General features: G+C 35.8%; 6 protein-coding genes across 9 annotated transcripts; 3 read left to right on the top strand and 3 right to left on the bottom strand.

Moving 5' to 3' along the window:
- The first annotated feature begins 30,553 nt into the window (after window positions 1-30,553).
- Window positions 30,554-93,998, top strand: LOC121428668 (microtubule-associated protein futsch-like). 4 transcript variants are annotated; one of them, XM_041625462.1, is made up of 13 exons: window positions 30,554-30,615; window positions 38,873-39,070; window positions 39,742-39,831; window positions 47,513-47,647; window positions 60,724-60,762; window positions 70,832-70,954; window positions 71,228-71,488; window positions 72,700-75,320; window positions 85,318-85,459; window positions 86,109-86,252; window positions 87,410-89,368; window positions 89,796-89,937; window positions 91,029-93,998. In XM_041625462.1, exons 1-13 carry the CDS (start codon window positions 30,613-30,615, stop codon window positions 91,616-91,618), a joined length of 6,447 nt encoding a protein of 2,148 aa, XP_041481396.1. In that variant the 5' UTR covers window positions 30,554-30,612; the 3' UTR covers window positions 91,619-93,998. The 4 variants fall into 4 exon arrangements, with proteins under 4 accessions (XP_041481396.1, XP_041481413.1, XP_041481421.1 ...); XM_041625479.1 differs by lacking the exons at window positions 30,554-30,615; window positions 38,873-39,070; window positions 39,742-39,831; window positions 47,513-47,647 and adding an exon at window positions 54,523-54,870; XM_041625487.1 differs by lacking the exons at window positions 30,554-30,615; window positions 38,873-39,070; window positions 39,742-39,831; window positions 47,513-47,647 and adding an exon at window positions 57,503-57,696.
- A 9,318-nt stretch (window positions 93,999-103,316) lies between these two features.
- LOC121428661 (stomatin-like) lies at window positions 103,317-106,286 on the top strand. The gene has a single exon (XM_041625449.1). The coding sequence runs from the start codon at window positions 103,687-103,689 to the stop codon at window positions 104,524-104,526; it is 840 nt and encodes a 279-aa protein (XP_041481383.1). The 5' UTR covers window positions 103,317-103,686; the 3' UTR covers window positions 104,527-106,286.
- Window positions 106,287-112,814: 6,528 nt separating this feature from the next.
- On the bottom strand, window positions 112,815-115,509 carry LOC121428655 (stomatin-like). Its single transcript, XM_041625435.1, has one exon. The coding sequence runs from the start codon at window positions 115,243-115,245 to the stop codon at window positions 114,391-114,393; it is 855 nt and encodes a 284-aa protein (XP_041481369.1). The 5' UTR covers window positions 115,246-115,509; the 3' UTR covers window positions 112,815-114,390.
- A 4,447-nt stretch (window positions 115,510-119,956) lies between these two features.
- LOC121428647 (band 7 protein AGAP004871-like) lies at window positions 119,957-122,111 on the bottom strand. Its single transcript, XM_041625422.1, has one exon. It carries the CDS (start codon window positions 121,430-121,432, stop codon window positions 120,581-120,583), a length of 852 nt encoding a protein of 283 aa, XP_041481356.1. The 5' UTR covers window positions 121,433-122,111; the 3' UTR covers window positions 119,957-120,580.
- Window positions 122,112-124,577: 2,466 nt separating this feature from the next.
- On the bottom strand, window positions 124,578-126,487 carry LOC121428640 (band 7 protein AGAP004871-like). Its single transcript, XM_041625409.1, has one exon. It carries the CDS (start codon window positions 126,271-126,273, stop codon window positions 125,416-125,418), a length of 858 nt encoding a protein of 285 aa, XP_041481343.1. The 5' UTR covers window positions 126,274-126,487; the 3' UTR covers window positions 124,578-125,415.
- Window positions 126,488-131,702: 5,215 nt separating this feature from the next.
- Window positions 131,703-133,952, top strand: LOC121428630 (stomatin-like). Its single transcript, XM_041625397.1, has one exon. It carries the CDS (start codon window positions 131,895-131,897, stop codon window positions 132,801-132,803), a length of 909 nt encoding a protein of 302 aa, XP_041481331.1. The 5' UTR covers window positions 131,703-131,894; the 3' UTR covers window positions 132,804-133,952.
- Window positions 133,953-144,179: the final 10,227 nt, after the last annotated feature.

The following is a 144,179-nucleotide window of genomic DNA, read 5'->3' as shown; positions in this document are numbered from 1 at the left end:
GTGAATAAACATTTTAAGTTAATAGGTTATGGACAATATCGGGGGAATAACAGGACTTCTAAAATAATAGCAATGCATTGATTGAGATGAAAAAATCAGACATTAAGGTCATCAATGTAATTAATTAAAAATCTGTCAACACACCAACAATTAGAAAAAAGACCCCTAAATCAGGATGGCCTAAACCTCGAATAGAGTACTTTTATGTAATTTGTACCAACCGATGGGAATGATACAAAAGCATACAATTTTGAATATGGAAAGAATGGAATGAATGCAGACTAATATTAGACCTCATGCATGAACTTGACACCAGGGATAAATAATGTCAATAGAAATTCATGAGACTGACTGAGAAGCAGTGATGTCCCTCTTGCATTGGCTGAAAGGTTTGTAGGATTGCTGGCTTGGGATACCAATATTGGGAGCTAGGCTTCTCTCCAGTAGCATCATCAAGCTACCTTGTGAATCATACACTATTTGTTTTGAGGTGATGCTGCATACATAATGTGTGCTTTATGATTAGATTTCTGTGCCACTGAAGGTCTTACCTCCCAATGTTTATGATTATGAATTCAATTTCACAAGACAAGAAGATTATTTTTATTTCATTTTTTTAAATAAAAATATTCCAGGCAACTAGTAGTAACACATTGGTAGTATTCCATTATTACCAAGTGTATCCATACCTTTGGTATCATTTCCCTGACTAATAATAACATGCAACAAATGTTTCCAAGCCCTGCATATGATTAACCTGGCTTTAGCATGGCTATCATGATCAGGTGCTCAAGTGTTGAAGGAGTTTGTTTTCCGATGGGTACCAATAGGTGAAGGATAATGAATTGTAGATTGTCTTTCCAAAGGATGTGAATGTTGTGACAGGATGTGAACCCTGGACCTCATGATTCAAATCCAGAGACTTATCCACTCACCCACAGCACTACCTGAAGCGCTTCAAGTGATGAAATACTCATTTGCTTCACTTGGGTTGAGAGCGGCACAACAGGGATGAATTTCTTGCTGAGTGAAAATTTCTTCAAACATTAAGGAAAATGATTCAAGGGAACCCCAAAAGCTTTTAATTCCAATTAGAAGCTTCTGATTAAACAAATTCACATGAACTACGTTAAAACAACTATAACACAAGATCCATTACAATCTTGATTGCGTATGCAGTTACATACAATGTGGCACTTCAGTGTACCACCATAAAACCTGTTACAGCTTACACACTTGTGATTAAGGACTCGGCGCTTGCTTATGTATGCAGAATGGCATGCATGCTTATGAATCATAATGGGTTAGATTCCTTCATATTCGTTGATGATGAGGAGGAAAAGAGGAGGAGAAAATTGTAATTTTAAGAGACAAGAATGACAGGTAAGGAACACCTGACATACCGAAGCGGTGATTTGAGTGTCAGTTTCACGCATCTTATAAATTTATAATTGCTGCGGTGGCTTTAGAAGGAGAGTGGTTTCCATGGTAATAGGCATGTATGGGTATTGTCTTGGTGGTGCCCAGGGTCATCTGGTATCTTCAAGGACAATGTAGGATAAGCAACATGGTGTTCAGTTTGGGAGTATGAATAGCCATGAATAATTCCTCAACTCGGTTGGGTCTGTAATAAATTTCCTGTTATGGTATGATATATATTTCAGGCCAGTTTTGTGAAAGAATATATACTCTTCATTTCATTTTGAATATTAGTTTCAGACCTTTAAAAAAAGGGATAGAGCACTGGTCATGCTAGCCAGGATCCTGGGTTCTAAACCCAGTCTGAAACAATGTGATATTCTCACATTGTTATCTATGATTAAAGGAAAACAAATGAATTGATATTTTGAATGACAGATACACACAAAAAACAGAGATAAGATCCACTCCCCATAAACACCCACACACACTCTTAGATAGAAATCCACATTACAAATGGGGAGGGGTCTTAGTAAAGATGCAGTTTTACCAAACCATTTAGTTTTTTTGTCGTGTTTGTACAGTAATTATTAAACAATTCTCCTTTTAAAAAAAGCTCCCACATTTAAAACATTTGTTTTGCCAAGACTTAATTGAATTCTCAGTCAGACTTGTGTGTGGGAAGAGTATTAGAGAAACAAACACATAAATCCATGTGGTTTGCCAGCCCATGTGATAAAATGTCACCAATGTCCCTAGATAACATGATCTGCCCAACTTGACCATGTTTGGTCAGGGTCTATCTGGCTTGCTTCAGGGTTGCAGTACATGCTATCATCACCTGAGAGACAGAAGGACTTACAATCTTACATTGGATTAATGCCCTTTAGCTCTGAATACTTGATATATGAGAGACATGATTGAATGAGACAAAGGGCTCTTAATGGCATGGATCTTCTGAGGACAGCTGTGGGAGAAATGTCAAAGTACATGCCTTTGAAAATTATTGGTTTTCTACAATTGTTGGAATGATAAAATTCTATGGAACAATTCCACATTTTTTTTCTGTTGAGTAATGGTGATTGGAGTATAAATGCTTAATATGACTCTGTTTTCCTTTAGTTTTGTTGAGTTTCTTAGTTTTCTGTCCTTGTGCCTAAATTTTCATTTTTTTTTACTCTTATAGAATCACATGCACCTCCTGAGTCTAGCCTTGAAATCAGGATTGAGTGTAATATCCTCTGGCAAAGCATGGATCTGTATTTTGCCAATCTCCACCCAGATGTTATGATATAGGTACCATGCAGGATGTGCAAGCAAATGTATATTAAGCTTGAAAGATCCTGCTTGAATGTTCCCTTGGAAGTGGAGTAAGTGTATTCTTTGTATGTGGGCAAGCTGGAATCTGTCACACAATGTAAAGCACTTCCCATGTATCTAGCGCTTACTGATATATATATAAAATTATGTATGTACGTATGAAAATGAATATATTTTCATGCAAGCCTTTTAGTATTGTTCAATGAATTTGGGTAAAGGATCATTATATTCACTTGACAATATTACCCATTACTTTCCCACCCAACCCTTCTTGGATCCAACTCCAAACCATTGTCTTTACATACAGGAGCCATCTTGATGGACAAGATTTCTCCCTAAGGACACTGATTGCTTAAACATGTGTACATACAGCTGTGTGATGTTTGAAAAGGGACCTAGCATCTTTGTCACACAAGGGAATATGTATGCTTGTCAATCAAAGACATTAAAGTCTTTCATGATGATCTAAAGAAGATGTTGAACAACTGAGCATCAAACACTCCTTTGAATGCCTTTTCATTCTTCTCTCTCTCCCTTGCTCTGTTCTTGTTTATTCCACATGATGCGGAAAAGAATGCCAATTTCATTTTTAAAGTGAACGTTTGTTCATCTTATATGTGAAGGATGCCCTTGCTGCAAAGATGCAAGTTCACCTTCAGGTTTTAGTTGTCTTGATGTAATTTAGATTAACCACACTACCATACAGAATCATTATTTCTGTCTTTATTGTTGTCATAAGTAGTAGTTTGGAAAATTCATCAATTCAAAGGGTTAAAAAAAACACAACTAAGATCACCCTATGTGGCTAGCCAACATAATTTTATTGTTTGGAATATCAAACTTTTTTTTTGCTAGGAGACTGAAGAGTGCACCCAATGCCCTGTGCATAACATTATATCCTTTTGAATCAAAGTAAACAAGAAGACTTATAATGTTAAAAATTGGCTGCAAGTGCTACCCTTGAATGAAGCATTAAAAAACGAAAAACTTTATATTTAATGTGAATTGTTGGCAATTGTTTTGGAAGGTGTAACATTTCTTTGCTATCTATTTGAACAGTAGGTCATTGACTTTCTTGTGCCTGTAACTGTATTTTAATTGTATTGAAAATTCAAAGATTGATTAAATTTGTCTTCTGGACAGTTGTAGAATTTCACATAAATTGGAATCTTACATGGCTTTTCATTGAATGTCACAGTAAAATTGTTGAAAGAATCATTCCTTTTGGACTCTGGCAATGTTGATCAAATTTCACCATGAAAGATCTCATTCAAGATGTGGACATATTCAGTGTCTCTTGGGAAACATTATTTTATATCTTACAGGAGGTTTTAGTTTTCATATCATTACTGCCTGAAGAGAGACAGAACATAATGTAAACCTGAAAAAAAAGCCATTGGGTATATGGATTCCATTTCAACTCAAATTAGATACCCTGCATGCTCAATTATTCAAATATCCATTTGTCTTATTTACATTGGACTGTATTTTTTCAGTCAGGGACTGTGTTATCCTGAGAAAAATGCCTTTTACTAATTTCCTCTGCCATTTTTCTCATTTTCCATCTCTATTGTTTGTGTCCTTAAAATGGAAGTGCAATTAATCTGTGGTCAATATGAATGCGACCATTCAACTTCAAATCAAATTAAGTTCCACACAGTTTTTCGACAGACATGTTCACAAATTGTGGTTGATTGCAATATCATAATGACTGAAACCGTTGTTCAATTATCCAAATGAAGGCGTTTTAGAGTCTCTCGCCAAACAAGGCATTCTCCCTCATTTTCTGCTTTTTTCTACTTTTATTTCTTTTGTCTGGTACTAGTTAGTCATCTGCACGTAATTCTGAAAATGAGAATCTCTGGACAGAAATGTAGTTGCACCGTTCATGATTTCTGCATATCTTTATTCCCTTTGTACTATTTCATTGAGAAACATGTGACTACTATATCTTACTGGTATCTCTTTGCCAAAGCTATTTTGCTGCAGGCTCAATTTTTGGTCTAAAAGATTGGTTCACCTCAATTATTCTGCTGGGAATTGGATTAATTTCAGGAGTAAAATGGACCCGATGCTGACTATACTACCAGGCCAGGACAGAAACCTACAAATGCACTTTCTCCAATTTTACTAATGCATCTCAATTTTTGCTCAATCAGAGCTTCATTTCTTCCTCCTGCAGTTCTCTTGTACATCTCTTTAGGTTAATATCCTATCTGTATATCTCCCTTTTTATTAGCCAATGCCCTTATTGCTCATTGGCCTAACAAGTTTATATCTGATCTTCATGATTTTGCTACATAATATACATAAATACTATTGTTCGTATGCCATTACCTGATTTATCGTATAATTTCTTTTTCCATTAAACACTTTGTTTTTCCACAAACTTCATTGTTGTTAACATGTCCATCCAAACTTACAGTAAATCATAATTAATAATTCCAACCAACTTTCTAATTCTCATTTTGTTTTCATAGCATTGTACACTGATGTGATTAACCCTAAAAAGGCCTTTTAGGCCCCCCTGTACATAAATCGCGATAACTTTTTTGCGCATGAAGCGTTCGCGCCGCCATTTCATGACTTTTCTCTCTTGAGTTTTGCGCAACTTTTGATACTAAATTTGTATACCCCCATGCCGTGGTTGCCGAGTTACGTAACATTTTGTATCACATGTCACGTAAGAAATTGAAATTTGTATTCGTTTGTGTGTAAAGTTTATGGTATTTGAATGAATGTTATACACATTGTTTTCTAACTACATTTTTATTTGTTTCTTTCTATATTATGTCACTTGTGAATTCAAGTAGCAGTTCTAGGATATGAAAATAATGAAAAACATTGCATAAAAAAATAAAGAAATACATAAGAAATGCAAAATAAAGAAATACATAAGAAATTAAAATCAAAGAAAAACATAAGAAAAGTAATGCAATAAAACATGCCAATTATTGTATTTCTCTACATAACGCATGCGGAGTACTTATTTGCATATTTAGTAATTACTAATTTGCATAAGCATATCTAATAATTCAAGCATGAAACAACACAATTCCATGATAAACAACCTCTTCTTACAGCTGAAAACCTTGAAACAGGAATTTATGGACTGCAATAAGTACCAAAATATGAAAAATTCAATTTTTTGATAAAAATTTGCATATTCACATAATTATTTATGAATATAATTTGCATAAATTATGTGATATCTCTTATGCTTTGTTTTCACCAGCTAGTGTACATGTAACACATCACTTGTTTATCTTCCAAGATTGCTTTGGCTCATTGCAAGAGAGTGTAATGCAATAAAACATGCCAAATGTTGTATTTCTCTACATAACGCGTGCAGAGTACTTATTTGCATATTTAGTAATTACTAATTTGCATAAGCATATCTAATAATTCAAGCATGAATTAACACAATTCCAGATAAACAACCTCTTCTTACAGCTGAAAACCTTGAAACAGGAATTTATGGACCGCAATAGGTACCAAAGTATGAAAAATTCAATTTTTTGATAAAAATTTGCATATTCACATAATTATGCATATATTAAAAAATACAATGAATATCAGTATTTTGACTATGTTTTCTTTTAGAGGACATGACAAAGGATGTGTGTGCCAAATTTGGTTGCGATCGGACGACCAACGGCCGAGATCTTAGGGGGGCCCAAAAGGCCCCCCCCCCCCCCAGTTTTTCTAGCCTCCAAAATAGCCCAGTCTTTTTAGGGTTAAAGAGAGAGACACACACACATACCTTCTCTCTCAATGCTTCCCCACTCTTGTTAAAAGCCCCCTGTCCTGCCCTGCTTCTCTTTCTCCCTTTTAATTTACATAATTTTTTTACACCACTTCTTAAATTCATCCTATCTTGTCCAAGCTTGGCCCAATATCCCACATCTTATACTGCATACCCACCTTAAAAATATTCCAACCCATAAACATTTCATGGACCATTTCTGCGAATCTCCATCTCCATGGCAACTAATCTCATTGATGCATTAACCAAGATATGCTGTGGATTTAGGAATGGTTAATCCAGCAATATAGGATTATCTCCCACTCTCTGATCCAGTTATAGCCATGTCTGATGCAGTGCTTCTCAGGTAACGGTGAGGAGCAATAGATAGCTCACTTCTGGAAAACAGAAAGAGAAAAGAGAAATAGATGGATTTTAGGTACTGAAGAAATTTAAAAAATGGGGAAATAGAAGCAGGGGAAAGGCTTTAATTAACACGTAAGAAACACTTATGATACTAAGTCACAGTGAGAGGAATTAGACACAAAATCACCCTGCAATATAGAGAGTTTGGATTATAAAAATAAAAATGTTGAAAATAAAGACAAAATATAGATCAGCCATTCTCAATTACTTTTTTTGAAGCGCCACATTTCTTGTTGAGAATCTCTAATGCTCCACTATCCATTACGCAAACCAGCAATGTATCAATGGAGGGGTCCAGAGGCCCCTGGTGGGGGTCGAGGGGGCAGAGTCCCCAGAAGTTTTGGAATATGAGGCCTTTTAAATTGCCCAGAGGGGCTCTAACAAACTACAAAATATTGATATTAAAAGAAAAATGACCAGTGACTTTTTCACAACATACCAATGATACTACTAGTTCAGACTGTTCTGCATCAGATCTATTGGCTGAAGCAAGTGGCGTAATGAGTATAAAAAAATGAGGGGGCTAAATATGGCATCTGAAGCAAAAATATTGAACTTTTCAATACAAAAATCTATATTTTGACATAATATTAAGAAAATAACACAATGTTCCACTCTTTCCCTTTCCTTTTCTCCTTTTTTTCTTGGCCGTGAAACACTTGGGGGCATTAATCCCCACCCCCATCTCTACGACAGTGGCTGAAGTTACGTTCCCCGATTTTGCAAGGGCTGAAAATTAGGCCTTGCACTGCACTAACGCCCCAAACAGCCCCCTCTCTACAACTCACGTGTGGTATCATTCATTCAGTTTGTGTTAATAAAGGTCAAGTCCACCTCAGAAAAATGTTGATTTGAATCAATAGAGAAAAATCAGACAAGCACAATGCTGAAAATTTCATCAAAATCGGATGTAAAATAAGAAAGTTATGACATTTCAAAGTTTCACTTATTTTCAACAAAATAGTTATATGAACGAGCCAGTTACATCCAAATGAGAGAGTCGATGATGTCACTCACCCACTATTTCTTTTGTTTTTTTATTGTTTGAAATATGAAATATTTTGGTTTTCTCGTCATTGTCATGTGAAATGAAGTTTCATTCCTCCCTGAACACGTGGAATTCCATTATTTTTTGTGCTTCAGGCAAGGAGGTCCTAATCATCAAATTCATAAAAATTGAAATATTGTATAATTCAAACAATAAAAAACAAAAGAAATAGTGAGTCATCAACTCTCTCATTTGGATGTAACTGGCTCGTTCATATAACTATTTTGTTGAAAATAAGCAAAACTTTAAAATGCCATAACTTTGTTATTATACATCCGATTTTGATGAAATTTTCAGCATTATGCTTGTTGAATTTTGCTCTTTTTATTCAAATCAAGTTTTTGTTGGGGTGGACTTGTCTTAAGCAAGAGTGCATGCAGGCAATCACGGCAGGCAATGCATCTGAGCATACATGTATTTCACTTTTACAACTTTGGATTTTAATCAACTCCGGAAACAAAGTTTCTGCTTGTTATGTCCCAAATTCATAATATTTTATGATCAGGATGTTCTTTGAATATCATATTGTTTGATGTTTAACACTTAACCAAAACGTATACTCTGGAAATGCAAAATTTCTCACCGTTGAAATAGAAATCCTACAGACGGGGTTTTCAAATCACTTGTGTGGCACATAAACTTTTTACAGCATAGAATGAATAAAAAGGAGAACACCGTAGATCCTCCATAATAAGGGTTATCGAGTGCTAAATTTGACAAAATTTGAGGAAATCAATTAGCAATTAAGGGTCAGATAAAGAGTTTTGTTTTCTCTTTGTACTAAAATGATCACCAAATCCTTATTTCCAGGTTACTGGTAGATACATCTTTTTTCTCCCCAATTTTTCTTTTTTTTTTACTTTTTTATATCGGCTCCCAAGCGCCACTCCGCGAGGCTCGGTGCGCCACAAGTGGCGCGCGCGCCACCATTTGAGAATCCCTGATATAGATTGCAAACCACTGAGAGAGGGAGGTGGGGAATGCTTTGAAACACCTGATGGACTGTCATAACATGTAAGGTGTGAGGCTTGATAGCTCTGTGTTATAGTCATATTATATGATGGTTGACAGACCTAGAGAAGTGTCTGAGATATTGATGGGTTATGGTGAGAAAGGATTAGAGGATGATACATGAAGCTTGGATATGAGGATGTGAATTGAAGTTGAGGTAAATGAAAACAAATCTAATACTTGTATTGAATATTCAAGAAAAGAAGGAGCTATGTCAGCTGAGTTAGGCCGTGTTTATGCTTCCACTTTTCAGGCCAGAATCAGCGTTTCCAAACGTGATTAGTCCAAAACACGGTTGCGTCCATGCTTACTTTCATTTAAACGCTGTTTCAAAACGCCGATCGTAAACTCACAAAAAGGTGCGTTTGTAAACGTCGTTTGACCAGAATCAGGCTTTCTGGGGAAGTATAAACAGAACCACGATCGTAAACGTGTTTAAATGACGTCATTTGGTACATGCTTCCGGTGAGATGAAAATCCGCGGGCAAATACAGTCGTATTGCTCTATGTTATCTCCACGTAATAACAAACATCGGAAAAAAAACTTTCGAAAAAAGGTGCGCCCAATTTGACCTCGCTTTACGATGCAAAGCCAGCTGGAGATCATGATTTGCTCTGAAAATTTAAGCATAAACAGCACTCCCAGAACCACGTTTACGATCGGCGTTTTGAATCAACGTTTGAAATCGCTGATTCTGTCCTCGCAATGGAAGCATAAACACACCCTTAGAAGAAAGAGCAACCTAATGGAGGAAACAGATTATAGAGGAATGGAAAGGATAAAATGAGAAAGAAAGATATAGAGACTGGAAGAAGGGAGGAGAGAACATGAGAAAATGAACACTTTTAATGGGATTAACAAGGACAAAATATCAAATGAATGTACAAATCTGCATTGATAACATTCTTGTATGAAGAACAACAATTTATCAGTGATTACAAACTGTGATGTCATCTGTCTAATTTAATGGACATATCATAAATGCACTATTTGAGATAACGACTATAATCCTACAACTTTAATAATCAACGATGATTTAACTATTGTATTCATGCAAGAAGAAAACAAATATGAAATGAACATGATGAATATATGTGTTCAAGAAGGAAATCTAATGTTGCTGAAAGTTGAAGATGATTTTTTTTCCCTCCTTGCTTAGTTAAAACACATATCCAAGAATTACCTTCAAAGCCTGTCAATCAAGATGACAATTAGTGGTTGAATTGCCGCTGGACTATTGCATTAAAAGCTACAAATCTGGTGTGGCGGAATCTAGCCAAGGGAAAATATATCTATGTATTGGCCGTGTTCTTGTTTTACTTAGCAATAGCAGGCGAAATATGCATTCCTATACATGGCCCACTTCGATGGTCTAAAATGGGATAATTTCCTGTCAAAAATGGACAAGAGAGGAGATGAAATATTTAGGTTCGGGACAGGTGGCTCTGAGATGGATTTTTATATAGAGATGAAATGAAATTGGTGTTGGAGAGTGGTAAAGATTTCTATGAGCTCATTTCGATGAATGGAATTGAGGAATAAATTATTGGTAGCCAAATGCATCATGTACAATTTGAGTATATGAAAAATAGATTGGTTGTTCTTTATGAAGGTTGGTGGGAGAAAAAATTCATTTCAGCCTCAGTAAAGCTAGGGTGAATGATGAAACTGTTTCATGTGATATTTCATAAAACTATGTAAAGCTTTATTTTACAAATGGCCATATTATGACAAGCCAGGTACTCTTAAAACCAAAATAAAACATCCCTTACAACCTCAATTAACATGATATTCATTAAAATTGCATTTCTACTCTTTTCTTTTCTCTGTTGCAGGTAAGATGTTTTTCTATTTCTAAAATGACTTTAATGAAAGGTGGTAAGTATTGTCAGACCTTTATTTATTATTGTGCTATGCGTATTTGAACAACTTGCTTTCAAACCTCAAATACAGAAGAAAAAATACTGTTAAACATTAATAGATGAAATTTCTCTTTTCAAATTAATCCAGCAATTGAATTGCAAATGTTAGCTTTAATGATCTGTTCCATGTATGGTTTTAGTTTTTGTTGTGTAGTTTAGCATGTGCCTGGCAGAAGCAGGTAAAATAAAATATGATGTATGAACACTGTGACAGGGTCAGGACTTGAGGATGTATTTTCTGTCGTCATGAAGAAGACTCTCTCTTCAATGTCATTGACAAGAAGATGAATCCAAACAAGAGGAGTGTTGTTGGAGGACTCTCAATGAGCTGTTATTTCCACTCTGTCACCTGGATCCAGCCAGTATTAGAGTCCATAATGCTAGTCAGATTGGCCATGCCATGCAAAGTTTACTTACCCTACCAGTCATCATTTATACTGGACCTCTCACTCGCCCCTGCCAAGCAAATACATTTGTCATCTTATTTGTTGACAGCAGCTAGTTTTCCATACAAAGGAACACTTAATAATACTTTTTTACTAGGTGAGACACTAAATGTTATGTCTTGATTAAATGATAAGTGAAATGTTTCTATGAAGAAGATGCTTCCTTTTTTCTGATTTAATTATGTATTCCTTTATATAATATAAACATGTTTAATATATTCTGCAGTGTTATAGAATAGTCAAATGGTTATTTTAGAAAACAGATATATTGCCCTTGTAAGGTATAGTTGTGTAAATTCTTTTAAAAAATATAACAATAAATTTATGCTAAGCTTTATTTTGTATGCTTGTCATAACCATGAGGTTCTGTTGATATTTTATGGAGACAGAACCCCATATTTTAAAGCTGTAATGTCTCAACTCCTGTTAATTCATATTCATTTTACACCATTTTCTTATTAATAACAAAATGGCTTATCAAATATGATTCTTCATGGTTTGGTAAAATATGGCACCAAAGTCCTAGTGAGAACTGGCAAGATATATCAAGGACAGTATTGCACAAAGCAGCATGATATAACCTTGTTAGGTGCAGTGCAACAGCTTCCTGTACGTAGCTCACCATGGATTATCATAGAATGCTCTTCCCTCAATAGAAACCTTGTCGGAGGCTTGCTGCTCGATTCATTTCTTCCTTGATCAAATGTCAAGTTCGTTCAGCTATCGATACATTAATATTGATTCAATCGGGCCGTGGGCTGTATAGACTCTGCCTTTCTCTTTCCTATGTGTTCTTGCTAGTGGGCACTGTCTTATTTCATTCTTCATCAAGGTCTAGCGATGATTGCCATTGAGAAGTGCCTCAAGGATATTCCCATATATATCTCAACATGTATCTCTCATGATCTCCTCTATCTTCTACTTCAAGTAAGGTGACAATAAAGAACTTTTAATTAGGAACGTACATGTATAGGATACATTTAACTTGCTCAAAGGAGTAATCCTAGGAGTTTCCAACATAGAAAGGGTTTCATAGAATGCTTCATAGAAGCTCATGCCTAAAGGTATTTGTATACTGTTACTAATTCATGTAACTCAGTCTTTGATGGAGCTGTTGTTAGTTTCAAGATTTTGATGGAGTGACTAGGCATATTTATGTCACTGATGTTTCCTAAGTATTTTCCTGTTCTTGAGCCATTTTCCTTCTCTTTTAAGTTTGGTTCCCCCTAGCCCTTTTAAATCATTCAATGATAAATAGAAATTCAAAATTGGTTAGCATAATATTTTTGTAAAAAAGAAAGTTTACATTGTTTTCTTATTTGATAATTATTTTGCTTCTTATATTCCATCCACATTACCATGAATGGTAATGGGAATTACAAAGCAGTCCAGATTTACTTCAAGTTTTGTGTAGAAATATTTCTTTTCAAAATGACTTACATTCTGAAATTGCATTCTATTTTATATGCTTGATTGAAATATTAGACGACAATCTATAATATTTTATTTTATTTATTTTAAAGCCAATATCCCATTTTCCCCCTAATAAATGACAATACAAAAATGGTGGAAAGCTGATCTCAACATCATCAGAAATGACCAGACTCTTTCCAGATAAGTCCTTGATGATGAATGTTTTCATTGCTCAGGCTTTACCTAACCCCAGACTATGATAGATCTATCATGGATCTCATGTGAATCACTTTTCATTAAATTTTTAGAGGCAAGAAGGCTTTCCTTGCCTTGGCTGCTTCCTCCCAGACCCACATCTCCCAGAATTAAGCTGCCTAATTTGATTAATATTTTCTCGCAGATGCGCAAATCTTTCACCGCCCCAGCGCATGGCTTTGAAGCAAGGCAGTCAGGTTTGGAAAGAAAGAGAGCGGGGAGAATTATTAGAAGCAAAGATGGAGTCAGAGTCTAATCAATATTTCTGCATGACTGGAAACATAGAGCCAATGACTTGGGCAGGATATTGAAGAGAAATATTACACATTCACCTTTTTTTAAAAGGGGAGAGAGAGAGAGACCAATTTTCTGTATTTAATTCGCAGCATGATACCAAGACTGTAACGGTGGAGGATGAATGTTGTGAGGAAAGCACTGTATGTATAGATAGAGATAGAAATTAGAAAGACGGGGAGAGAGGGATGAAGACACAGAGATAGAGATGTAGAGTGAGATGGGTATATGTCATAAAGATATATGGAGATGAAATAGAGTAAGAGAAATTGGCCATTTGATGACCTCATTTCTTGAGAGTGTTGGAGTCAAATCTGTATATAGACATGATGTCACTTGGTTTCTTATCACTGTTGTGGTTCAATAAGAGTGTCATTACATGAGAGCCCATTCCTAGATTTCAAATTGATCAGAGATGATGCAGCTGTTAAAAGAATCTCTAATGTTCGTGCATGTATTCCATAATCAAAATAAACTTTTGTCCTGCATGGGTCCTGTTGCATAAACTCTAGATTTCCTTGGATTTTATTGGCTGTAGATCCAGTTTTCATGGTAATTACCATTAATAATATAAAATTTCATAAAATATTGTATATCTGAAATGAATATTCCATTAAGTTGTTTCTGAATAAAAGAATGACAATGTGGTAAAGACAACAGAGGGATAAATTCTTTGAACAGAAAAAAATGATACATTTTGAATAAATGTGACTGATTGAATAGGTTAATTAGAAAGCAGACTTAAATCTTTCTTTTAAAATTGATTTCCATGCTCTCATTGTATTTTCTGTGTACACCAGTGGGAAAGGTAACAAAACATTTTTATTATCTTTACAATCAGAGTGATTTTTTTAACGGATAAATTATGTAAGTTTTCATTTTTTTCTTTCATACAGAGTCAATGACCTGCTGAATTAAAACAGGAAAAAGCCACGCCATTATACAAATCAATCTTAAATGCATTTGTTGCATGTTTTGTTTTTCTGGAGCAGATACAAAGAACCCCTATACCTCTTCTGAAGTGAAAATATGAGGGTTGAGATTTTGTTTTTCCTGTGTGCATTGATGGAGAAAGGATCATCTTATTTTTAGCTTGAAGGACGAGGGACAGTAAGGTAGCTCCACTTTCTATTAGAATTTCATAAGAAGACTTTACCTTAGGAGTATGGGAGTTTATTCACACAGACATTATTTTAAAATATAACTAAAAGTAAAAAGCTATCACACTTTTTGTTTTCCTGTTCTCAAACATGATATGTATAAACATTTTATCATAAGTAAGATTTCTACAAAAAGTAGAAGGTAAATGGAATTAGTTGTTGTATTTTTATCTCTGAATATTGATTTGTTAGATATGGTTTCAGAGAATTCTATGATAATCTGTTGTTAACTGTTACTTCATGCATTAGATATTGTATATTAAGTTTGAATTATTGACTTCCCCTACTCATGAAGTTTACTTTAGAACAAACATGTTGTGGATGTGTGATGATTGCCTTGTTTTGAACATTGTTTGGTCCCTTCCATACCCCCCCCCCCCTCCTCTTTCACCACCTCTTAATCTGCATCAGATATATGTTACTTCTTTCTTGTCTTGATTACAAAACCATATGTTTCAGAAATGAAATGTGTAGAGGAGAGGAATCCCTTTAATTCATCCAGCTTCAATTTGAATCCAAAGATATATGGTGTATATCGCTATCTACATTAGATGTGTACATGGTGTTTTGAGATATTGTGTTAAAAATGTAGTATGATCATCAATTGGTGTAATACTTTTATGTTGTAGTTGATATTGGAATAGTATGTTTTATCTTAGGAATTAATCCCATGTTTAATGAGTTAGTCTATATAAATACTTAGCAAAAATGTGCTTCCCCATATTTGAGGTCTTTATCGATATTTATCCCATCTTTATTTTTATTCTAAAAACAAGATGGAATAAATTGTTAAAATTTCAATGCAATGTTTAGCTTTCGAAAGTGATAATGAAAGAATAATAAAGCCAAATCTTTGAACATACATGTATTTTCTGCTATTTCTAAAAATGATTTTTATTATATTTCTTCTTTTCATTTTAGGCGTTGTTGAAAATTTCCCCCATATTGAAGTAGATTGACCTATCTGGTAGTACTGTAATGAAATAATGAGACTTGAATTCCTGCCAGCTTCTGTCATCATCTTCCAATATACCAATATTCTCATCCTCATCTTTTGAAACCATCAAGACTTTATTTTTGACCCAAATATCTATAATTTCTTTTGAGTTAACCTCATTTTGAAGGCTGGCTTGTCCATATGGTTGCACTGATGGGGCCTATGATGTACAAGGTCCGTTCACATGTGAGACTCTGTACCATAATAAAGCAACAACCAAACGGAACTTGAAGGGCGATTCATGTTTTACTCTCTTTTTTCATGGACCACAAACCTTTTTAAAATTTGTTTTCATTTTTCAGAAAAATTTCAGTCTTGAAATTTAAAATATCTAATTGTTTCTATTGTGGTTGATGGAAATGACAACCCTTCTCTTATTTATAAATGGTAAACCAAAGATTTTCTTGTTGAAATAGGCTTTTTGTTTAAAAAAATATGATAAATATGTTTTGCTTATTCGGAAATTAAAGGTAGGTATTACAATGCTTTCTTGGTTTCTTGTTTCAGTAAAAATCTGCTACATCTAAACAATCTTGAGGTTACTTTCAAAAATCATATGAAATTGCTCAATTAAAATACATAACCAAGAAATGTTCTACCCACAAGACTGGAAAGTAATATGAATGTTATAGGGTTACAACCCTAGTGTTAGTAAATAGAGAGCTGGGGTTAATGCCCCCCAAAGTAGCCAATAATAAATCTATATTAAAAATAGAGTAGAAAGGGGTTATAATGATATGAAAATGTCTCTATAAATTCATTCAATGCTTTATTTCATCATGATTTTTTTTTCTAATCATCAGCCTGTTTTAACTGCAATAAGAATGATATTCTGTGTTGAATCAATAAACACTTGGATGCAGTTATTTATAATAAAAACAGGCAAATTTAAATGAATTTGCAATTTCTTTTTGTCTAGCTGTAAATGTATCCCATTAACATTGAATGTATTCTTTGAAATAGAAACAAATAACGAACCTCTACATGTTTGGAAACGTCAAATATGATGTTATGATATATGATGTTATTGTCCTACTATATATAAGAAGACAATGATTTAAAGGGTTTTAAAACTGGACTAAACAAATACAAGCAGAATTTGTCCTAAAATCATGGTATTGGGGGTTCCATTAAACCTCATTGTACTCCATTGCTAATGATGTATTACAGGATAAAGTCATGTAATTTGAGGCGCAATGCTGGTCGTCGGCGGTGTCCGATAACATCCCAGTGCGGGAAATTCCACTAGTCTCAGTGACGCCACCCCCTCATAAAGGCGACTCGCATCCCCATTTCCGTCACACGCTTTACCAGCGCCCCGTTTCCCCCCTCATCTAATGATGCCATAAACAAGGTATAGAAATGGTATGTGCTACAAGTGTTGTGGCCTATATTTGAGGGTTAATTTCTTTCATTATACCATTTGCACTCTTGAGTTGCAAGGATTGATTTAGATATAAATTGGGGCGTTGGTTGGGTACGATTACGGGAGATGTATGGGAATGTTTAATGAGTTGAGCATAGCAAGGAGAGGCGTCGGGATGGGGGTTGATGTTGTGTGATTAAATGCTGTGTCTGGAGGCATGGTATGGTGTGATATGAGAATGTGTCTGAATGATAAAAGGCTTATGAAAGATATGATAGATTGGTATCAGTAATGCTAGGTTTAATGAGGCTGTACATATTGATGGTAAGATGCAGTGTACACCCCCCCCTTGGATGGTGCCCCCCCCCTTACTCTCTCATTCTGATCCTTTTCATACCTTATCTCTTTTATCTTCTACTTTCTCTCTCCCTCTGTCCCTCTCTTTCGTGTTCTCTCTTTTCTCTCGCTATTTTCTTTCCTATTTTGTCTCCCCATCTTCTTGTATTTTCTTTTTCTGTATCATGCACTCTCAATCTCAACCCCTCCCTTTTTTCTGCTTTGATTTGTGATACTGCATATCTGTTCCATTTACCTTCTAGCAGAGTACCGCACTTTGAATACAAACTAATTTATTATACACTTCATAACTATCAATAAGCAATCATTTATTAAACCCTCTCCCTGCGAAGAACATTAATATTCTTGGTTATTTTATGAACAAGATTTTCAAGTTATATTGCTTCGTTTACTGACAACAGCAAAGTGCCTATATGGTTGCGTGACCAACCACATAGTTTGGTTGCCCCAGGCAAGTGGTCAAGTGGTTTTGTAGCCCTCTCCATCTCCCTGATACCATTATGTTAATGATGATGCTATCCATAGTTTCCATGGTGATATGAAGCTGGTGGAAGACTCTTGGTAAATATGAACAATCGTTTACTGCAACAAGATGGAGGAGAGGAGAGCTTAAATTGGCTAGATTCTCACGTATCAAGAGTATCTGGTGGCAGTGTAAACTCCTTCAATGAATTATTTGCCATGAAATTGGCGTGCCTATCGATCTCATTCTATTTGCTTGGATGGAACATTGATATCTCTAGAAAAAAAATTATGATTACTGGAATACAGTTTGTAGATAAGATTTGGAATTGCAGAATGAATAATCCATTTTATGTAATGTCTGATTTTACTTTTTATTTGTTTGTGATTATGATTATTACATTTCTACCATTTCATTTAAATGGAATATCAATTTCACTGAAAAATTATTTTTTTAAATGATAATCATGTTGATGTTCAATGCTTTCCATTGCCTCATCATACTTCTACTGACTTTGAATAACTCTTTGTGCACATTCTTTATTTTCATATTCAATTATTGATTATCATTTTAAGAGAGAGAGAAAAAAATTTGTACTATAGATGCAGTGAGGATCATTATAAATATCTCTTCATGTTTTGAAAATGAGAATCTTATGCACGCGATAGGAAATGCAAATCCACCGGCATGGGCTACAGATTTTTTCTTGATGTTTGAGATATATGCTTAATCGAAAGCAACACCGGTGGTCGCTGGAGTGAGTACATTAATTATTCACCACACTCTATCTGATTCTGACTTCTTGAAATGATAATGGCAGCATTAAAATGCTATGTAGACACGTGCCTACGTACGATATAGGTCCACTGTAGTCTACATCTCTAAACATGTTTATCATAATGTTAGAGTATATTGTAAAAGAAAATATGGTATTGAATGGAAATTAGAAGGGCAATTAGCAGGTAGCATGAGTTACACCATGAAAACAACAGTGTAATTGTACACATTGAAAAGAGGTGTTCTGTGTTAAATATTTTGAAAAAAATCCTCAGTTGAATGGTTTTGGGTGATCAGTATTTGTGATTTTTCTGGGATTATTTTTTGTACATAATAATATTACAAAGTTTATTCACAGAAAATATTACCACATGGTGTCCATCCTTCCTCTTGTTCATCCTTCATTGAAATCTTTACTTCATAAAGGAAAGATAGTAAGGATTAACTTGAAATGATTCTGATTGCATAAGACTAAGTGACTTATTTTCATGAATGAAAAGAGATGCTTTGAGAGATGAGTGCCATTAGATAGTGCCATCTATCTGTATCCTCTAATCTATGCCCTCTCATTAAATACCCTCATTTATTCTGCCTTCTCTCTCAAGCTTCTCTTTCCACCTATCTTTATTTTCATTAGTTATTTACTTGTGCCATCTTTTTTATCATGATTATTTACTATTTACTATATTGGTTTTCTCCTCTCTTTGATATTGTTCTCAAGCTCAATTTCATGAGAAATGGTAATTTCTTATTCAAAGTTCAGTAATTTTCAATGATTTAAAATGATTCCAAAATGACTGAATATGGTGTCCCTCAAACAGTTGATTTATTTGGAATCCTAATTATTTCTTTTGAAATTGATTGATTTAAAAAATTTTTTTAGCCTCATTCAAATCCACAAGGTTTTTTCTTAATTTAGTTATTATTCACAGCTACTCTGGATTCATTTCAAATATTTTTTTGTAATTACTACATGTATATCCATTCCCTTATTTCGTATCATGTTTCCTGTATTTACTTCTGAATTTCAAAAACAATGCTTGTTGTAACATTTCTGCATGGTTCATCTTTCATATGGAAATGTCTTGTGAGCATTTGCTCTTCTTCAAGCCTGCTCTCATATTTCCCTTTATTATCTTATGGAGATGTTAACCTATCACATTTCTACTTTGAATGATAACTTGAAAGAAATTTTTTTCTTTAATACTTAGTTTGTGATAAGAGTCATAGTATAAGATGGATTTCGGTAAAAGGCACATCAGACAAGTAATGCTATCCATTCCCGACTATCCTATGTTTTTTACGCTCGTCACGTCTCGCCGAATTTCACATCCACTCCCCAGCGTCTGGACGCCCAGATCACCTCAAGGGCCTTTGCAGACGAGCGTGTCGGTCACTTTATGCAAATGGGCTGGTCAGTGTGAAATTAATATGGCTAGTCGAGTGAGTCATTAAGAATAGAATTAGAAATAACATGCCTTTATGTATGTATCCCAAGGCTTATTCACAGTGAGAGCTGAATACAGCCTGTTGTGTACTCACTCACCTATGCCATTACGTCTTGTCAAGACCTGTTGCAGTGCTTTATCTGCAAAATCCAATATTGTAATGTGATATTGCAGTTTTGGATTGCATAATGAATAATTCCACTTTTAGAAATAAAAATGTTGTATGTCAAGGGCTATAATCTTGGACGTTTCTAGCTATATATATAGATTTTTCTTTTACCCATTACCTACTGGAGCCAGGTGCTCTTTTATGAAGCTCATTAGAATCACAGAATTCATAAGTGAACATGTTAATCAAAATTTATTTTCTAATTTGCAGTAGCGTACCTAGGATTTTTCACAGGGGGGGGGGCAAAATTGTATGCCAAAAAAAATTAACAAGCCCCCCCAAAAAAGGTCCTTAACCGGATTTAAAGAACATTTCGCACAAGAAAAAAAATTGACAAAGTCTTCAAAGGAGGGGGCCACTGGTGGCTCGTCAGGAGGGCAGGGATACGTCCCTTGCCACCCCCACAGGTACCTTAGTGTTGATTGGGATATTTATTTATTTATTTATTTATTCATGTTTTCTTTATAAAAAGCAGGGTAGTCCCATTCAAGCCAGAGGCCTGCTTTACAAGGGAGCCCTGCTGTCAGAATTTTAAATATTTGTATGAAGAATCAGGAATTCGTGACATGTTTCAGAATTTTAAATGAAATCTTATTAGATTCTTCATTTTACATTCCTTCCTTCTATTTTTTAATAAAGCATTATTTGTTTTGTTAGTTTGTTACATTCATATATTTGTTCAATTGGTTGATCGAAGTCCAACACATCCTAAATCCAATTACACATGCCTGCTTTAGTGGGAACTTCATTTTGGCTTTGGTAGATACCAATCCCTTACCCCAAAATGAATCGATAACCCTGGGTTTGACTTTCCAATTTAAATGGAAGGTGTTCATCAGAAAAAACATGGGGATCCTAGGGTCATTTCAATTTAAAACTCTTTGACCACTCTGACTCATCATGTGTCTGCCATCTGAGTAGATACTTGAAGTGATCTATCAATTAATTACCACTGACCATTGTCCTGATGACCACTGATAGTGACCAATGGTAATGACCATTGCTCTAATGAGAATGAGATGGTTTTGTTGATGGTTGGATTAATTGGATTGGAATTAGGCATGATGTAGGTGCTTTGTTTGGAACCGTCCCACATGGAATTGATGCGTGGAAGATCATTTACGGATTCTAAGTTCTTTTCAAGGCATGCTTTTCAGCGCTGGATTGATATTCATTACAGACAAGACTATGCAAGAATATGTAATGTGAATTGCTTTATGAATCACTACATAGATTTGGTCTGTGCAGAGTACATGAACCTGAAGTCATGGATAAATGATTGAGAGATATGCAAAGGATGTTTAACACAAAAAAGTATAATTTTTTGTCCCTAAAACTTTATTAGGGACAAAATATTATTGATTTAGAATAATATGTAACATCAATATAAAAAAACAACAATTTGAGATTCTTATTAGATATGCATAACACAAGATTGATCACAAGACATATGTATATATAGTAATATTGAACGGCTTATTGGATAAGAATAATGTAATCTGAGAAATGGATCAAAATGTCATAGTTTAATTGGATTCCTATTTTTATTAATATAAATTAAAGTTAGGAAAATATAGACTCAGAACAGTGCCTGGTGGGTATAGGCAACTGCCTTGTTTTAATATGGCACCAACAAGTTGTTTCAACGCCAGGAGGTGTTATAACCCTGACCTAAACGCACTTTCTCCATGAATATTTATGAGAAGTGATGTAATATTTGACCTTATTAGCCTAATTTCACCCACAGAGTCCAATCATACACCCCAAATGGACGCCTGCTGACCTCTTTATTTGGACTGGACAGACATACTCTGTCCACTCCAACACCATCAGGATCTGGACTATTCATCAACATTAATTTTCAGCGTCCGATTTTCGCGACACTGATCATAAATTCTTGTGTCTCAGTCCCATCCACCCTCAGGCCCTGTGATAGTGTCGTTCTGCCCCGATTGCACTGCTACTGTCTGTTTGGGCCTCTTATTTGTCAGATGAGAAAGATATATTAGTAGGGTCAGTTATAAATTGCCCATCATGTTATTATGATGGTTATGATGAGTCATATTGTATAAGGTCACGCAGTATAATAAACATGTGATGAAATTAGCATCCATGAGTTCCAAAGAAGTCCAAATCCAACCATTTATACTTGCATCCTTTGACAAGGCATTTATATACATTTGCCACTCTATATCCAGGTGTAGTAAATGGGTGCTGTCGGGTGGGAAGGAATTCCTTGAATGCTTGAGCATATGATCCCAGAAGCCACGCCTACGGTGGGGTAATAGTACACACCACTATAAACAACATTGAATATTCTTACAAATGTCGGGCAACATAATGTCCACACAACAATTGGTTAAACATTTATCCAACTCTTGGTAGTTTTCAACCAATACTGTGTAGTTTTCACCCAAAGCACACATTATTAGTCTAAAACTACCCAGAATTGGTTAAAGTTTTAACTAATTGTTATGTGGACAGTATGCTGCCTAACATTTATAGAGTGTATCCGTAGGAGGAAAAATGACAGATTATATTTCGAAGTTGGAGATTAATCTGGTGACACAGTTAAATGTCAGAGGGATTTTCAAACAGGAGTTTCCGAATCAAGCAATAAAACAATTTGACACTTGGGTATTGACTATGAAATGACCATTAAATCTGTTTTCTGCTCTGTTGTGGTTGTTAAAACATCCCTTTGAGTCAAGAATATGTCACCATTTAACATCTGGCTTTCATAAGAACATGTTCCCAACTGAATTATTAAAAATATTTATAGACTAGAGATTCATCCTAATGAAGTAGGATTTAGTCAAACAAAAGTCATCAATCGTCATTTGTTTAAATTGACATGAATCTCAAAAGGTTTGTTTAGAATATTTTGCAATTATATTGTTGCTCATTTGAATAGTCATGTAACACAATTTATGGATGGTGGGTTTATAATTCTCAGCAGTCTTTCATCATTTTGGTGATAACCAACTCACAGTATACACTGATGATCAACATTTTCTGATCACTGAACTTATAATTTTTTAATGCTGTTTTTACATGGGTATACACTTGTCTACTTCAATTTCATCTTTTGTTAATTTGAATTTGATATACCTGAACATGTTGTAAATCTGTGTCACTCTGCATAATCAGGAGTGGATAATTTATCTTTTTATTTGTAGTCATGGTTGATGACCATAAATAGCCCATTCTGAATATGGGTCCCATGTGGCCGAAATCCAGTAGATTACCCTCTGTATTAATTTGCTTGATTCATTCAAGATTTACAACTGTGTGAGAGTAGAGTGCTCGCCAGCCTATTGGGGAATAGTCTCAAATACCAGGCTTAATTATTTTCGCCGAACAGTGTAGTGTAGTAGTTGTCCATGCAAGGTAACATTTTCTTTTGCTCATGTAGTATTGATTTGATTGTGAATGGTTGGTAGCAATCATGAATTCCAATAAATGAGCCAGTTGTTGATTGTATGATTTTGCATATTCGTTACTCAAGATAGGTGCAATAAAATATGTTAATTTGAATAAGCTGAAAATGATAAACCAGTTAATTAAAGTGTCAGTTGCCTCACTGAGGAAAAGCATGCATCATATATTGATTAATTGTAGGTGTTTGATTTTCCCTTAAGTCATCATTTAAGCTGAAAAAGTAAAAAAAAAGGATTGACAATGCAATTTTTTTTCTTTAGAAACAAATGTCCAATAATAATAATGAAGTGATGTTGGCAAAGACAGAGGAAATGAAGAAGTTATCATGATTTTGTGATAGAATCTTTGGATTTCAATCTTTGTCCTTAGTTTTTGACTTGTACCTAAACCTGCATTCTCTCTCCTTTATGAGATCTTTATTATGTCTAGATCTTTATGTTAATGTCTAGCTATGTCTTTGTCAAGTTGTATAAGCCATGTTCCATTTGCATCAACAGTGACCACCTTGGCTCAATTGCTTTGACCAAAAAATGCGGAGTTGGAGTTTGCCGCAAACCACCTTTGTTCTTGTGGGTTTGGTTTTGTGTTCTATGGTCAGTTCTCAACTTGGTATCTTAAATTGTCCATATCCTTCCTTGCATTCTGTTTTGCTTGATTAAGATCAAGTGCATTTTATTTATTCCAAACTAGAATTTCAAATATGAACTTATTTTAGTTAAGTATTCAATCTGTATGTTCTACTTGAGATTATACAATGCAGGAAACCTTTCAAAATGTTATCTAACATCTGTCTGATTCAATTCATATAACAGATTGAAATGTAAAGGAAATAAATTCAGTAAACTATGTAGCTAGCAAAGCATATCCACTGCTCGTAAACACAGCCTTTGCCAGTGTGAATACAGGACATTTCAAGATGCATGAAGATAATATAGGAATTCTGCATTCGTTGGTGTATCATGAAAGATATTCACTATTGCATTCAGTCATGAGCAATATTGTCAGTACGAACACACAATCTATATACCTCCATGATTAATCCAATCTATCCCAGTATTGCATTCTGTAAGTCTTAATTACTAGATTTGGGAGTATGAACAAGAGTATTGTCTTTACTTGGTTCGCTCCTATACCAGTGATGAATCCAAACAATATTTCCATGACTGACCCTTCGGCGTGGTCCTTATTTACGATAGCCCTTGTGACCGTGTCGTAAAGCCTGCAATCAATTTAGAGGAGACTCTCCTGTAATGACGCTCGTCAAAATCTTCATTGAGCGGCTCGTTCTTCATCCCCAGCCGACAATTTATACGAAACCGTGACTGATGTATCCCATAATCCCTGAGTATCGCCGTTGTCATCCGAGATGGGGAGTGCATCATGGTCTATTTAGAGATCTCTGACTTCATGGAGGGAGTTCATGGAGTATTTTGGGGTATTCCGACTTTAGTTGTTTGGATATTTTAAACCCCAGGATGCAGTGAACTTGAATAAAACACTTACACTGATGAAATGATGAGAAGAGAAGATGAATAAAAGAAAAAGATGTGAAGTGGACATTTGTAGACATGAAGAGGTTAAGAAAGAGAGATAGAGATAAGAGAAGAGACATAGAAAAATGAAAGATTTTTAAACAATGCTAATAGAAAATATATTATTGCAATCAAAGAATTTTATGAATTACAGAATGCTGGATCATTTTACAAATGGAACAGATGGGGCTGGAATAATGTGTGATTGATAATCACAAGCAAAAGAAAAAATGTTTTTAGCCAAAGATATATTGGTAGTTAGAAATCAGATTAAAAGAAAGGTTGATAGAAGATTGATAACATAATCAAAAGAAAAAAAAATAAAAACATGGGAAGATTGGGATGGTGGAATATGCAAAATAACTCACATTATTATTCTTTCTTTGAATTGTATGGATGTTGATGCAAGCTTTTCCCTTTTATGCAAGAGCTCTATCTGTCTTGATGAGAAATTAATGTTTGATTGCTTTTCTCTAATCCTCACTCTCAAGCTATTTATGAGCGCCCATGTACCCCTTGGCGGCCTCTCTTTAACCTCTAATGACTGTAATGAATTGGATAAGTGGTCACTCATCTCTCTTGACCGCTACAAACGGCCTTTGATGGCCAATTTGCTACCTGACTTAAATTGCTAGACTGAACTTCTACTTGACTGTCCTAAGTATCCCATTGAATGGTGTTTTTCATTAAAGGAAACTGACTCTTCAATGAAAGCTGCACCCATGATGCGAGCAAAAGCCATTTATTTCCATTTTAATGCTCACATACTTTAACAACATGTCTATATTTAGCCAGTTCTGTTGCAATGCTTAGAAATGAGATCCACTTGGGGTTAAAATTGGGACTATGCATAAGGTATAAGTAGGTCTAACAAAGTTACCAAATAATTATTGTTTCAGAATGCATCACTCTTACATGTGTTATATAGGTGTAAATTTGTGATGGAAATGAATTCCAGGGATCTATTTCTAAAAAAATAGATCATTATCTTCAATATTTTATGGTTGCTCATAAGATGAAGGCATGCAGTCTGTCGAGATGTAGTGTACTCATACTTTTATATATTTTGTTCTAAAACCAAAAGATTCCTTCACAATGAAAACATGAACTACCTTCAGCCAAAAAGATTGTTATCATATTATACTGTACATTAGAAATTCAATATTTATAATGTCTCCTACCAGAAATATAAAAACACACAGTAGTTATTACGTTTTTATGGTAATATAAGAATGAATTATGCATAATATTTAGTCAAAATAACTCTGAGTAAAGCCCTGAATGGAGTTAACTTTGCCATTAAACAAAATCTTCCCTAAAATTATATACTAGTATTTTATTTTTAGAAGCCTCAATATTTTTTCACATGCAAATCTAGGTTGTTACCCATTAACGCTCCTTGTAAGTTATCTGTATAGCTTATAAGTATTACTGAATAAAGGCTGTTCTTGGTGTGGTGTTTCCTTCTGAAAGGATGCCCAGTTATTAAGGGGCTGTATCCAAATGATGGATGATATGTTTCTCCAAAGTGGAAAATACCTCTCATCTTGATTATCATCTAAAGCAATCGATCAATCTCTTCTCATTTCAGTGTCCAGGGAGTTTTGGGACAATTGGACTGTATCCATGATTGTAGGGATTGTAATATGTTTTGCTTAGCCTTATCTGCCCATTTTCTTCTCTATTGAGTTACACAGCAAAAACTGTGGTGTTAACCAGTGTACATAGAGGACCACACCAGTTATTTTACACCGGTGTTAAATTGGTGGTGTTAGTTTTACACCTATAGGTGTTATTACAACACCTTTGGTTGTTACATTTATACTCTTTGGTTTTATGTTCAATCTCTAGTGTGTAAATTTAACACCTCAGGGTGTGGTCCTCTATTAACACCAATTGGTGTCAGTTTTAACACCACAGTTTTTACAGTGTACCACTGCCATGCTTGTATTCATGCACATCATCTACATCAGGAATTACTAGTAACTTCTCTTACCATCAACATCATTAAGTGTTTTAATGATGATCGTGATCTCATCATCACAAATACCACAAGCTGTATACTATTATACCACCACCACCACCATCATCATCATCATCACCAATATGATAATCATCATCTTTATATAATCTCATGGATGCATCTATCCATATTCCTCCTTAGAATGTTAACATCCCCTCCAAACCACAATCATTCCTCTCTCATTTCTCCAGCCCATTCCTCCTCATCTATCTCTCTGACCGCAAGCATCGTCTAGATGAAGGATGACCCATCTCCCTTTAGATGTATTTCTCTTTGGTTTCTTTTCCCTGTAAATCCCTCATCCATCACTTGTCCCTTCTACACCTCTTCTGTATTTCACTCTCCTATATTGACCACTTTCACTCATAATGGCGACCATGCAGGTAACTACATGTATTTGTTCTCAGGACCACTTTATTTATTTGACTAAAGATCCGTTTTCTAGTTTTTATACAATGCTGATTTTATTCATTTTAATTATTTGTTATTTCTACTAAAATGCAATGAACATCATTTGATGCTTGCTGAGTCCTATATGTGTTTAGTTGCTTACCATGAATGAATACAGTATTTTCATAAGAAAATTTCTTGATTAAAATAGGAGCAATGAAAATCAAAATCTTTTCATTTTTAGTTATAATGTGATTATATGCTGTGTTGTCAGGTTTAAGTCTTATCGAAGAAGGTAAAATAATTTAGACTCTGAATATATAACTTGATGATCTTTTTTACAAATAGATAGTGGACAGTTGTGTTTAGCTCATCATCAGTTGGTACACCAATATAGTAAAAATTAATAAATCTCTGATACTGCTACTAAGCCTGTTTTGTCAATAGAGGGAGTGCTTTGCTATAGATATATTTTTGTTGAACTAGGGTCCTGAATATCTAATTTGACATCAAATGATCCATCTCTCTCACAAACTGCCACAAGCCCATCCAAGAGCGCTAACGCATTGCACGAGAGGTTTGCTTTTCTTTTCAAACCCCTCCTCAGAATTGATTGTGTGACTTTTGACAAAAGCACCTGCATTTTTAGGGGAATTAACTGGAGTGTAAAGTAAAGATAAAAGCATATGGAATATGGTGAGTTTTTTATACCATATTTTTTCTGAATTTGTTACCTATTATAGTATTCTGATGAAGTCGAAATGTATATATAAGGAGAGTAGTCACTTTTATCATGAAACTGAGAGATAAGATTAAGAGAGGGAGAATGAGGTACTTGTAGGACAATCATTCCTTTTTCTCTCAACCATTTTGAACCTTCTATTTTGTGCAAACTCATACAACTCACACATTATTTTTTTTATCATTTTTATGCTTCAAAATATTAAAGTCAATCATATCTTGAAAAAAAAAATACAGATAAGCATCATAAATTTGAATTAAAAAAAGATGAGAAATTGGAGCCTCCACTTGAATTGCAATTCAAACAGAACAGACATATATTTTAAAAAATGGAGATACTACAATATGTCGTGAATTTTTATAAATGAACGAAAGAAGTGTGTGTATAAATGGTTGCTATGTTGCCTTCAACCTGGCTCTATGTGTGTTCTTAATGAAAGTATAACAGATTGGCTTCCTTGAGAAACTGGGAAGGATAAATATACTTTACAGTAAGTCATCCATCTTTTATGAAAGCCACCGTAGTGTCAAGTCAATATTGAATTCAGAGAACTATTTCGCATACTGCATGGCAAACCAAACCATGCTAGGTTGCATTCATCTGTATATCTTATAATGTCCTGGAAAATATTAAGGCCTGAAATCTGATTTTTTTTTCTTTTCTTTTTTTGTGATGAATTGTCTCTTCATTTTTTTCATGTTTTCCCCCAGGGTTCTTATTATGGAGATGGGGTGTATTTTATCCTTTCCGAATCAAAAGTTTACTAAGGCTTTGGTGAAAAAGAGTATGGAGTAGGACGTTTAAACCATACTTCTTGAAAAGTTATTGAATATATATATTTCTAAACCATTGCATTGGTTAGCATTCATCACCAAACCAAGTATTATACTGTGGATACCAAATATTATTTTCTTCATCTTTAGTAGATGTAGACATGGTCTGAAGCAAAACATTTAAAAGGTGAAAGTAATGAGGGGAAATGTTTTAAAACATCAATTGAATAATTATTCATACAAGATTGAAGGGTGTAAACCCATACACAACCTAGCAGGTAATATTTTAATATATTCTGTATGTATTTTCAAACATGGCTTTTGGTTTTTACCAGTACATCCGCAGCAATGCAGCTATGATAGCTTCCAGATAGTTACTAGATTCTATAACTTCCTCTTCTGTATTCATAAAACTTATTTTTCAAAGTGAAAACAAAGACTGTTGAATGCCTGTAATTTGTTGGAATAGATTAATTAGATCAATAGATTAATTGAAAATGGTGAAATAATCAGAGCATTTGATTGAACCAAATGAGGTATAATATAGATAAGGAGGGAAATCAGGTGAGAGTTAGATGAAACGGATGTTGAAAGAAGGAGCTGGAAAAAGGGGTAGACAAAATGTTCTGATTTTTAAGAGCTCTGAAGATGGAACACACATTAAGAAGACATTTAGGAGGAAGGAAGGGGAGACATTGTGCTAATGAATTGGGTCTATTGACTGTCACGGATCCTAATGATCCTTACACTCCATTGCTAAGCAGATACGACAGTGAGTCCTCTACCAACAAATCAGCCCCTCTCCACCGGTTTGTTGCTTTTCAACCAGCCATTGGTGGAATGATATTAAGCAGTGTAGCTGTCCCATAGGTGCATTAAAGAGCTGAGAGTCCGACCCAGGCTTAGAATACATGATAGATGAAGGGATGAAGCGTATACATCACTGATAGTCTTAAGCTTCTCTAGAGATTGTCAGCATTAACATTTTTCTTGAGGTGCCCTAAATCTGTAATGGGAATATATGCTCTGATGTGATGATGGTTGATTCAAGCCAGTGTGCTGACTTTGTATCAGATCTGTACGTGCTGATTAGCATGGGCACTATGTTTTTTTTCTCTCTCTCTCTCACTTCATTATACATTTATTATTAGACTTGCCAGCCAGTGATACTGTAAATATTATTAACAAATTCTGATGCTTAATTTCTTTGTGCTAATTTCCATACATAAATGAGTGCCATAATGTATTTAGTTTTTTTCAATAACATGTCTATGTAAAATACACTTTAGAGTAACATCCATATAAAATGGATATATAATATACTTGATTTTAGCTTCCACATTTCTTTATTTCAATGAACAGAAGTGAATGTAAATCTTTGTGTTGGTGCAAGAACGCCCTTAGCAAAACATTACCCTGCACTGTGCATCGTTACAATCCATTAATGCACGCTGCTAAAGGCGTTTTTGTGAGCATGTGAAGTGTCAAAGTGTGATATTATCTACGTTCTTGCACCGACACAACAAAACATATAGCACAGCTTCGATCCTCTGAATGAAGCTGTATCTTGTCAATGCCCTCAAATGTGTATGATTATTTTGTATGTATTTCAGAGAGAAGCTGTCTGTAGCCAGACTCCAGAGGGAGCTAGCTAAAGCCAAGAGTGAGGGCAACATGGTGAGTAATTTTTCATTACCTAACAATCCAGGGGCCTGAACATTGCAGAAAGAGTTGCGTTTAAACGCAAGCCCAAAAATCAAATGCAAGTCCCGACTGCGCACTTTTGATTGGTTGAAAATCAAGTTGCCCTGATTTTTAGAGTTGCGATTGATTGCAACTCTTTCTACAATGGGCCCCAGGTATAGTAAAATTCATTTTGTACGTGTATCCTTTCCTTCTGTACTTTTTTTTTATGTTTGATATTTTTTCACTTCCATTCTGCTTTTGATCATTTTTTTTTGTGGAGGGGGGGGGTTGGACTTTAGATGGTACAAAATTTTTACTATTATATGCCAAAATCTTTTTTACTTTCATTTAGTCAACATCCAATTACAATTCTATATTTTCTTCTCTTTACTTTCCATTTCTATTTTTCCTTTCCCCTCCAGACCTTCCCATTTTAAGAAATGAAATGGATGATTTAAGGTTCATGAAATGATAGGCATAATAATGTAGGCCTATATGTTACTTTTATCAAGTTTGTTTTGTGTAAGTTTTACAGAAGTGTACGATGTGAAAACTGCCAACAAGACTAAATGAAGAGAAAACATGGGCTATACTTCTGCACTTCCAAACCCATGAACCAATGAGGTGCAAGTTCTAAGTTCCAAGAATTGAAAGCTTGGATGTTCGTGCTAAGCTGTAAACATTTAGTCTTGTCCACAGTCTTCGCAATGACGCACTACCTCTGATATTGACCTCCTTATAATAACCTCAATCTTGAGCTTTAGAGTCATGGGACTATAGTATCCTGTACTAACCACCCTCCCAGCTGACTAGATAGGAAATGAAAGGATAGGGAGAGTGGAGGGAGTGAGAGGGGGGAGTGGAAGGGATAGAGAGTGGGATAGAGAGAGGGATAGAGATTTGGATAGAGATGAAAAGAAAAGTTAAATTGTCAAAGAAAGAGAGAGGGATGAAGAGAACAAGTATATGTAAAGAGAACAAAAGGGGAGATTTGGTGGAAGAAATTACAAGGAGAGAAAAACAAAGAAAACTGGTGGAGATAGAAAGAACAATTGGTGGGAATGAGAAAGGTTAGATACTTTTCAATATGAAAAGAAGAGGGTTTGGAGAGAATGATAGAAAGCAAGAGAGAGATTGAAAAGGGGAGGAAGAACCTACTTTTTATTGTAATTTCCTCTTGCCTTCTCCAGCACATCCCTCATAGAATCTGAGGCCCGTTGGGATATGGCTTTGGGAATATTTGGTTTGATTTGAGAATAATTTTTCAGGATAAGTTCATCCTGAGGGGAAAGGGTTGCTTCTTGACTTAGTCTTGTTTTCCTTGTTTACTCAAACGTTTCTTTAAAATTCATCAAGATGAAAATCATTGTTGTTTCAGAAAACTTTTTATGATATTACAATCTTATCCTCACATGGCAGATGAGTGTAATGAGATAAGACGTTGGGGAAGAAATATCTCCCAAATTTAGTCAATATTCTCATTGCTAATCATTTTTAAAACTTGAAGATCAATCATTTTGTTATGTATTTTAGTGTGTTCTGAAAAATAATAAAATTTTATACAATCACAAAACAAACAAAAAATGTAGAGATATTACCTGGATCAATCTATTGCTTACAAATTTTACTTGTGTTGATAATGTGGGGCGGTCTCAATTTTTTCAGGTACTTTGAAAAAAAAATGGAGATGAAATGTCTGTTCCTTTAGACTATACAACTTCTCAACAGCAAGGTATATTCTGAAACTTTCACATATGACATGGAAGGAGAAAGGAGGGGTAAAAGTTGGCATGAAATGTATAGAAGAGGGATGTAACCTGAAAACTCCCTCCTTAAACGGGACAGAACCTGATTTAGATTAGGATAGCGAGAACCGTGTCACAATGACCACAGTTTCATATGAGAGTGTCAAAAGAAATTGGACGAGTCATGGTGGAACAGAAAGAAAATTTTGCCAAGTATTAATATGACTTGATTTGATGTGCTTTGTGAACAAAAATGGCTGATTCCTCAGAAAGCAGTGAGAGGTGTAAGGAAGAGGTGCGACAAAAGGAAGGGGTGAGTCCGTGATTAGATTTCAATCATTGAAAGATGATTTTCGTTCTGATATCCCCCTTGGTTGTGCAACAAAATAATTAGTCATTGTAGAGTAGAAACTGCTGCAAGGGATATAGTTTGATGACATAGTACCATAACAAAAAAGTCATGTATGCATTTTTAATGGCATGATTAAACGAAACCTTTGCTGTCAAGGTACAAATCAAGATGAGAACAATCCACCATAACTAAATGCTTAGAGTGATCCACAGGACTGATCCAGGAGCTTTGTAAATTATTTCCACAAATAATGAATTTGAACAAAGTTCTGTGGTCCAAAGAGACTTTATTTTATGCAATTGTTAAACTCATATTTTCAATATGCAAGGCTAGAGTATAAAAGCACTTACATTGTGCATTTTTTAATATTTTATCTTAAAAATCTTCTTTTTTTTTTGGGGGGGGGGATGACACTGGTTGTCACTTCACACATTGATTTATACATTGTTTGCAATACTTGAAATTGCTCACACCTGTAAGGGTTATGTCCTGTCTTATAATCAGGGGTGCCAATCCATTTTCAGATGGGGGGGGGCAAAATCATAAATCAACTTTCCAAATTAAAGCGCTCGATCACACAAAACAAACTCACACACACACACATATATATATATGCCTCTGTCTCTATGTCTCTCTCTCTATATATATATATATACATACATATCTCACCAACAAATTAATGCGAGCACGAGCTGAAATTTCTTTATATTCTGACCTGAAAGCTTGATATTCTAAGCATTTTTGGTTCCAATGATTAAGATGGGTATCTAAAAAAAAAAACGTAGATGCGAGTGCGAAGCGTGAGCTGAAAATTTTGATATTTCGATCTGAAAAAATATTGATTTTGATGGATGATTTTAATAAAGAACAAGATATTTATCCAACAAAAGATTATTGCAAATCGAAGCAGGAGTTCTTTTGAGGTTTAGAACTGAAAACGGGACATTCTATTCACCTATTTAATCATGAAAATTATGGGTTTTGCTGCAGAAATGATGCGAGCGTGAACCGCGAGCTGAACATTTTTTTATATTCCAATCTGAAAAGCGGACATTTTGAGCAAGATTTTAAATAAAGAACGAGTTGTGCATCTCAATCTCGCTCGCTGATTTCTTTGTAAACATAGCAATCTTATTTTATTTTTTGCACTTGCAGAATTATTGGGGGGGGGCAAAATGATGTGTTTGCCCCCCAATACTTTCACTGGTGGGGCCATCACCCCCCTGCCCCCCCTCCCAGGATCATTGCCTCTGCTTATGATGAATATAATGATCTTTTAAAAAGTAGTTTACTGTTCAAAATATGATCAGGATTTTATCTCTTTATGAGCTCCTTTACAGGTACATATTAGAAACAGCCTTTGTTGTTCAGGGACATACTTCCCACCAAATTAGTTTTGACATCCATGACGTTAGTCACCATCTTCAGATTCACTTTGTCCCACGTGTGTGATTTTATGTTGCATTTACGTGAGCAATGTGTTATTTGTTACCTTGATCAAGGCATTTTGAAAGGTGTAACATAGGTGGCAAGGGGGCCCCACTAGCTGCAAGAAAATGTGTGAGCTGACGTAAAAAAAAAATTTGATAGAAGCTTAAAAGCTGTTTTTTACAGCGTCGGATCCTTGCAAAAGGTAGCAAGAGGGGGAAAAATGGGTTTAGCATCATCATCAGTCTTCATAAAGTGCACTTTGTTCTTGTTTGTTAAGAGATTAGATAAAATGAATGTGATTATGAAGGAAGCATAGGCAGATATGAGTAGATACAGCTGTAGAGTGCAAGTATATGATGAAGAATGGAGGAGTTCAGATGGAACTTTAAATGGAATAGTTTCCCAAAAAGGGCAAAGACCGACACTTTCGATTATAAACCCCCAGTGGCCACTGCGGATTCCCGAAAGCCAGGCTTAACACACTGGCAGATTACAAATTCATGCCCTATTATCATTGTTCAGCTTGGCGAAGATTTTCACGCCAGGATCTCCACCCGAACAAATGCCCAGCGCTGCAAGGAACGTTAATGGAGGGGGATTGTCGATCTCGAGTTTCGTCAAATTTCCTGGACGATGTCAGGAGGTGTCTGATTTCAGGACCAAGATCAAAAATTCAATCATCTTTCCTTTTCTTTTGAGAGTGTAAGTAGTTTGAAGACCACAGCAACACTCTGAGTAAGAGCCACCTTGGAGGGCGAAACGGTTTGGCTGGTCTGCTTTTGTACTTTAACAGGACAGTTGTAGAAAAGTGAAAAGGAAAAGCGTTGTCACTGCCAGTGGCAATTGTTACACCTTGGCACAATTAGGTGTCAGAAAACTCTTCAAACAAGATACTCATTGGTAGTTTCAATTAAAACAAAAGGACTTAGGTCCAATAAAAACAAACACAATCATATCCTGCTTCTGTCTATACTTTATGGTTCAATGTGCATTTCTTGGCTTCCAGTCTTCACTTATTAACTTCTATTTTTGTTACATCTATGCAATTTCATTCTTTGCAACTAGGTTTGAGGTAGTTTCTACTGATCTCATAGAGAATGAATTTTCAAATTATCTTCTCTATGGTGACATTGGATGTTTGTAGATTGAATTGATTATGACATGCTCAGGGCAATCACCCTACACGATGAATCAAATTTCATTACATTTCTGCATCTCATTGTATATAATAAATCTCCGGAGCATTCACACCTCCTTCTGTCTTTAAAATTAATATCTTCTTACTTTAATCTCCATAGTGGATTATATCTAGCATTTACTTTTAATGTTAAATTATACACGAAATAATTTTTTCGTTAAAAATTCTTATAAGGTTCATGGATATCTTGCCATTTTTTCTTCAAGTTTTCAATATTTAATTATAATTAGTATTGGGCTAGTACTTGTATCAGTTTTCATAACACAATGGTACAGCTATCATGAAAAGTTCCCAGCTATTAGATTAAGTGAATTTATGTTTTTATATAAATGTATATATATACATATATATATATATATATAATGTTAAACGCCCCCCTCTTGATAATTCATAGTGATGTGTGAAAGCCAACTGCCCCTCTAATTTTGATCCTTCTATTGACCTAATCCAGGACAGATTGTTATTTTTAGATGAAGTAGTCAACACATTATATGCCTCTCTGATTAATTTCACCCATCATAATCTATTCTGTACTGTGGTTAATGTTTGTGTCTCTTTCAATCTCGTGAAATTATGCATACTTGCATGCGTTTGAGTGACAGGTTATTTGATACGTTCTAATATTTGCCCCTCTCCCTTCTCATTTCTTCATGAAATCTAAAGGTGAAAAAATTTTCCTTTTTTTTATTGTTAATTATCTCCCAGTTCTGTATAATTTGTTTTCAAGTAAATTCATGCACATTTAATTTCTGTTAAACCAGATTACATCATTCTTATTATATTCTTTTAATAAGTATCATAGTGATTGCTAGGCTTAGAATAATAAGTCATGAAAATAACTATATTATTTTCTACTAAATAAAAAAATGTAAATGATCATCCTCCTCTCATTGAGGTTGTTGGTCTCTCTTATGCTTTGCTCTAATAATGAAATGAAGTATAATGTATGAATAAATGAAGGACTTAGACAAACCAATAACTTATTGATAAAGTATTACAAGATTTGAACAATCACGATTTCATTGTTTATGTCTGGGCCTGGTCAAATTATGACTTAAGTGTTTCTCTAATTATTGCCATACATTTCTACTGTTGTCAGGGTGGTAACTTCCCTTTAACATCCCTTCCTATTTACTACCCCCCCTTCCCTAGGTCTTTGCTTTTTACCCATTTTATTTATTGAAATACAAACTGGGTAGGATTTCATGAAAGTTCTTGTAATTTTCATAGACAGGTATATAAGCTGGTGCAAATTTTAGCTTGTGATTGGTCCAGAGCACATTAGTCGCAGGAAATCAGTGACAAAACTTTCATGAAACACCCCCTCCCCCAGGTTCTTCTATTCTTGGCTATCTTCAATCTCTTTGTTTGCCGAGCCCGCGACACATGATGCCGTTTTCATTCATGCTCTCGTCATGTGAATGTAGAGGTGTCATCTACACATGATTGCCTCAGGAAAAACACAAACAATAACAAGTGCAATTGATTTTATCCCGTCCAAAATTAGGAGGAAATTTCCCCAAACTGATGCAATCAGAGAGCCTTAATTGTCAGCTGCAGAAAAAAAGAGAAACCAAGGAATGTAATAATAGGCCCAAATCAGCATAACGAACGAGGAGGGTTAAAAATTATTTCCTTAATATGAAATTAGGAACAAGCTGTTATCTGAAATAAAATCAATCGTGTGATGATTGGAAGCTGGGGGAAGGTGATGAGGACCTCAGAATCCCGGAGGGCTTACTGTCAAGGCGAAAACTCTCAAGACAAACAATACAATGATATCAAGGACACATTAGATGAATTTTAGCTCTTGAAAATATTAAATTACAAATTTTTTACGGAAAAAAGAGGGAGGAGAGATTCATGTAACACCATCATAGTAGGGTTTGTCAGCTATGTTTGCAGCCAATTTCAGATTTAGTATTGGATTTCTCTATGGTAATCACAATGATTCGGTTATATGATTGATATAGAGGTAACATGATTTTAAGGCATTTCCACATTCTGATATTGGATATTTCTTTATTCCAAACAGAAGAAAAAAATGGTATTGAATTGAAGAAAAGAGAGTTGTTAATCTAAAAAAAAAAACATTTGTTAAAGTAACATACATTTATAGCAAATTGAGTTTAGGAATTGATGAAATTTATTATTCGTGATTGTGTTAGTAGAGAATTCTTGTAGGGTTCAACAGTTCCCAAGCCAAGTTCTCAAGCAAGATAGAAAGATCTGAAGTCATTATGTCATCTTACCATGCTATTAGAAAGAAAATTAGGAAAGAAAGGAGAGGACAAGGAAAAAAATATGATAAAGATGTTGCCTATTTTCCTTGGGATATCCCAGTGCTGTGACTCACATCAGCCTATCCTACGCTTTCCTCAATTACTGGGCAGAGGCTCAGTAGTGCCCCCCGGCCATGAATTATCAATAGATGAAATGAAATGTTAACCTCATCGACGGAGCTGGGTGTGAAATACATTTCAGCTAAGAGGCCTCTTGATTTGTCCCGTAATGAGCTCCTCTTACATCTAGTGTGATTTTTATTGCTTGATTAGTTGAATAAACTTAAGAAATAGTCAAGTATTTGTTGTTATTATGGAGGGCATCACCCTGTGTGAGGGGTCATCATGGTAACTGTTTAAGGTAGGATAACTAATGCTTCGGAGTGAGGTGCAAACCAAGTTCACCCACCATACTTTATTCAGGATGGAAGTTATGCTCACCAGCAGAAACTGAAAAGCTTGAATCAGTCGTCCCCTGGAGGACTAACTATTTTCTTCTCGTGTTTCCAGTCTGTAACACCTTAGATCATGCCCTTTCCATCTTATCATCCGTTGGAGGGGGCTGTCATCTTTTGTTTTTTAGCAGCATTTTGATTGGATGGGGCATTTGGAAGGAATAGGGGAAGTCATTTGATTGGTTTGCACCAGGCATGGTACTCTAGGTGAAAAGTTCATGAGCGACAAGACAATCGTTTGTGTGACATGGTGATGTGGTTCTTTCCAATGAGTGGCACCAAGGACAATCATTTTTATTTGAAAAATAATATGTGAACTGTATTAATCTGAATTCTGAAGCAAGTTTTATGATTTATTTGAAAGGATTTGTCCTCATCATGAAATATGTGAGTATACCATTTTAATAGCAGGGTATACCGAGTTCATCCCCTACTACTCTTGACTACCTTTCTTTCACCCTCCATCCAAACTTTCTCTCCCTTTATGATGTAAAATTTCAATCCAGGAGGACCTTTGAAGGGCGTTTTTTAATTAATGAAGAAGTACCATATCGTGGTTTACCATTATCTTCATCTAGCTCTCTGTTTACCTATGTATGTTCCTTTTGTGTGTGTTGTAAAAAGGTTTTACAAAAACATGCAAACTAAATTGGTTTCTGATCCAAGTCCCAGAACTGTAAACTTAAGAATGTAAAAACAATGTCTTCTCATTTAAGCTTAAATCCAGGTACATGTGCTAACAGGCCTAACTATAATAAAGTTGATTTCCTTTCTTCTTACTGCAGAAAGAGACGACGATGCGGGAGCTGATGCAAGAGCGTGAGGCCCGTAGTTCTCTGGAGAAGCAACTAGAGGGTGCTGTAGCAGAGAATAAGTCATGCAATGCTCAGCTGGAAGCATTACAAGAAGAGATCATTCGGCTGAGGAGTGCTAGTAGTGTGAACTCACTTTGTGATAATGCTGAGAGTTGTAAACGGTTACAGGTAATAATGACTTTAGAAATGATTTGGGTTACCTCTCTGTCATCTAATTGCTGATTTAGATCACTGTAGTTAATTGAAAGCTTTTCTTTGTATAGAAGTTAAGTCCACCCTCCAAAAATTGATTTGGATAAAAAGAGAAAAATTCAACTAACATATTGCCAAAAATTGAAATAAAAAATGAATGAAAAATAAGAAATAGTGACATTTCAAAGGTTTTGCTTATTTTCACTAAACATTTATCTCCTCAACCTGATGTAATGTCACAGTTCAATATTTATTTTGTATTTTATTATAAGAATCGTAGGATATTTGCAGATTTGTTTTTCAGGAACCTTTTGATAGACTCACAATAGGTTGCCACATGTTCAGATAGGAATTTTAAACTTTTGGTTTCAAATTTTAATGAGGAAAAGTGTGAAATTTTACCATGATTGCAAAATCTCGATGAAACACGCCCAATAAATATTATTTGATCATCATTCTCTAAGTATGTGTTATTTTTCCTTGGTTTGATCCAGGATCAAGGGGGGGGGGGGGATACTGTCATATGTAACCCTAACTCATACCTCAAGACTCTTGGATTCAGCACTTAAGTTTCAGACCTGCTAAAAGTGCTTAAGCCCTGTCTTAATGAATTCACACATCATGTTCTTTTGTTTCCATGACAATAGAATGGGTTATCATCAACTGACACTGGTCTTAGTGATGTGGAGAGAGAAAACTGTAATGTAGTGGTATCCAACAAGCAACTTGAATTAAAGGTAAGAATAATTGGGCTCAATCTAACCAGTGGGTTATCAGTACTCTACTCCATGGTCTGACAAAGTAAACTTACGATCATTTGTGAGGATTATTAACTCTCTGTCATACAGACTATCTAGATCTCCATGGGTGACCCTATGTGGAGCTTAATAAGTTTACTGTTACATTAGGCTCTCAAACAATCATTGTATTAAGGACTTTTTTGAGTTGCCATTTGGCATTGATTAAAAGTCTGATGAGATGGGAGGGGGGCGTTTCACAAAGTTGTTTGTAAGTAAAGAGTGACTTTAAGAACAACTGGTGGTCCTTTCTTGTGGTAAATGATTTTCACCATTAAATGTTCATTGGTGATTAGTTAGTATGAAAGAAAGTTTCACAAGTCGCTCTTAACTTACGAGCAGCTTTATGGAAACACACACCTGATCTTGAAAGGAACCAATGTAGACCCTGAGAGGTTACCAATTTTTACCATTTTGCCTGTTCCAGACAGAAGTTGATGTTTGCAGAAGGGTCTTGTCATTTCACAAACTCCATTTTAACGGTTTAGAGAGCACGTGGATAAATGAGATGTAAATGCCCCCTCCTCCCAATCTCATGCGCCTCTTAAAATCTGAAGCCATTTGTTCTTGCTGATCATAGAATTCAGCCTGAGATGTTGAAATCTCACCCCTTACTGACCATCAATCTCAAAACAAGAAATGAGGTACCACATTGAAGCTCTAACATAGGAAATGTTTGACATTTATCATACACCCAACCATTGATCCAGTGTGATGCTTGTGTCACAGTAACGTCTACTTAAGAAGACCGGTCCGACCAGAGTTTCCTCTTGGTCATGAAATTAAACCTGACATGAATTAATATGAAAGGCATGACATCATGGTTTTCAAGGGTGTTGCTAGACCAATCTAAATCCAAGTGTCTGACAATTTTTTTTTTATTCACCAGGCAAACTATTTTTGTGTATTGTTTTTTTTTTAAGTTAAGAGATGCAACGAGAGAACAAGAATGAGCAAGGTGATCTTTCTTCTCGCATTTCTTCTACTTCATTATTTTTTATGATAGTTTGGGCACATTGCATGAATATTGTTAGCTGTTTCTAGAGTAAAGCATTAATATTTAGAGTCAAGCTGACTACTCTTTGAAAGTTTCTCCATAATATTTCTTGAATTTATAGTCAGAATAATTATTAGAACGATACTGTCAAATGATGATCTCATCAGATCTAACCCATGAAAGTAAGGCGTGAACATCCCATTCCCACATAGGGGAAACACTCCCAGTACAGACCCTCATAAATTCACCCATAGTACTCTTCAATTTCTGTACTTCTGTCTCTTTTATTCAGGTTGACAAACGAGACAGTTGAGGGCAATCATGGAAATTGAATTACTTTTCTAATATGGATAGAGAAGGCTTTGAAAGTTGGGCTCCCAAAAATGCCAAGTGGTTTCACTTTTGTCAAAAACATGGATGTCTGAATTTTATCTTTGTCAAGTGAAAATGCCACTTTACAACTCTAAACTCATTGTCTTGTGTGACACTTGTGAATGGAAGTGATTACTTGTGTTGGATGTGACATATGAATGACTGAGGGAGATTTTTTTATTATTGATGTATATTAAATGATGATATAGAGAGAGAGGGGAGATTTGGATAAAGAGTGGTTATATTGAAAAGAGAGCTGTAGAGAGCAATTCTTTGGGTGATAACTAATACTAAAACACTATTAAGACACTTATCACCCGAGTGTAAAACAATAGAGCTTATATTTTATATTCATATTTAATGACAAATCAGTTCCCTTTTCCTATAATTTCCTTCAATCATTTCACCCTGTATTCCTGATACATGACAATTTGACATACATTGTATGTCAAACTGAGGGAAGTGGTTCGGTTCAGGTTGATAGCTAATCTGAACTAATCTGTAGGATAAGACTTGAAGATAATTCACTCCTGGATATTGGCGGTCAGCGCTTGTCATAGCTTAGACTCTGAAGACACAGAGGAAATTATATGGATTTATGAACGGATGAGTAAGAGCTACAATTTATGAAAATTAATTGCTTGATTGATAGGTTTAGTACTATTGATGACTCAATAAACTTGGAATTAATTTCCATGGTAACGAAGTGGAATTTGTTTGCCAGTTGGAAAGGAAACACCTATGGGCATCTTAAGAATATAAAAAAGCTCATCATGAATAAAGAAGCAAACTTAATAAAATCCAATTGAAAAAAATCCCCAAAACTTTCAAAGCTGAATTATTTTGCTCGCCATTGGTGTAAACTTTATTTTTAAAGCTGTATATAGAAGTTTTCAGAATTTGGAAGGCAGAGCAGAATACCTCTTAAGTAAATTTAATTACATTTTGAAAAGGGGTCAATCTTTTCAGTACAGTACAGTGTGATCATGTTACTCATGTTTTCCACAAAACATTCCTAACAACATTTAGAAATCTGGCTATACTCCCTTTTCCCATGATAGCCTGATCCAATGTATCAGTTTCCTAATCTCTACAGGTTTGTGTGTGACTCAAATGGAGGGTGTTCTATCCTAAATTATTAAATGCAATTTTATAATGGCATTTGTCAAGGAGTAGCAGTTTGAAAGGGAGAATGGGAGACGGTTAGGCGAGGAGAAGAAGGGAGACGGATGGGAAGTGAATGAGATGAGATGGATGATAAATAAGGATAGACAAAAAAGAGTCTGCATTGATAGAGAGAAAGGAGATGGGAAAGACATTGTAAGAGAGAGAGAGAGGGAGCAGGATGAGGTACAGTTATAGACGAAAGGGATTTTACCGTAGAATTGGGTTAATTGATGTTGTCAAGATTCTAGAGTAGAATTTAAGAGGCATTAGTATAGTCTTGATAATAATTGTGGCATAACGAATGAGTTAATGAAGAGGGAGGAGGATTCATCCTAACCTAACCCAGATACTTTGACGACAAACAATGTTCTTTGAAGAATCCGATACTCATTTGAATGTATTGGTTGCACAATGAAGAGAGATCTTGTTTGATTAATGTTAATCCTTTCTGATTATATTTCACCCTTTGTTTCTATCTATGACCATGCTGAGGCTAATATAATGTCAATTTATTTGCAATTAGATTTGAATGGAAATGGGAATTATTTAGAAAGGATAGCCTGGGGGTTTAATTACATCAATTGTGCAACATAAAAGCATGGATGTACGTTACGATCACCCCATTCATGGATGAATGTGGAAAATATAAATAGTAGAGACAATGAATGGACTAGTCACTAGATGGACCACAATCCCCATCCTCTGCCTTTTATCTCAGTATATTGTTTGTTAAATTACCCTTTTTTTACATCTCCAGGATTTTATAATATGAATTTTTCAAAATGAATAAAATTGAATTTAAAACTCTCCTTGGATGTGTTACATGTAGCATTGGTACAATGTCCTGGGGAGCGTTTCACGAAAGGACCTGTCGGATGTTTTATCTGACAAATCCTATTTTATCCAACAGTTACCATAGGTAACAGTACTTCTCAGCCAATCAAAATCCAGGGAAGTTGTCAGATCTAACAACTTGTTGGACAAAAATATTGATGAAATGCTCCTCTGTTTTTTTTTAAATTAATATTAATGCTGTCAATTAGAATTTTATATCGAGCTAAGAAAGGAAAGCTCTTTCTCTTAACACAAATCCCTATATTATAATTTGTAAGAATTTGTTCCATAGAATTTGACATAAACTAAATTAAAAATAAATCACTTACCATTCCATTTCACCAATTAAAATTGTTGAATGATAATTGAGATTGGGATGGTAGCAATTATTAGTTATACATGCATTTGTTCCTGTCACAATTGAATAATCCTAATATATTCAAACAATTTGAATTATTGTTTCCTATGTAAAGTATAATGTTATTCCTTTAGAGTATTTGAGAGAAAGGTTTGTATAGGAGTGTTACAGTACTTTGTTTGTTCTAAATATGATCAATAAATCTGATCAATATCATCTCACTCCCCGAGGTGTATTATCTAGTGTGAAAAGGCTTTTGTGGTGGTGTCATACTGTAGTAGTGGTTTGTTCATTTGACTCTTAATTTAATAGTTGGGGGTTCAGATCCCACCAGATGCTAATGTCCTTTTCAAAGGCACCTATCTATGTTTATCGCTCTCCACCCAGGTGTTTGATAGGTATCCAGGAGGATGCGTACATTAATGTTTAATATAAATTGGCATGTGTGTACCTAAGGAATAGAGCTTGACCAGCAAGCTCCCTTGGGAGGAGAAATGGTCATTTTATGATTTGACATTAAGATTGACCAGGGTATAGTATGTAAATTATGAACAATGCTGGGATAATAAGTGTTATTTTAAAAAACAGAATATTATTCATAGAATTATGTTTGCATCATTTTTAAAATAAATTATTACTAACATTAAGTTGAATATATCAAGTGGAAAAAGAAGGATAGTATGATAAGAATAGATTAGGAAAGGAATGGAGAAAACCTCAATTTCTATGATTGAACAGCATTACCTTTATGCATTTGTCACACATGTATGCAACTAAAATAGGGTCCACATGATTCATTTAAAAGATCATATCTAAATTGCCTATGGCTCTGAAGTGTAGAAATGTTTAAATTCATCACAACTGACGTAAGGACAGATTTAGGGGGCATGTGATTCTTTCATGTATGTTCCTAACATTAATTTAGAAATGAGTCAGGTACCGGAATTAAGGCTACTGAGTAGGAGGAAGTCTCTATTCCATTGCTGAATGGACATAATGAAAACTGGTTCAATTCCAGGTTATACCGATACATCTTACAATTTCAAAGTTACTGGTTTTGATTAAGGGCACATTCTGTCCCCTTCTTTTTATTTTTTTTAAATTTTGCTTCAGAATATATGAAAGGAAGGATAGGAGGAGCTTCCCTCACCAAAATATGGACCTTGTTTATGGCCCCACCTGAGAGAAATCACTTGTCAAGTTTAATCACAATTTTTTAGGGAAAACCCTTGAATTTTTTGGAAGAATATTGTCAAGTCATAGGGTCAATATGGTGGCATGGTTATGAAGGTAACTAATAACCTTCTAAATTTAAGCTCAATATTAAAAAGTGCCATGAGAAAGGATAATTTTGTGTTGGGATTCGAGACGATGCACTGATAAAAACATTCTTGTCTTTATTCAATATTAGAACCTGGGGTGGTATTCTGAGATCCATTTTATCTCAGATAAAATAAAATATTTTATCTCCGTTAAAATCAGTGAGATAAAATGCCCTTAAAATCTCTCCAAATTGGTATTCTGAGAACCATTTTATCTTCATTTTATCTCTGTAAGACACACCTACTTTTTAATCAATATCCAATTAGAAACGCGCTTTTATAGCTCTTTCGTGTCAGTCAACCAATGGAAATCCATTCCACAAGGAGGTGTGGCAAAGGAGTGAGATTGCGTTAATTTTTTACTTCAAATACGCTTGCACTATACGCTCGCGCGTCTTTACAGAGATTTCTTTTTAACAAAAAGGACAATGCTCTCATCTTTTTTCGAGGTCTGTATCGCATCTTTTCAAGCATCATTTCAAAGACAATATTAGTAAAGACAAGTCTTATGAAATACTTTCTTATTGTACAGGAATAACGTTAAGGTGTTATTCTTAATAAATATATAATTTTTCTTCATTTTCATGTCAACATTTGGGGTTAATTCACCTAGAAATATTGGTGAAATCAACGTCGCGGAGATAAAATAGCCCCTACCCTCTTTTAAGTTTATTTTTATTTTTTTCTTCAAACTATCTTGGGCGCAAGCACATCATCTGCGTTGCAATACCCAGATACGCGATGCCTTTGTCTACGCAGGCACTGTTTTGTTGCGTATCATTAAAAGTTACGCAAGATAAAATTTATACGCAAGATAAAATTGTAAATTTTATCTGAGAGATAAAATGTCATCTCAGAATACCAATTTCATTTTAAGAGATAAAATAAAATATTTTAAAGATAAAATGACCTCAGAATACCACCCCAGATTGCAGTGAAGAGTTTGCTGCAACAATACCACGATTCAACAAAGATTACTTAACAGTATACCGCTGCACTCTTCATTTTTGAAAGATAATTCCTTCATATTTCCTCCAGTTTAGACATATAGGGCTAAGATGAATTCAAACACCTGCTGAATGTTCTTTCATGATAGACTGTCATATATAATTATTTAAAGATTTACCATCAATACCCCCACTCCCAGCAATTGTGTTACAAGTACGTCACAGGACATGAATACACCACTCTCCTGGCAGCTGCGTCCCTATAAAGGAAGGAAACATATTTAAAGGAAGATAGATTCTCAGGCCAGATTTGATGTTATGTTAACATAAAGGAAGATTTTGGTTAAAAGTAGAACTGACTAATTGTTTGCATCTAGTCATCACTTGTAGAAAAGTGCTCATGACATTGAAAGATGTCGTTAAAATGTCAGTTCAGTCAGGATTGGTTTGATGATGCATTTGTCCACCCATCCATCTTGACTTGGAACTTGGCGGTTGAGATGATGGTTTGAGATGCTGAATGGTTTTAACTAACCAGGAAGGAAGCTAGAGCTTTGATAGCAGTAGCATTCATCAGGGGCACACTGAGAGCCTAAAGCAGTCGATAATCTACCCTGATAAACCCCCTTCTGAAACGCATTGCAGGAGTGAGCAGACTCGCTTTGACGTTAATAGGAGCTGTAACCGCCACAAAGGAAGAACCCCTCACTTCTGCTTCAATTTATTCTGGTAGTTTGGGAAGAGAGTGATTGTAGGGTAAGATATAAAAGAAGCCCAGGGCAGCACTGAACCTGATAGAGATCAGATCTTGAAGTTTGGATGTATATAGTGTATAGATTCCTAGCTGTTTGTTGAGTTGTATGAATGGATCTCACCATGATAAGAAGGGAGACGCTCTTTGTTGTACCAGGCTGCTGTGTCCAGGTTTCAGCTGTTACAGAGGATAGGATTGAGAGTAGCCATACCAAAGGAGATAGATATAAAGGATATAACATGAAGAATATTAATGATATGGTAAATCATTTTCTGATATTTGATTTGGCAGAACTTTTTGTGCGTATGTGCACTGCGCACAACCATCTAGATCTTGTGCGATCGTCACTGCAGGTGATGGAGAATGATGGACCGAAAATTGAGTGGCAAAATTTGCGCATACTCAAACTAATTCATGACCCCATGGGCTGAAAAAGAGCAGCGAAATAAAAAAGGTCCATCACTGCGAGTTATGATTGATGGGGGAAATACCCTTTATCACATGACCAACTGCTGACCAATCCTGTAGCAAGATTCTTAGTATGTGGAATAGAAAACAAGATTGGGCAAAGATGCATAAAGAAAGTGAGATGGATCTGAAGAAGAGAGGGGTAAAAAAAGGGATATCAAGAAGATAAGGAGATCTTGGATGAGAGAAAATGGAACAAATGGAAAGAAAGACAGCCAGAATGGAAAAATTAGAGATAGAGATAGATATTGAGGGAGAGATGGAAAAAATGGAGATGAAAGAATTTGGAGTTGGGAGATTATAAAAAAATATGCTTTCCTTCTTCTGTTCACAATATATTTTTTATTTACATTTGACATAGCATTTCCTGTTATGCAGTTATTTTTATATAATTTTTTTCAGGTTGTGAGCAAGGAGGAGGTTGTGAAGGAGAAGTCAGCTCTTCTAGAGAGATTACGACAGTTGGAATCAGAGAACTCTGCTCTTGTTCTGGAGAATGAAAACCAGAGAGATACCTACGATCAGTGCCTTGATGAGGTATGTTACAACCAACTAATCTATGTACCTATAACTCAATTGAAATTATGCATTGCTATATGGTGTAATGAGGTTGAGGATTTTGTTATATCCTTTTCAGGAAAAACTGTATCATTTGGTATAATTATGCATGACGAGCCCTTAAATACTCGCTCTGAACTCTCTCTTTCTCAAATATTTATCTGTTAGAAGGTGATTTGGACTTGATATTGGACCACTGATTTTAATCCATTCATTGATTACGGAAATGTTGTAATTCCTACAGGAATGAGCTTGTCAGTGTCATTATATTTTAGGTCTTTGGAAATATTATATGAATAACCTGTGGCTGTTTTACATTTCAACATTCAAAGTCATGTGATTTTCATCCTATGAATTGCCTCTTGAGGAGAATTGGTCTGCAGGAGAATGTCAGGTTGAACTTTACTTGCTTTCCATTGATGAGGCAAGGTTACGGTCAAAATAACTTGAGAAAAGATGAAATTGGGAATGACTGAGATATAAGACTTGACAAATTCTTTCAGGTCATGCACTTGACAGCATTGATATAAGGCATCTTTACTTCTTGCTAGAAGTAGTGACAAATCATTTGGAAGCATAGATTGATTGGAGAGTTCTGCTTATTGGAATATAGTCAGGAGCCATGTAGGGAAATATATCCCTCTAATTCTCTACTATATACACCATACTTGCGTATTAATTCCACCTCAGGCATATCCAGATTATCTCGGCCTTATTCAGGGGGTGTATCACAAAGTATTAAGCATTAATAAAAGTCACACATTGAGACCAGAAAATTGAAGGTGAGCTTCATTTGGAGGAAAATCCAAATGAGGGGTAGTTCTCTAGCTGTCATGTTAAAAAAAAGACAATAGCAAACACACAGATCAACAGTATGATGGTAGTGAATTGATAAAAGATGGGTTTGACAGTCTTCCATATCCTACTGATAGATGATTTTTTTTTTAAGTCACCCAAATGAAGTTATGAGAACCTCATAGCGATCAAAGCCAGGTATATTGGAAAATGACCAGCTTTCTATTTTGAAAGCTCACATAGGTAAGAAGATAGTGTGAAGAGATGATAGAAAGAAAAGGGAATGAATAAGGCTTCAAATAGAAATGATCACAATGAATGGAAACCTGATATGTGGATTAGTAGATTCAAGAAGCCCTTCTAAATCTGTAAAGGCTAAGATGATCTGGGTATCTTATCCAAGCTTCTGGCTCTAATCTCTTCTTGAAATGTCAGATATATTTAGTTCTGCTCAGGAGAATGCTCAGAAGACCCAGTAATCAGATCTCATCCAGTTAAGACCTATAAGTCTGTAGGTTTAAGATAGAACTCACAGAAAATTTGCCTATTACGCTCACTTTGGAAACTGTCTGATATCTGACAATAGGTGGAGCTATTCCATATCACCTCTTGAAGTAGTTTAGATTATTCTTTCCAATATTGTTGCGTATGACGTAGTTAATATTTGTCCATAGAAGTCTTGATTTAACAAGTCTGATTCAAAATATATCAGTGAATTTCTATTTCTATGGTGATATTGCACCTCTTCATTGATTTTAGCTTGTAATATTATTCCTAAAAGGAGATTTTTTTTCTAGCCTTTGTTCTTCCCAAATAACTTATTGCATTGAATCCAATGGTAGGTAGTTTACATGGGCTATTTTACAAATTATTGGGGCTATAGTTGACCTTTTTAAAGTCAATTTATCCTCAACCTCCATGTATTTTTGGCATGTGAATAGTATTGGCTCTGGATAGAGAGATTGAGTGAGAAAGGAAGTTGTAGAAATGTATTGTTCACAAGACAGATACCATGATTTACCATCCGATTCACATCAAAGAGATATGTGTAGACAAGGATATTTCCTGATAGGGAGATTCTAAACATATTGAAATTGTTTCCTTCTACATTTATTCTTTATGTTTGTATCTGCACTTGGTTCATGACTTCATGGTGCCACCTTGAATGGCAATTAGGTGCCATACACATCACTCTGACTGAATGAGAGCAAGAAGGACAGCAGACCATATCCCTCTTTATGCCCCTAACATCCTTCTAGCACTGAGCAGGTGATATAATTATCTGATTAGGTTAAATATGAGGCTGGACCACAAGACTTGTTAGTATGTCAAAAGCCAGACAATGGAAACTCAATCACCCTGCTACTGTGATGGTGATTCAGTGTTTAGTGAGGTCATATTTCATAATTGGAGGGTATTGTTATCCATTGACTTTGACATCATGTAACAGCTTTGGTGTAATTAACAGGATTGAACTCCAGAGTTGATTGGTCCTCAAAGGGGAGGTAATGGGAGGAATGGATGGAAGGCTTAAGATTCACAATATTGTATGAGTAGTATTTTTTTTTTCATCTAGGGCATTGCTTTTATCATGTTTTTGATAATGGAAATTTTACTCAATAAAGGTATTCTGACCTACTGGCATGAGGGAAAAAATACATTTAAAAACTTACTGATGGGACTATCTACTGTATTCATATACTTCATATTGAAACATGAAAATTTGGTGAATATTTTTTCTATGCAATACCTACACTTATTTCAAATGCCATTTTCTCTCTTGAAATGGATTTAAGGTTATATTTATTATCCCAAACGAAGGTAAAATGTGATTTGATATAAAGGTAATATCGTATTTTAGCTGGAATAAAATAGATTTCATTATATATACAAAAATTATACTGAAAGCAATTCCATTGTTAGGTTACTACCAGCAAATAAATCATTTACAATTGAATGTTTAAGAAAATGCAGTTGAATATAACAAGGCTCAGAGTTTTTTTTTATTGTTTAAAATGATGGTCATTTCACCTGGCTGGCTTGGGGTCCTCTTTTATGGACCTGATAATTAGGATTGATGCTTCACTTGGTTCAAAACATTGGTCACTAAACTTGTTGCCTCCAACTGAGCTGATAATGATTTGTTAAGAAAGAACCAAATGGACATTAGTGTTCATGTATTCAGATAACTCTAATGGCTATCTGACCTGGTGTTTGTTGATCTGATGTTGGATATCTTGGTCCAGGATATATAACTGGACCAGATCCAAGATTAGAACTCTGGTCCAATAGAGGTCAGACTTCCATTTCAAGGAAGGATGAGTCAAACCTAAACCTCCAACCCTCTGGTCAAAATATTTATCCACTTTAAATCTGATAAAAACATCACCATTTATAGCTCAAAATAACTCTAAGCCTATTTCAAGAAAGTTTTTTAATTCATTGCACAGGCCTATGTAGATTTTTCAGATCAGCTTCTGAGACGTTTTTGTTTGCTGTTGTAAAGAATAACAAGTTCATTCTACCATTTAAGGAAAATTATTAACTGTCGATAGTTAACCAAAATATTGTTGATGATTGAATGAGATGTATACCAAATCTTTTTATAGCATTTAATCAACCATGATTTTTATTCTTGAAAGATTTAGATAAAATGGATATTATAAAATATCTTTAAAAGCTATAAATTGTTGAAGGCCTCTGCATGTATACCCTGTCTGAGAACACCCTGCAGGCGATACCTCTCAGAATTTTTAATGGTTATGGTTGTACAAAATTGCCACATACATTTTCTATTAACAATCACGTAGTCTGTAAAGGTCAGACAATCCTGAATAAAGTTCCCAGCTGCCTTTAGAGTTTAAGTTCAGGTATAGGCTTGTATCTGAAGGGGAGATGACAAGGCCTCACCAAATGATTTTTGCTGAGGTACAAGGGTTTATTTCTAGAATAATAATTACTGGTTTTGTTTTCAGAGGTTGATCTTTTTTTAATACATCCTTCACGTCAGGGAAGATGACACATAAACCACTGATGGCGCTAGAAACATCCTGCTTTTAACCCCCCCCCCCCTTCCAATCGACCTTCCCTAACATATCTAATTGAGCTTGATTTTAGTGACCAGTGATGGTTACCCCCACCCCTCTCTGTAAAATTGTATTTTTAGATATAGCTTCTTTTCCATGTCATTAAAGCTCTAAGACAAAGGTTTAATCCTTGCCATTTGCAACAGTGATGAAGAGTTCTAAGTTGCATGGTCCCTTTTAATTTTTTTTTCCTTATTTTATATTGATTTTCTGTACTATTTTGTGAATCTAACTATATCTGTTATTCTGAGAATATTTATTATAGCCCCAAAACCTTGAAATATCTAGGCCTAGATGATGATACAGATGCAAAAAAGTACAAATAGGCCTATATTGTACTTAAGATGGTGTTGTTCATGCACTCTTATTGGAGTGTGCCAAGCATTTCCCATCAAACAAACTTTGCTGAAAGAGTATAACTTTACAATAGGGTTGTTATATCGACCGACTTATACCTACACTAGCTGATACTTAGGGTGTGTTTATGCTTCCATTGCGAGGACAGAATCGGCGTTCTCAAACGTCGATTCAAAACGCCGATTGTAAACGTGGTTCTGGAGTGCTGTTTATGCTTAACTTTTCAGAGGCGAAATCATGATCTCCAGCTGGCTTCGCAGGAAAGCGAGGTCAAATTGGGCGCGCCTTTTTTGAAAGTTTTTTTTTCCGAGTGTTGTTATATCGTGGAGATAACATGGGGCAAAGCGACTGTATTTGCCCGTGGATTCTCATCTCACCAGAAGCATGTACCAAATGACGTCATTTAAACACGTTTACAATCATGGTTCTGTTCATACTTCCCCAGAAAACCTGATTCTGGTCAAACAACGTTTACAAACACACCTTTTTGTGAGTTAAGATTGCCGTTTTGAAACAGCGTTTAAATGAAAGTAAGCATGGACGCAACCGTGTTTTGGACTAATCACGTTTGGAAACGCTGATTCTGGCCTCAAAAGTGGAAGCATAAACACGGCCTTAGTTAAGTCTTCCTAAGAAGAAGTAAAAGATTGATATTCTAATAAGTATACAAAATAGTTTATTCATGAAATGGTAACCATTCTCCATTACATACCTACATTACATGACAGTGCTAGGTAGACAGACAGGGAATAACTTCTATGTCACCCCTTACCTAGACCCTGTGGTCATGAACCCAGCATAGTCTACCCCTAGATAGAAACCATGGAATGACAAACCTGTTAAATGATTTCCAAATGTCTGCTCTGTCATTCTCTATTCTATCTCTCCATGTTGACAGAGGGTGACAAAGGTGTGATCCCACAGCATCTCTAGTCTATTCACCCAGCTGTGCCCCGGTCCCATATCTTACTCAACTCAGTCATGTTCCATGTTCGTTAAGGCCTGGTCACACCGCCCGAGCGTTGTTGGAGCAGTCGTGGAGCGGTAGGGAGAGAGGGTCGAATTACGTTCACAAAATTGGGGAAAAAATCGAAAGCAAAAAAATAACAATCGAAATCGAAAATGGTGGACAGTAGCGAGTGGTGATGATTTTTCCTCTCCGCTCCACGACCGCTCCAACAACGCTCGGGCTGTGTGACCAGGCCTTTACAACAAGGAAGACAAAAAGGGGGGAAAATAGCAGGGGGAGAGGGGAGGGGGGTATAATGAGAACCATATTAGGGGGCAGTTGCTTCTTTATGATTGTCTGTAGGGAAAATGTATTAAAAAGGAAAAGGGAGACCAAATTAGAACCATCATGTGGGGGTAATTTTAGAGGGCAGTTATTTATCCACCTCACCTAAAGTCATGTGTTCTTGTTTAGCAAGTCTCTCTACCTGTGATGACATTACAACTCAATTTAAAGCCAGGGTTAAAGGGCATTTTTATGAGGGTATTCCTATGTACTCTTCTTGGGGATTAAAACTTCTTTTTATGTTGTAAAAACTGTGATCTATAAAACAAAATTGTGGTCCATTTTCCTTTTATTGTTATGGTGACAATATGTGTAGTTTAAGGTGTTTATTTTATTTTAAAATTATTTTAATATATGGTTGCTTCTCGAGGTATCTTATCTGTTGAACTAAGGTGAATTATTTTTCTTTTTAACATAGTACGATTACATAACTTTGCAATTATCTCTTGAGATGCAAACACAAAAGACAAGACTTTATTTGCTCTGAATCACTGTAATCTAGATTAAATATAGAGAGCGAGATACAAAGGATAGGTCGTTTTCATGGCTACAGCATGTTGTAAAATATTCTCTCTTAATCTGTGTGAGACCATTTGATAGATATCATTAAAAGCTATTTTACCTGTGGAATTCGATTAATTGACCTAAAGTAATTCTAGCAATCCATCATGATTTGTTTTGTATGGTGTTCTGACTGGATTTGACAGAATTGTATCAGGATTACAAAGGTGCCATATCGTAATAGAGAAGTGAAGTACCATAACCTTGATATATAGCCTAATGTGTCCATAGGCGGTTTCAAACCGCCTCGATCACAAGAACCCCCGTTAAATTACGAGAACTTTTTAAGGCTAAAAAATACCCGTTAATTATTCCTGCATTCACACCGCCCCGAAACACATCCTTCGGGATAAGTTCCCGAAGTTACGAGCATGCGCAGTGTGGTCTGATAAGCAGGCAAGGCGGGAGATTCAAAATCTCTAGCCCAGCAGCCACCCACGCCGCCGCGCCCAACGACAGGCTGGGATAAAAGTTCCCGTAATTTGCTTTCACATCGCCAAAATACCTGCGACCTTGGAAAAATCCCCACGAAAGTTCTCGTAATTTCGCCAAGTACCTACTATTTAGTAGGTATTTTCTTTCGGGGAGATTACGCGTAGTTTGCTTTCACATTACCAAAATACCTGGTATTTTCTGATCGGGGTAAATTTCCCGATCAGAGAATACCTGGAACTGGCGAACTTCGAGGCGGTCTGAAACCACCTCATGTCAGTCCAGTCATTCAGTCATGTCTTTTTCTTTCTTTGTGATGAGCCGAAGATTGCCATTCACTCAGAGGAGATAATTGAAGGATAAAAGAGGACAATACAGGGATTGATTAACAATGCTGGAAAGAATTATCGACTGAGGCACATTTCACAATCCAGTCACTTGCCAACTGATTCAGTCAAAATGCTCGGCTCTCTATTAGAAAGGAACTTTGTGGATATGTATTTTTGGAACATGAGCAATGTTTGCCCGGAACTTAAAAAAGAAATGTGAATATTTACAGATTAAACATTCTTGCTGAAATGTCATCTTTGAAAGGAAATATTGATGTTTTTGAAGGTTCTTGCTGAATGTTCATCTATAGACATTTGGAATTTTGTTATTAAGGAGAATCAACAAAGGTATGTTATGCTATTTACTTTTCTTTCTTTTGAGTATATCACAGACTTCTGTTCTGAGGTCAGAGAAAAATGTATTGCACATATCTTACTGATTAGTTTGTCAATATTTTGGAATTAAATCATTTTGAGTTTCATTAACTGATAAATAAGGCTCAGATATGCCTTTGGAGTGAGAAAGGAAATATAATACGATATGCAAACTTTGGATGATTAAGTAAATATTGCAATGCAATAAAAAAAAGACTTTGACCTTAGTTGATACATAGGAGAACTTCGCAATGCATAATTAAAATGTTGTTGTGCTCAATTACATCATTCCAATTGAAGTAAGTGGCCTTAGAGGGAAATATTAAATCTTCATATCTCATTCTCTCTACATTATGTGGGTGAGTTTCTAAATAATCTGTCAGATTCTCCTATTATTAATATTCTAGTGTAGTTCATTTTTATTTTTACCGCACGCTGTTGTGTGGAAGGAAATGATGTATCTTTGGGAAAGGAATTGAATGGTTGACCCGCTAAAGTAGTCAGTGCTTTCAGAGTAAGCAAACTGGAAAATGATATTCCAAGGATGCAATTAGAAGTCTTTGCAAAAACATCCTTTGTCACAAACAGCTGACCATTAGCTAATGACAAGGAATGCTTATAAATGCTAACTAACAAGAGTTTTGTACAAGACACAAACAACAGTTCTTAAGGTACTCGAGATCACAAACAGGATGTACTGCTAAAATAAAGTTCTTTTTTAATTTGTCTATTTATTTCTTTATTCCATTTCCTTTTCTACACACTTGTAGTTGAGATGAAATGTGATTTCTACATTGTTTTTGGATTGCCAAGGAAAACACAAATTTGGATTCTGGTAAAATTCAGTACCTTGTTAACACAAATTTTACTACAGAAAAAAATCTTTAGAACACCACATTTATTTATGAAAATTACATGACCTGGATACTTTTGGGGACTGACTGCATTTTTCTTTGTGTGTGGGGAATGTAGATCTCCCTGAGGGTATCAACAAATATTGTTAGTATAATGAAACAGCAACTTCAAAGCTATCATGCTACAATATCACAAAAAAAGGTTTATTGTCAAGGTAATTTACTCTTTGTAGAGGAGAAAAGTGCCCTTTGCCATATGAAAATATGACTTCTTACTGCTGGTTTGTCGGAAAGTTTATCCGATTTGTTTCTTTTCATTTATGGTATAGCCCCGGGTCAGAGATTATTCTTTTCTTACTCTTAGTCGTGCATCAAATCCACAGGCAGCTAACCAAATCTTAGGCTTACAGAGAACTAAAATAGAAATGTGTAAGATTTGTAGTGTTAAGATGATTATGATAATACCACTTTGGCTGAAAAAGAGAGGGGGAGAAGGTAGGAGAAGATGAAATGAAAGAACCAAATTTAAAACATGCGAGAGTGGTAGTAGATGAACTGTTTTCAATGTCTGCAGTTTATTTTGGTTCTGCTGAACAAGTGCTCAAGATAGGAAATACTGTATCGAGGAGTGACTTTCATGAAATCATCTTTGGATTTTTAATACATTCTTTCTTCAGTCATTTGTGTTTCTTTGTTTGGCAGATATCAGGCTTGCAGGTGAGATTCATAGATTTTTAAACAGATTCTATTAGGGCAATTTCTTGTGCCATATTTTCAAGCTTCATGTAGCTTTTGTATGCCATGAGAATCCTCAGCAGTGTGATCAAGGTCTATAGAAGCAGTGTGACAAAAGGGGGGGGGGCAGGGGATTTTGTTCTGAAACTGTTATGGTCTTGATGCAAACACAAAGTACAATAGAATCTAGTATCAATAAATCTGATGTAAAATCAATCTTGTAGGTGATTCCATCCAATTCATTTTGAGAACACGAAATGGATGGCTGATTTTATAACAAAATTAATTCAAATAATAGTATAAGTAACTCTGAAAAATTTTATTGCAAGCTATATATTGTTTGTTAAACTTGTGTAATCTGCATAAATATTGCATACTGTTTTATTATAATAGATTCTATTAAAATTTGTGTTGGCTTGTGAAAAAAATTTGCATAAATTTGGCAGCTGGTCCAAACTGTAATGAGGATGTGTAAAGAAGAGATGGCATGTCCAGATACGTAGGCCTATGTAATCTGGTACCTTAATTAAATGCCCCGTTATCTCCATACACGTAATTAGGAATGGGCATGTGTCCATGCATATGTCCATGTATAACCCTATGTTGATTAGAATTCAATCACTGAGCTGTAAATCTGGATCCAATAAAAGCCTCATTTGCATAACACACACATGCTAATGATGTAGAAAACATTGCTGTAAATGAATCCCTAATCCCCATCTATCTTTGGCAACATATTCTCTGGTTTGGCTTATTAAGGGGTAATCAATGAAAGAGGTGATTTGCTTTTAGGACACGTTTCAATTCTGCCTTTTCCTGTAAAAAAACATAATCAGTTGGCAGCTGGGTTTGCTTAAATCCATCCCAGTAATCCAGAGTTTAAACAAGCTTTTAACCAAGAGATTGGACTGCATTAGCGCTGGCTGAATTCGTGTTCAGGGTTACAGCATAGCTACATCTAACATATAGTACTATTGGAAAATATCCTCATTTGTCAGTGGACAACAGCAGTTACCATTCTACTTCAGACACATAAGTCACAATATTTTGTTTTGTTTTCATTAAGGATGTTTTTAATGATGTTTTATGCTGATATGTGTTGGGATATGTAAGCACAAGACTTGCATTGCTTTGTTTGTGTTATTAGAGACCACTGATTTGGTCTACTAATGTTGGACTTCATCACTTGGACATACATGGTATCTTGGAGGTAATGTATTTATCATGATATATGGAGGAATACGGAGGAATAGATCCAAGATTTATGTTTCGCTCTGTAATTGTTGAATTTTGTTTGAGGAAGTGGTATTTCAACTGATTTTAATGATTCATTTCTGATGGAAGAAGATATGTATGCAGGCCTCAAAGCAGTTTAAATTTAAAGTGTTTTGCAAAAGCCAGTGTTTCGGACTCTTGTCATATCCAACCATGATCTTATCAATGTACTACTGTTATATGCAAGTAATGAATAGAACCAGAGAATTTATCATAATTAGCTGAATGATAATTCATAGAATTGATGAAAAGTCAATATCATAATTCTTTTGCTTCTGTTTTATGGTTGAACATTGTTTTTCTCTTAATTTTCTAAATTTGAGTCTGAAATTAGATTTGTCATGCTAGTAATTGAATTCAAAATTATTTATCTGAAGCAAAACAAAATGTTCTTGGAATTTTTTTATAGAAAATACTCTTGACTATAAAACAATGCAATCTGTGATAATATTTCTTAATGTAATTTAAGTTTATAAGTTATACTGTGAAATTCAGTTAATCTCATGTATGCAGATTACTGATGATAACCTAGATAACAACACATAGCTCTTGGCACTGTGAAAGATTTAAATCTAATTTTACAATTTTTCTGTGAATCTACCCTTTCATAACAGTCTATCTCTTGGCAAGCTTTTACAGAATTGTTTTACTGAGTACCCTAATATCAAATAAATTGAGTTTTAGATAATCAACTATTCATGATGTGAGATAGTGAGACTTTAATCCATTATGGATTAAAGTTACCCAAGAAATCAATTTTTACAGTTTTCACAGCAATTATGGTTCAATTCAAAGTTTTATTTGATTCAAGTAAAAAATCATACAAAGTATAGAATAGAGTAATAGCAAAATACATAGTTCAACAATGAGGCAAGAAAATGTAAGACTAAGCAAGAGAATAAACAGATACAAATGACAATGAAAAGATTATTGGAACTGGGTGGTCATAAACAACTATGAAGGTTTGTCAAGATAACCACCCTAGTTATATAAATAAAATAACTTACATTAAAATTACAAATGTGATCTTATCTCTCAATTTTGAAGATTCAATCAAATGATTATAGATTAATCACTTTTGATTATGAGAGAGAATAACTTTTTTGCTCGTATTTCATCGCATTGTATTCTTTGATGGCCAAAATGAAAATGGATTTAATGTCTTGTTGACTATTCTGACCTTTACTCAAACTGAAATGGAGTAAAAAAAAATCATGCCCTTTTCAAATTTGTTGAACTAGTTCACATTTTATCACTTGTATGTTAACTGATTCTCAAGGGTTATTAGTTCTAAAGGTATGTTAAGACGCAGAGGTTTGGTCTGGTATTAATGGAGTTCAGTTCCTTCCTTCCTTGATCAAATCAAAGATATTGAGTGAAGAACATCAATTAAAATCACCTTCAGATCAAATTGATCATGACTTAGGACTTCTGTATGGCTGGTTATAAGGAACAGAAATTCAACATTTTCAATGAATGACCTCTGGTTTTGAAATCAACGCCCAATTCCTGGATGTAATTGACATCATACATGAAATTACATTTTCAGAATGATTGAATGTCGGTTTCAAAACCCCTACCTATCTAGATTCATGTGGTTATAATGAATTTGAGATAAAGCATTAAAAGGTTGATTGTGAAACTGTACACCCCTACACTTTGAGTCAATTAATGCCTGTGATGATCGCATGTTTACAAAGTTTGTAGGTGTGGTGCAGTTCTGTGTAGAGGTGTTGTGGCTCAGTCTCAAGACTTTGAACCACAATGTCTGGGATTCAAATCCCATCGCAGCACTTGCGTCCTTTGGCAAGGTGTTTATCTACATTTGCCACTCTCCACCCAGGTGTAGTAAATGGGTACCCAGTAGGAAGGAATTCCTTGTGCTTGTGCATCCGATCAGGATAGCCGTGCTCATGCTGGGGTAATAGTATGCAGTGCTCAAAAACATTCGTATGAATTAAGCACTTAATAATTGTTGAATATTATTATTATTGTTATTATTATTTCCTAATTAGCAAGTAATCAATAACTACAAAGTCATTGTATATGTACTCTCTTAATACTGAATAGCTAATCTAGTCTCTAATCACACTCCTCAAGCAATTTCAGGGACTAATCCCTGTTAATGTTGTTAACAATCCTTTTCAGAGCTAACATACAATCAAGAAAGAATAACAAACAGTAGTTTTCAGGCCTACATACATGATGTTTACTGTATTATTAAAAAAACCCTCAATTAATCCTTTTCAAGTGAACTGTACATTCTTGTATAGTGCATTACAGCTCCTGGAGTGAACTATTCATCTTTTTTCGACACTTCACTCTCAAAATATTAAAATCTCACCCCATAAGGACTGGTCCCTTGTCTCATTCCAAGAGGAGTGTAATTAACGACTAGATTAATTCTTTTGTATTTGGAGAGCAACAAATATCTCTTTGACATGCCTACATTAAAAAATGAAATATCTAACTACCTTAAGCATTTCTCTTGCAATTCTCTTGCACTGTGGATTCAAGCATGCCTCGATTTCCAAGCTGGTTATGACATTGGGGCAAGATTGTATACCTTTTTTTTCTTGGGCTACATGAAGACTATATCTTTGAATAAGAGATATCAAATCACACTGTTAAAAATAATTCAAACAGCGCTGTTTACTATGTGAATCGCACGGTAGTTACTTAAGAGGTTTTAAAAAGTTTTTTAATTCTTAAGCAACTATACTTAAATCATTGATAATAAAATATTTGAATTTAAACTTTGCTTTTTTAAAGATTTTAAGCACTTTTTTAACATGTTAAACAACTACTGTGCAATTCACATAGTAAACAGCGTTGTTCAAATTATTTTTAACAGTGCACAACTATCAATTGATTTTTGTATTTAAAATGATTGTGTTTGTTATCACATGTAAATGATTTGACAATTCTCTTATGTCTCTTATATTTTCTTTGATGCATACAGGTTGCCAACCAAGTTGTTCAGGCACTGCTCATGCAGAAGGTATGTATGAATTCAATGAAGGGGAGGTATGGCTCAGGACAAACTGAAGGGTGTTTGGGTGTAAAATATCAACAGATCAGGACATCATCTTCATTACATAATCATCATCACAACTATTATTACCACTTCACCATATCATCATCATTACCAACACCATCATCAGCACAACCACAACCACCACCAACATCATTATAATTATCATTATCATCATTATCATCATCATCATCATTATCATCGTCATTATCATAACTACCACCATCACTATAAAAAAAATAATCAATTTTATTGTTCTAAACAGATATAAGAAAAAAAAGATATCCTCAGAAAATTCATTTTGCCCAATCAATCATAGCCCATGCGACCACTTAGTGGCAGCAGATGGACGTTGCTCTATCCCTTAAATCATTGAGCACCAATTAGGGTAGCAGCAACTCCTATCTTTTAACGTCTTTTGGTCTGACATGGCTGGGGTTTGAACTCCCGACCTCCCGGTTGTTAGACGGCCGATCTACCAACTGAGCCAACACACCGGTGTTTACCATTATCATTATACTATATTGTTATGTATTACAGTATTTTGTAGCATATTATGTGCTTGTATTATTTTAGTATTATATCATTATCCTCATCATTGTAATCATCATCACTACCATCTTCCTCCTCCTCTTTATCATCACCACCATCACCACTAGACCCCTTCCTACAAGGATTAACCTTACAGGGCATTTATTATATTCCTTCATATCTTTCAAGTCTTAACATAAGTTCATTGCCCTCCTAATATCACTCACAAGTAGAAACAATTATCCAAACTTTTGAAGTCAATGACAAACATCAATTTCATTGACACCTTCTAAACCAAAGGAACGGAAATAGTGATTGCCCTCTCTACTTCAGGTAGCTAGGTGTACGTTCTTCATTTCCTATTCTCTGACTAAGACACCATCAAGATGAGTCAGATTGGTCAAGTCCCAGACGTTGAAAGATCCTACCAAGGGTTTTCCAGGATATTCAAAACCAAGATGCGCAAAAACTTGTTATTGTTTATCATAATAAACAGCCTATGATAACATCATCGTTGAAGTAAATGACTATTTCAGCTTCAGTATTTTGTCACAATTTGGTAGTTCTGAGATGACTTCAAAATCAGATTTCTCATTCTTAGTAGTCAGTGCTGAAAATAGATTACAATATATCAAAATCAAATCATGAGTAGAAAATGTTATTGACAAACTGAATGGGTATTGGAAGTAAAGGGAGGAAAGGATGCTAATATTCTTGCACATCTTGAAGAAATATATAAGCCAAGAGATTTCTTGTGGAAGCCCAGATCCTGCTAATTAGTGTCCTGTCTTCCCACCAAGCTAGGATTTCCCTTCAGCTTCTCCACAAATCTTGAAGGAAATTTAATTTTAGAGTGGCATTAATGACCCCATTTCTACTTCATTACAACTGTCTTTCCTGTTAAAACCAGACTCTACATTACCCCCTTCCCCTCAAAGTGTCGCAACCCATTATGTGGCCCTCATAGTTCGGAACTCAAGCAGCTGGATGCATATGAACAATAGACTTGTCTGGCACACATTTCTTGCTCATTAAAATTAGCCTTAATTAATTGGGTTTATACTTAGAAGCTTTGCTACTCACTGATATCTTTTGTTGAGGTCTACAATGTTTTTAACTATCATTAGTATCTGAGGGAGTTGTACCTTTTTTTACGGGGGGGGGGGGGGGGGGGGGTGTTGTTAAGATATATGTAGCTGTTTCACTGAATTTACAGAATTGAAAACGTTTTTAGTTTGCCTAATGTTTGTAGAGTCAATTTTTCTTTAATCCAGCTTACACTTATGATGGAATATTATTTATGGTTGTTGACTTTTGTGAACACTATTTGAGGTATTTTGGATCATCCATGACATTTCAATCCCTCTAAAACTATGTTTCGTTTGCCAGTTTGTTTGTATTTTCATGCATTGACAGTACGATAAGTTATGAAGATATGATTTGATAAAGACCAAAGTTGAAACCTATAACATGTTGGAAAAATTATAGTGGATGTTGATCACTCTTAAGATTTCTGCAGAAGAACATTTGAATCGAAATGCTTTCATTGAAATCTTTACCTTGGGGAAGTGAATAAGGGGGAATGGTTATTATTTTCAGTTGTTTGTTAAAATCACCCAAAAGCCATTTAGATAAGATGAAGCAGAATTTTGCAGTGTCATTGGATTTTGATGTCTACCTTAGTAAAGAGCATACACTTAATATGCTATATTTACAATTACTGCATTTTAAGCCATTCCCGTTAAGTGGATTAAAAATCAGTAGTATTCTGTGATTTGCAAAATTGTTTTAAACTCTTGAAGTTGATATGTATTATAATTTTATGATTAAGCTTTTATTGATAATGCTTATATTGACATATAGGGTCAGTAATGGTGATATATGATACAGAGAGCTATAGGTATCTATCATGAAGTCAGCTCTAGTCATCAGACATGTACTGATAGAAACAGATCAAACTAAGCTGTACTTTAGTCCAGCTTATATCCAGTTAGTAAACTGTCATGATAGCTGGCTTGTTAGATTTATCCTATGGTTCATTCAATTATTTTGTTGTTGTTGTATATTAAGTTGAAAGACTCTTCACCAGATAAGTGTTCTGTTGGTAGGAATTATTTTTCATATTGTGTAGTTACATTTTCTTTTGCATGTCCCACTGGAAGCTCGTGTTGATTCATTATTATTTGAAAGGCTGATGGCAAGACTATGAAACCACCGCTGAATCAGAGTTTGAGTTACTATTAGAGTTAGAGGGAGAGAGGGGAAGGGATGCATGCAACTATCTCTGATCAGTCGTGAAGAGGGGGGCAACGGGTAAGCAAGGGAGCTCTATATAGGTGATATTTCTAGCCCTGTCTTGTTCCTGGAGGATATACATCTCTGAGCGTGCAATGAATGGGAAGCAATAGCGGCATCCTGATGGTCTTTAAGAGCCACTTCAGAAGTTGCCTCATGAGCGAGAAAATAAACCATGTTTTCCCTGTATCCTGTGTCTTTAATATTTCATGTGTCGTTGTATTGTATTCCATCTGAAAGTCAATGAATCTCAATTTCCTCTAGAAGGCATGCTCAACTCACAGTATTCTTTGGGTTCTTGAAGCATCTTCACCCTGGGAGCTTGCTGACATTATTCTGTGATCATGGTAAAAGCATCTTCCAGTGTATACTGACTTTGTCATCAGCATCATGAAGTTTTATTGGTAAACAGAATATGACAGCTCCGGAACAACATTTTGACTTTGCTTGACACAGACACACATGGAATGGATAAGTCAGGGAACAGAATCTTATCAAGAGTGTCTGTGAATCACCATGATGATTTTATCCAGGGCAAGGAGTTGATCGGGCTTGGATAGTGAAACATCTCAGAACAAGTGTGAAGACAAGAAAACACTAAAAAGAATGGGTTAGACCTGGAGATTTCTCTGCAGTTATTGGTTGTGTTTTTCTGCAAGGTGCTCGATGGTTTGGTAAAAGAAACTGTGCTACCAGTCTTCAAGTTCAGGGATGCTCATCTTCTGTTTTTCATAAGTAATACCAGAGCAGTAGCAATGTGTCTATACATATGGAATAAGGGATATTATTCATGTTTATTGAACTTGAAAGGATTTTTCTCTTCAGTCGAGAGGGTGGAAGAACTTTGAATTTTTCTAAGATGGAGGATATTTTCTTTCCTTGGCTAGATCTGATGGTCTATTTCTCTGTCTGCATCGGACTCTGGTATTTCGTGTCACTGCAGGTAATGTCTAATGTTGAAATGATATTTTGATATGAATTTGATTGTTTCTGTCCTATCTGTGATACTAAAACAATGCAATTATGTTTAGATTCATTGAAGTACTTGTAAAAGGAATGTTTGGTTTAAAAAAAAAGGAAATATATTTATTTACATCTGATTTGTTTGCTGGTATGTTGGCATATCGATGAGGCATGGTTATTTTATTGAAGCCATCAGGTATTGAACCAAGTCAATCTATCCAGTATATTTTGTAATACATTCATCCCCAATTACCAAGTCCTTAAGAGAAGGTTTCAAACCATCTTTCCTCTTGATGGTCATTTTGTTTATTATAAGCCAGGTATATCGAACCATTTATCATAATCCTTTTATTACAAAAATGTTTAGAATGAAAGTGACATGATCCTTGTGGTTCACTTTTTTGCAGTTTTAATGACAATTATTTTCATTTCATTCTTACTTTTTCATCTTTAATGACGGGATGTTTCAAGATATTTTCTTCAATTATGAAATGGATAGACTATAAAGGTAGAAAGAATATTTTGCAAATTAAAGTTGAGGAATGTATTTTTTTCAGTTCCATCAGTACTTGTGATATATTTGGGAGCCTTTTGCCCTTGGATTGTAATCCATGTATTCGTGTTGGTCTGTAGCTTCTGTCACATTGAATCATGATATGATTATATCATAAATAGGGGTTATTTGAGGAATATGCTTAGCTTGAAAATAAGGGAGGAAGCTTGCAATCACAGATGAAATGTAAGAAAGAATTAGCTTAAGTTAAGTCATCAGTTGTCACTCTAATGCAAGATTTGGATCTGAAGTTTAATATCCGTCCTCGTGCTATCCTCCAGAATTACAGGGAAAGTTTTTAGGAAAGGTTCTCCAAATTTATTACCTGCTCTGAAATCTAAACAGGTGCATTATTTTGTTTTATACTATTCCCTTTTCGGTGACAAATTTTTCATGAATTTCAGTAGATATTTAAGTGTTTGTTTGTTTTAGAAGCCTATTTCATTGCCATAGTATTAAAAATATCAAATGAATGATATGAAGATATAATGGTGTATATATCTTTCCGTGATGACTTGGGAATAACCTCTACATATAATAAAGGGGCTTACAAAAATAGATTAGTTTAATTACTTTTCGTAGAAACCCTCCTTTTGGCACCTTTTGAATCACAGTCATGATGGCTTGATCGTTATCATGTTCCAAATAGGTCTTAGGAAAAGCACCTCCTCCCAAATAAAAGTCATGATGACCTTCGTTAGGGGGAGGCTGGGCATTAATGTTCTTGCCTCGTTGCCAAAGATGTAATCCCTGTGGAAAAAGCAGACATTAGCATGTCATTAGTGAATAGACAGAAGGGTTCTAAATCCTACGACTGAACTTGGATTTATGCCCTTCTGTGACTTACAGGTGATGCATAAATCCCCAAATGAGAAAGAGTTTCTGCTATATCTCACCCCTCGGATATGATAAGGTCACATTAATGGTTAATTGTAGACAATGAGTTTATTACAACCAATGTCAGCTTTCATTAACTTCACAATATGCCTATGGGTGGCCTTACTTTATTCGGATTTTAACACTTTGATTTCTCATTCCGGCAATGTGCTTTATAAAGTTTTAATAAAATTGTTTTTACAAAAAAAAAAAATTTGTCCATTATTAAGGGGCTGAATTGAAGATGAATCTTTACTCTCTTTTGAAGCAATGTATTATTAGTGAATTAGGGTAGCTATTATGCTATTATGTTCAATTTTTAAATGATTAATAACAAAACACAACAAAATATTTGTATAATTTTCTTAACTTTTACCTCCAAAACTATAAATTTGATACCAACAGCAGCACAGGATAGGGGTGCGACATGAAAGCTTAGGGCTAATCTAGCAAAAGATGGTTCCACTCTTTTAGATGTCCATTGTGGAGCAATTATTGAGGAATCAGCAAATAATAGGCATCACTTATTCATACATTGCAATCCAATTACTTTTAGTTTTGTGAATTTCTTCTTCTAGGTCTTTCAACATTAGTATTTCTTTGATTTTTTTTTTCATAAATCACCTTTTATTGGTAAAAAGGTGAACAATTTCAATACACCCAGGATATCTGTTCTAGACAAACAGTATACAGGGCAACATAAAATGAATATACATGAACAAAGAGAGACATATTATTTCTTAGATTTAGTATAGAATATGTAAAATAACAACCTGTTTACATCTTGATTCATCAAAGACTATAAGCGATCAATATGGAAAACATTTTTTTTCATAAATTCATTTTAATTTAGCTTTGTCTATATCCATATTCTCACTTTGTCTTGCTTACCATGATATAGGTTATCCCTTCTATTTTTGGTTTTGGGTGGAAGGGGTGCCCCTACTTGATTACTGAATTTAATAGGCATCCTGTCATGTAAGGATAATCACACTCACCTTCTAAGAAAAGAATAACCTTCAGAGGTGAACGAAAGTCACAACCATCTCATTAAACTCAAGACTTGCCTGGTCAAGGGCAAATAGTACTGATCACGGGGAAATCATTAATTACTTTGATTAAAAGCAAATATGTTGAATCTTCATATTGCCAATTAACAAAAATTTTCCGTTTTAAGTCTCTAAAATAAAAAGCAATACAATCATGAGAGAAAACAAAAACTTTTTGTATCTTGGGAAATTTCAAGAGTTGCCATTGTCACATAATTGTATAAAGGGTCACAATATTGATTCACAATTGAAGTAAGCAGCCTGAAATAATAGCTTTTTGATGTAAACCTGTCTTGAACCATGAACCTCTCAATCATGAGACCCTTTCCCTTTCTCTGAACCATAATACACATGTCTGATAGTGAGGATGAATAAACTCCATCAAAGGATTTTCTCAGATATCATCTCTAGAGACCATTATTGGCCTGACATCAACATCAAACTTATTGAAAATATAGCATTATGACTGGATTATAAATTCAGTTTGTATTTGTTGGTATGACCCATATACAGTGTAGTAAAATCACGCGAAATCGTCATTACGCAAACATGTAATAAAATGAGGTCACCACAGTGAATCGATAACAGCGAGAGCGCTGCACATTGCCAGCGGTTCACGGAGATTTGCACGCAAACCTATGAGAAACAAGCGAGAGCGAACGATTCCACGAGCTCTTCCCCCTTCTTTCCCTTCCCGGCGATTTGTCCCAAAACAAAAGGATTTCTGCAAAGTACGATACTTTGTTTTTCAACTTTATTAGCATTCGATCTATCCGCGCCGAATTTTTTTTTACCGTGGCATTTTGTTATAAATTACCAAAAGAACCTGTACATCAGTTTTGCCGAGCTGAATAAAACGACTGATAGGCGTTTATGACAGCCGTCATTCACGTAAACTTTTGTATCCGATATGTGAACTTTCATTCTACACGGAATGTACTGATCAATATGCACACGACGTCGTACTTGAAGGTTCGTTATAGTATTACTATTCAGAGGTGATAGCAACGGGGAACATAAAGATTGACATGTACAATAAAAACCAGTAAAAACTATTTAAAAATGATGAGTCCTTGATGCAGTTCACCGACACAGTGAAGGATCAGGATCATCAATTACAAAACAGATGAACATGATGAAATTATAAAACTTACATGACTTGTCCAATGTCGCATAAATCATTAATATCCCTTATTTTTCCTTTGGCTTATGACCCTAAGTGCAGAAAAGGGGGAAACGGTGAATAATTTGGTACTGGCTGTATGGTCCCGTGTTCAGTTAGCATGCATGTTTGTAGGCCTACATTCACAATGATCACGTCGATGGACAGAGAACAATTTCCCTTCATCTCAATTCTCTCTTATCATGCTTATCATTACATGTATCATGTGTATACCAGGGAGATGGGGTTTGGTGTGTGCATGACCGTGTGCATACAAGGAAAGATAGCCGAGGTATAGGCATTAGTTTGTGTGTAAGTTCATTGGGCATGTTGGGTCGTCTCTTCGAGCTTCGGTCAAGAGCGCGAGTGCTGTGTTCATCATTGCACGGTGCAAGCTTGTGTGTCAAATACGCGCGAAACGACTAATAACAGGCTACAAAAATCACTCGACCATGCTGCCGCTATGCGAATTCGGTGTGCGAAGATTACGTAACTTTCACCGAAATTAACACTACACCGTAATGACGATTTCGCGTTGTTTTACTTCACTGATATAAGTGTTCTTCTAAGGAGATGATATTCAAGACAGGTGGTGGCCGAGGGTGTCACTTTCAGAGATTATTTTGGTCATTGTGATAATAATTTGAGTCAGAAAGGACAGAGGGGCATCCCCTAAAAATAAAAAGGTACAATTTCATAAAAGTCAAGTCAATCTGACTGGTGTGTGTTAGTCTTTCATATTTTGACTTAAAATCTTTCAGTTTTTATGCAAGTATTATTAAAGGCTGTGTAATAGTATCAGCCACTTCTAAACTATGTGGGCTGTTTCCATTTTATCAAATTAAATTTGTTTTACTAAATTCTATACCTCTTAATATTATAAACTGTCCTCTTTTTAAGAGGGGGAGTGGGGGCTCTTTCTAACCCATCCATTACCCCCCCCCCCTCTCTCTCTTTCTTTCCCTCATGTGTATTTTATTTTCTTCCTACATGATTATTGATCATCACTGAACAATCCCTATGTCACCCTCCCTCCCCATAATGCACATCCTTCCTCCTTGCCCTATATCTATATTTCAGAGCCAACCAGCTACATAATAAACTTTTCCTTAGATTTCCAAGGACCTGCTATAAGTCTTGTGTCATTCTATTTTTGGCGGAAAAATGAATGTTGCGGAAGAGCCCTAGGTTTTTAAAAGCAAGTCTTCAAATATTGAGTGGTAGCTAAATTTGGACCATGCAAGCTGTTGTGTGGATTATAGAAAAGAGATGAAGAGCTTGAGTAATGTAGATCATGGGAAAAAAAAGGAGCCAGTAAAATTATTTGTATGTTACATATTGGATGGGAAATAATCAAATAGAAATAAATGAAATCATTGTCAAGTCACATACTCCTCATCTTCGATTTCCTTCATGACAAATTTCACTTGTTCGATATGCTGCAAGAGACATTGTGGTTCCATTTTAAAGAAGGTATTTTACTGAGATTCCAAAAATACTTTTTTTTCAAACCTCAAAGGCTCTTCCAATCTAGAGTATATATGACAGGTGCCAGCAGTTAAGATGAAAACAAGCTGATGAACATGGAGAGAAGGATATCCGTTATTAATATTTAGAGACGGTCAATATGAAAGATAAACCTCACAAGGTCACCTGTGTGTATAAACCATAGAGGCAAAGTAGGGGAGAGACCTAACACCAAAAATAGCATTCATTCATTTTATATCTGAAAGCCATGGAAATTAAAATTTTGAATAGAGTTGAAGAAATAGAATAGCTTCATTTTCTTGATGGAAACGATGTAAATATTTATTTTAGAGTACGTTCCCATTGTAAAGGTATATGGGGGGCTGGTGGAGAGATAATATGCACAATAGAATTTATTTGTATCATTATATTTTGTGTTACCCATTTACAAAATAGGTTTTTGTTGAAAACAAATTGACCTATGTTTGGGCCGTTGTTAGAGTTAATTTAATTTGGAAGAATTTGATGAATTTCCTTCTTTTCCTGTCCTGGCAGAATAAATCAAGTTAAGGATGAGACAGGAGGAGTGGAGATTGATAGGGACAGAAAGGAAAGGGGCTGGAAATATTCATATCCTAAATCAATTGAGAAAAGGAATGAAGGGTAAAAATTTAAAAATGTGATAAAGATACATTCAATGGAAGTTTTTTTTAGTTGATTTTGGTTTTGACAATATTTGATGCACATTGTTCATATTTCAAGCATGAATACTAAAGCATAGGGTGGTTACCTGAAAGCTTTGCAAAGAAAGCCAGAAGTATATGCAAGTATTCTTCTCTGAGTATTGGAGTGTTTATACTAGGCTTATTAGACATGTCTCTTACCAAATCTTCTTTGTGCAGAGAAGAAAGTATCTGGTGCTTGTTAGGAGTATCTTATATCCTTGCATAATGATTATTTAAACAATCATTTGGTTGTGGATGAATGTGTGTAATAGTAGGTGTTTGTTTTGAATATCTAAATGTATTTTATCATTTGGGTAATCAGACATTCTCTCTTTTCTTTTCTTATTCCCTAATTCATGTAATCAGTAATATTCTAACCATTCTCTCCCTTCTCTTGTTTTGTTTTTTCTTGTAGGATTTGCGTGACGAGTGCCTGAAGCTGCATGGTAGAGTACGAGATCTGGAAGTACAGAATCGGAATCTAAGGTGCCTCTTTGATCAGAATAGATTCAAGCAATCCATCCCTTCTCCATCACAGGTAAAATTGTCATTTATGCACTATCCTAACCATTTCTTTTCTCATTCATCTCCTTTTCCTCCACTTTTTTCTGAATAGCCTTTTTTCCTTCGCCACCTCCCTCTACTGATCTTTTCCCTTTATCTCCTCCCCATTTTTATATTGTCATACTATTTTCCATATGATTTCTTGTGAGTTCCTCTCTTTCTTATTCATCACTCTGCTTTCATTGATGTATGTTGAATATACTAGTCTATTCACTTATTTCACTTATTCCCATTTCTACACCTACAGTCTTCTTCACATCAGCAATATGTTTCCTACGGCAGTACCTCACCAGGTTTGGCAGGTTGTTCAATACCAGTCCTTACACCCTCAGCATCTTCCCATTCTTCACCTTCATCAGCCTCACCTGGTCTCTATGCACCCTTCAACCATCCACTGAGGACCACCAAACATCAACGGTCAGAACCTGGTCCTTCTGGCTCAACCCCAGAGGGTGGCAAGGATCCACCGCTTAGCCCTCGCTTGTTGCAGGGACAGGCTCCTAAGAAGGTAAGTGCCATCATCAAGGGTGTTCTTTGAATTCATTATCCTGTGTTTTGGCACTTGGTACTATTAACATAGGAGGTGTTTCACAAAAAGTATTTTCTGACTTTATACAGGGATAGTTATATGTTGATAGGTAATGAGTTGTAAATCTGTTGTATAGTGCAACCAGGTGATCTCGTATGGAAGCGTATGGAAATGATAGCTGTATATGTTAGCTGTCCATGCCATTAGTTTCTCTCCATTAACGAAGTGGATGTTTTTTAGAGTAATGTTTTGTGTAGCCACAGATTATCAAAAATAGTTTTGTTTTCTTGTTTGGAACCAAAGCTCTGTTGTAAACCGGTCAAGTTATTGTAAAAACCCCATGAATATATCATGAAGGGGAAAAAATGTATACCTCCTATTCACTAATTGCCAAGTGTGATGAGACAGAACAGTTTGAAAAAATATATTTCTCATAATTAAAATGAAATGTCAAACCTGTCTTGTTGTTGTTTTTTTTACATTATGTTACTTTCCACATCTGTTGCCTTTCAGTTATAAATATGGTCTTTGTACAGAAAATGTTTCATTAATTTGAGGAGTATTTTCCCCCCAAAGCTTAAAAAAGAATTACACCATTTATGGTTTCTAACAGAGAAATATTAATTGATTCCTAAACATCTTATTTGAAGTTATGCAGTAAACTATGAATAGGGCTGAAACCTGCAATTGACCTGCATTTCTTCAATATCAAATTTCCAAATCAGCCGTATCTAAATCTTAGGAAGGAAAAGTAAATCATGACATGGCAAACTGGCAAAGTCAAGGTTAGGTACGCATCCTTCCTTGAAGTTTGTTTAGCGAATATTGATGTATATCCATTGCATGGAACTGTATCACATCCAGTGAGCTTTCTTAAGGATCAAAATGGAAAATGCCTTTTCAAATGACTCACCGATCTTGTTTGAAGCAACTTTCATTATGAAAATATTCTGTTATAAAGAAAATTAAAATCATCTGAAGCAGATTAACATTGGCATGATAAAAACCATAGCATTCGTGCTCATTTTAGATAGGTGGAGGTTTCTTTCATGGTGTAGATCACTTTACTTGCGATTTCCTTTCAAAATTGTTGAAATGTTAGGTGATATAGATACAACTAGGGATGCCCACAATCCTTCATGCATAGATATCTTTTGATACATAATTTTGTCTTTTTTTTGTGTGTACAGCTTGACCACAGTGGTTCCCCAGTGAAGACAACAGACCAGTCCAAAGAAACCAACCCTCAGTGTGACACTTATCAAAGGCTAGTCAGGCAACAATATCAGCAATACCGTCATCACCATTCCCAACAGCAGCTTCAACAACAACGCACACTACCTCAAGAGATCCTTAGACAGCTGTCGGCTCCAGCCAATTATCCAGCATCGTCCTCTCCACATCACGCAATGCAACAGGGTAGGACACCAGCAATCAGGGGCTTGGATCAGATGTACCCCTTCCTCCCATACCAGTGTGAAGTGTCTGGGGTAGAAGGTGCAGGTGAGGGGATGGGTATGGAAGACTACTCTTGGTCCACAAGTCCTTCAGATGCATTTCCGTCGTCCATGGGGCATTCCTCTTTGCCGAATACTCCAGGAAGGATGGGTGTCTATGATGAGGCCTTGAATGGTAACATGCCTCTCAGTGGAAGCCTCGGGGCTAGGATCGCTAAAATGCAAGTGATGGGAGAGGATAGGCTTGAGAGGAACTCACCACCAGAAGTGCAGGATGGGCGCAATGGATACATCCTCGGGGACCAATACACTAAGCCTTATGTTCATGCACCATTCCATTATGCTCAAAGTCTTCTCAAGGAGCTACAAGAGATAAGTGCCAGCGTTAAAAGCTTTGAAAGTCTCACTCTAGAACCTAAAGCCAGTCACCAGCAGAAAAGGAAAGCAAACGATGGCCAACCTGTCCTGCAACGTCAGAAACTTGCCAAAAACTTTTCACCAAGTGCTTCCAATGCAAGCAGCGAGTCTCTCAATAGTGCTACCTCTCCAAAACATATGATGGACAGCACAAGTAGTATGACAAGTACAGAGAGCATGGAAACAACTTTAGAGAGGATTCCACCGACAGTTCTGTCTCATGGTAGTCCTCTAAGACAAGAACATCATCTTCAATGGAGACCTGAGTATGGAGGAAACAAGGTTCCTGATAGAACTTCTCAATTCCCTCCTGATACCCCATCACCTCCTACCACAGACATTGAACCATCAGAAAGGGACTATCAGCACTCTCGCTATTTGCGGAATAGACAACACAGTGGTGGGTCATGTCCAGAAAGAGAGTCATCATCCAGGGAACATGAATCAGATAGCAAGGGTGATATCAGTCTCTCTTCTGGTAAGGGTAATGTGAACAAGGCCATTGATCGGTATCAGGAGAAGGTTAAGAATGCAATGAGTGGGAGAAGAGACAATCAACAACTTCCTGTCAAGAATCAGATGCCTGCTCTCAGCATGAGAGACAAAGATGCTATTAATGAGGCTCAAAGGAACTTACAAATATCTCAAGATAATGAAATGGCTTGCGGAAAGGTCTCACATCAGCCTGTCAGAGATGATGGAATAAAAGGGTCGTATTCTGTACAAGATTCAAGCTGTTCAAGGTCAGTCTTTGGCAGGGTAAAAGCACAGGTGCAGAGCAGCAGTACTGGATATTCATCTGAGAAGACAAAGTCCGATGAGGATATTCTCGAAAGTGTAACTACCCAGGTAAAACCTAAGCTGAGTAGGCAACGTGCAGCTGAATCAGTGAATCAGAATGTAGAGATGCTGGCAGGAGAGGGCAGCACGCATCTTTGTCAAAATTTAGCAGAGAGTCCGCTGGAAAAGAGCCAAGCATCAAGGCAAGCTTTGTCACAGTTGAGAGACAATGACCCTGATGACATGTCTAGTCCAATTTGGAAGCGCAAGTCACAGATGGAAGCATATAGGTTAGATGGAGATGAAAAGAGAGGGGACGGGAGAGATGATGTTGATGAAAGTGAAGATACAGACTCAAGAGTTGCATCATTTATGACAGCTCCAGATGTAAAAGGCAAAGAAGAAAATGGAAAACTTTTATCAAAATATGGAAATGAAGCAAACTGCAAATTATCTCCAAAGCATTACGTTGGTAAAATGCAGTCTCCTAAGTCTTGTAGAAAGTCAAGTTTACCACTCCCCACCCCATCTGCTGTTACTGTGGCAACGAGTAAGCCATCTGGAGCAGGTCTGTCGCAGAGTGTGGGATCAATTGCTAAAGCAGATGTCAGTGTGGTAAATGGGATGAAATCAGCGCAGAGTGGAGATGCAGGGCTAGATAGATTGGATACGAGTAAAGCAGTAATGAGAGATGAAAGCAGTACAACAGCAGGAACAAAGGATGAGACTGCTTGCAAACCATTACTGTCAAAAGTAGAGGCAGGGAATGATCAAGGGAGTAAGAGTGTGGTGAAGGTACAGGGTAATGTAGTAGGAGCAGAGAAGATGAGGCAACAAATCCCAGTCAGGACTAGCAGAGAAGCTACAGAATCTCTCCTGCAGAAGACAAAGATGCAGTTCAATCGTGGGGAGGTTGGGAGATGTTCTCTCGGGGCCAAGATGACACAACTATCCAAGAAAGGTGCACCGTCTCCATCAGAACGCCCGTTATTATCCCACAATGCAACAGGACGTGGCCCTCTTGCCATGGCTGCCTCTGCCAAGGCTGTGGATGTACCTGTATTGGAATCATCGCCACGGTTACCAGGAAGACGGCAGATGACACCTGAGCATCTACGCAATGAAAGAGATTCTCTTGGAGACATGGTTGAATTCACGTGAGTATTAAGACATAACTCTAATCAGTTTGAAAGTTGAAAGCACTTTATTCAAAAATTCAATATCCGATGTTCTTTAATGTTGATTATAGCATTATATATTATCTTTTTAAATAAAAAAGCTAAGAATGTGTCAGCTGATCAGTGAAGCTATAATCACACAATCAATCTCTACAAAGCAATTTCTAAATATGAACATATTCGTGCTCATCTATTTAGAAAATAATAACTGAAAACAAATGTAATCGAAAAATAAGCAACTTGGTCACATAAAATTGATATTATGTTTTATCAGATGATGACTTATGCTGAGAACAGTTAAAAAGATCTGAAACTGCTAACTTGTGCAACACTATTTGTAGCAGACACTGTATTGAACCCATTTCAACTGTACAGCACTTCATTCAATGTGTTAATGTAAAGTAGATTATTTTACTGCATTAAATATGATTTGTCTTTGGAAAGATGTTTTGTTAAGTTAACATTAAAAGACAAATAAATTCCCTGTGGAGAGAAGAAAATAAATTAAACATAATATATATGTTATTGGTCAAGGGTATTATATCTCATTCTCCAGATAGACACCAGCTTGGGAATCACTTAAAGTCCCAGCTGTGTTTGCATCTATCAGTTTAGAAGTCTCTGTTGTACAATGTATCCGGTCTCTAGTCATCTTCAAGACTGAATTAATCATCTACTCTCTGTTTGTCAACTCCATTTCTGAGAGACAACACTGAATACTTCATCCCCCTTCTATTTCACCTTCCATCTATCTATTTCCATTTCACTTGATATACATTGCTCTTTCTCTCCACATCTATGTCTCTTTCTATATCTTTATACTGTTATTTTGTAATTCTCTCTCTTCTTGCTATAATGTCTTACATGATGTACAGTTGTGCTCAAAAGTTCATGAATCCCACCAGAAAATGCACTTCATCATGGAGCGCAGAGAACCTGACTTAAATATAGAAAACATGACAGATCAGTTTAAATGTGTTGATTTTCTGGTTCGGTTCACTAACATTTGAACACCACTGTATATCCCTTTCTGTTCATATATCTCTCTGTTTTCTCTCTCCTATATTGTTCTATGCGCAGTTACTATTTTTCTCTCCTGTGTATATTATTCTCTCTCCATCTATACAATCCTATATATCTGTCTTTCCATTTATACAATTTTTTCATTCTTTTTGTTCTCACTTCTCTTCCCTATTTTCTCTCCCCTCCCCCCTCTCTCTCTTTATTTCTCCCCTTTGTCTCTTACATTTCTCCTCTGTGCCTCTCACCATCTCATCTTATCATCCCTCCCATCACCTCATCATCCTTACCATCTTGCTATGAAGGACACATATTCTCATTCCATGCATAGCTATGTATTAAGCTCACCCATGTTGAGAGGTTCCCTACATCACTAGAAGATCGATGCCCTGTTCCTTTTCAAAATTCTTCCGACATCACATGTCCACCAGACAATGGCTTCACTGGTTAGGTTTAAAGGCTACATTCACACTTCTTCATAATCACCTACAATGTAGTTCATCCAACAGTGAAATAAATTGCGGCATTGTCAGAAATTTATTAAGAAAAGCAATAATTTGCCTTTTAACAATACTTTACAGCTTGACAGTTCTTTGTTCTTCGCTTGTACTGTATTTGCTCCCTTTGAAAATTTGCATTTAAGGCAAATATTAAATCTACCCAAAACACACTCAAGCTAAATGTTATCATGTATTTAAACCACTTTCACATAGCTCTTGGAATTCCGATGGGAGTTATTGATGCAATAACATTGCGAGTACAATAATCAAAAGACATGATTATAATGGAATCCTAATAATGAAAAAAAATTGTTAAAAAAAATCTTGTCTTATTTTAAACAAATATATTCTAAGGCTCTCAATACAGTGAGGTTGGTAGTATGTCTTTCTGATATATTGTCATAAAATTGAATTTCGTGGTATTTGAACATTGGAAGGAAATCTTGTCAATATTTCTTGTTGCAATCAGTTGCAGTTTACAAGTTTTTATTGGTCTTTGTTGTTCAATTAAAAAATAATACCAATATTTGGTAATTATTTAAATCATCCTATATTTCATACTTCTTTGAGGAGAAGTTTGCTTACCCAGTCACATTATATTCATTATCATGCAGGCTTTGATCTCCTGAAACATAGGCTGTAGAATAATGAGGGGACTTCATGGATGAGATCTGTTACTGAAAAGTTGATCTCTTGTTTCTTATCTGTCAGTCAGTAAGATAAACATAATAATCTATCTGCATTACTGATGCTCATCTGCGATGGTGTAATTATTTCTAGGTTTTGTGTTTGCATCTCACTATGCATATCTTTATCCCCCTCCCCCTCTCTCTCTCTGTTCCTCTCTATTTCTCTCTATATCCCTTCCTTCCTATGTCCCTTCTCTTTCTGTCATCACCATCCTCTCTTCTCTGTCCTATCACCTGGTAGCTGACGTTTGTCTGACTCTGGAATCCATAACATACACACACACAAGATCTCCATCTCCAGTAGATAGAAACTTTGTTGGATTTAAACTGTGTATTCATCACAATCTGACTCACAAAGAGAGAACCAAGGACAATGACTGTCTCTTGTGATGTATGATTCTTTACCTTAAATGGATTTTGAGAACATGTCATGTTGTACCTTTCAAGGCTTTGTTATTCTGAATTCTACATCTCCTGTCAGAGCGCCTATTTGATGTCCAATATCACTTTATTTTCACTTTATTTTCTAAGACTTCAGACAAGCTTTTCTATTGAATAAAAGAACATGGATTCAAACACATGTCAACATAAATTTATTTCAGTGAACTGAAGTTAACATGTGATGCTCCATGGTGATACACATTTCTATGTTTTTTGTGACAGAGATCAAAACAAGTTTGTTTATTTCGCCTTTCATTTATAAGGTTAGCTTTTGTTCTCCTCCAAGGAGAATACCTTATCCTTGTGACATATGTTTCATATGAAAATAATAAATAACTGCTGGTAGTACTACTACATCTGTTGTGGAATAACATATGGTTTCTTCTGTTTGAAATTGGATGACTTCATGGTACTCTGATTAAGATTAGATTACATATTGACCTTCCTTCTAGTAGTTCAAAACAGCGGCATGTTCATGGATGGCTGCTTTCATTTCTGGTATATTTTTAACGCATTCTAATCAAAGAGGGAAACTATACTATTTAAAATAGAAAGAAATTAGGTCTCTCTGATTTGTGAGATTACAATGTAGGTATATCATTAACTTAAGTGAATTTTTGCTTGTGGGTGTACAAAATGTGTTTGAAGTCTAACCTGCTTTTCTATATGACAATATTATTTTGATGAACAATATTGGAATATTTATTGATATGGAATTGCATTATTACTAGAAATTAGAAGAACTGGGAGACGGATTGAGAAGTACTCATATTTTATTCATGTTATACAAAGATAAAGCAAAATAAGTTGTTCATAATAAATGTTTATTTGTATTAACAGGGCACCCATTTTTACCTGCTAGTGACCAATTTTAGTAAGGCTCTACCACATATGATTTGGATGCAATTGTATGACCATTTCTAATACCTTGGTCACATTTGCTCTACGGTGGCCGTACGGCGAGTCAAAAACAGCCGTTTTGTTAATCTTAATTCAAACCACCTATATGCAGCTGTTACAAAAAATGTTAAAAGCAGCTGTTTTCAACTCGCCGTATGGCCGCCGTAGAGCAAATGTGACCAAGGTATAAGCATTATCTTTTGACAATTGTATATTATAACCACAAAGAGTAATTCCATTGATTTCATCATAAAAATGAACTTTTGGTGACAGAAATAGTCTATTGATAGTGGAATGAAACCATGGTTGACCTGCATCACTCCAGTGAATAACCATTGATAGTCTATTTTGATGAAGATGAGAACAATAATAGAGACGGGTGCAGTGAGATACCTCAGTAGGTCTCTTGTGAATGACTTCCTACAAAATATGGTGGAAAATATGATTTATTTATTTTATTTCCAGGCAAAAGACAACAAGAATATATGTAAAAGAAGAAGAAATCACCACCGACTAGTGCCTGAGGATGACTAAAAGAAAAACTAGTTTCTGTTATTAAGCTCTTCTCACTAGTCGGGGTTTACAAATATACAAAAATGAAATTGGTATGAAATGACAATATATGTTTAGATGCATTGCTTATTAAAACAAAATAAACATACATTGCTTATTAAAACAAAAAATACAAATTGATATTGGTAATACTACTATATCTTCAGTCAGATGTGTGTAGTCCCAATATGCAGTACCCTTGAAATGTCAGTTAACCTTATGCATAAAGTTTGGTTCTATTTAGATTGATGCAAGTATAGGCCTGTTTGATGTGATATGATAACAAGGCTGATCATTCTAATGGAATAGGAATAATACTACATACAACAATGAGATTTAATACTACATACAGTAGACCTACATCTTCCTAAAGACTCACTAAATACAGATGTCAGTAAATCCGTAGTTATGTTAAATGTAGATACAGAGCACTGGTATCGATGTACGATGTCACACTACTCAAGTGGGGGGGATGAAACAATAGATCATCCCCCTCGGACAGTAGATTCACAACACAAATCAACACCATGATTCATTGTTTTGTTAAATGTAGATCCAAACTTCTGATGTTGTTAAATGTAGATCCAAACTTCTGATGTTGTTAAGGGAAGGGGGGGTGGGTAATCGTATGCTAAGTTTGAAGATATTTTATAATTACGTTTTTCTTTTCATGCATTGTCTCCTCTTATATACTCAACAGTGCATGTTTTCTGCATGTATGATGTGAATACTCATCACGCGGCGTTAGAACAGTGGTGAACCACTATGACTGCAGCTATACATAATGCAAATTCTGCAATGCTTTGAATAAATCCAATGGTTTTAGTGGGATCTGTTCAGCTGTTGTTATGTTAGATCGCAGGTATCCATGTTGTGAAATGTTAAAGCAGTCTGGATTACACATCCTTGAACAATGTGCATTATTTTCATTATTGATGTTTTACAGCATAATGGATACTGAAATGCAAATAATAATAGCAATACCGACATATTTACCCAGTGAACTTCATTTCTGAAAACTGTTCTTCCAACAGGCCCTGCTAACATCTTTTTCTATGGAATAAAATGTTACTTTTCCAGACTTATTCCCCCCCCCCCCCGGAAAATTCATAGCCCTCCAACTGTTAAAGTGTTACCGAAATCACTGCTCTAATTATTTTTGTATGTCATGTTATGCTTGTGCTCTTTAGTAAGTTTGATACATGTAGGGCTCCTATGTTGAAGAATGTCTGATTTCTGTTCAAATCAAATCCCTTGAATTTGTCAGGTGGATGTGAAATCTGTCATTTATTTTACTTCAGTTAAGAAATCCCCTTTGACTGATTGAATGGGAATTTTGTGATATTCATTGCAAAATTAAACCAAGTTGCGTGCATGAAGAGAGAATTGAGTAGAGAATGAAAATATTACCCTGAGGGTAGACTTCAGATCAGAGTTTTGTCAATATTTATGAAGTTATTCACAAATAAAATTTATTTTCCTATCTTGATTTGATTTGCATCCATTCATCAATATTGATCATCCTCTCATCCTGTAGTAGAGTGACTTTATGCTCCCTGAATTGGATAAATACCAGCAATATTTTATCATATTCATTGGTAATCTGAACTCCAAACAAGATACTACACAAAAGGTTGACATGAATAACTTCAAGGCAGTCTGCTCCCATTGCTACCACCATGGACATTCTTTCTTACTATACCATGATCACTATAGCCATACAGGATATTCATGTCATTCATGAAAGCAACTTGAGTATATTATGATGGTATGGATATTATTAGAATTTGAATTAATTATTTCAACATTTCTATTGTACTATTTAGGTCAAGAGTATTTATTTATCTTTCTTTTGTTTAGCTTCTTGTTACACAGTGATATTTCTACCAGCTTCTCCTATGTTCTGTGACCATGAAAACAACATTAACATATTGATTCCATTATTATGTAAACAAGTCCCAAATGCATTCTTCATTTTGCTTTTTGGATTCTGACAGAAAGTAAAATCCTAAATACAAGGAGTAAGGATTCGATGTTGAAGCCTCCTTTGATTGTAATGGACTAAGGAGTTGCAAATCACATTTCTATAAATCACAGTTTAGATTTGGCAATGTGAACATGGTATCGTGCACTTGTCAGTATGGAGTCAAAGTTATTTCTATTGTGGTGTATGGTAGTCTTCTCATTGTGAACGTGAACCTGGCTACACAATGCTCTTTACATGTAGATCTGTCATACCAGCAGGGGTGGTATTCATCTTTTAAGTGTCATCTAAGGTCCTAGTGTCATCATAGGCCAAGTGATTATTCTCTCTCTCTCTCTCCATTCTTTCTTTCTTTTTCTTTCTCCTCTTCTTACCCTCCCCCTCTCTTTGTGATATATTTTTTTCTTTTTCATTTTCTATTTGGCATTCTCTTGTCTCTTCTGTCACCCATTGTTTGCTTTTCCATTTTCTTATATAAACACCCCCCCCCCCATTGGTACTTATTCTCTCCCCTCTCTCTCTCCCTCTCCCTCCCTCTCTTTCCTTTTCTCTCTTTTTATGTCTCCTCTCACTTCTATTTACTTTTGATTTCTCTTTTAAATCTTTTGCTTTACTTTTTATTTCTTCATGTTTTCCAAGAACTGTGTACTGTGCTACATTTTTATATATTTTCTGTATTTTCTCCTTTTTTCCCTTGCCCTCCTTCCCCACCCCTTACCCCCCCCCCCCTTCTCTTGATCTCTCTCTATATATGATTGATACCAGTATAATGTATAGTCTCCTCACCTTGTAGTTGTTCACCCTGTGGGATATCATTGAACAAAGTGATACCATAGCTGTGACGCGATGTGATTGCTGATGGATGTCTCCAACGAGGAATTCAGCATTCCATTTCATTCACAATCGAGTTGATCAAACAGAAGGGTATCATTCGGTCGCTTGCAGATGATAGACGTGTTTTGATCAGTCAGAATTTTTGGATAACCTATCTACTGTTTCGGTCATATTATTAGGATATTGTTGTCACAACAATTCAATGCTGTTTGTTGTGACAACTTTTAAACTCTCTGAATTCATGTGACTTCATCATTTTGCAAGGAATATTGGTAAAAAAAATTAGCGAAGTTTTGGTTGATATCAAGTTTGAAGATTTGATGAAGTGATACCTATTATCTGGAGCGATGCAAGGCAGAATTTCCGCATGGATCAATAAAGGATGTATCATGGATTAGGGATTTTTCCTGTGAAGTGAAAATTGACAAATGATTCTTGATGGGGTTCTGTGATTGTATATTTATGGATGTTTCTAGGGCCCTGTATGGTGTGATTAGGAAGGAAGTTTGAGATCTTGTGATGGATGGATTTTTATTGCACTACTTCTTTGATTATACAAACCAACGTGAAGGAATTTTTCTTTGTGACTGAAGATTTATTTGATTCCCCTGGCCTGTCAGATTGTTTTTGACAATGGGACTGTACAAAATGAACCATGAAAAGATGAGGTGAGTGTAAAAGCTTTAGAAGAAGTATTTTCTAATATTTTTTTCTATAAATTTCAAACCCATGTAAGAAAATCTACCTAATTCCCACCTCAGCAAACCCCACTGGTGTATTTTATGCCAGCCTGGTTGGTTGACTAGTATACTTAAATTTTGAAAGGGTATGTATATTCGAAATCGACCTACCATTGGGCGGTTGGACTAGTAGTCGGTTGGTTGGTCAATATATTCCAAATCATGTAGATCAAACTACTTCCTCAGTTTTTCACCCATGGCTCACAAGGCTTGGTACATGGATTGGTCTTGGAATGTGGACATGTAAGAGATTAAAAAAAAATGTTTTTGGTAGGCCTGCTGCATTGCTATTGTAAAGATATTATTTTGCAATAAGTCAGTGGGATTTTTTTCACTTGATATTTTTCTCACATATGGCCGTCTTTAATCAGTGTATTAATCACCTTCCAGATCTCACGTGATCACCTTGCTTGAAGGCCAAAGTGAAATGTTTAGCTTTATGATGAGGTACATTTCTTTATGTTATTTATCATTTTTCCCAATAATTTTATTTTCCAATTTTGTTCCAGTGATTGAACACCAATGAGCTGTAACAGTCCGATTATTATTTTAATAGGTTTCTTTTCATGGTATGTGGTGTGTGTGTGCCACATGTTGCGTTTTGATGTAGCATGGACTGATTGTATATAGGTGACAATGATGTATACAAAAATTTATTGCAGCACTGTAGAGAGTTGACTCTACTAATAGTACTGTAAGGTTGAAATGAATCATTTCTTTTCATTCCAAGTTAACACTAGTGACCTGTCACATATACAATCAATATTGTGATTATTATCTTAGATCGGTGAAAAACTGTGTACAAATGAATAATAGTTGATAAAAAAAAATGATTTTATCTCTTCAGGGTTTTCAAAAAATTTGTTGTATAGACGGATTGAAGTGCATTATCGAAGTATCTGATGTATAAGCAGGGGTAGTATTGAGCCAAAAATGCAGAATAAATAATGATAATAATCTGCAATCCCAGTGATAAAATAGCTCCTCACTAGAAAATTAAAGATAAATAGCAAAATATATAGTTGATGATGTTTTTATCCAGGACAGTGTTTAATTTAACCCATTAATGTCTGTTGCAAGTCATCTATTGTGAATCAACCAAACAAAAACAGATAAAGCTATCCGGGGTGAATGCTGTTGTTATTTTGATAATTGAAAAGAATGACATATGAATTGATAAATGAAGAGCAGGATGGTGTCACTGTATGAGCTGCTCTTATAAGTTGATCAATGGAGTGCACTTTTATCTCGATAGGTTATGCATACATTACCATATAGACACAAATAACATAGACATCTGACTCTGTTTTCAATGTAAACATGAACAAGTATGCTAGGCTTGTCATGAGTAGAAATAATGTTTTCCTTGAACTAGATCTTGATCGGATGCATTCTCTGACAGTGTTGCTGCGATCTTTCTTTATTACGGGCATGATATTCTCCTGACTGAAATCAGAATTCTGATTTTTTTTAAAATTTTGTTCAGATTTATTTTTTGTGCACGAAATCCTTTGTGCAAGAACATTCTAATGTTGTTTTTTTACTGCTTTTTAAAGTCAAGTGATAAAACTATCATCGTACAGACCTACCTTGAAAAATCACTTTCGATTTCTTTATTATGCAAGAGCTTGTAACCCCGACAGGGGCGCCTCAGAATTTATCTGTGACTTAGCGACACTTTTTTAAAGATTTTTTCAGAGGGGAATATCATGCCTGTTATCATTTTTCTATCCTTTGCTCTGATTTTTTGTGTGGCTTTGCTGAATTGGCATATACATTATTTACCTTATATTTATAAAGTCGTGATATTTGAAAAATAATAACATTTGCTCTTTGTTTTCTGTCTCAATTTTTTCCTATGTCCCCTCCTTAGCTCTCCATCAGACTGTCACTATGTCTCCCTCCCTCCTTTCTTTCTTCCTCCTCCTTCCTCCACTATTCATTCTTTTTTTCCTTCCTTCTCCTCACCCTTTTCTTTCTATTCATTACTAGTATTTATGTGCCAATACTCCTTCCAACAATCTTCCATCAGCCCTTCCTACCTTTAGTTGTCTCTATTATCCTTTTTTCTCTCACTGATCTTCATCTTGACTCATGAGCCTAAATCAAGAATTAAAGAATAAAAGGTTGAGAGTTTGGGCTAACATCAGATAGAGTTACCAGTAAAGTGGGAAATAGCAAGTGAATATGAAAATTATCAATTGTCATTTCTTCTTATTTTCTCGCTATTTTATCTTGTATATTCACCCACCTTCATCTGCCTCTCTCATCTCTCTTATATTATGTAATAGTGACATTTCTTTTTTATCTTTTCAGTTCTCAAAGCATTGAGGAGAGAGCATCAGTCCAGAGTATGTCAACTGAGTCTCTTCAGTCGGGTAACTCCTTAGGATCATCAGCAGATTGGGATTCTCCTAGCAAGAACAGTTCCACCTCTCAGCAGGCTTCTACCCCACTGGTAAGATCACTGTGTTCTTAATCAAGCCTTCATGTTCTTCTCATCCATTCATGTGCTATGAGATAATTAACCTTTGCTAGTACATGAACCAGATCTAAAATCATTCTGTGGTGGTTCACTTTGTCATAGCATAGTTCTACATTTATATTAGGGATGTATTCTGCTAGTTTTGGATGTACCTCTTTTTTGTTCTTTGGTTTGCCAATGATTTGAGAGTTTTTGATCTTTGACTCCAAAGTCATGTATTCCATCACATAGTGATATGCCAACTTTCAGGAGTGCTCCTTTAGATTTTTCAAAATGTTATAGTGCCATCCAAGACAGTGCTCTTATCACATCATATGCACACAGTTTCATATCATAGTATTTATAGATATATTCTTTGAAGAGTTTTTCATGTCTTTTGTTTTATTTAATTCTTCCTCATTGTGTATGGATAAATGGTCAATAATGAGTTATAAACTACCTGAGAAACAAATGGTTTGCCTTTTTTCCCATTTTCTAGCTTGAGGAAAATAGCCAAAACTATTATTTTGTTTCTTTACCATTATGTGTATACTTTCTAGTAATTTTGTTAAAAGATGCATCTCTTCAACCTTCAATCCTAAACAATTATCTCAAATCAATTTCATTATATTTTTGTTACCAGGGCAATTTGTTATCAAGTGACTCTGAATCCGAGGAAGAAGAAGAGAGTGTAAACTTTGTTGATATGTGGAAGGCTCGGTCTACTCCACCCATTAAACTACCAGACTGGGATCCTAATAAGAGCATTGAAGAACATAGAAAGAGGGTAAGTTTGCCCCACCCACTAAGGTAGAATAATCACACTTTGCTCATACCATGTCTTTTACAAGTTTATTTTTCAAGAGTTTTGCAGAGCAGATGTAATAACATTTGATGATTGAAATTCACCCAAAAAGCAAACCATTATGTCATATATCCAGTGCTAATTCAGAAATCTTCTTCAATTAGATGTTGAAGTCTATCAAATTCAATACATCAAAATACAATGGGTATTCAGTGAATATGTCAGATAGGCTCAATCAAGAATCCATACTGCATCTAGTTTATAGTCCTAGATCATATAGCTTTGGATTAATTGTAATGCTGATTTTTTTTTTGCAATTGATTGTATTAATCATCCATTGCAGTCAATTGTACAGATGAACAATATGATTAATCACTAAACTAAGTATAACATGGCCATGATTATGGATTTGTCTGACTCATATGTGGGAAGCAGACAATATACTACTTGAATAGATCAATAGATCTGTTTTAAGTCGCAGGTGCATTCTGTGTTAAGGGGAAAACTACTAAACATGCTGGCATACGATAGCTTGGGGTTTAACTTTTGAACAGAAACAACATGCAACAATATGATCAAAATACATTGTAAAATCACAATACAGTATAGTGATTTTACAATGTATTTCAATCATGTTATTGCATGTTATAATACATTATATCTGTGCAAAAGTGAATCCCACAGTTATCGGATGACAGTTTTGGTAGGAATTATTTTGTTTCAAGATATTCAATTGAGCTAATAATGATAATGATTATAGTCATAGTGATCATAATGATGGCAGTAATGACATTGATAATGGTGATATTGGTGATGATGATTATGATGATGGTGATGATGATGGTGATCATGGTGATCTTGATGATAACAACATTAAAATAGAAATTATTATAAAAACAGAAAACATGAAATCGAAATAATATATTCTGAAAAAAAAACAATTAATTTTGCATATACATGACTTTGATAAATCCTCAAATCTTCTTTACATACTAATGGCATAATACCTGAATATTTGAATTGAAGACTCTTTAATGCACCAATAAGTCAAAAAAGGATATAAAACCCTAACTATTAATATTTGAGAATCTGAACTGCAGTCCATCCTTGAATGCATGCTCTTCTTTATCTTATTTCAGATGAGAGAGTCATTAGAAAGAACAGAGAGTGCCAGTTCTGCATCTAGTGAGCAGTGGATCCTCAGTTATCCTATACCAGATGACCCATCAACCAGATCAGGACCAAGCAGCAGACAAAGCAGTGTTGGTAGTATGACCAGGCAGGATTCTTCTAATTCTAGATCAGGAGTCGCATGTGATGAAGATAGGAAGATACTCCAAGAACTCTTGGAGAAGGAGCATAAAGCGCAGAGTAGGAGCACCAGCAGCGATAGCAGTCCAGAGGGGAAGAAAGAGAAGCAGCAAGTCATAGGTTCAAACCACAGCTTGGGTGATACATCCATCATGTCTGATTTTGTATCAAGCATAATGGCAGAGGTGAAGTTGGAAGATGCGACTGCAAGAGGAAAATCCAAATCAAAAGGGTCCAAAGATGATTTGACAAGACCCAAGAAGCTTCTTAACAGTCCATTCATTAGATCTCAGAGTATGAGAGCTCCACCTAAACCATCAAGACCGGAAAGGACAAGAATACCAAGTGGTGGAAACATGGACAAAGGAAAGGTTAATTCAAGTATTCCAAAACCACAGTCTCATAGTAACAAATCTCTTGCAAGTGTCAAGAAATTGGACACACCTAGTACTAAACCGTCAAAAACTGTTCAGAATCATTCATCGAGTGATAGCAAAAAGAATGGAAGTGGGCTGACAAGAACTTTCATGTCCAAAGCTTTATCAAGAACTACTAATAAAAGTGCATCAGACAGTCCGACTTCAAATCAATCACAGTGTGAAATGACGAGTCCTACTGCTTCAGAAAAGTCTGGAGGAAAGAGTAAAAAAGCAAATTCAAAAAGTGGGAAAGGAAAAGGCAAAGGGAATGACTGTACACCAAAGGGAAAATCAACTACTTCGGGTGCCAAAGACCCTGGATCAGCTAATAAAGATTCCAAGAGTAAAAGTAAAATACCTCAGTTAATCAGACAGGGTTTAAAACAAAGTCCCGGAAAAACTGATTCAACAAAGAAAAAAGGTCAACAGAGGAAAGAAATTGTTGTTGAGTCTCCAAAAACAGCACCAGCAGGGAGCGAAATGCTAAGAACAGAAAAATCATCCAATTACAACACGAGTGCTTTCACAGAAGTTGCTCCGCTCACCAAGCAGCCAAGTTTTGTCGTGGACAATGTGCCTTTCATTGATGATTCTTCTAGAAGTCCTACCAAAAATGAGAATCCCAACAAAACCCCATCACCGAATGATGAGAAAAATCTTTTCACAAGCCACTTAGACCAGCAAGGTGAAGCACTCTGTGGACAATCTCCCAAACTAAGTCCTCGACTTCTTCAGAGACTTCGTGCCAGTGGTATTGAGCTTGCAAACAGCAGTGGTTCGGACAATGACTCTGTCTTCCTTCCCGATGAACCACGTCCTAGCACATTGCCGATTGACTCGGTACACACCTGTCCTATGGGCAATGGTAATGTTACAAAGCAATGCCAACAGCCAGAAAGAAGAGAAAATGGTTCCACTTCAGAACTGCACCTAGATCAAAAGGAGATTGAAGACATTAAGAATGGACTCCTTGTAAGTGAATCAGATGCTCTCAGTATTGGCAGCTGGAGTGCCAAGTCAAGTGAATTTGGGCTCAAGAATTCATTTTTGTTTGGGAATGGGGATTTGGGAAATGTTGGGACACCAAGCAACAGAAGTCTTGGTCGAGGAAGCCTTGACAGGGGAAGTATAGGAAGAGGAAGTCTTGAAAGGGGGAGTACTGGGAGAGGGAGTCTAGCACCTTCTGTCTCATCGAACCCTGAAGATTCTACAGAATTAGGAAGGACGGCAGATGATGAGGTGGATCCCAAGAAATATGATGTTCCTTTGGTATCCACAGAGATGATGGAAGACTTTGAAGCAGAAGATCTCTGTGATGAAGATGGGATGAGCAGTGATAGAGAGAAAGAGGCACAGCTCACTGAAAAGGTATGTAAAAGATTTGAAATAAAGCAAGTCTTTTGAAAATCAATCATTAATTCAAGCATTCTTATGTGCATCATAGTAAACTATATAAATATAAAAAACTAAAATCATTATGATCATCTTTTGTCTTTTTTTTTTGTTTTCAAAACAATTAAGAATTTACTAATTGCAAGAACAACCACACAATATTTTTGCCTTTGTAATGAAAATTTACTGGATTCCAGGGGGATTCTATTTTAAAAATGATAATAAATATTCTATGATTGATTTTATTTCCATAGGTTTCAGAGACTTGATACTGTGCCTCCTGAGTGTACACAGGTACTACCCATGTTGGTGACCTATTGTGTCTTCTTGGTGAAATTTATTTGGGGATTCATCATATTACTACATCCTTATCCTTTTGTCCTCTTTGTTTGAAACTGTTCAGGAACGAGCGAACCTTCTTGATTCTCTCTTTGAGAGTGATGATAGTGATGGAGGTCTTGATGGCTTCTTAGATGAATCCAACGAATCTCTGCTTGACAGCCACCCTGATGAAAAAGAGTTCATGAAACTCCTTGGCGACAAAGGTAACAAGATTTAGTTCATAAAAAGCTTTGTGGCAAAATAATATATTCCACACTAATATGATATTTTAGAAAGTCCACTTGTCAAGAGAACATATCTCACTATGACAACATGCTTTCTTGTTAAGTTGACTTGATAAGATATTTCATTTCACCACAACTACAGATTTTCTTGTCAAGTTGACTTGGTGAGAAAATGTATGTTGCAATGTTTACTCACACAAGTTCAACATGGTTTGATAAATATCTTCATTGACAAGTTGACAAAATATGGATATTATGTTTAGATAAAATATATCTTTGAGATGTCAACTTAAATGGCACTTTAAATTTTCTGTAAAAGTCAGATTTTTGTTTTCATAATAGTTAAAAGGAAGTCTACTTAATTTTTTTATTGGAGCCTGGTGGTCACTTTTTAATCCTTTTTAAATGATGAAACTTAGAGGTAGTATTCTATTCTTTGATATAAATTGTGTTTACATAACACAACCTAAATGCTCACAACTCATCTAAACCTCACACATCTAAAACAAAATGACATCCAATTTTGTTAGAATTGACTTCCATATACTTAAAAACTAAGAACTCATTCAGGACTAAAATGTGCACAATGTAGGAACATTTCAAGCCATTAAAATATAGTCTCAGAAGTAATTACATACATAGACATGATACATTGCTGTGATCAATTAAGAAAGGTTATACACCTCAACTTTATACTTGGTTCATAAATGCATAATATGGTAGAGATGTTCTGAGTATAAGAGTAAGGTGACAATCTTTATACAACTAAGAAAACCATTTGGAAGTGACAATAAACTCATGATATTGGAGTTGCAAGGTCAAAGGTCATGGAGATCATGGACCAAGTTCATTCCAGAATGCATATGGGAGTGACGATGTGATGATTATGAAAGATTAAGTGTGCAGTATAATGACAGAGGCATAAATTTCTACTGCACACCTTTGAGAATCCATCTATATCATCATGGTACTAAAAACTGAATTGTCTGATCATTGGCTGTGAAATGTGTGTGTAACAGAATAATTTAAGTCTTGGTCATTAAAAAGTGATGATATTTTTGTTGTTTCAGGAATGAAGAGACAAGTGGTACGTCAATCTGTATACTGTCGAGTGTCCCTCATACAAATGGATGTCTTCTCTCTCTACAATCGCTTTGATGATCAGGAGAAGGAAGCTCTGGCATGCTTTGACTTCCTAGAAGAGATGCATGCAAACAATGCCGGTGAGACACACTTCACTGATGACCATCCTTTCTCTGTGATCAGTCCAGGTGTTAGGAGTGGTAACTCTGATAATTATGATGGCAGCGGTGGGATAAGTGATCACTTTGGTAGTAAGGGTACAATCAAGGATTGCTTTGATACTAGCCTCATGCAGGCAGGTGATGCTACTAGTAGTCTCTTTGGAGATGACCCATCAGATGCCACTCTTGTTGGTGAATCATTCACTTCCAAAGGTTCTATAGGAGAGAGCTTACATGAGAACAGTGGAGACTTTACTGAGCACTTTGATGGAGATAGTTTCAGCAGCCGACATAGCAACAAGGTCTTTGATGGCTGCTATGCTATTGGCGACTTCAGCGATCACCTTGGCAACAGGAGCAATCTCTGTTCCAGTATGTCCTCCTCATCAACAGCTAGCTTGTCTTCCCATGAATAATATTTAAAAATATCTCAGCTTTTTTGCACTTCATAACATTTTGTATCCCCAAACCTGCTTGCCCCAAATTTGAGCCTCCATTTTTATATACCATTTGTAAGTTTGATAAATATCCCCATGTTTTACTTTGTCATTTGTGAAGTTCTTTTGATAACTTTTTGTAAACTGTATCAAATTTTCAAACTAAATGAAATGTTGGTTGTCAGTCAATAACTGTTTTTATCAAAGTACCTTCAATTCATTAGTTATCATGTTACCTGTAAATTGTTAGACTGCTATGTTCATTACAATGTATGTTGAACTGCAGAGTTCAAATGTTTTCATAATTATGCAGCAAAATTCTCATCAAAAAATAAGTTATTAAAGGGTCTAAGAATAATTTTAAAATTTTGTTGGTCCTATTTTAGGTTAGTTATAAAGAATGGATGAATTTTGTTTTTTTAATATGTCAGTGCAACCAGTAAACATCTGATTTTTAACAAATTCAGTTTTTCAAATTTCAAAATCAAAAGAAGTAAAACATTTTTTTTAGTTGTAAAAAACACTGTTCAAATTTAGCTAAGCCCCAACATTTGACTCTTAAGACATTTATCTTAAAATCTAGAGATGTCTTATTTTGCTGTATATTTATTAATTACTAATGTCTGAACCACATTGTTCCACTCCTAAAACCATCATAGAGAATGATTTTCTTACTATGTACTTAATAAAAGTCATCTCAATTACTTTCTGTATGTGACAACTACCTCATGAATTGTTTCAAAGTGCCACTTGACATTAACAGAATTCAGTCTTACAAAACATGAAATGGCGTCAGGCTTTCATGTTGAACATCTTTTAGATTGGTTGCCATTTCAACTTCACACTTAATCTTCTATTTAAAGGGCAAAGTCTGGAGGTAGTTGACATCAAAACATGACAGTAGAATTATTGTATCTTTTTTTCTTGTTGGTTTTATGTGAACTTTGAAGTAAGTATGTGTTTTAGGATTTGTGCAATATTTGTTTAGAGTTTGTGATGTCATCATGATAATCTTTAACTTTATTATGTTTAGTCTTTACTTTGTTTGTACTGGTTCTGTTTGTCAAAGTTCTGGACACACTGTACATGTATCGTGCCTATGACTACCGTCAGGTATCTATTAAAGAGATGTTTGCAGAGATAGATAATTACGTAGGACATTGCAAAAATAATGACTTTATAATCTTTTGAAGATTACATGATGTTGAATACTAAACAAGGATATCTCTTCAGAAATACCATTGGAACAATAGGCTGTTAGAACTGTAAATGATGCATTACTAGATATAATCTTGTTCAGCCAGTGTTTTCTTTTCTTCAAAACTAAAAATATGATTGGATATCTAATTGTTATCATCAACTTATGCAAGTATGATTTAATTTGCGGAATGTAGAAAAAATAAAGCTGTAATAGTTGTTAAGACAAAGAAGATAATTGCACAGTTTTGATTGTTTATCAACATAGAATCTCTGCAACACTCTTGCTTTCTATGCATTAATCCATCTTGGACATGTCTCACTCGTCATTCTCACTTGATTTATAAACCCAATCTATACAAGGTAACTCAGGAACATGTATTATTTGTGCCATTGGGGAAATGGCGATTTCAGTTCACAGCATTGACTTCATAACCTTTTTTTGTTCATCTACTTATTCATATATTACTCTTTAAATATCTACAGGGAAAATATTGACAGCATTGCCTTCTCTACTTTACGTTTAGAGAATATGTATTGTTTGGTGCTAAATTTTGCATTTCAAACATAGGAAATTTATTTATATATTTTTTTTAATTCAGCTCTTCTCGTTTCAGGATTCGTGGAGTGTCATGGGGCAGACTTGTTGATTCAATTTGAAAAGGCTGGTTATTATTTTATTTATTTTAGAAAAAAATTAACCTAATCAATAAGATTAAGTGTGAAATTAAATTTTGTTTAAGTTAAAGCTAGTGTGGTTTTAATGTTTGACATTAAATGTAACCATTACTTAACACTGCTTTTTAGAGAAAAGAAATGTAAAGAACGGTAGCAAGTGTGTTCAGTTCTGCCTGAATTCTGGAGGGGAAAAATAGTAATATTGCAAAGAAACTTGCATGAAATGCGACCAAGTATATATTCTTTCTTGGAAACTTACATTTATCAAAATGGATATTATTCTAAAAGAACATACATGACTGCAGATATTGTTTCTGTGTATAGAAGAGTAAATAGCTGTAAAAAGATAGATAATATATGTGAATCAGCATGTGTATGTATTCATATTTATGTACATTAGATTAAATATTCATTAATACCACAAGTGGAGTGGGAACTATATTTTCCTTTAATAAGAAAATTAAAGAAATTAAAATTGAAATCATGATATAAAAAAATGAATAATGGGAATACTCTGTTGAACCCCAAATCAGTGGTTGTTATGTTTATTTGTTTCTCAATTTACATTGCAATTACCTGCAGTGCAAGACAATTTGAGTTTGTGATTTTGATTTATATTGTGATAATGGCTGAAATAATCATAATTGATGTAAATGACTGACACAATCAATTGTCTATTCATTGATTTTAATTACAATGGTCTTGCTGTTTTATTAAGTTATTCATTGTTTTTAGGACTTCATTCATGCATATGTATGTTTTGATTTCATGTTGTGAAAATTCTGAATTTGGTTTTGTAATTGTTGAGATCATGTAGGCCCGAGAAATGGACCAATTTCACACAAAAATATATTATGAAACAGAGTCACTTTGTGCGACTAATGATTTCCTGGACTGATACAGGTGATAAAGAGGATGTTGATTATAATTGATAGTTTTGATAGTGACATTGTTTGTTTTATATACAGATGTGATGGTGGTTGTGTTTGTGTATTTTATGATGATCATGATCATCATCATGATCATCATGATGATCGATGGTAATTATGACGGTAATGATGATGATGAAGGTGGAGAAGATGATGATGATGATGGTGGTGATGAAGATGATTGTGATGAAGATGATGGTGATGATGATGATGGTGATGATAATGATGATTATGTTGTTACTGATAATGATGTTGATAATGATGATGATGGCGATGTTGATGGTGATGGTGACAATGATGATGATGGTGGTGATGAAGATGATGGTGATAATTATGATGTTGATGGTGTTGATGATGGTTATGATGATGATGGTGATGATGTTGGTGATGATCATGGTAGTGGTGATGGTGATGATGAGGGTGATGATGATGGTGGTGATTATGATGGTGACAGTTGTGATAATGAGGGTGATTATTATTATTGCAAATTATATTTTTTTAGTTATAATGTATATTCAGCTGAAAGTTGCTGTTGATACATGCTTTATAAAAATACAATGAACATAGCAAAATTAACATTAAATGATAATTACATTATATGATAATGATGTTGATAATGGTGAATAATTACGATGAATGATGATGACTAAAATGATGGCAAGGATATTGATGATGGTGATGAAAAGGATGAGAATGATGGAGAGCTTTTTTGTGCTTGTAAAAGATAATGAAATAAGAAGTCATGGTAGTTGTAAGGTGGATGAAAAAGTAATGTCTCATTTTTAATAGTCTCACCTGCATAGCAGAGTGAGAATATAGGCGTCCCTTTATCAAAGAGGGCGGCATCAACATCAAATCTTAATCGAAGGTTAAGTTTTTGAAATGATAGCATAACATGCAATGTATATGAACCTAGTTCATGAAACTTGGAAATAATGCTAATCAAGTATTACTTAACATCCTGCCAGAGTTTCAGGTCACATGACCAAGGTCAAAGGTCATTTAGGGACAATGAACTTTGGCCAAGCTGTGGGTATTTGTTGAATTGCATGATAACTTTGAAATTTTATGAATCTTATTCATAAAACTTGGAAATAAGAGCAATCTAGTGTCACTGAACATCCTGTGCGAGTTTCAGGTCACATGATCAAGGTCATTGAACCTTGGCCATTTTGGGGGTATTTGTTGAATTACAATCATAACTCTAAAATTGTATTGGTCTAGTTCATAAAACTTGTACATAAGAGTAATCAAGTATCACTGAATATTCTGTGCGAGTTTTAGGTCACATGACCAAGGTCATTAAGGTCAATTAAATTTTGCCATGTTGGAGGTAATTATTAAATTGCTGTCAAACTTTCAAAGTTCATGGATACAGATTATTAATTGTGGACATAGGGGTAATCAAGTATCACTGACAAGTCTTCGGTCACATGATCAAGGTCAAATGTCATTTAGGTTCAATGAACGTAGTATTGCATCATGAATGGTGTTTTTGTGAGTAATTATTTTATAGTAGTTTTCAAAGTCAGCACTGCTGCTACATGTATATTGAATCCTGTAATGCAGGTGAGACTGCCAGAGGCGCTCCACTTGTTATAAAATTACTCATACAAATTCAAAGGAAATTCTAATGACATCATTACTCAGAGTGTAAAATAATTGTAAAAATCAAAACACCGTTATGGCAAATATTTTTTTTTCCAATTTCTTTTTCACCCACAGTAGGGTGTTTTATTCAATAAACCATCAGTTTACATGTACATCTGCTTCCACAGTCAATGTGGCTTCAGTTTACATTTGTTTTCAGTCAATGTACTACAGAAATAATCAGATAGTCAAATAGCTGATAATATATTGTCTTATTATGAAATAAATCATTTACAGTACCAAAAGCAAATACATAGATCTAATTTATGTAGAGAGCGAGAGATAAAGATGCAAAATTGTATCTCGCAAACCGTTGAAAAATCTTTTTGACATTAGTCGAAAAGATTAATAGAATTTTACCAACGCTTTTCAAAAGATGCTTGCTGCATATTTTCACATGAAATAGCTTTTTCGTACAAAAAATAATTCTTTAACTCGTTGAGGATTTTCTGTGGCAAAAGACGAATTACAGCTAAATTTGATTTTATATATCATCCATTTTATCCAAATAATCATTGTATTTAAGGCTCTATTATACTTAATGGGAGTAATTCCAAAAAGAACATTGTCCATGGTTAATTTTAATACTAATTTGCATCTTTCAAACAGTCTCCTTTCAAAGTATTCCCATACTTTTTTAACTAAATGGCATTCAAAGAACAGATGTTCAATAGTTTCAACTTGGGAGGTACATAAAGTACAAATACTACTTGATTTAGCTTGGATTTTGCCCAAATACAAATTCGTTGGAATAATACAGTTAATTAAGCAATATTGATATGGCAAATATTGATATCAATACAGAATGTAGAATCAAAGAGCTTCTGTTTGAAACTCCTTGGATGAACGATAACACCTGGGGTTATGACTAAACTTATGATGAAGTGCAGACTGGTTTACACATTTATATTTCATGAATGTAATTTAAGTAATAATTTTTTTTATCATAAATTAGAATTTTCACTCACTGATAGAAAAAAAACAAGTAATTGCACTGCTGCTCAGTGTGGCAAAATCGTTCGAATGAAATAGCGCCCTCTACATTCCATTAAAAAAAATATTAATAGACTTCTTCAAAGCTATTCAATATTCTAAAACCTTCCATTCTAATCCAGACCCGGAATCGAGATAAATATAACTTTAAAGTAAGAGCATCTAATGATGTGAAGAAGAGCAGGTGTGTAACTAAGTGAGTTCTAATTATTATTTGTTAATCCTTCCATTACCAACCAAACTGAACTGGTCTACAAGTTTACGTTCTCCGGAGAGTCGAAAAATTAAAAAAACTAGGCCTACAGTGAAACCTGTCTATAGTGACCACCCAAGGGAAACACAAACTGTGGCCTTTATAGACAGGTGGCTGCTATAGACAGGTTCTTATACACACAGTCTGCCTCCCTGGGGATCGGTTTTAGTGGTCACTATATAGGCAGGTAGCCACTATAGACTATTTACGGAAAACTTGTTCAGTATATTAAAGAAATCACCCGCAGAACAATGTTCATTCTTACACGTGTATGCATATGTCAATAAGAACCACTGAAAAATAAAACCAGTTCGAAGACCGAGGATATATCAAATCAATAGGCTATCATGAAAGAAATGTGAATTTTGGAAGAATATTACGTAAATTTAGTACTGATCAACCGTGATCAACATGGATAATGCCATCGAAAATATATATCAATTGGAGGTGCCGTGGCCGAGTGGTCTAAGGCGCCTGGTTATACGTGAAAAGTCCGGGGTTCGATTCCCGGCCGGGGCTCCTATGTTCTTGAGCAAGGCATTTAATATACAATGCTCTTTTTCTTTTATCTTGCTTTCAAATAAATGGAAATGCTATATGCACTATTGGTACGTAGGTGTGTAATGATTAGGCCTAAGTGTGATGCGACTTGGCATATTATAGTTTGCGGATTTGTGATCAAAAATTATATCACAAATTGTTTCATTTCTCCTGCAATGCAACTGATATTTCAATCATCATTGTAATGATCATATCGAATCATTCATGATATTTAAACGAGAATTGATATTCATCGGACTACGGAAAACACTGGAAGTAGTTTTTCATACAATGTAAACGTCGAGGTAGTCATGTCCTATAATTTAACGTTTTTTTCTGTCTTAAAAACTGGCTAGACCCTTTGTCTATAAAATACAACATTCATAACCGCGTCATGCATTTAAAGATTTAATGAAATAGAATTGTTAAATTAACGCCACGACAATAGAAGCAAACCAGATCTATTTTTTTCTATTTACCAGCTATATAAAGTAATCAAACCAAGCACAGGCTCAGATCACTCGTTTTACGCTCGATATTCTCTTGGTTCTTTATACACCATACCCTGGACAGAGAAACGACATGAATAAGCGATGAATAGTAGAGGAAAATAGACATTACGTAATTATTGTCACTTCTATTGTGTTCAAGGATCGCTTTCTTTGATCACTCAAGGCAACAGAAGCTCGGGTAACGAAAAAGCAAATCTAGCTTTCTTGCTTTTGGTGCTTTAATCTCAACTTCAATTGCTATACGGTGTCCTTCTTTATCTTTTTTAGATTAGCTACTTAAATAAGAAAGAAAATTCTCCTAAAATCTCTACTTCACATAATGGTGAAAATATTCTAGACAGCGGAGCAGTAGTCAACTATTCATCTATTCAGTATATGCCAATTTACTGAGTATAAGATATGTAAGATAATCAATGATAATTGAGTAGTAAATGGGTTAAACTGCATCGAGTGGATAGCAAGCTAGTGAATAATGTATAATGTCGTAAGCGAAGTAGACAGATTTGTTCTCCCATTGTAAAAGAGAGAGGAGTTCAAGGGTAAAGAAAGTAGTTGAAGCAAACAATAATTATTTCATGAGAAAGTCTTATAAATCAAGGTAAAAATTGTGACCACATTATAATTATATGATCATGTACATTTATGTAAACGTATCTCTGGGAAATCATGAGATTTTAGCTCAAAACTTACAATTCTGATGATCATTAACAAAGAAAGGCATAATGTGGAAAAGTATATTGATATTGCCTGGGAAAATGCCCGACATTTGTTTTGATGGAATTCCATGCTTATTTTGCTCAATTATCCAATTATGCGATTATGCATTTACTTCCAGAGCCATTTGACACACATGTTTTATTTATACATAGTTCCGGGACATAGTTACCAACACTTGGGTGGTAACTTTACTGGATTCGGTTCTGTTCGAACTCATCTTTACCACAAATGGTATTTATCTTTAGAACTTGTATCAAACACAACAAGCAATCAGAAGCACGCAACTGGGACTCGGTTTCAACTTTTTGTTTCTATCTTAAGGACTGGTCACACCGCCCGAGCGTTGTTGGAGCGGTCGTGGTGCGGAAGGGAAAGAGAGTCAAATTTCGCTCACAAATTGGGGGAAAAATCGAAAACAAAAATCGAACAAAACAAAACAATCGAAATCGAAAATAGTGAACGGTAGCGAGCGGTGATGATTTTTTTCTCTCAGCTCCACGACCGCTCCAACAACGCTCGGGCGGTGTGACCATCCCTTTAGGCAGCCACAATCGCATCCACTGGTCGACGGACACAAAACGGATATTCATTACGGATACAGTAGACAAGTGTTCCCATTGCTAAATCATGTCCCGTGGGGTTTGAAATTGGTAATTTCGGCAGTCATCTTGGTAGAAAACAATTATTTTTATATTTTCATCAAAACAATAAGGAAAATAAAATTAATGCGCTTTTCACTATAACTCTGAAGTAGGAAAAGATTGCAATAATTTTCTGGATAGTCCGGCCTAGTTTTTGAGAAAAGTTTGAACTATTTGTATAAAAATTGCATGTATATTTCACTCCTTCCAAGTGAAGACCGGGAGTGGAGACTGTCTGAGGACGACATGCGTGTCGGTGTTTTTTATGTTAGTGAGTTGACGTAAAATTTTCGAGACAATAACTATTAAAGCCCACATCTAGACTAATGCACAACCCTCCTAAACGATAATTCAAGAAAGTTATAGATATTACCACAGAAATTAGTATTAATATAATGTAACCTTCAGGCCAATGTAGAGTTATTTCTCAAAATTCATTCACAAATCTTATTTATACAGTTCTCATTTTTTGAAGGCAAAAATCACCCCGAATGAAATCAATCAATGGATAAGCAGAATGCCAAACATTCTTTTCTCGACTCTTGAAAGGTTTTTTTTCATAAAGACGGCTTGCACGAACTGGTACATGACGTAATAATAAGACGCTGCTTCTTCAGTAGCATCACATGAAATTTCATCGTAATTCATATAGACCTGTTTACTAATACATCCAAATGATATGTATATCCTTCTACTCAAATATTGCTGTCAATTTCAAAGATTGTCCGATGTTACAAAAACTAATTGAATTTATGTAAATTATATTCCAAATACTGTATCTTATTACTAATAAACGTCTTATCGTGCAGGGTTACATGCTGGAAAGATCCATAACATTGTATGCCTTACTTTTTTTTCACAAATATTAATGAACCAACTCTTTTCCTCAACGGAAGGGTGTTGAATGTGAAGTACATTTCCTGTTTATCACACATTGCGGAAATATTTACATAGTTCAATTCAAAATGCATACCATTTCATCCTCAAATAAAAGAAATGTGTTTTGCATTCTACCAACAACATGTCCTCGCTTCAGTTTATTTCTCACTTTTGTTTTCGATTCCAGTTTCATGCCAATCCTAGAATTCTGTCGAATTTTATAAGTCAGTATGCCTACTATATAGTATGATAGGCATGTATATACATACCCCCCCCCAAAAAAAAATACAGAGAATGACTTCTACTATTAATGTGATCAGAAATTTGTATTTTTGTGAATTATTCGCCTATGTCGCTTGATGTTTTTTAAAGAGTTCTGTTGTGTGTTTTTGTTAACATATATACATGATTTATTGCATAACAATGACGTGTAATTACCATCTCGCTTCGGTGGATTTTCAGAAAAGACTTGCAAGTAGTTAATGCTATATTCACTGTTTTTATCAGAGTTGTAGTGAACGTCCTATCAATAAATTGCATCCACTGGGTTTATTCAAGCAAAATTATTATTTTGAAGATTGTTAACTGCGAAACGATATTTAATATTTCATTAGAAAAATATAACAAAGTGCATTTAACCTTTTTAAGAATGATGATGTATTTGCAGTAACCAATAACAACTTATCCTATGGCAGTATTAGGTTAAAGCAACTAATCCTATTTATCACCGCATATATACGGACAAGGTCGTTTGAGAGATTGTGGATAAATATTCCATATCCATAAATTACTATCCAATTGCAAGTTATTTCTGACGAACACGATCAAAATGCCATAATACGACCGTAAAAGCGTGATCGTATCAAAGTAATTATGAATTGAATAATCTAGTTTCCGAAAAGTACGAACTGTAATATTTGCATTGTAATTGCTTTTCCGCGTTGATGTATGATATGGTAAATATATAGTTTTACTCGTCATTAAAATATTTACAAAAGGCATTCTATTGTTTTTAGATTATTTTTCACAAAATTTCAAAGAAAAGTAATGATTGTTTCTCATTTTATACGTGTGGTTTAACCATAATTTTTTTTTATCTTATCTTGGCGATGCATGTCAGGGACGGATGCAGAATTTTCCAAATCGGAGGGGGGGGGGGCATTTTTGTCAAGAAATATTTGGACATGCAAAAAAAGGTAATTTACTCCCGGATGAAAGGGATTTATAGGTCATGACAAATTTGACAAGAAAGGTTTTCACTTGGGTGTCAGTGCACAACATTTTCCAGTATTTCAGTTTTTTCTGGCTCTCAAAATGAGAAGGGGTCGGATTAGCTCTTATCCTGATCCGTCATTGATAGTGTATATATCATTGCAAATATTATGTAGTGCATGTAAATAATCCCATAATCAAAATGGACATATACGCGTTCAAAATTCGCCTTTGCTTGTATTTTTATCATTTTGTGTGTGTGTGGAAGTAGTGGTGGTGAAGGGGGGGGGGGTACTTCTAAGATAGTGGCATTTAGTGACGTCCTTTATTTTGCTATTATGTATGGAGATGGGATGTTGTTTAAATAGTGACGACCTGTACCTCCTTGGTCCGCTTCTTCTTTTATTTTTTGGCTTGACAGAAGTCCTCCCAAGTCCTAGACCGTCCCTTAAACGGAAATGTGCAAAACGTTTATTCAGGATCGCAAAAGTATTGTATTTTAATCAAAATTTCGCAAAATGGATTTGACATTCATATTTCATCTTGTACCTTCCATGACTGTAAAAAGGACCTATTCCAAGTAATCATTATTCTCTACACATTCCCCCATATTGTTCAGACAGACACTTGCGAACTTGTTGATATTTACATTTTAATCCTAGATCATGTTGCAATTTTTATTGAAATATGATTTGAAATTACTCGACTGGGCGCATGTTGGCGCAACTGTGACACATAACACCACAAACGGGTGTATTCCAAACTTTATCTATAACTATTTATGATGAGGATGAGTGTGGAAATTTGTAAATGTTGGTTTAAGAATTGCAAAAATTGTGAACTCTTTTCACATTTTTTAACTGTTATCATGCAATATTTCGCCCAATTTCAGGTTATGATAAGGCTTTGAGATATATTTCTCTAAGCGTTAAACAAATTTTGTAATCAAATAAAGTTGGAATTATTCGCAATTTTTTTTTAGCACAAATCACTTTTCAGTATTCGTCTTCTTCCAGTCTGGTACAGTCCGCCACTGGCGTATTATCGTACCTTCCCATGAAACTTGCGACATCACAGTCACCACAAAAGGCCACAGTGTACCTGTCTATTATTTTGTACTTCTTTAGAAATTCGAAGCTACATGAATAAATTTGCATTTTGTTGTCACTCCATCTTTTTTACCTCCACGGTTTTGACCAGGGAGATGTTAGAGGTGATATCTCATTGTTTTGACAAAGATATGTATATGGACCCATGCACAAGCACAATAGAGTCGCTATTGTCCCCAGACAATTGGGTCCATATAGGATATGATGCTTGATACGCCCCTGGTGTAGAACAAGCCCGTATACACTACTACCCCCTCCTTTAGTGTAAAGTTCGCACATATGGAATATCGGATGAAACTGAGAATACTTTGAAAAATCAATTCAGGACGACGCCCTGCACTACAGGCCTGTTACGTAATACCAAGCTGTTTCGTTTTGTGGAAGAATCGTGTCATATTTTCTGTAGTGAAGCAACGTTAATAGGTTTGTCACTATTTTGTTGACAAGTCTCGCCTTACGCGAACGCAGTAGTGCGTTTGAAGGCATTTACACTGAATATACATTACACATTATTTACCGTTAACAAGGAGGATTTCATCTATTCTAGCATACATTTAACATTTGATCGCTGAACAAGTTTTGTGCAATTTCATTTTGAAATATTTGGAGGAACGTTAAATTGCCGAACTGTTCAAAAGTCGCACCATTCGTCACTGGAAGTTAAAAGCGACCCTGCAAACGCTGTGGTGAAGGCATACTGATCTGGGCAAAAGAACGACTGCAAAGTAGGATTTAAAATGGCAAAACGAGGAGATGTGGAAAATATTGAAATGGGTGTGATTGGAAACACATCTACTTCTAATGAAGGATTGGGTTTCTGTGGGATCATTCTTGCATTTGTTTCGATAATACTCGTGCTTTGCACGTTACCATTTTCACTTTTTGTCTGCATAGTAGTGGTTCAGGAGTATGAGAGAGCAGTTATCTTCAGACTTGGGCGTCTCTCGTCCGGTCGTGCTAAAGGTCCGGGTCTATTCTTCATCCTACCTTGCATCGATGATTACAAAAAGGTAGATCTTCGTACTATTTCGTTTGATATTCCTCCTCAAGAGATTCTGACCAGGGATAGTTTGACCATCTCTGTGGATGCCGTGGTCTTCTACCGTGTCAAGAATGCCACCATCAGCATCGCCAATGTGGAAAACGCAGACAAGTCAACCAGACTTCTGGCTCAGACGACCCTTCGGAATGTCCTGGGCACCAAGAACCTGGCCGAGATCCTTGCAGAACGCGAAGGCATCAGTCACTACATGCAGTCCACCCTCGACCATGACACTGATCCTTGGGGTATCTTAGTAGAGCGAGTTGAGATCAAGGATGTTCGTTTACCTGTCCAGCTCCAGAGAGCCATGGCTGCTGAAGCTGAAGCTTCCAGAGAGGCTAGGGCCAAGGTGATTGCTGCTGAAGGAGAGCAGAATGCTGCTCGTTCTTTGAAGGAAGCTGCAGATACTATTGCGGAATCTCCATCGGCTCTTCAGCTGAGGTACCTTCAAACCCTCAACACCATCTCAGCCGAGAAGAACTCCACTATCATCTTTCCATTACCCATCGATCTTCTCAAAGGTGTCCTAAAGTAAATATCAACAACCCAAACTGTTTCATAATCGGAGAAAAGTAGGGATGTCGACAGTTGATGCTATTCGATATATTAATTTCGATACGGTTTTCGTAGAGTCATTACTTGTGGGTAGTTGTCCCATCCTTCAATTCACAAATTAAGGATCTGGATGTGACTTTGTGCTTTGCTTGTGATTCCACCCCAGCTACCAGTGTGATTGACGGTCAATGAAGATACAACGTGGCCCTCAAGTATTAGTCATCCCTTTGACGCTGACATTGATAAAGAAACTATTTTAAAAATCTTGAAATAAAATATTCCACTAGAATTTTATATTTCAATATCTCATTAATAACACTGTTGGAAGTGGTTGGTTGGCTTTATTCTTTATTGAATTTAAAAACGTTTGTCGATGCAAGATTTATTATTTGTTCATCTGTACGTATACACGTATATAATACCAATTTGTAGTTTACGCAATCAACTTTTCTGCCATCGTTATAAGAAAGAAAATTCGATGATTATAATGTTGTTTAACAAGATTATTTAAATTGTGATTACAGTTTACATTTCCTATTATTCCTATAATTTTATTTACATCTATACATGTTGTGATAATCAAACTAATTTGAATAAAGTGAAAACTGAAGTCGTCTTCAATTTCTTCTTACATTAATTGTTATTATCGTATATAGGTGACCTGCTTGTTTTTGTTTGACTGTTTTAATTTATTCACGGCCTTATGAATATAGAAAACAATATACACAGACACAATCGGTATAAAGCTGGTTTTCGACGAGGAGGTGCAAGGAAAATTGATAACGATACAGATAATTTGACCACTTTCTGGTTTGTCACTGAAGCATAAATGGATGTGTAAGCCATTCCACATGAACTCACCGAAGAGTGAAGAGGTCATAAATATCATGAGGAACCAATATATTGGTACATGTCTCTCATTTTTAAATAAATGTGGATTAAGGAATCATCTGTCTGGATAATGACCAGATTAGTAAAGAAGAGACTGTCGTTTTTATAACTTATATCGTTTAATATTCGACAACACATTGTACTTATAATGATTCTAAAGTAACCTTGGTAACGGATGTAGGGCGCTATAGGCAGGATGCTGTCACTTCCTATGATATTTCAAATGCATGTGGAAGCACTGTGGTGTAGCGGTTCTAATTCCATCTTGTAATCAGAGGGTTGTGTATCCAAATCCCACCATGGACTAGCGACCTTAGACAAGGTGTCGATCCACACTTTGCAACTCACACACATGATATACCGGTAGGAAAAAGCCGTCACTCTCAACCCAGGTGTATAGAGATAAAGGTTATGAACCCACAGCTATGCACACACATATTGGTATACATGCTTGACAGGGTAGGAGCTTTATAGCAAAAATTTGGTATAAGCTACATGTACATGATATGAATAGGTGTAATAGCATGACATTGTTTAGGTAACAAGCTAAGCGCAAATATTATTAGTGCTAATCTAAAATCTTTCGATCGGTTATATAGGCAGCTTACGTAATTTTTCTAGTTTTCAATAAAACAATTTTGTATGGTAAAAATGTCCCGCTAACGTTTCATATTATATATGTATATATACATTAAATTATTTATCAGTACAAACATTTTTTGAAGTAAATCTAATCTCATCTATAATGAGTGATTACGCGTTTGGTAGATTAGAATAGAATGTATATGCTGTTTTATACTGGAATGTGAAACCATACGAAATATCAATAAAATATAAGACCATACCGTACACATTTGTGTGCCATTGAACTAGTTTCACTGTTATATATACACGTATGATGATAATCAAAATGATTGCAGAATAAATCGAAAGAAGGAAGTAAAGGAGGAAGGGAGTATAGACGACAGACATGACAGAGAAGGAATGATCAGGGGACAGGACCTGTTAACTACCGATCGAAAGGAAGAGAATCTGAGGGAGGCGTATCTGTGCATGTGGGTGCGAGGATGGGTGTGTTTGTGGGGTGTGTGTGTTATAGAGAGAGAGAAGGGGAGAGGGGTGATTGATTGATTAAATCAAGGTAAGAATGGATAAGTCGTTTTTCTGTTTCAGTCATGAAAACGAAAAACGGAATTCAGCTCTGTGGTTCTTTTTTTTTAAAACGTGAAAAGCAAATCGCAACACATTTTCCGCTCTGTGATTTTGTTTTTGCACAATCGCACCCCAAACATCACAATTGAGGTCGGCTCTCTGATTTGCTTTTCGTTCACCAACATTAAAAAACGCTATCTACAAAATATTGAAAGCGCCATATTTCATAATTATCTTGATAGAATTAAAATAAAAGCACCGTGTTAGCACAAAAGGCAAATTAATTTTAAAATGCTGTGAGAGATGGAGGCAAGCGAGCCCAAAATAACCTTTTAATACATAGTTCAATTTGTTGTGACGGATTTTGACATGATGTTTAAAACATTATATGATATAAAAATCAGTTGCAAAAACTTGATTTATGTATTGAAAAGGCTATTTTTGGCTCGCTCGCTTCCCTCGCTCATAGCATTTTAAAATCAATTTAGCCCTTTATGTCATTCTTTCCCCTAAAACTTTAGACTCATGACGCCACTGACCTCCGCTCAAACTAAAAAAAAATAATCCCTCACAAGAGAACAAAACAGCCCTAACCATGAATGCCGATCGACACACGTGGCTTGCCAGTGTATATGCTACTAGTATATCGATGGTTTACTTTGAATTCTATCAAGATAATTATAAAATATGATGCTTTTAACATTTTGTAGATAGCTCTCTTAAAAGTTGATGAACGAAAAGCAAAACAGAGAGCCGACCTCAATTGTGATGTTAGCATGCGATTGTGCAAAAACAAAATCACATAGCGGAAAGCGTGTTGCGATTTGCTTTTCACGTTTTAAAAAACAGAACCACAATATTTGAATTCCGTTTTCCCTTTTCGTGAATGAAACAAAGACCTTTAATTCTCGATGATACAAGTGTCGATCAATTTTACCCCTATTGCCAATCACTCAGATAAGTAATCATGAGGTATATTATCATTCAATGATCTATAGTAGTAACAAACATTAACAAAATTTATCATGACTATGAAAGACACCAAATGATTCAATCAATGGTTGATCTTGTACATAATTATGTTTAGGTTAATCCCTAAAGGCCCCTCACACCTAACCGAATTGAATGAATGACACTCGGCCTTTTTCCCTTTCTCACAATCCAATATCCATTTTACTTTATTCTGAATGTTTTAAGCCAGCACCGCACACCTTACGACTGTTCGCGATCCGATTTTGGAAAAGATCGCATTTTGATCATTTTCTGAAAATGTGAATGGAAAATATCATTTTATTTGAGGTTAAAATTAATTGAAAGAATACTAATATAACCATTATGAAAGATTGCAAGCCTTTATTTTGGAGTAAAGGCAAAATTAGTTTCAAATCGTAGCCAATCATACGACTATATATTAAATTCGCTTTTATTCTAAGAAGGATGACCGCATAGTCACATATTTGAGCATACTAGGTATTCGTACGAAAATTTAGAACATTACACGATATTCCAAGTCTCAATAGACTAATAGCATCAAATTCTACTACATTTTATTCTGAAATCGGGTCGCAGACCAATCGTAAGGTGTGCGGTCGCCTATATGGTTTCCAAAGGAGAAAGATTGGTTTTAAGGTGAGTTTTCTAACATGCAACAAGTATACCTATTTTTATGCCAATGATATGGAACCCATAGACATCGTTTTCTGGAAATATAAACCATATCATGAGGTAGTTAAAGGTCAAGTCCACCCCAGAAAAATGTTGATTTGAATCAATAGAGAAAAATCAGAAAAGCACAATGCTGAAAATTTCATCAAAATCGGATGTAAAATAAGAAAGTTATGACATTTCAAAGTTTCGCTTATTTTCAACAAAATAATTATATGAACGAGCCAGTTACATCCAAATGAGAGAGTCGATGATGTCACTCACTCACTATTTTTTTTTTTAGTGTTTGAATCATACAATATTTAATTTTTACGAATTTGACGATTAGGACTTCCTTGCCTGAAGCACAAAATGTAAAAATAATGGAATTCCACGTGTTCAGGGAGGAATGAAACTTCATTTCACATGACACTGACAAGAAAATAACAATATTTCATATTTCATATAATAAAATACAAAAGAAATAGTGAGTGATGTCATCAACTCTCTCATTTGGATGTAACTGGCTCGTTCATATAACTATTTTTTTGAAAATCAGCGAAACTAAAAAATGCCATAACTTTCTTATTTTACATCCGATTTTGATGAAATTTTCAGTTTTATGCTTGTTTAATATTTCTCTTTTTATTCAAATCAAGTTTTTGTTGGGGTGGACTTGTCCTTTAAATTTGTGCAAGGTTTTACGTTTTTAAGCATCTTCAAGTATTAGAAGCTCACATAAATAATCTTACCATACGGCCTTTCACAATCGGTTGCAGAAAACATGTTACTTAGCAACCGGTACTTATTATCATTAGCGGGTATACATGGTAATCCAGGAGCGGATCCAGGATTTTCCAGGGGGGGGGGAATTTTTCTGAGGAAATATTTGACAAGCAAACAAACCCCCTCTAATTGTGAATCTTATATATAGTTGTTTAACAGTGTAAACAAACATGCCTTTGAAACTTGTTTGTGTTTAAGATTTCAAACAATAGTGCAAAACTAAGAGTTGTACCCCCAAAATAATCAATTTAAGAAAGGACTTCTCTTCTCCGTCTCTTGATGAGAAGACACAGCGTGCTTGGTCTCCCTTGCCATCTCTTTTTAAGGGTAACCATTTGGCCTTTGTTGGGGATAACAACCATCTTATAACCAGCTTTATTTCATACTGAATATATATTATATACATTCGTCTTTGATTAGTATCCGTCCTCTTTGGAATTAAATACTCATCGTGTGACAGACTATGGATTTATTCTCATTTTGTAACACTGAACGATCACCACGCTACATATAATTATCGAGTGTTACACTGTTTAAACAACTACTATAAATTATGGTTAATATAAGGGTAAACAGTGTTGTAAAAAAAATCTACGGGTTTTTTTTTTTGTGTGTACGAGTAGAGCGAGAAGAGAGAGAGGTGCATTTAGGGGGCAGTGTCAGTGGCTTTGTGTGTGTTGCGTTGGTTAATTGCCAGTTCGTCCACTGCCCACTCGTCCACTCACCACATGGTCTACTTTCATTTAGTCTTATGCCATTCCGTCCATCAACATTTCGTATCATCACTTCGTCTAAACACATTTCGTCTATGGCCATTTCGTCTCATAACCAATTGGTCTAATATCCATTTCATTTCGTTCATTTTGCACAATTTACCACTTAGTCCAATTAGACCAAATTGTATGTGGACTAAATGGATATTAATTAATTGAGTGATTTTAGCTGCTAAGGCCCACAAAAGGCTGATTAGTCGGTGAATATTGGATTTGTCGGAGAAAATCACTGACAAATTTTCATGAAATGGATTATAGCATGGTCACATTTGCTCTACGGCGGCCGTACGGCGAGTCGAAAACAGCCGTTTTATTCATTTTTATTCAAACCACCTATATTTAAAAATGTTAAAACGGCTGTTTTTGACTCGCCGTAGAACAAATGTGACCATGGTATAGTCGGTGATAGCTAAATTGTCGGTGACAATGAAATTAGCCGGTGAAAATCACAATAAGTCGGAGAAAACCACCGACTAATTGGTTGATGAAACGCCCCCAGATTTCCAGGGAGTGCTGCCTAAGGAAAATAGCACCCCCAAGGAAAATTTTTGGGATGCTGAAGCACCCTCAGCACCCTGCTCCCCAGGGCCACGGGGAGGGGTTAGCTTATGTTTTCATCACGCCTATATTTCAATTCTGCCAGATAAAACGGAGTATTTCTTTTAAAAATACTTTAACAAACAAAATGAATGATCCCTTGTCGGCCCTTTTAATTCATTTCATGTAGATAGAAGTCAATGTCCCGGTCAGTGTCTAGTCGAGAGAACGTGACCATTCTTGTTCAAATGATAAATCATAATGGTCTCGTTAATATTTGCCCTAAGAAATTACACACGAAAGGTCATAATAGCTAAGAGTTAGAGGCCAAGTTAGAGTTGATATGCTATTCATGAGTTAGCACGTTGTAATCATGGACGTTCATCTTTAATTCAAATAAGTGGTTATAGTCAAGATTAGATGCGTTGAAGACGAGGAAACAACAGACAAGCGTCGATACCAGCTAGTGCTGATAAATATATATTTTATTCAATCATTTGGGTAGTAGAGACCGACTTATTCGATGAAAATTAAATAGCAATCCCTTTGAATTGCAAACCTAGGCTTATGAAGCTGTGTGCGCTCTGAATGCCTAGCTTAGCCGGGTAATATAGGAGCGCCTTGAGCACATGACAAGGTGGATATATGCGCACTAGAAATACCCTATATAATTATTATGAATAACGAAAGCTGGGAGGAATGACCCATTTGGAACAATGTGGAAAGAGACTCAATTGGTCCATTTCCTTTATGATCCTTTGCCAATAAGCCCCTATACGTTCCCCCGGTTCCCCCTAGGCGCTACGCCATGTTCTTTACTATATACGTTTTTATTACCACCAGGTCAGCTGATGCAATGGAGGAGCCGTAGCTAATTTTCGATTTAACGACTGGATCTCGACTACAGTATGCTGTTATATCATATTGGTATGCATGCAGAGGAGCCAAAGTCAATGAATATATTAAATATATGCCTCCCTTCATTATACCATAGAGCAATATCTCTATGATTGTCCTACTGCTACAGTATACACACTCATCTATTAACGGCAACTCTCATTTACTAAATTCTCCAACATCTTTTCCCAGTCAGGATGTCAGTTTTTTTATATCGATTTCATTTTCGAATTGTAGATACATAAGGAGTACTCTGGGCCGAAAATAATGTCTTATTAAAAAAAGGTAAATTCATCGAGCAATACGCTCAAAATTTCCCAGTAAAAAAAAAGACGTTCCCAGGGCCTTGCACGCCCCTCCCTCTTTCTCTCCCCCTCTCTCTCCTTCCCTCCTGTCCTCTCTCCCTCTCCTCTGTATCAATAAAATCACTATAAAAATACTATGCTGAACAAACGACTCATATATATATAGGATAGAGTATTAAGATAGAGATCAGATGTATTTTCTATACAGAAACTTTCATAACTATTATTCTCGAATACAAAGACAATAATGGAGTATTCAACCACGTTCAGGATATTAGACCAACAATAATGAATATATTGTCTTCTTTACCATGTTATGAAATTGATTTTCCATTAAAGGGTGGAATGTCCCATCGTTCATAAGATAAAACCTATATTTTTGTTCAACCTTCATTTCGTCTCTTTTTGCACCCCTGAAAAAGCGCTCAGGTGCTTTACCCACCCTTTATACGCCATCGGTCTCATTACTGAAAATAATGTCTTTAGAACATGTTAATCTCGATCGAGATTTGAAACCACGGTGTAAATGTGACGAAAAAAGAAATTCATGATCTGATGCATTCAATATATGTACATAAATTTGTATGTACAATTATGTATCATTTGGATGTACATTTGAAATATATAAGATATGGATGAAGTACATAGAGATCAAAGAGAGTTATATCTCATGAATTCTTGTCCTAAAGTATTCTCGAGTACCTGTGTACAACAGTGACAACGCTGTACTGCCATTAAAGGTCAAGTCCACCTCAGAAAATGTTGATTTGAATCAATAGAGAAAAATCAGAAAAGCACAATGCTGAAAATTTAATCAAAATCGGATGTAAAATAAGAAAGTTATACGACAGTTTAAAGTTTCGCTTATTTTTAACAAAATAGTTATATGAACGAGCCAGTTACATCCAAATGAGAGAGTCGATGATGTCACTCACTCACTATTTCTTTTTTTTTTATTGTTTGAATTATACAATATTTCAATTTTTACTAATTTGACGATTAGGACCTCCTTGCCTGAAGCACAAAATGTTAAAATAATGTAATTACACGTGTTCAGGGAGGAATGAAACTTCATTTCACATGACAATTACGAAAAATAAACATATTTCATATAATAAAATACAAAAGAAATAGTGATGTCATCAGTTCCTCATTTGCATACCGACCGAGATGTGCATATCACTGTTTTGTGAAATGAAGCGAAACTTTAAAATGTCATAACTTTCTTATTTTACATCCGATTTTGATGAAATTTTCAGTGTTACGCTTGTTGAATTTTTCTCTTTTTGTTCAAATCAAGGTTTTGTTGGGGTGGACTTGTCCTTTAAAGCAAAATATTCATTGACCAAAGACGGTTTGCAAAATGGTAGAAAAACAAGTTCTGAAAATATACTGATGTATTTTTTTTATTCATCCAAGAAGGAAGTTACAATAGAAAAATAAATCTGTTCACCTGGACTTACTTTCATGAAACGGAAATCAGTTTCCCATTCGATCCGGGAGGCTTCTTCAGTTGTCTGTTCACCGTTTCATAAAAGTAAATCCAGGGAAAAGTTTTTTTTTATGCAAATACACTTAAAGTAACATTGGTGAATCTCTAACAGAAGTTTTTAGGGAAAAGATAACTCAGGGTGTACGTAGGTATATCGATAATTTTTGAAATATTCATAAATTTCCTAATTGGTGCCCTCACTTCGCAAACTTGAAGAAATTGCTCAATTTCAGGCATCTATTCCATGCTTTGTAAATAACCCTTTGAAAATCTTAATGACGTGATAAATGAGTATTACGTAACATATCACAGACTGTAGTCCGGTCATCGGATGCAGAGGAAACAGGACTTCGTTATTCTGCCTTACACGCCAGCCATCTTACTTCACACAAAAATGGTGAAGACCATGTATTACACCATGAATTCTAATTGTGGGATCCATGGTTACATAACAAAACTACTGAGACATTCGACATATTTACAAATAACCCAAAAGGGTTATTTTGTGCATTAGATATGGGAGACATAACACAATCGCGACAGGCGCAAAAGTTGCAAAACTTTCAATAATGGTCTCTCCAAATTTCCGACCTACATTTTGTACCATCTAGAAATAATAATAAAATAATTCATGTACCTTCTCTTGTGAAAAGACTTCAATTACTCTGCGTGTATTTCTTCTATCAAAAATTCAAATGAATACCAAATTGTAGTTTGGATAAACTGAAAAAAAAACGAGTAACAGCGCAATGATGACTCCGTGAACAATAGATGATTATGAAACAGTAATGTGGGGGTGATTCATAATACGACAAAATAATAGTATTTCTTGTTTTTTTATATTTGAATGTCACTAATTTACAGTTAGGCCTATAACAAAGTTTATAGTTTATTGAGGAAATCAATGAGGTATTTTCTATTGATCACTCGAAATAGTTTTCCTCTACTATGGAGCCTATAATAACAATGTTATTATGAGCTTATCTTTCCATCCAAAACATTTTTTAACATAGCTAGCTCTATGCAATCTATATTCCAAAGGGTACCAAATCCCTCAGATATAATTATTCATTGAACTATACATCATTAGGATCTGAAAAAAAAAAAACTAAAATAAATGTATGAAATGTAACAGAAGTATGATTAAATTTATTGATTCTTTTAGTTGGACGCGTTATATTCACAAGTACATGCAATACATTATGAAATTTCTGTTTAGTCATGTTAGTTGGGATAACTATCCTAGAATTGAGAAAGGGGTAACATAATACTCTCAACCTGACACTGACGACACGGACATATAAATATAACTAAATAAGACATAATGAAAATAGCATGATTTTGTGTAACTGATGAATGTCTTTTTTTTATTTAGTCATGATGCCTTGCATGATATCAATAGGAAGTGGAAAGATGATAGTGGAGTTCTTCTCGGCTGAGATGGTGTTAAGGGTCTGTAGGTACCTCAGCTGAAGAGCCGATGGAGATTCCGCAATAGTATCCGCAGCTTCCTTCAAAGCGCGAGCAGCATTCTGTTCTCCTTCAGCAGCAATCACCTTAGCCCTAGCCTCTCTGGAAGCTTCAGCTTCAGCAGCCATGGCTCTCTGGAGCTGGACAGGTAAACGAACATCCTTGATCTCAACTCGCTCTACTAAGATACCCCAAGGATCGGTGTCATGGTCGAGGGTGGACTGCATGTAGTGACTGATGCCTTCACGTTCTGCAAGAATCTCAGCCAGGTTCTTGGTGCCCAGGACATTACGAAGTGTCGTCTGAGCCAGAAGTCTGGTTGACTTGTCTGCGTTTTCCACATTGGCGATGCTGATGGTGGCATTCTTGACACGGTAGAAGACCACAGCATCCACAGAGATGGTCAAACTATCCCTGGTCAGAATCTCTTGAGGAGGAATATCAAACGAAATGGTACGAAGATCTACCTTTGTGTAATCCTCAATGCAAGGTAGGATGAAGAAGAGACCAGGTCCTCTAGCACCACCAGACAAGAGACGCCCAAGTCTGAAGATAACTGCTCTCTCATACTCCTGAACTACCTTAATGCAGATAAAGAGTGAGAATGGTAGCGTGCAGAACACCAAGATCACCGAAACAATCATTAAAAGGATTCCACAGAACCCGAGACTACCTCCGCCGGATTCAGAACCTCCAATGATTATCTGAGTATTCTCTCCTATACTGGAATCATCTTTACCCCTTGACGCCATGGTATATCTCTCTTGCTTTATAGGCTTACAGTTCGTTAATACACTCAGATATTGGTGGATCTCTGATGAGCAAACTTATGCTCTCAAATTCAGTTCTCTCTGTAATACACGCATATATAAGTGATGATGACGAATAGAACTTTGTCCTCTGTTATAGTGTCCGTATCGTTTGAGTTCAGAGCTCGTTTTGCTGTTGTAATTTTGGTCAAAATAGCTGTTACGCAAATACCACATGTACGTTGTGGATTGTGTAATCGGGAAAGGAAAAAACCGATCATCACTGCGTTGAGTCACTGAACTGTGCAGAGAAGAATACAAAAGGAAACAAACAAAAGAACTTCTGCAGCGGACCATGAATTGTGAGCAGTGTGATGTTTACATCAGGTTGGATGGTATTCTTCTTTTAACAGGCTCATTGATATTTCAGCTTTTAAAATGATATAGGTATGGGAATCACCCGTTTCGTGCCAAAACCAACAAGGTGTATCGACTAACAAAACTGTCGCCTTTTTACTGGGCGTTATTATGAGGGGGAACTGCCGGCATAGAATTTTAACGATGGATCCCCGCAATCAAAAGGAACGCCGATTTTCGCAAAATAATTGAGATTTAATGAGTGAGAAAAACATGATGAAAATAAACTAAGTTTGAAAAAATGAAATAAAATAAGAAGTGGTGCTTACTAGGAAACAGCTCGTGTATAAAGGACAGAACCCCGGGGGGGGGGGGGGACTTCCATTGACGAGTGGATACCATGCGCAACCATGGGGTCTCGAAAAGCACCCTAAACACGTAATTTCTATATTCTGAAAATGCACCCCTTAACAAGTATTGGCGTGTGACACCATACCCGTAACAAGTATTGGAAACAAAACGATACTGACTCTTGGCAAATATTCCCTTATTTCCCTTATTTGGTTTAGTACGACCCCACCTTCTACACCTCGCGGAAATCGGACTCTAAACACGTATAACGTTGGGGCAAAAAGGACATTTATAAAACATTTAAATTAAACCCTAAACACGTAATTTTCCTAGCGAAATAGATACCCTTTTTCATTATTTTTCTGTTTTTGACACCCTTATCACGTTACGTACGTAACGTGCCCTATCGTGAAAAGGTGTTTTTTGTTCGCGCATGGTCTCCACTCGTCAATGTAAGTGGCCACCCCTGGTACAGAACATAAAAAAACTTCAATTGCGATGGTATCATGCAAATTGGAAGGGAATAATCATGGGTGTAGATACGTGACGTCATGTCCCATCCCTTCTGAATAAAAGGTTTGCTGGTCGAATCTATGCAATTGCCTTCTAATATATTAAAGCAAATGATGGTTACCAGATCAAAAGGAGATCAGATAAGGAAAAGCACTTCAGTCAGAAGTATACCTGCCATTAATCCAGCTGTCTCGGGGCGAGCCGGTGACAATTCCAGAACAATGTCTCGCAATGGGAATAAATTAAATATACTGGAACAGTCAAGGGATATTTCCATTTGAGCTTTGCAACCTTTAAAATAAAGCTCTAGTAAAATAGCCACTTGGCCTGTTATGAAAATTTTACCTCCATTTATGATCCGAGTTCGCAATTATTCACCCTGATATAGGCCTATTTTTTCATCCCCAGAGTACCTTAAAATTCATTTTGCTTTCAACCTGTTACAACTAAAAATAATTGTCCTGATTCAACCAACAATCTATATTTGATTATTTTTATACATAATTATTAGCTGCCTCTTCCAGTCCAAATATACATCATGCTAATGCACCGCAAACTGCTACATGTTTGATAAATGGATCATGGTCGTGTCTGTCCTTTCGGAATGATCATTGATGAATTACCCATCTCGTTCATTATCGCATTTATCGCTTGCACGATCTCCGAATGAGTAATTACAAAGAACAATGACGAAAAATGCCTGTAACTCAACTCAACAGCCAAGCATCAGAGCTATGTAAGAGTTTGGTAGATCTCCGTTTCAATCAAAAGCATTTTTTTGTGTTTTTCATTTTCATAATGTTCTTGTGCTTAAAATGGTTTCAGTTAAAATGATAATGCGCTCAATTTCACCTAGGTCAGCGCATCTCATCATATTCTGTATGTATCCGAGATGCCATTTTTTGTCTCACCTGCGAAGCAAAGTGAGACTATAGGCGCCGCTTTTCCGACGGCGGCGGCGGCGGCGTCAACATCAAATCTTAACCTGAGGTTAAGTTTTTGGAAATGACGTTATTACTTAGGAAGTATATGGACCTAGTTAATAAGACTTGGCCATAAGGTTGATCAAGTATTACTGAACATCCTAGTAGAGTTTCATGTCACATGACCAAGGTCAAAGGTCATTTAGGGTCAATGAACTTAGACCATGTTGGAGGAATCAACATCGAAATCTTAACCTGAGGTTAAGTTTTTGAAATGTCATCATAACTTAGAAAATATATGGACCTAGTTCATGAAACTTGGACATCAGGTTAATCAAGTATCACTGAACATCCTGCATGAGTTTCACGTCACATGACCAAGGTCAAAGGTCATTTAGGGTCAATGAACTTTGGCCGAATTGGGGATATCTGTTGAATTCCCATCATAACTTTGAAAGTATATGGATCTTATTCATGAAACTTGGACATAATAGTAATCAAGCATCACTGAAAATTTTGTGCAAGTTTCAGGTCTCATGATTAAGGTCAAAGGTCATTTAGGGTCAATGAACTTTGGCCGAATCGGGGGTATCTGTTGAATTACCATCATAACTTTGAAAGTTTATTGGTCTAGTTCATTAAACTTGGACATTAGAGTAATCAAGTATCACTGAACATCCTGTGCGCGTTTCAGGTCACATGACCAAGGTCAAAGGTCAATGAACTTTGGCTGAATTGGTTGTATCTGTTGAATTACCATCATAACTTTGAAAGTTTATGGATCTGATTCATGAAACTTGTACATAAGAGTAATCAAGTATCACTGAACATCCTGTTCGAGTTTCAGGTCACATGATCAAGGTCAAAGGTCATGTAAGGTCAATGAACTTTGGCCATGTTGGGTTTTTTTTTTGAATAACCATCATATCTCTGTAAGTTTATTGGTCTAGTTCATAAAAAGTGGACATAAGAGTAACCATGTATCACTGAACATCTTGTGCGAGTTAGAGTAGTATTCAAAGTCAACACTGCTGCTATATTGAACCGCGTGATGCAGGTGAGACGGCCAGAGGCATTCCACTTGTTTCAGTAACACCTTCATAAGATGGATATTTTGGCACATCCTAGCCTGAAATTTCCTGTGTGATCCCTACTGGTTCTATATCACAATTCCTATCCCGTAAAGTGTCCATCTCCCACCCCGCTCGATCTCGTTCTTCTTTCACTCCTTTACAATTTTCCGCTATTATTATTTTGCTCCACCTTTTCTCTCATTTTATCACCCTTTCACATTCTTTCTTTTGCAACTTTACTTTTATCTTTTATCGATTAGCCAATCTATCACAGTGAGTCAATCAACCAATCAATCAACCAATCAATCAATCAACCAATCAATCAATCAATCAACCAACCAATCAATCAACCAACCAATCAATCAACCAATCAATCAATCAACCAACCAATCAACCAATCAATCAATCAATCAACCAACCAATCAACCAATCAAACAATCAATCAATGAACTAACCAATCAATCAAAGTTAGTGAGTAAATCAATCAAACAATCAACCAATTTATTAATCAGTGAAAGTTATAGAGTTTGGGGGTTAGTATAAATACAACAAATCAATCAATCAATCAATCAAAGTAAGTGAGTCAATCAATCAATCGATCGATCAAACAATCAAAATTATTGAGTCGATCAATAAACTAATCAACCAATCAATGAACTATAATGAATCAATCTAGCAATCAAAATCAATTAGACAATCATTCAAAGTTAGTTAATTAATCAATCAATCAATCAGAGTTAGTGAGTCAATCAATCAATTATATCAATTAATCAATCTATCTATCTATCAGTCAATCAATAAATCAATCAATCAAAGTTGGTGAGCCAATCAATCAATCAATCAATCAACCAATATCGGACAATTTTCGTCACTTGATAAAGAGTTGCAGCGGCACTCGAAAGCTCGTGAACTTGTAAGCTAGTGAACACTTTTTGCGAGAGTGATCACGAATTTCCTAGAAAGCCAGTGAACACTTTTTGCGAGAGTGATCACGAATTTCCTTGTTGACCATAGTAGATTGCGAGACAAATGAATACCCTCTAGCGATTAATCAACCAATTAGTCAATGAAAGTTAGTGTGTCAGTCAATAAACCAATTGAGTAATCGTATACATTGCTTATCTTTCTTTGACTAAAGAGCACTCAAAATTATCGTTCTATGGGTATGCACGTTCTTTACTTTCATCCTATAAGCATATGGTATACAAAAATTACCCTTTTTAGTTAAAAAAGAATTAGGAACAGAATCAAGCTTCTATTCCTTATTAATGATAAACCGTCTTCAATATTTCAATGATATCAATATATCTGAATGAAGTAACGCTCTATTGAGACAATGTTGCTTTATATTGCAATATTCAGATCAAGAACACCATTATTTCTACGTTCAGTGAAAGTGACCCTCTTGTGATTTAGTACTATAAAAAAATTTGGTAGCCTAAGTGATACATTGTGCACCGCATAATCCTATCAAAATACCCTTTTTAATGTTGAAAGTTGCATTATCAAGTGATGTAATTAAACAGAAAATCATACGTAGTTTTCTCACCCCAAACTGCAGAAAAGTATATTCTCTAAATGATTTTCATAACCTTTTGATTACATGCACTAGGGGCCAGCAAGAAATATATACAGTCATAGTGACGACCATGATGTTGACCGACCATTATTTCAATTATATATAACATTGACACATGTTTTGATGTTAATGACAACAATTATGTTTTCCCGAGGCTACATCTTCAACAAGGGTGACAATACAATATAGAGTATGTAGCCAAATTTTATACAGTGCGCAAAATTTGGAGAAAAAATTACCTCGATCTATTCAGAGCAGCATCACTGAAATACAACGTTTTCAATCTCCAAAATAATGTTCTAATACATGGAACTCGGAGTTACATATAAAGAGCCAATATTTATCATTACCATGCTAAAATTATCCGGTCATGATCTCATAATGAATGATTCTATTATGAGCTATATATTGTGGTACACTACCTCAATTACACAAATTTGCACAACGAAGAACAAGAATTATTGATTTAACAGTCTCTGCAACTCATCATGACTAGTGTCAATGATCATTATGCAAATTTTTCTATCACGTGATGTAGAAATTTACTTGTTCAAGAAGCCCTGGAGAAGATCAATTGGAAGTGGAAAGATGATGGTTGAGTTCTTCTCTGCTGAAACAGTGTTAAGGGTCTGTAAGTACCTCAGTTGAAGAGCCGATGGAGATTCCGCAATAGTATCTGCAGCTTCCTTCAAAGCACGAGCAGCATTCTGTTCTCCTTCAGCGGCAATCACCTTAGCCCTAGCCTCTCTGGAAGCTTCAGCTTCAGCAGCCATGGCTCTCTGGAGCTGGACTGGTAAACAAACATCCTTGATCTCAACTCGCTCTACTTGGATACCCCAAGGGTCGGTGTCCTGGTCCAGGGTGGACTGCATGTAGTGACTGATACCTTCACGTTCTGCAAGGACCTCGGCCAGGTTCTTGGTGCCCAGGACATTACGAAGTGTTGTCTGAGCTAGGAGTCTTGTTGAATTATCTGCATTTTCCACGTTGACGATGCTGAGAGTGGCGTTCTTGACGCGGTAGAAGACCACAGCATCCACGGAGATGGCAAGACTATCCCTGGTCAGAATCTCTTGAGGAGGAATATCAAACGAAATGGTACGAAGATCTACCTTGGTATATTCCTCAATGAAAGGTAAGACGAAGAAAAGCCCTGGACCTTTAGCGCCACCAGACAAGAGACGTCCAAGTCTGAAGATAACCGCCCTTTCATACTCCTGAACCACCTTAATGCAGACAAACAGTGAGAATGGGAAGGTGCAGACCACAATAACCCATGAGAGGATTGTCAAAGCTAAGGCACAACAATTAGAATCTTCATCTGTAGAATTGGCTTCGACCATTTCACCCGATGGTGATCCATCATTAAACCTGCTTTCTTGAGTTGAAGACATCGAGATGATACAGAACTTTATGCCAAAGAAGATCCTTTCCAGTATCAGGTATGAATAACAGGTGGTAATATCGGCTGCTCTTATGTGGACGGAGCCAATGCGGAAGAACAAGTAAAATTAATGAAAGGGGATTCTACTTAAAATCTTCGACAGCGAAATTCATACAAATTTGTTGACACAACCATAAATGTCAAGTGTTAATCAATACTGGTAACCAATGTAATCCTTCGACGAGAATGAAACTAAAGCATTCGTTATAGTTTATATCATAGTAATAATCTATAGATTTCTATTTTTCCTTCCATCTCTTCCCTCTTTCTCTTTCTTTCTCTCACCCCATGTATGTAATTAATGCTCGGTAATAGTGTTTATGATCTTCCTTTATTGCCTATTGTTCATAATTAATGGCGACTTGTTTACACAATGAGATTTATCTATGTTAATATGGTTAGTTTAGAGAACTTTGGATCCACACCTAGTCCTCGAAAGTAGTATTAATCTTTATAAGGGACCGGGAGGTACATACAACAAACTTCAAGAAAAAAATCAAAGGAGGGGGGGGGGTTAAAATGATACCAGGTAGACTTTACTCCACGACGGAAGACAGATTCAAACTCATACAATATTTATTTGTGTTGTGATAAATTATGCTCTCCATGACAATGACCAAACAAGAAGGTGTCGAAAATTGGTGGATCAAAACAGCAGTTTCGTCATTGACTCTGGATGAACCCCCCCCCCCGTTCATATATTTTCACTAATGACCTCCCAGCTGTTCTTTGTCATTTGACGGGCATTTTCCATACATTTACTGGGTTCGTGACACTGTCTTGCGGCGCGAAGCAAAAACTTCCTAATGAAAGGTATAGGCTGAGAGAAAGAGAGAGATCGAGAGAAGGGGGGGGGGTGTAACTGGGCGTTATGGCGTACTCCTGGAATTTAAAGGAAAAGTCCACCCCAACAAGAAGTTGATTTTATCAAAAAGAGGAAAATCCAACAAACAAAATTTTCATCAAAAGCGGATATAAGAAAGATATGATATTTCTTAACTTTCGCTAATTTCACAAAACAATTATATGCTCATCCCGGGCGGTATTCAAATGAGGGGACTGTGATGTCACTCACTCACTATTTATTTTGTATTTTTTTACATGAAATATTCTAATTTTCTACTCATTGTCCTGAATAACAAATTTTCATCCCTCACTGAAATTGTGGAAGAGAGCAATGAAAAAAATGACGCAGACAGGAGTCCAGGCAGGTCGACACAAAAGAACCTTAATAACAAATAAGAATTACAAATGCAACTAAATAAGCAAGACCCAGGTGAAGGATAAGGTGAAGGAAATAGTAAAGAAAGAATCCATAATAAATGAAAGACAGAAAAAAAAGGAATGAAAGGAGGATATAAAAAGGAAGAAAGAAACCATAAAGAACACAAAAAGGGAACATCAAAACAGGCAATGAAGACGACTTTAAACATTCAGTATAGATGCTTAGAAGTACAATGATTGATTTATTAATAAATTTGCTAAAAAATGATATTGCATAGATGTAAGTTGTGTTTTGTGTATACCACGTGTTCAAGAATCCAACGTTTATCATCAAGGTTAAATTATCATAAAAAAGGTGTGTTTTACAAGTGCCAATAATAATTTCAATACACCTAAAGCCAGTTTAATCAATTATTTGATTATACCTGCATAGGGTATATTATGTCAACAAGCCCTTTACAACATCCAATAGCGTTTTATTGCTGTCTTATTATTATTATTATTTATTTCGGCAATGAAAAGTGTAAGAAATTGGTACAGTGTAGTACAACACATAATAAACATAACAGAGTATATAGATTGAGCACCCACTGGACTGCCAGGGTGAAATAAAGTTAACTGAATTACTGTAGTCAATAAAGACCATTTGACCCAATCCAGTGGGTGCTTAAATAAAACAGAAGCGGATAAAAGAGTGAGTATGGACAAAAAGAGTTAAGATCAATTATAATAGAATAACATAGGTCTACTTGATATCATCTTAACTTATATCAAAATTAGCTGTTTAAATAAATAATAAACTCGTGCAAAGATGTGCTCAGCTGTCAAATCTTTCAGGTAAGTCTTCCGTGCTTCACTCAAATAAAATATTACAGATGGAGGTGGCAAATCTTAGTCAAAATCAATATAGAATGAAGAATTGGGAATGCAATATAAGGCACATAAATAATATGTCGCTACTGTCCAAAATAAAATGCACCTAATATAGGTTAAGGATATACGATGCAATGTGGTATATTTAATTATCCTTTAGCGGGATGTGGTCTTTCGTATCATAAAGCAATTTTGGTACAAATCGTTTTAGCACACATTATGAAAATATAAATTTACAAAGTAATTACTTCAAATACTGTATAATTAAAAAAAACGGACTAACACATCCTTTCACCAGCTTAGCTATTTTACAAATAACTTATTTATATGAAGGATTGATAGTTTGTCAAGAAATTACAAATAACAAGTCAGGAATGCCATTAATCTATACTGTATAGGTGCATTTATAATCCATACACTCAAATCGTAATAATGTTACAACTTCAAAATATTATACCTTTCTTATTATTCAAACACGTAGCGGTAAATTTGTGCAATTAATATTTAAGTTGGGAAATACATGTGTATCCTTTCTCCTCGGGAACAGTTTCCTTTTATAAAAAAAAATATCATATCAATGATCTTTATGGGGAAACATTCAATTCATGCTAAAAAGGGTTTATCATCAATTTACAAGGTAATTGTAGAATAATCAGAATCTTTAAACTATATTGTGTATATCCCCTCCACTATGACAGTCTTATCGTTATACACACAAAGTAGAGATTTTACGATTTGCTAAATGAAAATGCTCTTCAAAGAAAATCGTGTAAGCAAAGGTTGGAATACAAAAAAATCATAAGTACAGAATCGCTAAAACGAAAGTAAACTTTCTGCTCATTTTCGTAAATGGAGGTTTGTTGTTTATAAAATATCTGTATCATTTTCCGACTTTCCGTCTATAATTTTATGAACTGTAAATGTTTTTATTTTTTTCAATTCAATTCAATTCTTTATTTCATTTCCATTCAAAGCATAATACAAAGTAATATAAAGCAATACAAATCAAGTACAATTTTATAGAAGGGCATTCTTACTTCGTAGAACAGTATAATATAGAGCATAAATGGAAATTACTATGTATGGTCGTAAATATCTTGATTCATTTTGAAACTATCTTGTTGATCATGTTTTTATATTTTTAATAACAATAAGAATAATGATAATGCTCAATTCTTGTATAGCGCATCACACATAGCATATATTTATGTCCTTATGCGCTTAAAGAAGAAATAGTGAAAGGTAAGAATAAAGTAATCAAGATATTTAGATTGGATCATTAGTTCAAAGTTGGTATTTTATGCATTGAAAAGATATGTTTTGAGGGATCTCCTGAATGTACACAAATCACTTTGATATCTCATTGAATTAGGTAAAGCATTCCAGAGGACAGCAGAGGCATGAGTAAAAGCACGCTCACCATATGACTTTGTAAAGACAGAGGGAACAACAAGTAATGCTTTTGAGCTTGATCTACATGATCTAAGATTTCGGGATGGCTGGTAATATGATACTAAATCGAGTAAATAGGACGGGGCAATTTTATAAAAACAGTTGTGTGCAAAAACTAGAAGCTTGAATACCTAATTATTAAAAGAAGTTCATTTGATGTTCTTTCTTGCAACAATGACCCGGGTCGACTTTCCCCTCGTGGAAATCTCAATGTCTAGACTATTGTATTATGACTAAATGCGTTCGAAAGATTAATACAGGCACCGTTTAAGACACATTTAATACAAGGATTCAATACTTGATGGTATCTTTCCCAAGTAAAAAAAAACACTTAGTGGTAAACATAACATAAGGTTGGTTAGGAAACTCACGATGCAAAAGGAACTACTTTGTCATGATGCCTTGAATGAGGTCAATAGGAAGTGGAAAGATGATAGTGGAGTTCTTCTCTGCTGAGATGGTGTTAAGGGTCTGAAGGTACCTCAGTTGAAGAGCCGATGGAGATTCTGCAATAGTATCTGCAGCTTCCTTCAAAGCGCGAGCAGCATTCTGTTCTCCTTCAGCAGCAATCACCTTGGCCCTAGCCTCTCTGGAAGCTTCAGCTTCAGCAGCCATGGCTCTCTGGAGCTGCACTGGTAAACGAACATCCTTGATCTCAACTCGCTCTACTTGGATACCCCAAGGATCGGTGTCATGGTCGAGGGTGGACTGCATGTAGTGACTGATGCCTTCACGTTCTGCAAGAATCTCAGCTAGGTTCTTGGTGCCCAGGACATTCCGAAGGGTCGTTTGAGCTAGAAGTCTGGTTGATCTGCCTGCGTCTTCTACGTTGGCGATGCTGATGGTGGCATTCTTGACACGGTAGAAGACCACGGCATCCACAGAGATGGTCAAACTGTCTCTGGTCAGAATCTCTTGAGGAGGAATATCAAAAGAAACGGTACGAAGATCTACCTTTGTGTAATCTTCGATGCAAGGTAGGATGAAGAAGAGACCCGGTCCTTTAGCACCACCAGACAAGAGACGCCCAAGTCTAAAGATAACTGCTCTTTCGTACTCCTGAACCACCTTTACGCAAATAAACAACGAGAAAGGCACCGTGCAGATCACCAGAAGCCACGAAATGATGGTTAGTACCATTCCACAGCAACCTATTCCTTCATCTGATTCTGATTCCAATCCAATAACTTGCTGAGATGTCGATGGCTCACCATCAAAATCATCTTTTCCTCCTGATGCCATCGTCACAGTCTCCTGGTTTATAGTTATAAATGGATGCACCAGTCTTTAACTGCTCTCTACAGGGAGGGTGTGTAGGCCTATAATGCACGACACGAGACGTAGCTATAGGTTATCTACTCTCTGAGTTAAATACACCTTGGACTTCGTACGATAAACTGGTGATAACAAACAGTTTAACTAGTATAATACACACTAAATGCCAACCATTTGAATTCCTTGTGCATTTACGTAGATTTATTCTGCTGAAATCCGCAGAGAGAGAGGGAGAGAGAGAGAGAGAGAAATGCGTGCCTGCCTGGTGCTGGATAAACACGTGACTGAGAGTTCCGTCACAAGTGAATCTTGTTCGAGAGAGGAAAGATTCAGAACGTTTGAATAAATTATGGCATGTTGCCAATAGTAACCCACACTGTTAAACGATTGTCGTGCGATCAACACCGAGGTCGAGGTCATGTGCCATAGCCATCTCGCTTCGAGGGTTGTCTGTGGGTTGAGCGGACCTCGCAGGGACGGACAGCCCCATTAATCATGAGCAGTGCAAGTTTGCACCTGCCCATAGGGACAGGGGCCGTGGAAGCAGGGGGCTGGGGGCTTCAGGCCCCCCATCCCACTTTTTTACAAAACCGTGTACAAAAACGCAAAGATTAACATACAATATTGTGAGTTATTTGCATGGTCAGCCCCCCCCCCCACTTTGAAAACCATTCCGCGGCCCTTGATGGAGGGTGATCAACTATAGCCCTTGATTTGTATCTAACGATGACAGTAAATACAATTTAAAAAATTATAAATTTCCTGAATAGACCGACCTGTACTACTTACATTATCTCTAATTCAATCTTTTAACCCACCAGCATTTTACAATGATGATTATCTGGAAGGTACATGTTAAAAACACTATGGAAATATGTTGATACGATAAGCCAATTTAAAATGATGGAAATTATGTTAGCGAAAGTCCATGGCAAAACTGAGGAGGAAGTAAAAATTTATAAAACAAGAAGAAACAAAACAAAGTATTGGTTCAAAAAATTAAGGAAGTACACTTTATCTTCATTGTACAAAACGAGGAACGATTCAAAATCTACCATGATACTCGATTTCGACACTTTATTATTTGACCTAAAGAAAAAATACGACCAAAAAAAAATAGTTTACTTGAAAGCAAAATTTTTGTTCACATTCATCATGAGTATAACCCAAGTATAAATCTCCCCTATCATCAATAAAAAAACAAGATTGAAAAAATACAGACTTTTCCCCAATTTCTACACACGTATAAGCCAACTATTTCGTTAAGCTGGAATTAACAAGAAACATAGCATGATACATCTTTTAAAAAGATGAATAAACAACTTCATGAGATGATTTATATAAATCTCCAAATTCTATTAAAAATGGTTTTGTTGAAAATGGCTTAATGAAAGACGTCATAACATTTATACTTATAATATCATTTTTCGAATAAAGTAAGCTCGTTATGTTAATAAATGGGATTAATCTAGTTGATCAGCGATCAGTTCAATAGTGGGCACCTGTCATAGTCCGCTCATACCATTATATTTTCAGAATTTCTTCAGAATTCCAATGTAAATTGAATAAACATTATTTGCATCTTTGCTTTATAGGCAAACCAGTAGCCTGAAACACGCATAGCGATTAATCGTAACGATTTTCACAGTTGATTGTACGTTGTCGTCAATGCAATTATTGTAGAAAAAATGTACTACAATAATCATTGAGACCAAAACACAAAGGTTAGCAATTAATAATTGTACGCTTGATTTTCACGTTGATTGTAGATTACATAGTCAATCAAATCAATCGTAGAAAATCATTGCTATACTTTGTGTTACCGGGCCCCTGGAGTGTCATAATTATCGGAGATATCATTATATTTGTAATGACTGTTCCCAATGGCGTACAGATAGTGATACGGTAGTGGGGGACCCCCCCTCATAAAAAAGAAGAGATAAATAAAGGAAATGAATAATGGTTAAAAAAATCTTCTGGAAACTAAGTAAAAATCCGTCCTAAACTCATAATGTTGTCCTGTCGAGTTCCTACGGGAGTTGCCACAAGCAGAAAAAAACAAAAAAACAGAATATTTTCATTTAAAAAAAGTCAATATTGTTCTCTCACTTCACTTGTACGCGACTATTTATACAATTTATTTCCGTCTCTCTGCCCACTCATCAATTCCTTTTGCTCATTACGCCTATATTAACTAAGTTGTAGTACATGAAGTGAATCGGAAATGGCCACCGTCTCCTTGGGCAGTACATCAATCACTGATATTAGGCCTAATGGACATGATGGATAAATACTGTCGAGATATAAGTCTATATGCAAATATGCCAGTAAATATCATTGTAAATGAAATTTAGATACCATTCAGGCGCGCCGGAACACTTTCTGTTTTGGGGGGGGGGGGGCAAAGTCCCGAAGGGGGCACAATATTTTTGACAGCGTGAGATACCGAAGCGATCGAGCGGGAGAGGCTGTGGGACCCCCCCCCCCGGTAAGGACTTTGTGTAAAAATGGAGCATAAAAGTTGCGTTTCTAAGAGCATTCAAAAATAAATTTCTTGAGAATTAAACAGTCTTGGAGTTCTTTTTGCTCCTTCTTCTGACCCAGACTGGTGTTTCTTCATGATCAGGGTCGCAGTTCCAGCAAATTACGAGCCTTATTGCGGAACGAAATTGTTTCAAACCAATGCAATATAGGCCTTTTAAAGACTTTAAGATGACAAACATGACCGTACGCAGCCGGGGGCCGCCGATCGAGAGGGCAAAATTCACAAAATTCACCAAAAGTGTGCACGAAATCCTTCAATTTTATTGTAGATAATGCAAAAGCTCCCCCATCACAAACCCCCTCGCTCTTACGTTTCTCCGAAAATTTAGGTCTTGCAGCCCCACCCACTCCCGGATTGTTTTTATTTTTTTATTTTTGCAAACGTCCATGAATAACAAAAGCTGGGATGAACCAGAGAACTTAGCTGCCATCTCGATCTGATTAGTAACAGGTATACTGGGAAGAAGTTTTAGAATCTAAAATACATAAGTGCTATATCATATGAGCTGAAATAGTATCAGACAAAACGCCTTCCAATCATGCCAAAGAAAAGGAATAGAGGAAAATACGACGCTGTGAAAATATCTTAAGATTTTTTTTATAGTAGAGCAGTACTGTAACGCTTATTTTTTTCTTTTTTTATTTACCTTTTTATTCATATCTCGGATAATATGAGTCCGGTCAAGAAGACACTTTCACAGATGATTTTTTTTTTCATGTCTAAACATTATCTCTAAGTTGCTTTCGAGTGGGATTCACCATTTTCACAAATTATAATCCTCTACACATGATTATTCTGTGTAATTTTCTGATAACATGTCTATATTGAGTTGAAATGACCTTGGTATTTTCTTTAGGGCACTGACTTGTTATCACTGTATTAACTCAATTTATATTTAGTTGAAAATAAAAATATTGAAACAAGTTTCTCGAGATGTTATGGTTTCTGGGCTTGACAGCTATGACATAGATCTGGGGGGGGGGGCACTTCCATTCACGAGTGGATACCTTGCGCGACCATGGGGTCTCGAAAAGCACCCTAAACACGTAATTTCCATATTCTGAAAATGCACCCCTTAACAAGTATTGGCGTGTGAAACCCTACCCTTAACAAGTATTGGAAACAAAACGATACTCTTAGCAAATATTCTCTGAAATGAACCCCTAAACAAGTACAGGAATGTTTTATTGTTACGGGTCCTTCGGTCGTCTGCTTTACCTTATTTGGTTTAGTACGACCCCCACCTTCTACACCTTGCGCAAATCGGACTCTAAACACGAAGTGTTGGGGCAAAAAGGACATCCTTTATAAAACATTTTAATTTTGTTTTATCATCCCCACAAATTCGACCCTAAACACGTAATTTTCCTAGCGAAATAGTGTTCACGCGCGTTAGTGATATCGGGTCCGGTCTGAGCGTTTCTGGGCGACCGCGCGTTTGTTAGACGACACAGCCAGCATCATAGAGTTATAAACCTAATCATTGGTGGACCACTATCAATTTGCCATTCGCTTTTAGTCTGAAATGTATTCATTAAAAGGTTAAACGTTATCACACTGTAATAAGATGGAAAAGGGGCTTATCAAAGGTATGTTTCACAGAGGAACTGTTCGTTAAATGACGCGAGGCTTACTATGATAATGTATTTGCCCCGTCAGGGGCAAATTTTTTTCATTTTTGACAATGGAGATGACAATTTTCAGGCAGAAAAGTGCCTTCGTTTACTTTTTTCCTTAAATAATTTATCATTTTTCTACTTTCAGGGGGGCACATTGGGGGGGGGCAAAATCTCGTTTTGCCCCCCAAAAATTTTATTTTGGGGGGCAAGTGCCCCCCCCCCTGCCCCCCGCTTCCGGCGCCCTTGATACCATTGTGTTTTCTTTAAGCAATAGATTACGAATTCTCAAGAAAGAAGACTCAATATAGTGCGTATAATGATGGGAGTAAATAAAAAAGCATGTCTAATTTATTCATCCATTATTTTCTCCTTTTTTTTGGACATTTTGAATTTTACCTTTAGGGCTGTTTAGTGCCCTCTCAGTTAGGCCTTTTAATTTTGTCGGGGTCGGGACCACGACTATATATCTACGGGGTTTGACTCAGCCTCAGATTTTCGATCGCCGTGATCGTTTTATATTTTATGATACGCACTTTCCCTTTAATTCGACAATTGTTTTTATTGATTCAAACTTCTTTATGAATAATTGTCATTTTGTTTTAATGGTATTCAAGTTTGGAGATTGGTAAGAGCTTTTCACATTCAAAAGGTATTGAAGCAACGTATGTTTAATGTCCCCACGTTTAACCTTAATGCAAATTATTCTTTCACTCCGAAAGAAGAAGAAAAAGAAGAAGAAGGAGAGGAAGAACAAGAGGAAGAAGAAGAAGAAAAATAACAAGATGAAGAAGAAGAAGACGAACAAGAAGAAGAACTAGAAGAAGAACAAGAAGAGCTAGCTTTTTTTCCACTGGGAGATAGCCAGATATAACCACCTGGATATGACCATGCAGAATGTATTCCAATTATTATTGATTTTCATGTACTACTGTCAATTTAAAGGAATCCTCACTAATACGTTCCCATGCATGAAAGAATAGTCTATTAATTTGAATTATTGCAATCAAGCGAATAAGAGGTTAGCTGAATAAATTAACCAACAGAGCCTGAAATTCTAGACTAGCAGTGTGTTTTGAAACCAAGGACAATATGCACACAAATCATGGCCGACTCTTTAGAAAGATATCCTACTCTTGCTACACACGCACAAATTGTGAATAGGTTACCACGCATATTTAATGAAGTAAGCTCTCGCTAAAGTTAGCTCGCGCACGCACGAAAACGCTACGATATACGTCGCCTATGCGCCTGGGCCATAGCGTAGCTAGCAGCTAGGCCTTGATCTATTGTGACAGCAATTTATCAATCATCATTTTGTAATCTGACATTCTACGGCTTTTACTTATTTTCCTCTATCGTCGCTTGGTTATTGTGGTAGATAGCAGTGTGCATTCTACACAATACGAGTATCATCATATGATCATATGAGCAACAATCGTGTGAATCCTGACAATTCGAGTCAAATTGAACTGATGGCGCACAACCAGAGAAACAACGATGGGCAGTGGCAAGCCCAACATGATGAACAAGGCATTATTGGAGCAAATACCTCAGACCAAAGCATTGGTTGCTGCGGGGTGTTCCTCATGCTTATTTCGGTGTTACTAGTGTTCTGCACGCTCCCATTTTCATTATTTATCTGCATAAAGGTGGTTCAGGAGTATGAGAGAGCAGTTATCTTTAGACTTGGGCGTCTCTTGTCTGGTGGTGCTAAAGGACCGGGTCTCTTCTTCATCCTACCTTGCATTGAGGATTACAGAAAGGTAGATCTTCGTACCATTTCGTTTGATATTCCTCCTCAAGAGATTCTGACCAGGGATAGTTTGACCATCTCTGTGGATGCCGTGGTCTTCTACCGTGTCAAGAATGCCACCGTTAGCATCGCCAATGTTGAAGACGCAGGCAGATCAACCAGACTTCTGGCTCAGACGACACTTCGTAATGTCTTGGGTACCAAGAATCTGTCGGAGGTCCTGGCAGAACGTGAAGGCATCAGTCACTACATGCAGTCCACCCTCGACCATGACACCGATCCTTGGGGTATCCAAGTAGAGCGAGTTGAGATCAAGGATGTTCGTTTACCAGTGCAGCTCCAGAGAGCCATGGCTGCTGAAGCTGAAGCTTCCAGAGAGGCTAGGGCCAAGGTGATTGCCGCTGAAGGAGAACAGAATGCTGCTCGCGCTTTGAAGGAAGCTGCAGATACTATTGCGGAATCTCCATCGGCTCTTCAGCTGAGGTACCTACAGACCCTCAACACCATTGCAGCAGAAAAGAATTCTACGATCATCTTTCCTCTTCCTATTGATCTTATCAATGGTGTTATGAAAAAGTAAACTCCGTTGTAATGCCTGTATTCACAATCCCACATCAAGAGACAGGCAATCACATATTTTTGTTTTGAACAACTATTTTTCAATCAATTATTTGAAAGTTGGTAAATTTTACACTCTTTATGTTCTGGCTTTTTAATATGAGATTTTTAATCTGATTAAGATAATTTGTTCAAGGCTGCCAAAACAGGAATCCTTTTATTTGGTAAATTGTAGGGTCTGTCTACACTGTGTGCAAATCCAGGGTGCAAATGCATTTAATAAGAGATGTTTGGGCATTTTGTTGCACGTACATGTAGTCATAAAAAATTATTTTGTTTGATAAATCATTTTGAGCCATTTTGGGGTTCTTGTTACTTTAATTGTAGATAACCAAGATTATTCAAGGCCTACCTGGTATATGGTGTTTTTTTTTGCTCAAGACAGCATGTCATGCATTTATTTTATGCTAAAATTCAAAGTCAGATTTGCAGTTCATCTGTCTTTTCCATATGCTACATGTACGTGTACCTTAGTTATGGTTGTTACATAAGAAAATTGATCTTACAAGCTTGGAAACCTAGACTGTTCATTGCACAGAAGGTGCAATGTACATGCAGGGTATATCTGTCTACGTGAATGGGTATTCACATTTTCAGATTGATTTCTATCTTTAAAAAATATGTCAATCCTAATAATACTAAGGCCTAGGGTATGCCTTTGATTTTGCACAAATGTATAGCAATCAAGACATTATTTGTGCATGTATCTTACAACTGGTGTCTGCAAATGTTGTCAGTGATAAACTGTACAGTCATCGATTGTACTAAGATGTACTTGCAGTTCTCATCCCACATGTGTAACAGAAATCTGTTTTTTCTTTCAGGCAACAAATTATGATTTCCAATTCTTCTTTATCAAGAAATAGCATAGCAACTGTTAATTTGCGGGAATTAGTACTTTTTCCTTGGTGTACTAAATCGTTCAATTATTTTTTCATTCTATTTGAATTGCAAATCCACTCTCCCTATTGAAAAAAAAAGAACCATGAGTGGGCTACATAAGAATCTTTGCCTGTTTAACAACTTTACAGCAAATTTCCTGTCAGCTATTATAATGGTTTGATTTCAAGTTTTACAAATTATTGTTATTTTGTTGCCAAACAAGTTTTAATGAAATAGGATGTAGCATAGCATGTATGGCTGCTTTGTGATAATACATGTCCAGGCATTCCACTCTCTCATTTCTCTATGTATACTGATATGTGTTTTCTCTCAGTGTAGATTAAATAATACATAAATGGAATCATGTGCAATCCTTTTAATTGATACATGGATGTACATGTACAACATGTATCTGTCTGCAAATGGATTGATAATAAATGAAGTGCACATAACGATAGTGATCTACATGTACGTCACATTCCCTATCATATACATGTACAAGTAACACAGGGTGTAGTCAATATGCGTGCGGTATTTGATGTGTGCGCGGTTTCCATCTACATGTAGCTGTAATTTACATTTAAATAACCTAAGCATTAATCCTTCATTGTATAATTCACTCAGTATACATGTCCATGTAATATTTATCGGTATATATTATGTGCACATCTTTTCCTGTATTTCCATTTGTCTTTGTATATATACATTTATAACTTTTATGTTATTCTCACATTGTTTTTATATAAATTTTACCATTTAAAAATGGTAACTCTTAACTCACATGGACAGAGCTACCAAATCTCACCATTATGCGTGAGACTCAAGCATTTTGGACTCTTGTTCATCCCCTCAAATCTCTGTCTCACGCAACTATCACAGCCTATCCCCATATACATTGTACACAATGTCTGTGATCTCACTCAGATTCACAGAAAATATCACGCATTGCTGGTCTTTGAACTTGGCATCTCTGCAAGGAGTATAATTAACTTCACAATTTGACTGCAGTAAGAAGTTGGTTGGTTACATTGAGAGCAGTTCTACTGTGCACGTACTTGGAAATGTATCTTCTGGGTGAAATTGATCTGAATCATTGTTCACTTGTCTATCCATGTATGACAGTCTTATGAAGGAACTCTTGTATCAAGGAGTTATGCATTTTCTTCCTTGTGATTGATTGAGTATGTATTGTAGTGCATGTATAGTGTTTAAAAATACATCATTTGTTATTTTCTCAGGGGTCTAGGGGAGAATGATGTGAATGATTTTCTTTATTGTAATTGTAAATTACACCTTGCATCTTTTTATTGCAATTCAAATAAGAGATTTTTCTGTTTGATTTGTAGGGGAGGTTTTTTAATGAATCAGTGTTTGTCGAGTGTAATGAATTAATGAAAGTTGCATTCTATGACACACAAATTGGCACAATGCAATGTAGGAGTCTCTGTACACAAACATGTGCCCTCAAATTTCATCAACAATTCTGTAATCAAATTTTCTCTCATTTTTAAAAATTTAAATTTGGAACAAATTACTGTACATGCAGCCTGCTGCTTGCACTGACAGGACAGAGAAGTGTAGACTTATGGTAATTCAATTGATCAGATGTTTTATCAACTTTCACTGACATCCGTTGTAATTTATTAATTGTATTTATATTGTGATAATGTAATTTTATATCCTTTTTTAGTTTTTGGTTAGTTCATAGAGGTGGATAATCCACTGTGAGCTGCATCTAGTGTCATCTTTACGCATTGTGGATCTAGTATCACCTATTCTACATGTACTACAACACTGGCCCTTTTATTTTACTCTAGCGCCATCTCTAGTTGTAGAATGAAGATTCTCACAGATTTTGTTGCACAAAACTTGGCGTATATGTTAACTATCAATGGCAATTACAATTGAAAACGATATCTTCTGTCTATTGACTATTTAATGAAAATAAAGTATTTGCTGGATTTATGACTGAAACTAACTGTAAACGGTTATTCTATGCAGCAGTTAAAAATGCTCTCTGTATATTTTTTCTTTTTTACAATAATTTGTGCGAAATCATCATAAAATTTGAAATGATTCTTGTACTTTCTTGTTAATGCTTTGTATTTACACTATGTATTATATTCCAAAACAGTTATCAAATCTATTTATATATTTATGTTCATTAAAAAATTTCCTCTTCATTTGAGTTTGAAAAATGACAAAGAATGCTCTTGACCTTTATTTTATTCGTAGGCACATGTAGGATGTGTGAGTGACAGCGAGAGAAAGAGGGAGAGAGATTATTGGGGGAATGAAGGAGTAAGAGGGAGGGTTGTAGTTCGGGAGGGATATGACTTTGGAGGGGGAGAAGGAGAGTGAACAAAAGAGAGAGAATGTTAAAGACTGAAACGAATCGATGCAGGCGAGATGGAGATGTGAGTTCGATAGACATGTGAACCAGCATCTTTCTTTCTATTCGATATTCGTGTGATCTTTTATGGGGTTTCAATCAATAAAATAGAGAAAATTAATTTACTAAATTACCTACCAAGAATGAACTAGGCCTATACTCATTTTTATGAATTAACCTCTCTTTTTTCCGAGGTTTGTTGAAAATCCGTCAATGAAGTAACGATCACAGACGAGCAGCTCCCCCATTATGTCGTGTCATATAAATTTCACAAGATGCCTTTCCTCAAAATTTTAAAAGTGATTTCATTTATGTTTGGATTTACCATCATGCACACCATTCTGTACCCCCTTCTATAAGAAAAATACTTTTATTCATCACATTCCTTTAAAAATAGGAAATTTATGAACTTTATATTACATTAGGCCTATACAAGAAGCTGCTAATATATGACGTCACAAATCAAAACATTTCAAATATTCTTACCTCTCTTATTCTTTGGTAGATATTCATTCCACCTCCAACAACATTTTCCTCCAGTTTTTATCCTTTTTATTAAAATCGACCTCGGAATCAACTTTCCATTTTGAGGACTGCGCCATTCAATGTTTCCATCGTTTACAATGAAATCGCGCCCTCATGCAAAACTCTCCCTGCCGCGAACTATTCATGATTATTTTGTTGCTTTGATTATTAATGAATAAAATAATATCCAAATTATGTTTTATGAGTTTCCCCATATTTGATTCCTAGGCTGTTCCATTTAACTATTATTTCTTTGCCTATAGTAACTCACTTTTTGTTCGTGAATTTATGGTTGTTTGTTCTTTCTTATAGTATAACACTAAAAATTAGAGGAATTACATCCATCCATGTATTACATCGTGTGTACATCAGAAAAGCATTTCCCCATGTTACCCTCTCATCCAATGACACAAAATTGAAGAATTTACAAATTATATATATATATTCAGCATGAATATAATTTCTATCATTTTGAGCAGAATGCTTAATTAAAAATGTCCTTGGCATTATTGTCATTGTGATATTTCGTTCTTTACGCAGGAACAACAGGAAATTGCGATATTATTTGGTGCATAGGGAAAGACCCACTTTAAATTATCAAATTAATATGGAAGGATTCTGAAGACATTCCATGATTGTCATTTGAGAGTTATCATGACGTCAGGAATCTAATGAAGATGCTTAGATCAGTTTCTTTTAATGCACGGTCCAAGTACTATTTTGGCAAAACCCAGTGTTGAAATTTGTAGAATACATGAGTTTCATAATTATGTGGATATTCTTTTCCATTTAGTCGCTGTTTCTTCGGATGGTCAAGAGCAAGAAGGAACCGAAGAAAAGTGATCTCGATATAATTTTTTTCAAGGAACATTATAATAAATGAAGAAGATATAATAATTAAAATTCAATAACGATGTCAGCATCAAGTCTGGTTGTTTTGACAGTTTTATCGATATTCGCCATTGGAGAGGGAAGTAAGTTTATTTAAAATTATTTGACCAAGCAGCTGGAGATTGGTGTGTTATATCAGCCCGTACCCCACGCTCCCCCAAAAATGTTTTAGATATTGATGAATAAGGGAGCGTAGCGACCAAACGAAAAAATCATCTATTCGAACTGCTTGGAAAATATCAGGACTTGACCTATGTGATTTAACTTTCCGATAGGAGTGACAAGACTGGCAGTCAGGAAGCGGACCTGTTTTGTTAATCCCTCCATGCATTTCCGAGGGAGCCATGCGAACGAGCGAGATTTTATTTTTGTTTTTAAGAGCGAATTTTTTACATTTTGGAGATCTTTGAACTTTAAGTATAAAGCGTATTACATGGATTGAGGGTTTCAATTGTGACCGAAGAGAAAAGTGATATTTGCATTTAGAGATCTTTATGATAGCTTCCAAACAGCCAAATAAAATAAGGCCTTCAGCATTTGTTCAAGTTTCTGAGCGGGAATAGTACTCATCATGGTATATAGAAAACAAAAGAATGTGACCCCGGGATCGTTACCCTTCAGAGCACAGAGTCAAATCACGACATATTTTTAATAACCTTATTCTCGGTCAGGGAGAATATAGCGACGGAGCCATTTGAATAACAAAATTTCAGAGTGCTTTTGACAAAACAGACAGATCAAGGGTGAACCGGAATTAGTATTTTTATATTCGTAGTGGGAGAATAATTTGAAGAAAAAAGTTGTTTCCGAGCTTCTTATATTTATTGCAAACCGTATGAGCCATATTCAGCACGGTGTTTGCTTGATAGTTTATTATATTGTAGGGGATGACTGACTTGCTAAACTCCCACTTTCACTCGTGTTTATAGTGCATTAACGTATTTTGAATCCGGATTTGCGAGAGAGCGTGAGGTGACCGAGCGACAATATTTCGAATTTGAATAGTATAAGTCTTCATTTTAGAGCCCATGACGACATGAATGGATATCATATAATTCAATACATGTATCTATACGTATTTAGGCCCTATACGTTTTCATTTCTTTGTGCTCGATTTTTTTTTGTGGGGGGGGGGTGAGTCCCCGTTAACACTTTTTTTTTCTTCCTGCACGATAATCGCTTCATCTAGTTTATGTCAACTAGTCTGTAGTTATTATAAAATTATTTTTTCATATATTCTTATGTTAAAATACATTTGAAATATATGGCATGATATCAACTATCAAAAAGAGTAATCCCTTTTTCACTAGCTTGGTGAATTTGCTTGGTGAAATATATTTTGAAACTAGTAGAGCCAGCACATTCTGTGGTGAATCTATAGTCTCACTGCTTCAGACTACTAGTATGCATTATGTGGATTGCGAAAACCAAGAGTCTGTGCCTGTATAGACTATATTAAAACAGCGCTCATTACACTCATTACAAGTTGTTTTAACTTATAGTACATCATATAATGTATATATGTTAAATTTTCAGTGAAACAAAAGTAATTATTGTAAAAGTAAAATATCTAGGATTTCAACATAATTGGGTAATCTTATTATTCAGACGAAATTAGGGAAAACCCTTTATATAGGTAAATTGTCACTATTTGTGCAACCACTTTGTCTAAATTCTGTTTGGTCTAAATCTAATTGATGCAATGCTAGTTCGTCTCCATTTAATTCATCTGAACAATTTTTTTTTTTTGGGGGGGGGGGCTCATTTACCTTTTTCTTAATTTCCAGGTAGGTTATATACATGTACCCCGTTTTCTAATATCACATTGGTTTATACGATAATTTCTTGTGGAAACATTATCATGATAATAATTATGAAGATGAAGTGTGCATTATACTAAGTGAGGATTCTTCCAAGTAGTGATGACTGGACCAAGTGGTAATTACACTAAATATAATGATACAAGATAATGCGTTTAGACAATAGATGCTTGTATAAACAGTGGAGGTGGGTATTTTTCAGTCCAATGTCTTGTGGGAAGGGGGTTTGTGTTGCCCGTTCGTAATCCTCTGATCGGGATTTTAATACACTTCGTATGATTTATTATTTTACATAATTATTTTGTTCACAGCTTGTCCTGGTGACATGGAGTTAGTTTTAAACTCGTGTTACTCATGGTATCATTCTCCTCTTAGTGCAGTAGAGGCAGAAGGATACTGCCCTAAACAGACAGTACCAAGTACACTCGCAATGTTTGCCTCTCAGCAAGAAGTCAGTCAGGTGTATAACCACTTTTACAATAAGTTTGTAACCCAAGCTGGACAGACGATCGCGGTGGCCATTTGGGTTGCCAATGCGTCTATAGGAATACCGTCTGTAAGTATGACTCCCCCTCCCTTCCCCCGGCACCCCACTTTCCCCTTTGCTTTCGCAAGACTTCAAAATACTTTTTTCCAGGGGAAGGGCAATGGCATTAAAAAGTGCAGGGGCGTCGATCCATTTTTCAGATTGGGGGGCAAAATCATGAATCAACGTTCCAAAGGCGCTCGATCACACAAAACGAACAAACTCACCCACACACACCCCTACACCCCCACACACTAAGGCCTATATATATATATATATATATATATATATATATATATATATATATATATATATATATATATATATATGTGTATATATATATATATATATGACTCATGAGAAAGAGACACATATCTCACCCTCACCAACAATGCGAGCGCGAAGCGCGAGCTGAAATTTTTTAGTATGACATGAAAACAGGAAAAATGTACCTGTTTAGGTTTGTTTGTAGTAACTCATGAGGAGGATGGATACATGTATCTCACTAGAGAGCGAGCTGAAATTTCTTTATATTCTGACCTGAAAGCTTGATATTCTAAGCATTTTTGGTACCAATGATTAAGATGGGTATCTAGAAGAACAATAGATGCGAGCGCGAAGCGCGAGCAGAAAATTTTGATATTTCGATCTGGAAAAAAAAGACAGTTCAATGGACGCTTTTAATAAAGAACAAGATATATATCCGACAAAAGATTATTGCAAATCGCAGCGGGAGTTCTTTTGAGGTTTAGAACTGAAAACGGGACATTCTCTTTACCTATTTAATCATGAAAAGTATGGGTTTTTGGTACAGAAATGATGCGAGCGCGAAGCGCGAGCTAAAAAAATTTATATTCAAATCTGAAAAGCAGACATTTTGAGTACGATTTTAAATCAAAATCGAGTTGGTATCTCAATCTCGCTTGCTGATTTCAGTGTATCATTACAATCTTATTTTATTTTTTAGTTGCACATGCAGAATTATGGGGGGGGGCAAAACGATATGTTTGCCCCCCCATATTTTCATTGGTGGGGCGATCGCCTCCCCCCCTGCCCCCCCCCCCCCCAGGATCGACGCCTCTGAAAAAGTGGATACCTTGCTCGCACCCGTTAACAACTAAAAATGGTTGCTTTAATGTATGGTCGGACAATTATTATCAAGCTTACCAAATTAAAAAATGTAGACATTAAAAAATGAAATGCTTGTGAAGGTTATTCTGAGATCAAATCATGATAGGTTAATAGCATATAAAGTTACTTTTGAAAGTCTAATAAGGAACATGGTGCCCACTTTGTAATGAATTGCATCGAGAAAACGAAAAGGGAACGAGAGCGAGTCCAAATATAAATCTGAATTTCATGATTCTGTAAGATGTATGATTATGTAAACCAGTAAGAATAAAACCAGAATATGAAGAAAAGTAAGTTGTTGAAAGGTACAATACATTGATAATACAACTGACAATTTAGTGAAATAAATGGGAGGGGGAGGTACCACCACTACGCTACTGTATTGACAACTTCATTGAGTACTATTTTTTCTTTCTTTTTGTCCAGCTTGGTCTTGGTTGTACCATCATTGCCACAGGAGGCGTTCTGTTGGATGAGCCATGTAACATGCCACACGGTGTCTTGTGTGAAATAGAGCTCGGTGAGATTTGTTTTTATTTCATTATTCGTAGACTAAACTTGCTTCTTCCTGTTCATTTTACGTGAATGCAGACAGTAATAGGAAAGTATGAACAACTTCTAAACGTGGTAAAGTGACAGACTGGCCGATCGAGAAATTCTAGCTAGTAAGCAAAATCGATTCGACAGGAATAAGTAGAATAAAGTAAAATAATAAAATGCTTTCTTCATTTCTTAAAAATTTCTTAAAGTCATGTAAAACATGATATGACACTTTTGGTACATGTATTTCTTTGAAATAATCAGTATCGCATAGGGAAACAGATCAGAGACTTGCACAATTAATTGATATTCAAATCAATTTCAATATCAATCCTAATGCAGATATACCTTCAACAGAGCTCACTACAACTGATCTAACGACAGATTCACCTTCAACAGAGCTTGATACAACTGATCTAACGACAGATTCACTTTCAACAGAGCATGATACAACTGATCTAACGACAGATTCACTTTCAACAGAGCTAGCTACAACTGATCTAACGACACATTTACCTTCAACAGGGCACGATACAACTGTTCCAACAACAGATTCACAATCAACAGAGCTCGATACAACTGATCTAACCACATATTTACCTTCAACAGTGCACGATACAACAGATCTAACGACAGATTCACCTTCAACAGAGCTCGCTACAACTGATCTAACGACAGATTTACCTTCAACAGAGCTCGCTACAACTGCTCTAACGACAGATTCACCTTCAACAGAGCTCACTACAACTGATCTAACGACAGATTCACCTTCAACAGAGCTCGCTACAACTGATCTAACGACAGATTCACCTTCAACAGAGCTCGCTACAACTGATCTAACGACAGATTCACCTTCAACAGAGCTCGCTACAACTGATCTAACGACAGATTCACCTTCAACAGAGCTCGCTACAACTGATCTAACGACAGATACACCTTCAACAGAGTTCGCTACAACTGATCTAACGACAGATTCACCTTCAACAGAGCTTGCTACAACTGATCTAACGACAGATTTACCTTCAACAGAGCTCGTTACAACTGATCTAACGACAGATTCACCTTCAACAGAGCTCGCTACAACTGATCTAACGACAGATTCACCTTCAACAGAGCTCGCTACAACTGATCTAACGACAGATTCACCTTCAACAGAGCTTGCTACAACTGATCTAACGACAGATTTACCTTCTACAGAGCTCGCTACAACTGATCTTACGACAGATTCATCTTCAACAGAGCTCGCTACAACTGATCTAACGACAGATTCACCTTCAACAGAGCTCGCTACAACTGATCTAACGACAGATTCACCTTCAACAGAGCTTGCTACAACTGATCTAACGACAGATTTACCTTCAACAGAGCTCGTTACAACTGATCTAACGACAGATTCACCTTCAACAGAGCTTGATACAACTGATCTAACGACAGATTCACTTTCAACAGAGCATGATACAACTGATCTAACGACAGATTCACTTTCAACAGAGCTAGCTACAACTGATCTAACGACACATTTACCTTCATCACAGCTTGTTACAACTGATCTAACGACACATTCACCTTCAACAGGGCACGATACAACTGTTCCAACAACAGATTCACAATCAACAGAGCTCGATACAACTGATCTAACCACATATTTACCTTCAACAGTGCACGATACAACAGATCTAACGACAGATTCACCTTCAACAGAGCTCGCTACAACTGATCTAACGACAGATTTACCTTCAACAGAGCTCGCTACAACTGATCTAACGACAGATTCACCTTCAACAGAGCTTGCTACAACTGATCTAACGACAGATTTACCTTCAACAGAGCTCGCTACAACTGATCTAACGACAGATTCACCTTCAACAGAGCTCGCTACAACTGATCTAACGACAGATTCACCTTCAACAGAGCTCGCTACAACTGATCTAACGACAGATACACCTTCAACAGAGTTCGCTACAACTGATCTAACGACAGATTTACCTTCAACAGAGCTCACTACAACTGATCTAACGACAGATTCACCTTCAACAGAGCTCGCTACAACTGATCTAACGACAGATTTACCTTCAACAGAGCTCGCTACAACTGATCTAACGACAGATTCACCTTCAACAGAGCTCGCTACAACTGATCTAACGACAGATTCACCTTCAACAGAGCTCGCTACAACTGATCTAACGACAGATTCACCTTCAACAGAGCTCGCTACAACTGATCTAACGACAGATTCACCTTCAACAGAGCTTGCTACAACTGATCTAACGACAGATTTACCTTCAACAGAGCTCGTTACAACTGATCTAACGACAGATTCATCTTCAACAGAACATGCTACAACTGATCTAACGACAGATTCCCCTTCAACAGAGCTTGGTACAACTGATATAACTACAGCTTCACCTTCAACAGAGCTCGCTACAACTGATCTAACGACAGATTCACCTTCAACAGAGCTTGCTACAACTGATCTAACGACAGATTTACCTTCAACAGAGCTCGCTACAACTGATCTAACGACAGATTTACCTTCAACAGAGCTTGCTACAACTGATCTAACGACAGATTCATCTTCAACAGAACATGCTACAACTGATATAACTACAGCTTCACCTTCAACAGAGCTCG

This window comes from Lytechinus variegatus, chromosome 1 (assembly GCF_018143015.1).
Source record: "Lytechinus variegatus isolate NC3 chromosome 1, Lvar_3.0, whole genome shotgun sequence".
In the NCBI taxonomy this organism is placed as follows: domain Eukaryota; kingdom Metazoa; phylum Echinodermata; class Echinoidea; order Temnopleuroida; family Toxopneustidae; genus Lytechinus; species Lytechinus variegatus.
The sequence above is the reverse complement of the archived record's forward strand: the minus strand, read 5'-3'. Positions and strand labels throughout refer to the sequence as shown.

Bases quoted from the DNA above. Each gene is read 5' to 3' on its own strand.
- LOC121428668 (XM_041625462.1), top strand. The intron at 39,071-39,741 runs GTAATAATGACT...CCATGACAATAG, and splicing joins AGAGTTGTAAACGGTTACAG to AATGGGTTATCATCAACTGA. The intron at 89,938-91,028 runs GTAACAAGATTT...TTGTTGTTTCAG, and splicing joins GAAACTCCTTGGCGACAAAG to GAATGAAGAGACAAGTGGTA.
- LOC121428655 (XM_041625435.1), bottom strand. From the start codon at position 115,245: ATGGCGTCAAGGGGTAAAGATGATTCCAGTATAGGAGAGAATACTCAG.
- LOC121428647 (XM_041625422.1), bottom strand. From the start codon at position 121,432: ATGTCTTCAACTCAAGAAAGCAGGTTTAATGATGGATCACCATCGGGT.
- LOC121428661 (XM_041625449.1), top strand. From the start codon at position 103,687: ATGGCAAAACGAGGAGATGTGGAAAATATTGAAATGGGTGTGATTGGA.
- LOC121428640 (XM_041625409.1), bottom strand. From the start codon at position 126,273: ATGGCATCAGGAGGAAAAGATGATTTTGATGGTGAGCCATCGACATCT.
- LOC121428630 (XM_041625397.1), top strand. From the start codon at position 131,895: ATGAGCAACAATCGTGTGAATCCTGACAATTCGAGTCAAATTGAACTG.